We start from the raw sequence: 144,179 nt of genomic DNA on the forward strand, positions 1-144,179 counted from the left end.
TTTCAAGAAGTGGAAGATGCTCAGTCTAGAGGAGATCTGTTTCTTTAATGGGTGGAAGGATATCTGTGGACGTGCTAGCAGGCTGCTCTCTGCTTTCAGTGCTTCTTGCTAGTCATACAGAAGACAACACCTCGCTGGATGGATCTCTTCCCTTCTTGTCCTCGCCCCTGTCAATATCAATCACATGAACTATGCCAGGCTTCAGGATCAGGTCATCGGTCTCTACGTGGCTCCTGTTGTCGTCCACCTCGATGTACTTCCCCTTGGAAGGCTGGGTGGCCTTACCAAAGACGTCTTTGAAGCGGCGCTTGAGTTCAACGTCTGGGCAATAGACGTACTCGTACAGAGCCCCCGCAAGGACTGCTCCGATTATCGGTCCCACCCAGTACACCTGCAAGAAAAGAGGTGGGAAAAACCCCAGGCATTAAACTTATAAATTAGCAGCGGTAAGGAGATTGACAAGCAGGCCCACTTCTTCAAAGTGAAATAATTTTGTCAAGTTTTATCGATCTGTCTGTTTATAGGAGGCCGCCTCTAAACTTTTCATCGCTCATTGACAGCTGTAGACCACAAATACCAACTGTTTGCAAGAAGACACACAAAGGAAACACCAACATAGAAAAGTGATTTTCTTTCTGCATTTTGAACCAAGATGAAAATGAACTTTCAAGGAAACAAAACCCTTCCTAGTGTACACACAAACAGTTCTGCTTTGGTATTTCAGACTCATGTTTCCAAAATACTTTGAATTTGGCATTTAATCCTACAGAATACAACAGGCAGTCAACCACAACAGGCAGTCTGATAATCTAATTTGAATAAGCAAATAAAATGGACATAACACAACTTTGTAGGTACCTATCTATTTCATCATGGCAGGCAGCACTGCAGTAACATTAATAGGTGCCAAAGCCCACAGGCTCCTGTCAATGGCATGCCAATGTCACTGCTCTGGAGGAGGAGAAAAGGCTGTCTTTCCAAGTGGCCAGGACAGTAACTAAGCTTCTCCTGCTAGTTTCTCCATGGTACATTTGTTTATTGTTTATGGCTTTAGTTATAAATTACAGGCTTCCTCAGAGTATGGATAATTAATCTTGTGAAAAACTACAGCAGTTTTTCATATGAGCAAGCCTTCACTGATAACTGGGTAAATCTGCCTCAATAGGATAACTCTTGGGAACAAAGTTACACATGGTATCGTGTTTGCAGAATTGAAGCCTTAGGCCCTGAAGACAATGCTATTTCTATTATTAGCTGCAGTGGGAGCAATGTGGGCTTCATACTTTAAAAATCAAGAAAATCCTTATATGCACTGTAATATGCAACTCTTCCAGTTAGCACTGAAAGTGTCCCTAGAAGTGATTTCCCTGTCTATAATTAGGTGAGGCTGAGCAGTGATCCATCTCTCCCTTATAAAATGTGAAATGTTTTTTTATAAGTTGGGTTGTGGGCTGCTATAAAAATTTACTGCATCATTCATAGCCTGTTTATAACATTGTTTCCTGCACAACTGCTCCTGGCTAAGCTGACACTTTTAACTGAAGCAGGTAACATCTGGCCTGGTCTGCAAATTCCAGACTGCAACTCCTTCATCTCTCACTGCAGGCATTTGCTGAGGCAGGTTCTCCCCCAGGAGCCAGATCACAGTGGGTCCCTGTTCTCATTTTATACATCTGCCCCAGTTTGCTGCAGAACCAGGTGAAACGTGAAGTTGACAGAATTACTTCCATAACTCCTCACCAGCAGGACCAGCAGGGTTTGCAATCTGCCTTGGAGGATTTTTCTTTCCAGCAGTTCAATTCTTTCAGTCTCACTGTGTTTCTTTATTTTTGTTTTGAACTTTCCATATGACTTCCTTTCTACTGCAGCTACTACCTCCACCAAATGGCCCCTGAATAGTAAGGTGCTATTCCAACATGCTGCGTGCTGCACAGCAGTCTCAGGTGAGGAGCATGATGATGCCTAAGCTTGGGGCAGGTCAGTGCCTGTCTTCCTCGGGGATGGTCACTATGGGATGTGACAGGAGAGATAACCAAAAGCGAATGATGTATAGGAAGTCCTGATCACTGTTTGTCGCGACGGTGAAGGAAGTATGAAAGGAGAGTTACCCATTGGTTTTCCCATCTGCCCATAATGACAGCAGGTCCAAATGATCGAGCTGGGTTCATGCTGGCACCGGTGTAATTGATCTAAAGCAGAGAGAAAATGTTGCCTGTTATTAAAGTCTGGAAGGCAGTGATTTGATTTCTGTGGGACACCCTGGTTTTGTATGGCTCCTCCTCTTTACAGCAGCTATCATCACTCTCCTGAGCCTTAACACAGTGTTAACAAAGTCATCACACGAACAGCCAGAAAATTCTGGTGCAACACCCTACCCAAGGGGACACTCCTGAGACTCCAAAGGGCTTTGGCATGGATCTATATGGAATACATCAGCTATATAGCTGTAACTGCTCTAAAGGTCACAAAAGTTTCCATTTACTTCTGAAGTAGTCATAAAGAGTAAAGGGATCTATTTTTTAAAGAGAAACCATTAACTTACAGCAAATAAATGTCCAATTGCAACAGAAAATCCAATTGCTAAAGCTACTGAACCAGTGACATCACTTCGTTTTGAATCACAGCTAGCAAAAATAGTAAAAACCAGCTGGAATGTAATTATCAACTCCACCAGGAGACCATGCCCAGCAGAAAGATCTCTGTGTACCTGGAAGAAGGGAAAGAAACACCAGAAATGAAGAAAAGGTGGTTTTGTAAATCAGAAAGCTATCACATACATAAATTGTATTTCAATGAATGGTATTTTTAAATACTACAAAATGAAAGTCAACAGTGAACTTTTAGAGGTACAGATTCCCCCCTCTTCACTCTTCTCCCTTTATTTTTTTTTAATTTAAAATGGTTTTTTATTTTGAGAACCATGGAAAATCACTGCTGGACTGAGAATAGAAGGCTTAACAGTAATATCCAACTGGAACTTCAAAGTTGGACTGCAGAAGTGTAGTTTATTTTTACACAGGGATTTGCAAATGCTGCACTTCCCTTTCACCATTTTTTTCCTTGGGAGCACTGTAATTTACTATTCAATTATAAATTCATTAATTAGCCCTGACTTAATTAATTTAAATTTCAATTAAAAATTAAGCAGTGTGCGGCTCAAGTGCATTTTTAATAAGTCCTGCAACAGGGCTAACTGATGGCATTCCTTATTAGTTTAGAACAAAGCTGAAATCTAAGCCACAATCTATTTCAAAAGTATGTCATTTTAAATTGATGTTTTTTCAATCCCTATCATAATAGCATGGAATTAATTTTCCCCCCTCCCCAGACCATATAAAAATGGCATTTCACGCATATATTATTTAAATTTTGTATGTAAATTAACACTACCTGCTGTCATCAGATTTGGGGAAGTTCTAGGAAAAAGAGCTTCTATGAAAAGAACAGCTAGAGCTGTTACACTGCATAAACCCATCCTAAGGAGAGCTTTAAGCCCTGTCTGGATGTTGCAAATAAACCAGCAAGCTGTTAAAATCTGTACCTGACCTCTCCTCATTCTGTGTGGCACTGATTCTGTTTTCTCAGGGTCTAAGCTAGCCTAGCTCAAGAGGCAGAGGAGAAGTGATTACCGCAGTGACTCCCAGGCCTCCCACCACGCTGGGTGGTGTGACAAGGTAAAGGATGCCTGCGCCCACGATGGCTCCCAGGCACTGGGCAAGAATGTAGAAGACGGACTTGGCCAGGCTGATCTTCCTCGTGCAGACCATTGCCACGGTCACAGCAGGGTTGATGTGGCCTCCGCTGATGTGTCCAAAGCACTGCACCATGGTGGCAATGCTGAGTCCAAAGCAGAGGGAGATAAGGACCATGTCTACAGGCAGGGGCTTCTCTGCTCCACCCCAGTTGATCGTGGAGCCGAGGCTGAGGAGGACAAAAATGAGCATGGCCAAAAATTCTGCCGAAACGGCTTTCCAGAAGGGCTGAGTCCAGACTCCTTTAAACGCCACCATAATTCTCTCACACTTACAGAGACGTCCACACTTACTGAAAAGGAAAGCAAATCTTCATCAGAAGTCACCAAATACACCTTATGCTCTCCTGATAGGGGTTGCTCTTCAGCAGACTTCAGAGAGAAGGCAGCAACACTGAGTATCCTTGGGCTGGGACAACCAAAGGCTACACTCTTAGAGGAGACTGTCCTTAAAACATGCCCAGCATTGGAGTGTCTGCAGGACACGGGGCAATTAATAACTCCTTGTGGTAACTCTGTATAATTTCAGCTCCCAAAAAGCAACGTCTGTGTATTTTGAAATGATTATTAAACAAAGTGTATTCTTCTATGCTAGCCAGCCTCTGATTTAGAAGCTGTATAGATCTACCACTTCCAGTGGCCTGTTGATGATTATGTTCATTAAATCAGTGAGTATCCTCTTTTTCTATGCAAATCTGTATTTTCACAAAGCAGGTAAGATAATTCAATAAAAAGCAGTGTCTTAGTCAAAGCCTAGTGGTTTTGATGACAGCATTGTGTTGAGGAGTTGCCCTGGGAGCTAGAAGAGAAAGTTTATTTGCTTGAACACTCACACAGACCAATATTTCAATTTATATTTATGCAAAGAGCAGTTTCTTCACTGTGGATACTGGGTGAAAATTGAATTCAGGCAGGAGAATAGATGCAATCCTACATTCTGACCTTTAAATCAATCGTGTAATCAATAAAGTGCTTTCTTTTGGGCTAAAGGCATTGGATTGAGCCAGGGAATAGAGCAATATTTTCTGTATGTGTGGCGTGCAAAACTCTGCACGGCAAAGAAAGAAGTGTCTTGGCTTTTCTTCCTGTCTGGAGATGTTATTTATTAGTCTACACTGCCTTCCTGATGAGTTACAATTTTGCTAGATGTTCAGATACCTATGAAAGTGGGTCACCAAAGAAAAGTTATTTGTGGTATTAATAAATTAGGAGAATAAGCCAAAAGGGAAGCATTTTAATTAGTTTCTAAGGAATGCTAAAAGATTCTTCTCTAAAAACAAAAGCAAGAAACATCCAACACATCCAAATAGTAGAAAACAAAAGAAAGACTATTCAGCTGCTACATTTGGGAACAGAATTTCAAGTGGAAGATGGATGAATTTTTGCTCAGTTATCTAAGGTAACTGAGCTACAATGCATATTTAATACCAGTTACATCAGAAAGAAGCATAAAAGGCATGTCTGCCCTTTTCAAGTCATTGCAAGAGGAATGGCCCATGAATTTCTTAACAGTTCCAGTGAGTTAGGGAAAAGCAATTTAATGCTGTGACTGGAGCAAATAAGTTGTTTCCCTGACTCATTTCCTATGCTAATTTACTCTGTATTTTGGATAGGCCTTTTGAGCTCTATCTCAGTTCTCTAGACTCTCAGATGAGAACAAGAATTACATTCTCTCCTAAAAACAGCTCTTGTAAAGTGCTTGTGAAGTGATCTGAGACACTTGGGAGAGTTTTTTTCTACTAGAGAAGTGAAGCCAGAACCTCAAAAGAGAATAAAGTAATACCCCAAATCTTCTGATTTTAGGTCAAACTCAAGACAAATGGAAAGATGTTTTTGTAAGATCTCATATTAACAGTCAGTTAATGACCAACCATTTTTGTACAAAATGAACCCAAAATCATTGCCTCCCTCAAAGCTGAAGCTCACAGGTATTTGGCTGTTCTTACCTTTGAACCCTATGCCCAGAATCACACTGAAACTCAAAGGCTTGCCTCTGATACCCTTACTGCACCCTCACTAATAACTTATCTTAGTGACCTGAGTAAGACACAGGTGCTATACCCATACTGAGGAAAGCTCATTTTCCCAGTTCCCTGGGCATGTTCCAGGTGAAGATAGGGATGACACATATAGTGAAGTCCATGGAAGAGAAACCTGGGTGCACAGACAAGGGAAGCAGCACTTATCTACTCTTTTATCCCTCAGCTAAGCTGGGATGCAACCTGGATTTCCCTGGTGCAAGCCCTGGTGTTATATTCAAGAGCTTTGAAAAATTTCCAACCACCAAGGGCACTATGAGGGGAGTGCAGGCTTATAGAAGCATGGTGACTCCTGATGTTTTTGTTCAAGTGTGCCTGGCCATCTCTTTCTGTACTCAGAGAATAGTGAGATCAGCAAATTAATTACCCACCTTCATCCCGGAAAGTGGACAGAAAAAGGTGCATTTTGCATTAAGATCATGCAGTTGGCTTCTCACTAGTTATGGAATATCTTGGAAAATCACCTTAAGAGTGAGTGTGTGTGCACGTGCATGTGGAAGATCACACCTTCTATTGGACTGCTGGTGGGCCTGACTGGAAGGACGCTACCACTTATGAAGGACAGACCTCATATTGTTTCTCCTGCTGAGAGCATGTCCAGTCAATTCCATCAATTTTATCTGCAGCCCTGAAAATGCAAAAATGCTACTTGCAAGCCAAAAGCTTCAAACACAGAAGCTGGCTCGTCAACATAAATTTTTGCTTTTCTAGAACATCATGCTACATAGAACTCCATCAGCTATATTGGCACTTAATGATCTAAATATCTATTTTTAATCCCTGCATGTTTTTTTGAAGCAGTCTGTTTTTCTATGATTTCAACACCAAGCAAAATGCCCAGCTGTCAGAGACAAATTTTTCTTTCAAACTGCACACCTTTCCTCCCTACAGCAAAACCCCCCATGAATGTTAATAAAAGCTTAATACTGTGTTTGAGCCCTGAGTTCAGGTTTTCACTTAAATGCAAAGGCAATCAGCAACTTAGAAATCAAAACCATCTTGAACATGCACTATTTGATCAGCATGCAGTTAAATTTAAAGGCTGGAGATGAGAGAGAGTGATGGCTGTAACAGGTCTGAAACTAAAATGGGACCTCTCAGCAGCTAAGATTTGCCATCAAAGCTGCAAAAAAGTTTTTCTTGGAGTAGTTGTTGTTCATGGTTTCCTTAGATAAATCCAAAATACAACAGAAACACACTTTCCTGTTATGGTCACACATAATTTCACGTGGCCACTCTTGAAATTCTCTGGTCTGGACTACAAGATTACACAATAAATTGTGTCTGATAGGATGCAAGGTGAGTTTTGCAGATCACGTTGCCAGCAGGGCTTCAGGCATGGTTATGGCTTCAAAGGCATAACAATATAAATCATAACAACGGCTTTGGTACAAAAGTCAAACAGTATTTTGAAAATTCTTCGTTTTCGAGCTAATATAATTTCAAGGAGCAGAGCACGCATCCCGGACGCAGGCTTGCGGCCAGCCACTCTGCACGACACTGCTGTCACCCACGAGTTCTTGTGCGTGCAGTGGCTATTTACAGCGGCATCTCCGCAGCCACCTCCCACACTGCCCGACCTGAGCTGGCACCGCCGGCTCGAGCTCGAATGGACATCGGGCACCTGCCGGCCAGCTTTGAGGGGGGAGTGCGGCAGGCCACTGTTGCAAAACAAATGCGCTGTCCCAGGGCTTGCTTGTAACCATTTTGCCTCATTTTCCAAAACGATGTTTAATGAGCGACTGGCATGGATGTCTACAGGAGGTGGGGAGCATCATGAGCTCAGTACCGCAACTTTTTAGCTGTGCGGTGCCTGGGCTTTCTGCACACACGACTCTCCATTGCAGGACCGCAAGTGGACAACAGAACAAAGTTTTAGCATGCGGAAAGAGAGAGGGCGTTTTCTTCTCTCTGCACCCTTCGCACCTCTGATGTTAAAACCCCAGAGCAACCGATAGGCACCCTTAGTGCCTTCGGGAAGGGGCAGCCGCTGCCTGGCTGCCCTCCCTGGGTGCAAAACGCAGGAGAGAGGCAACAACTCGGAGCCCTACACCTGGCTGCGCGCTCCTGCCGGCGCCGGACAGTCCCTCCCGCGGCCGCGCAGCCCCCTCGCCGAAGCGTTCCCATAAAGTCATCTTTGGTCTGGGGGGCTGTCCCCGCCCGCCTGCCTGTCTCCTGCCTGTCTCCTGCCTGTCTCCTGCCTGCCGCCTGCCTGTCCTCCCTCCCTCCCTCGCTCCGCGCCCCGCGCAGGGCCGCGCACTCACCCGCGGCGCGGAGCGGCCGCTCCGTCGCTCATGCCTCCCCGGCGGGCGCGGGTGAGCGGCGGGGCCGGGGCGGGGGCCGGGGCCGGGGCCGGGGCGGGGGCGGGACGGGTCCCGAGCGTGCGGCGGCCGCGCCGCGCTCCCCTACCTGGTGCGGCGGGCGGGCGGGCGGCGCTGGGGGCACGGCCGCCGGAGCACCGGCTGCGGGTCGGCTGCGGTCATGTGCCCCTGCAGAGCAGTGCAGGGGGGTCGCGGCTGCCGGGCAAAGAGAAGCGGCCAGGCACGGGGCGAGCGCGCTGTGCTCCTGCGGCGCGGGGCCGCCCGGCAATGGGAAGGACTCAAAGGCTTCTCGGTTTCTTCTCTGCCATTCGCTGTATTGAAGGGAAAAAAGCCCTAGTAGCTCTGCAGCCAGGGAGTCTTAGCCATCTAAAATGCCTGTTAGTACCGTACTATAACTCTACTGGTTACAAAATCATAGAATCATAGAATATCCTGAGTTGGAAGGGACCACTAGGATGGAGTCCAACTCCTGACTCTGCACAAGACAGCCCCAAGAATCACACCATGTGCCCGAGAGCATTGACCAAACATCTCTTGAGCGGTGGTGCTGTGACCACTTTCCTGGTGAGCCTGTTCCACTGCCAAACCACCCTCTCGGGGAAGAACCTTTTCCTAGTGTGCAGCCTAAACATCCCCTGACACAGTTTCATGCTGTTCCCTCGGGTGCTATCACTGGTCACCATAGGGAAGCAATCAGTACCTGTGTCTCCGCTGCCACTCATGAAGAAGCTCTAGACTGTGATGAGGTGTCCCCTCAGTCTCCTCCAGGCTGAACAAGCCAAGTGACACCAGCCACTCGGCATATGGCTTCCCCTCTAGACCCTTCACTACCTTTGTAGCCCTCCTTTGGATGTTTTCTAATAGCTTTATATAATTCTTATATTGTGTTTTGTTTGTTGAAGTTGCTAAATTCAATGAAGTTTTGCCTAGTGTGGAATGTCACTGGAAAATAGTGTTTAAATTAGACCGTGATGCTCTCTGTTGAGGAAATTCACATGGTCGTTTCTCAGTGCCTCTACAGCACGAAAACAATCCAATGAAAAACAGCCCTTCATGTAATAAGAAAAAACACAAAGTTGCCTAAGGCCCTAGGCACAGCTATTTCATTAGAGAATGCATAGAAACTGTCACTTGAAGAAGACATGGGTGAGAATGGAACAAAGTATATGGAAAATCCGGCTCAGACCTCTGCATGCGGTGGAAGAATCTGTGCATAATTCATATAGAAAACATTTTAAGGAACATGTTCAAGTGTAAAATGAGGTTAAAGTACAGATAAAGCCATGCATCCATGCAGCAACAGTGAAAAACAAATTTTGGCATGATCAGCCAGCCTGCACAAGACACATTGTACCAGATAATCCTAACCATGAGTAAACAGTGTCAGATCTGAAGAACTGCTCTGGAAAGCCATGGACAGAAAGTCCTTCTGGGCTTCTGCTAGGAGATTATAGACAATAATTTACAACAGTGAAAAGCAAGTATAATGCATAACACTATCAATTAAGGATGCCCTAGACGAATTTGTAGACAAAGCAATAAAAAAGTCATGTCCATATATTAAATGCTTACCAATCACAGTTTATGGCAAATACAGGTTATCATAACCTACAAATGTAGGTGTTTCTCTCAGTTTTGCCTGCTCCACCTCTAAAGCCAAAAAGGATACCAAAAGACACAATTTGATGGCAAAAGAGAAACTGCAGGCTTGATGCTTGCTTTTTTTGTTTTCAAGCTTTACTTCATTTGCATATGTCGAGCTTAGTCAAGAGATGGGCGGGGAGGTGGCTCTGTACAGTCATCATTACACTTCTCTTTGATTTGCAGTGTTTGGTTTTTCAATCTAAGCCCTTCACAACCTGCTAGAGTGATTTCAGAAAAAACCTCACTTGTTCTTTGGCACCTTGAAGACTCTGCTTCTTTTGGCATGTCTGTTTGTTCACAAACAAAATTCACTTAGCAAAACCGGTAATTGCTTTTCCTTTACTTGCAGAGAGTGTATATCTGCTCTTTTTGATCTGCAGAGCAGATCACTGCCACACGGAGAAGCCAGAACATTAATAGCTTCTGTCACTGCTACCATTCTTATTGTGAAAGATCTTCTGGAGGATTAGACAAAGGTTGTGGCCACATAAAACAGAGAAAGGCAATGCTTCAGGCACAAACCTGGGGCAAACTGCAGTGTGCCAGCTCTGATCAAACAAACAGACTATGTTCTACTGAAAGCACAGAAGGCAAGGAAGACATCCCTTGAGATGGCACTGAAAATCAGAGGAAAGCTGCTCCAGTTTGTCCAGGGGTAAATTCATCAGTATTGGGAGCTGGCATCATATAGGTTCTTTTTTTTCATTCGTTCACAGTGTTCTTTTTTTTATCCTTATATATTTTCATCTTTATAAAACCTGTGTTAACTTGTTTTGGACTTCTATCCAACAGTGAAATACTCCTGCTACTGTGGTCATAGTTAAGGAAATAACTTATGAAAGAATATTATGAAAAATTTAAAGATGGTGTTAAAACTTAATCCATGTCAGGGTGGGGGGAAATGTGCAGAGGAACCTTGCTGTGCGTCTGCTTCTCCTTCACTGAACACTAAGTCTGAGTTTCCACAGTAATTTCTAGGGCATCATGAATTAAAGATCTCTGTAGGAACTTAAGCCATGGTGAGAAGATGCTGCAACACATGAGACATCCCCATTCTGAACAAGATTTTCTCTGACAGTTGAAGTGTGCTGGATCTGTGATTTCAGTTTGATCAGTTATGGAGGAGAGGGCACACTGCCAAAGTCAGAGAGGAATGTGCAAACAGCTAATTCCATCTAAAACAATATGAGGTAGAGGGGCAGAAAAACTCCTGGCACTAGATTCTGTCACCTCTCTGAATAGCAGTGTGGGAAGAGTCCCTTTGCTGCTATGGCAAATCTCATACATACCCATCCTGGGCAACTCTGTCAGGCTGTGGGTTTTGTCAGACAAGACTGAAACAGGCTAAAAGACCAAAACCTAAAAAAAGAGCACAATTTAGGAGCACTCTGTGTTTTCTCAGTGTCTTAGTCCTTTTCCACTTTTACCCACTGGATCTGGACTCTATCCTTCCTTATGTTGCTGTTAAGCTCCTCAGCTTGCTCGACTCCTCTCAGCAACACTTCAGGCTTTTAGTTTCCAAAAGCAAGGAGGTTTACATGCCTGTGTTTTCTCTCTCTCTCGTCCCCTCTCGTTGTTCTGGGTGTTCCTGCCCTTTTCAGCAGATCTTGAACCCACCAGCCAGTTTCAACTACAGCTGATAGAGGATCAGAAATCCCAAAGCTGTTTAGGCTTCTGCCAGTCCCATGGGCATGAGTGGCTGCAGGTAACCACAGCAAAAGGGACATTTGCTGTCTCTGGCAGGGCAGACTCCAAGAGGATTTGTAGAAGTGCCCTAGTGATGGGAGACTTAGTTGCTGTTTTCAAAGTGGTGCAGACTCCTAGGAGACCAAATTCCTTTGACCTTCTGTGGCTCCTGTTGACAAGAGTGTTTAAGAGTGGGCTGTGAGCCTTTTCAGAAACCATTTGCAGAAACTCTCAGGCTTTTTTTCTGAGTGATGAAAAGTTTCATTCTGTTGCCACTAATAAATCCCTGTCCCCTCACCAATTTATGTTTTATAAGTTTGGGTTAAGCTTTGTCCACTAAAAGGATCTTACATAAAACACCGCTTACTGAAATGTGATCTTTGCACATTTCTGAAGTTTTAATTTTCCTGCTATGTAATCTTGTTACTTAGGTCATTCATTTTGTCACGCCTTGGTATCAGTCTGGTCCAGGTTTGGCTGCAGGGCTATGTTCTCCTGACATTTAGAGCAAGAATTCCCTGGGAAATCAGTCAAGAGATTTGACATTGCTTCTGGCCAAGCTCCAGTGGGTTTAGTTTTACTCTCCTTCTCTATTTATTGTGGAATCTGTCTGTCCACAAGCTGCATATTGAGTTCTGTGCTAGAGAAGGAGAACTAAAAGGGACAAAATGGCCATTCATTTGGGGGATTCATTCAGGCTTTTCAGAAAGGATTTACAAGAATCTCTGCACTTAAATGACTGCTGAGCTTCCTTAGCCCTGCTCTATTACCTCCCTCACAAGACAATTTGGACTGACTGCTTTTCCTTTGCCCTCTCCCCCACCTCAATAGGCTTCAATTACTGCTGGAAAAGCAAAATTAAGAAGTAGGTAGTACAGGAATCACCTGGAGGCTTTTCATCTTTAGAAATAGTTTAATTTGAACATGGCATGGACAGACCCTTTGCTGGGAGGAAAAAAAACCAAAACAAAACCCTTTTTCTCCCCTCCTGCCACAAACTGCTGCAATGTCAGTTGCAAAAAGCTGCATCAGTGGCACAGCCAGGCAGGATTTGATGGAGTGAAGGGGCAGGGAGGCTGCTCCAGGCACTCATGGGGCACAGGAAAATTAGGGGAACAGCCCCAGGTCAACTGGAAATGGAGAAGTAAGGTCTCTTGTGGAGGGGGGCAGTGACATGCAGCAGCAGCACAGACAGGACGCGGTTAGCTCTGAATGTGCCGGGGGAAAAGACAGCCCATCATACTGGTGGTCTGTGTGCTGGGGCTGTGTAGCCTTAGCCAGTGGGACCAAAGAGATTTATCTAACTTTGCTAGGTGAGACACTGAAATTCAGTTAAGCACTCATAGATTTTATCAGCCACAGAAAATGTATTGCTCGGCAAACACTACTGTTGAACCCTCTGTAACATCCAGCCATGCTTTCCTGACCAGTCTGTGTTGCTCTCACTTACAGTCCTTCTGCTGTTTCTAAGCTCCTCAGCTCGAAATGCTCAGCCTCTTCCCTCACCACCACTTCAGAATTGAAGCTCAGTCAAAGAATTGTGGGGTTCAAGACTAGACAGTAACATAACATTTTCTTTTTAACTTCGTATCTTGGAGACCATTACACTTTACCTCAAGACACATTTCATGAGTTCAGTAACTTATATTTGGTTAAATATATTTTGCAAAAAACATCCTTGCTTATATTTGAAAACTCATGGGAGAGAAAATCCACCCATTCCCTTGGTAGCTTATTCCCAAGACTAATAATTTTCATCACCTGAAATGGTCTTTGTCTCTAAACTGAGTTTGTATGAATTCCTCTGCCATATGGTGCTTCATATTATGCTGTTACCTGCCAGATTAAAAAGCCTCCTGTACTTCTACTGTCTCCCCATGAGGATACTTATATAATGTGAGCAATTCATCTCTTCATCATCCTTTTGATAAGCTAAGCAGACTGAGCTCTCAGTCTTTCCCTCTAAAGAAAATTCACTAACTTTATTTTTTTTCAGCTGTTGTTTGTGCCTTCGCCATTTCTCCAACACGCTTTTTCAAATGCATATTTAATACTGGTCTCCCAGAAGGCATATTCTGAAGTAAAGGCATTTCTTTTAGCACACCTGGGAATTGAATTAGTCATTCTTGCCACAGTATTGCACTGAGGAAGCCTTCTTTCTTGCTCTTCCACAGTAGCTCCTGAGACCTTCTGGGGATATAGCCCTCATTCTGTAGATAAGTCTTGTTTCACTCTGAGGCATGCAATTTTGCAGACATTCTGTCTGACAGGCATCACACTAGAGCACAATCCAGTCTGCTGTGCTTGGCCATCCTTTTCTCAATCTACTGATTTAAGACATGTTCAAGCTCTACTGGCAGTGATTCTATATTTACTTCCAGACTTACCTGCTGAGGAAAACCCTAAAGCACACAAGGCCTCACAGTGATCCCTTCAGATCCCCCAACAGCTGCCATGATTAGTATATTAAGTACTTTCAGAGATCTCTCAGCCAGGTCTGAACCCATTTACTGTTCCATGGCTAATGTTCAGTGGTAATGCTGCCAGCAAATCTAACTTGGTATAGCAGCAAAGGCTCTAGAAACACTGAAACACACTGCTCTGTACTGCTAGCTCTGTCAACCATTGTGTAATTTTAAGAATTAAATCTGTCCTGTGTTGCTGTCCATTTTCTTTCTTTTTTTTTCTTTGGAAAGGCTGAGCCTCAGTAAGGTAGTATATTTGACTTGTGGCCAAATGCTAGGAATTTATTCTTTGTTCAAGGTATTTTTTGTATCTAATGTAATGAAAATATGTTTAATACATACATAGCTTCCTATTAATGGGATTTATATATCTAGTGGAAATGTATGCCATGAATGGGCTTATGCAGCACATTCTGAGAAAGACAGTTTTGCTTCAGATCATTCAGGTTATCTTTGTAGATTACTATAGTAACTGTTGTCTTAATACTATGTATTTTACAGGGGTTATCTTCCCTCTCAACACTAGTACCTTCTAAAAGCTAAAACCTCGGGGCACAGATGTGAAGATGTAGATCCTTTTCTATGCAGTGGTGCATCTTTCACTGAACTAACCAAAAAGGAAGGTCTGAATATGAATATTTACAAGACCAAGCTCTTTTGTCCATAAGCTTCTAAAGAAAACCTGACAGTATGTTTTTCACAAAATCCTTTATAGAACAGTAACTTTATTTCTGACAGATTTTTGTGTTTACAGCTTGAAAAAACCCCAACATATTAGGCTAGTGGTACAGGTGCTGCATTTTTACTGGACTAGGAGAAAGGTTTCAAACTCAGAAATGGCAACTGGAGCTATTCAACCCCTTAACTAAAAACACAAAAATACATTTATTGCAGAAGACTTTGGGGATAAGAATGTTTTTTTCTTTTAGTCATTTGCAGACTTAATTTAGAATAACTAGTCTGAGATCATTCTTCATGGCATACCTCTTTAAACTCATCACTCATCTCTTTTCTTGCACTCATGTTTTGGATACATAGCTTTGCCATATGTTGCTGTTTAGAGTCGATTTCATAATTTTGTGGAGAAAACTATTTTTGTGCAGACAGGTATTGTACTGAATTAGTATCTATAAAGGAGACAAGGCAGGTTGGGACTCCAAAGGGGTTGGAACTAGAAGATGTTCAAGAACCACTTCCAACCCAAATTATTCTATGATTCTATGACACCTTGCCACGTCAAAATAGTCTGATCCCTGTTAAAAACAGATGTAACTTTGTAAGAATGCACGCAGAGAAGGGGAAACTTCTGAGGGTTTAATGTGGCCCCTATTGTATAGATTAACATGTCCAATACCTATCTGATTTTCAGTGTCAGCCAGCACACTTGACTGCTGGGAGCACGTTTGTCTTACCCGCAGCGTGGCAGAACCAACACACCAGTGAAAGGGATTCTTTTCAGCTACGCGCCTCACCGGCACCGTTATCCCCCGTGCTCCCACTGCGGCTTGGCCGCTTCTTGGGGTGTGGCAGGGGATGGAAAACTGCCCAGCCTGGGCCCCAGTGCTGCAGGGTGGAATTTGCAGGATGGTCTCTTCAAAAATTAGTTTTGACTTCCAAACCAAACCTGTTTAGTACAAAAGGCACAGAAGGGCGCTCCCGCACAGTGTCACAATGCAATTTTTGCTGTGCAATGTCAGAAATTTGTAACTCATTCTTAAAAGTTTACCCTGATCCCATGTGCATTGCCTCAAAGAGTTGACTGTATACCTGAGAAATTGTAGATACTTCCAAGTTTCCAAAATCATGAATAGGTATGAAATGCATATAAAGTCCCTGTAGTCTGTAGCCAAAAAAGCTATTTTTTCCCTTCCCTTCCCTTCCCTTCCCTTCCCTTCCCTTCCCTTCCCTTCCCTTCCCTTCCCTTCCCTTCCCTTCCCTTCCCTTCCCTTCCCTTCCCTTCCCTTCCCTTCCCTTCCCTTCCCTTCCCTTCCCTTCCCTTCCCTTCCCTTCCCTTCCCTTCCCTTCCCTTCCCTTCCCTTCCCTTCCCTTCCCTTCCCTTCCCTTCCCTTCCCTTCCCTTCCCTTCCCTTCCCTTCCCTTCCCTTCCCTTCCCTTCCCTTCCCTTCCCTTCCCTTCCCTTCCCTTCCCTTCCCTTCCCTTCCCTTCCCTTCCCTTCCCTTCCCTTCCCTTCCCTTCCCTTCCCTTCCCTTCCCTTCCCTTCCCTTCCCTTCCCTTCCCTTTTCATTTATTTAGTTATTTATTACTTTTATTGTTTACTCAAGTGATGATGCTGAGACAGAACAAAGATCAAGTCTCTGAGGGGAAAATGATCGCCTGAGTTACGGGCAAGTGTAATTTATTGGGAAAAATGGAGATTTTAAGCCACACACAGAAAACAATGCGAATGTAAAACAGTAGGGATCATAGTGTAGCCCAAGCAATTGGAAAAATGTGTGAGAGATTTCTATCATGATCCTGAGCAAGATATTTTTAGACAGTAGTCTGCCCTGATTAAGTAATGAATAAATAAAAGACAAATCTTTCCCCACTGTTTCTTTGTGTGTAGAAGATACTGAAAGTCCTAGACTATTTCAGAAGTTTGGGCACACCATTGATTCACTTGGGTTTTGTGATGGGGCCAAAAAGGGAAAAAAAAAAAAAAAAAGCCTGTGAAACCCTATAACTGTCCAGTCTCAGTGGTTTTGTTACTGCGCCAAAATAAGGGGTCAAGGCATAATAGCACTAGAAAAGCTGTAGATTTTACATAACAAGTTCCCAGCTTCTCTCATTCAGCCTGTGCCTGTTTCTGCAACCAAGGCAGCACAAAGAACAGATTTTAGCTATAAATGTGTCAGTGGGTAGAGCTTGTTTTACTTTGGTAAATTAAAGAAATGCCTTGGTGCTTGAGGGCCGGGGTGGCACAGAAAGTAAAATTGAAAATGCTAGAAAGAATCTCTCAAAATGTACCAAAATATTCCCTCTTTTTCTCCACATCTTGCTCAGAAAGGTATGGGTTTGGCAAAACAGACTCTGCTTCTTCCAATTATAAGTATGTTTAAGGCTATATTTTTGTACTAAAAGTCTGTTAGGCATGGCTTCCTAAGAACTGGGTTCTTAGGAGTATCCCTTAGGGCCATCCTGCTTTTCAGAGGTGGCCTTTGCAACTCCCAGAGATGTGCCTGGCTGCAGCACTGGCTCAGCCCACCTAAAAAGTTTTGCCTGCTAACTTGCAGGTTGAGTAGCCTACCATACATGAGCTTAAGCTGAAAATTTCAGTCTTAGCATAACTTTTAAATAAACCAAGGCAGAAAATAAATTTGGGCCAGATTCTGTGTGGTAAGAGTGCTTCCATTAGGGGAGTTTCTGTACTCGGAGGCAGCGCGTTGTCTTGGACCCACTGTAGCCACTAGGCTGGAGACAGACAAAAAGATACAGGGAGAAACAGGAGCCTTGTTGGCAGCAAGTCTGAGACAGAGAAAAATTTTATCTAACTTTGGTTCAGTGTTTGTGTTTTCTCTGCTATTCAGGAGGACCTGCAGGGATCACGAGGATTTCGAGAAACATCATCCTCCCTTGGAGCTGAGCTTTTGCTCTGCTGCAGACTGAGTACTTTGATCAGAGATACAATAGCAAAGCAGCAATTTATTATTGTGCATTGTCACCTCCAGCCACAATTAACATTTCCCCTTCTCATTAGAGGTTTCTCCTCTGTCCCTTTTCTCTTTTACTTTTTTTTTTCTTTTTTAAGAGTATAGCAGAAGTCATAGCAAAGGTGACAGCTTGTGTCTATGGCTTGGAGTGCACTATAGGGGGTAATACCGTAACTTCCTTGAAAGCAGATGCTGTAAACACCTGCCTACTTCCCCCCCACCAAGTGTCCCACCAGGAAACCTCTTCCCAAAAGCTGAAGCTGTACCCATGATGAGAAGCAGGCACAGCTGGCAAACTGCAGACCCATAGACCTGGCAGCATCCTGTCCCAAGTGAGCTAAAGAAGCCAAAAAAAAAAGGCTGTGCAAGAGGCAAACTTGCAGTCCCTGCAAGTAGTTTAGGTTTGCTTGGAATAACATGGTTCTGCAACTTGCTAACAGAATGTTTATGTGCCTGTGTTTTCATGCACATTTAAGGTCTTTAAAGTCAAATGCATAACTTAAGCTATGTAGCTCCCACTACTGTTTTTGCAAAACCTTTGTCTGGGTGTTATAAGACTGACATACATACACTGTGTGTGTGCACATGCATTTATAAAACGTGTATGCATTTATGTTGCATTTATGAAAGTTCGTAGCGAGGGAACTATGTAGTTGAACACAGCTTTCTGAACACACATTGTTTCTCAGATGAACTGTAATTTATTATTGTTCCTAGAACTTAAAAATCTGTCTGTGTGTGCGTCTGCTTTTATCAAGAATGAGATAATTCAATATGCAGGTCCTAGTCTGCAGACATCCAGTTTTTACATCCAAGTAACTACCCTCAGAAAATTAAACCTTTAGCATTTCATATCCTCCTGACATGTATTTACAATCCACTGAGTATTGATTTACCTCTCTGTGTGCTGAAATGCCCAGATAAACCTGCTCTGCTCCTACACCTTATGTGTCAGGATGCTCTTTCTTGAATGCAAATTATGCAGGCCACTTCAAATTTACAAATCTTGGGAAACGAGCAGTATTGTAAGCTTTTGTGGAAACTGTGGCTTCTGGAAGGAATTTGAGAGAAAAAACCCAAACCCTGAGATAGAAGGAATTTCTACATGACAAGGTCAAGACAGATATGTGTGCACAGATGGTGGCTGACAGTACCATACTCTCAGGCAGGCTTATTAGTGCAGCCTCAGTGCCATGATAACATAGATGTGCTGGACTGGAGGTGGCTTACACTTGACAGCTGAGAGCAACCTGGCAATTGGTCTCACCCAGTTGTGCTGATATAATTAAAGAGGGACGGAAATTCTATGTGAGGAGACAGAGGAAAGGAAGCGACAATTACTTATATTAAAAAAAAAGTCATGGTCACAGCCTTGAGATTTTCCCTTTCCTTTTGTAAGGACTCTTCCCTCTCTCACAGTTATTAATCACATCACTTTTTGAAGACAAAAAGAAGAAAGGAACATAGTCTGTCTCAATTCCATCCCCATGTTATTTGTAGCCTACACAGGGTCACAAAAACAGTGGCTATGTTGGCAGGAGATACACCCTGAGATGTTACAGCATTCCAGGTAAGCTGGAGACTGTCACAAGTGGTAGCAGGACCTCAAAAAGGCTGGGGGAACATGGCCCTGGGTACTGGGTCATGCAGCTCTGGTGTTTAGGACAAGGCAGGATTTTGCATACCTGGATGGGATCCACTGCTTCTGCAGAACCCTCTAGCTGAGCATCACTTTATTTACAGCTACTGCACCAAAATACAACAGCTTCTCTTTCATCTGGGCTCAGAATAAATTGAGACAGTGAGATTCTCACCCTGTCTGCTCTCCCAAAAGAACCAGAGGGACACTTTCCTCCGGTCAGACATCCTGGCACTGGTTTTATGCTGAGGCAGTGCTTGGATAGGCTTGACAGATGCACAGTGTTTTGAAACAGAGCTTGCATTCTTAAGGCTGCCAACTGCCCAGAACAGAGCTGAATGATGTGTTTCTCAGCTGGAGCAAAGCTGGGAAGTCCCCAACTTCCTCCAAGCCATTGGAAATAAAACATAAGGAAAGGCAATGAATATCCTATGATTTAAATTCCATACTAAAACCTAATTTCTAACCACTGCTCTTTAGACACATAGTTTAATGATTTTAGGAGAAGGCACATGTTATCATTTTCTTCCACTTACAGGACCACTTTACCAGTGGGGACCCCAACGCAGAGAGCATTTCATGTTTTTCCAACAAGTGCAGGAAGTTACAGAATCTGGATCAAGATCCAGATCTCTTAAGTCCAAGTCTGTCACTCCAGCCGCAAGCAGAGCTACATCTAACATAGAAGAAACATGTGGGACTCACTGCAGTTAGCTACATTGACAAAAGCACAACTGTTCTCCCATAAAACAGGTATTTTTATGATAACCAATCTAAGAGAGATGTACTAAGCTAAGTAATATGACTGTTTCCTGCATGCACCCACTTGGACACATTTCAGAAGGAAAAGCAGTCCCAGGTATCTGGGGATATAAACAGATGTCCTTTGCTAAATCAGATAGTTCCACCTCCCAGTGGTGTGTGTGCCTGCCCTGCCCTCGGAACTGTACATTAATTGGTTGATACAGGACAGGTGCATCCATATTTTTAATGAAGTATAATGATTTACGTTCAGATTTCAGACTTTATGTTCCAAGACCAAATTAATTTAGTTTTGAAGGCATCACAGAAGTTATAAAGTTGATAAACTGGTATTAGCATTACAGTTAAAAAGAGTTTTCTGATGTATTGTTAGCCTGAAGGCACATACAACAAAGATGTTTATACATAACCTACATATATAATACAAAGCTCTAGAAAAATATTTTCCTCTCAGACTTACCCAAAGTGTCATATTGCAATTTTCAGTTAAATTTAAACTACATTTAAAATTAAAGTAGTGATCTCCAATGACATATCACCAAGATAGCACAGCCTGAGGCATGAGTAGCTCCAATAAATTTGGCCTTTTGGGGGAGTTCCACCAGAGGAAATTTCAGGAGTATGTGCTGTGTTTGATTGCACTGGGGCTGCACACCTCTGACTTTCAGCAAGCAACAGTTTAGCAGCAGTTTTAGAAGAGATGGGCACAATGGCTATGTCTGAGCTTTGCAAGTCAAATACTGCCTGGAAAAAAGAAGCTGCCTTTTGTTGATGTATATATCAGAATTTAAAGAGGCACAACTATGCAGTTTAACTTACTTAGATTTTAATTATTTGTTTATTATTTAAAAAAAAATTGTTATGACATAATTTTGTTTTATTAGTACTGATTCATTTTAGAAGAAAGGCAGACGTGGAACAGTAGGTTTCAAAAATCAAGTTTTAATTTCAGGAGGGAAGCATGGCTGTCTGCTGTTTGGAAGAGACACGTGAGCCAAGGGAGCACTCTCCAGCCTTCCCAAAGACTCCCTGTATTGCCTTTACAGCACATTTGACTCGCTCTGACAACTGACCTGCGTTAGAGAAGTGCTTAGAGATCTTAAAATGAAAAAATGTTCATAACTAAAAAGCATTTACTGTAATGAAGCCCCTTAAAAGAGGCTCTGCGTGTCACAGCTGATCTCTAGTGTAGATGTAATCGTCCTGAATGCTGTGGAGTGTATTTTCATTCCTCTTCTGCATAGGTTCAATATAATTTTCTGAGTAAAGCAAACAGCTGTGCACAATTGTGGAGATGAGATTCTATGCTAGTTATAGTGGATGACCTTCAGTTTTTGTTTTTGCCCAGGATTCTTACAAAATATAAACGAAGTGACAATGCAGCCTCACACTTTGACCTTTTAAAATTTACTTTTAAAAATAGAGGTTATCTTTTATGCTGAAAATTATGCCTTTATCTCTTATAATCCCATAAGTCAGATATCACAGTCCCACTTCAATTATGCTAAACTCTTATGTTAATTTTAAATCATGTAACTTAATTCCTGGCAAAGCAGGCTGGTGATTTTCAAAATGTGGTTAATGAGGCAAAGTACAATCTAGATTCTGCTACTGAGATCATTTGAATCCCTTAGGTCGCTGAAGATGACTATGGAGAGGCTCTTCTTTACAAAAGTCTGGGTTAGATTCTCAAAAAATGAATTTTTAAGTGCAGTTAGGGGCTATGAAATTTGAAGTTGAGCATACAAAGAAGTTAAATTACTTTCACTAGAGCCATAGAACAACAGTGCAGCTAAAACAATTACACCTCTGTGCACATATATGCTTTTAAGACCTTAACTAGTGTCCTCCCCTGTTAAATCACAAATGCAAACCATACCAGATTTTTAGAATGACAATCTAGGGACCTGATGTCCATGTCCATGGATGTATCCAAATCAATGTCATTTTCCCTATCATTTGCAGAAACCAAACATTTGCTAATAATTTCTTGCAAGCCCCTTCTTGACTCAAACAATAGCTTTATCTAAGACCAGCTAGTAGATGAAATCTTATGAGACTGTGTAGCTTTTTCAATTATAGCTGCCCCCCCAATCTGTCATTCTCTGATCAGAAAGGCAGAAAGTTTGCTACTCAAATGAGCTCAGTGTGAAGCTCAAGTTCTTCAGAGACTTTGTCATTTACTAATATTAATTTATTTTTCTGAATAAAAGTATTCATACCAAACTCATATATAAATTGGCCTCTATTCTTTATTAGCAAGTTGCATTTCTTTCCTCATGTGCTTTTTTGAAAATGCTAGTACCACTAGTGTGCCATTTTTTTGTCTCTAAATTAGCAATTAATTAACACGCATCCACAACAGACAAGACAAAGAAAATATATAGACACCCAAAGGTTGGTGGACATTTTTTAAAATTTAAATTTATTACATTCAATGGTCTTCCTATAAGGCAAGAGAGATTCACTCAGGATTTGAGGTTGAATTCAATACTTAAAAGAGTAGAGAATCTAGGGGTCAAACCAAGGTTAAATCTGAGGAAGTTTTCACATGAGTTAGAAGGTTGCATGGTACAAACCCAAAACTTTCAGGAGCTGTTCTTTGATGTCCTGATGCATAGTCACACTTGAGAGCAACAGCCATGGAAGTGCATGGTCAAATTAAATAAAAAAAAAAATCCTGAGGGGTAAAGACAAATGGGAACTCAGTAACACCATCCTGTATTAAAAGTGGGTGATTTTTGTTCACCTGAGGAGAAGCATGCGTGGAGGCAGTTAAAGCGTCAGATATCCCCTCCCTAACACGGCTGGTGCCTACACCTGTAGGTCCATCCAGGCACAGCAACAGCTCACACAAACAACTGTGTGCAGGTGTACCTGTCCAAGGCATCCTTGCAACCTCTCATTGGTGCTAGCACGTGCATCTCCCCACACCTCATGCTGATGGATGGCTTTTTCCTTCTCCTCTTTGCTCCATGGCCCCAGGGAACAGGATGGTTTAAGCTATGGGTGCTGCTAGCCACAGACAGCACAACCTCTGACTTGGGCTGCCCAGTGTGCTGTTACCTTTTCCCCTTGGAGTGGCTTGTCCTGCCACAAGGAGAGATGTGCAGAGCCTGTTTGTTTACACTCTGGCACCACAGAGACTGGAGGTGGCTTTTTTTCCTCTTCTGAGGAGAAAAATGAGGGAGAATCAAGCAGAGAGGATACCTAGGAAATGATCTGGCCTTTCAGTTGGGACCCACAATGACTCCTGGGGAAGGACTGAATCTGTACATTTGCCTGAGATGAAGGAAAAGACAACAATAATAGCACTAGTCGTGACCAGTGGTTGGGAACAGAGGAAAAGGATATTTTACTTGCATCACTTTCCCATCAGGATGTTTCCTCACTCTACAACTTGCTATATCAAGACACTGGAGCAAGATGCCCCTGATGCCATGAAGATTTTTGCCTTTTCTTTTATACCCGTTATACCTTTTTACAACTTCTGTATTCCTAGTGCTTTTTGCATTCTTGGACTTGTTTGTTAAGCTAAGAGACTAAACATTTTAGAAGCTTCATAGCTAGAGATCTAAACATTTTAGAAGCTTCATAGCTAGAGATCAGTGTGCCCCAGACCCCAAGGTCCTCTCCAGAACACATTCTGTAAACTAAGATAGAACCATCCAGGGGAAGGCTCCTTGGGGAGGAGGGCTCACTTGAGCCTCTCATTGGGGAACCTTTGATAGATATGCTAATTAATAAAACCTATAATGTTATACCCAGTGTTGGGGAGAGAGAGAGACAGACTCAGCAGGGTGATGCATATGACCTGGACGTGTACACCTAAGGATCCTTAAAATAAATACCAAGGTAAAATCCCTTTTCCCCTTCTAACCATGTATGACTCTTGATTTTAAGACCAGGAAAAGGCATCACCCCAAACCATTCCAGAAAGTAAGGTGTAGGTGACATCTTTATTGTGGAAGGGCACAGAGATTTTTCCCTGTCCATTTTACGGATTTAGTCTAGTGGTGGACTTGGTAGTGTTAGGTGAATGGTTGGACTCGGTGATCTAAGAGGGTTTTTTCCATGATCATATGATTTTGCAGAGATTTCTCCCCCTCCTGGGACACACTGGCCACCCATTGGGCAAGACAGGTTGCAGGAATAACTGCATGTGTTGGTCAGGCAGCACTTGTGGGAGGAGAGGAAAGGGAAGGGTAGAAGGCACCTTTTCCTTTTATAACCAGGACTGTGGGATTCTGGACACATCTTCCTCTAGGACAAATCACCAGTGCACCTTACAGCACATAAAACTGCAGCACCCACCTCACTCCTGGGGCTTGGTGACTGCTGGCAAGGCAGGCAGGACAGCAAAACACAGGTGACTTCAGGAAGTTCTGGGAGCAGAACCAGTTTATAGTTTGGAAGGCAATGGGCACACACACCTTCTCTGCAGCAGATTTCTGGGATCTGGGCTGGTAATTGGATCCCAGCAGTATGAGAATGACCACAGCAGTTTCATTGCAGTTGCTTCTCAGTACAGACCTTAGAATATCCCAGACCTACCATGCTGAAACTTTGTCCATTTCACCAAAAATCAAGACTACCACGAATATTGGGACCACTGGACGCATGTATCACATGTAATGATGCATCCACTGTACATTAAAATCTTAATTTTGTTGAATGCAGCAGCTCTCTGAAAAGAGGGTCATACTTGTCAACTCCAGTGCATCAATCAAAATGAGATAGTGGACTGGTCCTTCCCAGGCTTACCCAAATTTACTCATCAATGGAGCTGCTGTGTTATTTTTAGTTTGATGCATTTGTATTCAAGAGCATCCTTCAATAAAAAAATCAGGTCTAAAATTGGCTTCAGTCTAATAGTAATCAAAAAACCAAGCCTTACAACTGAGAACACCATAAACATTTTAGAAAATTAGCCCATGATTCTTTATTAATAAGTGACAGAAAGTAAAAATACATTCAAAAGTTTTTCAAAACCAATTTCTAAAGCAAAGACACCAAAAAAAGGATCATGCCACTCTGAATGTTTTTTCTTAAACCATTAAAAGAACATTAGGTAAGCTAATGGAACAGCTAGCTGAGCTACTGCTTCCATGGTATAATCCATAATGGTAAAAGCCACTTTTCCAGGCATTTTAGTACAATTTATGCTGTTTACAGGACTTTTTTTCTTTGCATTCTCCATAATTTAGTATCAATTGATATCACTCTAGCTTATAAAATCCCCACTGAGTCAAGACAACTCTACTTAGCAGTAACTTCGTTTCCTTTCAGGGCTAATATCAAAGTAGTTGTTTTGAATCCCAGAATGATAAATATCTAATAGGAGCTTGAAGCTATTCTGGTGCTATACAAGTGGTGATGTATAATTGAACATTAAGTAATCCAAGTGATAGAAGTCATAGGTCAGCTGTCTCTCCTCCTTAGACAATTCCTTTAAATATTGCCTCACTACTTCTGCACTTGTTCTCTCATCAGAGGAATGTCTGTCTTTGAATTTAGGAAACTTCAGATGGGCTGGAGCACCTACCAGCTGCAAAAAGTAATTGGCATCTTCTTCCAGGGTTTCAAACCTTCCTATAAAATCATAGTTGATAAGGCAGGGATAGCAGAGCTTACTGACTTGCTCCCAGTGAATGTCCATTCCTACTGGTCGATGGGAATCTAACAAATATTGGATAAACTCCTTGAACTTAACTCCTGATCCTGTTTTCAATGCTTCTTCATCTGCATTCTGTCTATACTTCTTAATTATTGCCTTCCCAAATACTGGATGGTAATAGCTGTTTGGATGTTCAAACTTATCCCTGAAGGCAGATACCAGTCTTTCCATAGGATCCCGTACAAATATAAACTTGGTGTACATGTTCAAGCGTGTATATATCCCTTTAAGGTCATAACTGTCCAGTTTTCTTAGATGCTTTCCATAGTGCACATCATCATGGGAGATGTTGTTTGCTGAAGCAGCGAGTCCACTGAGCACCATGAGGACCCTTTTCCAGTTGGAGCAGCCTGCTTTCGGCACTTCGCAGTACAGGACCTTGTGCCTGTCCTCCACATAAATTCTTGACACCAGGTGCACCAGGTGGGTTTGCAGCTTCTTTGTGCTGTTGTATGTCTTGCAGAAGTCCTGCAGGAAGGCCCTGCGCTTTTCCTGGGTGCTGTCTATGTCCTGCCACTCGTCACCCTTGATGAATGTCTTGTTTAATGGGTGGAGAGCAGGAGGTAGATACACCCCTCTGAACCAGCTGAGAGGGGACTCGCTCGTCTTCTGCTGCTGAGGCAGTCGGCTCCCTGAGGAGGCAGCCACCACACGGAAAGGGTCAGCCCTGCCCTGCCAGTGCCTGCTGCTTGAGACAGCCATCTCACGGCTACTGAAGCCCACAGGAGCGCTTCTCCTCCACGCTGCTTTCCTTGGCATCCCCGGAGGCTGGAGTGAGAAGTCCTGCAAACATGGAAAGGTTCAGAACTTAGAGTGCAGTGACAGTCCAGCCCAGCCCACTCATGCTGCAGCAGCAGCAAGGATGGTGGGGTGTGCTCGTAACCAAGCCACATCTGGTTCTACAAAGTCCTTTTTCAACCACTTGATCAATACACCTAATTTAGGAACAAGCTGGGCTAATTACTGAAATACGTGTTTCTGAAGATTACCTGTTAGCACACAGTAGGTCTTCCTACAAAAATAAATAGCTCAAGTCACACCTCTTAGGAAATAAAAAATGGTTCACGCAGGGGGGCTGATAGTCCTGGTAGGGGTGCCAGGTGCTTTTCTCTACTGAACACATTTTCCCCTGTGACAGCACTGGCACTGGTGGAGTTGCACGCTCATTCTCTGGACTGCACTGGCACAATCACAGTGACAGGTGTTGGATCTACTCCCACCACTGTGACTTGGAGCAGCCCTTGTCCCCCAGTGGTGGTAGGGGACAAACAAAGGGCTTTTAAACAGTTGACTTTAGTTGGTTTGAGCAGGGTGTAGTGACAGACAAAATTGTTTCTCCAAAAAGGTCCTACTCATGTCCACCTACAGAGAGATGATGGAAGTGGATGCACTGGACTGAATGCACATACAGGTGCCTGTGACACAGATGCCTGCACCTGAGCTGCTTTCACAGCTGATAAGGAAAATTAGATGCCTTTGGAGCCTATTCCATCTGACTTATTTAAACATCAACATTAATGATACCAACTAACTAAACATCAACTAGTGACCCTGCAAAGAATGTGAAAAGATGAGACTTTCCTCCCAAACATTTCTTTGTAAGTCCCCAGCCACTGTGCAATCCATGAACTGCAGGAACAGCAAAGCTTGCATCTGTGTTTTGACACCAAATTATTCAGGGTCTTGTATCAGGTAAGCTGACTGAAGAGTTTCTTGCAGTTTGGGTATTTCTGCTCGCTCATTTCTGAGTGGGTTCTCATGTGTCTGCTAAGGCTTGTAGTTTTTTCTCCTGTTAGTAGGCAAACCTGCTGCATTGGGACACCTCCACAGCTGCTTATTTTCATTATACGTCTGGAGAGGGAAGATGCTGATCGACAGATTTTTAAACATCTTCTTACAAGTAACAAACAGACAAATGGTTAGATGGACAGACAAGCACAGACTGCCTGACTGCTTCCATAAGTCTAACTTTTTTGGAAATCTACATAAAAAGGCTTTTCTGCCATAAACTGATTAAACATTTACTGGAAAGTTGATTTGTGGACTGGCAAATCATAAGTGTGGATTTGGGGGGGATGGGAAAGTTCATAGGCTGAATCAAATAAAGCTGTTAAAAATTCAGAGGAGTAATGTAAGAAATGGTAATGAATGGAACACATTGGTAATGAATTCCAGTTTGAAATAAAGCCTATGAAAAAACAAGCAGTTCCAAGAAAAGTTAGCATATGTTGCAGTGTAATAATTTCCCATAACAAAAACAAACCCAGGGGATCAGGCTTTTCTGTACTGCTGCAAGCCACTGACAAGCAGGTTTTTATTCACCACACTGATTTTTGTATTGGTGAAAACAAATAAAAGAAGAGAGTCATGCAGGACTTGTGTTTCTGGGAGAGAGAAGGCATGTTGGTGTTTTTAGAGATGCAAAAGGATACTTGAATTCATTTGATTTGATGTGGTCAAACCATATTTCTAATATAATTTAAAAAAATTATTTCTGTCAAATATTTTATTCTTTAAAACAAATGAAACACACATGTCTAGAGATTTGTCCCTTCTGCCCTAGGGTGGAAATAATTCAGGAGCTAAGTCAGAAAGCAGTGCTAGTACTAAACCAGGGTATGACTATGAGCCTAATGGGAGTTTCAGCATCACAGTGAATGGCAAAGAGCCATTCTTACAACTGCTACTGCAGAACCACAGACTTACAAATAATTTAAATGTTTTTACCTTAAAAGGGAAAATAGGAACTTAAAAAGGTGAAATGAAAAATATGGGATACTCAGAAACCAACTACACAATACAAGGCTCAACAGAAGCAGGAATAAAATTATAACAATGCTAAAGTAACTAAAGATTGTAATGTTGTCAGTGAGGCTCTGGGGAATTTGAAAATTTAGAAGACAGTCTCCAGTGATACATGACTGTACTGGTGTTCCCCAATGCAGAGAAAACTCAGGAGAGGGAAGTACCTCATGATTTCCTAAGGTATGTCAGCTGAATTTAGCAGTTTATTTCTGTGCAAAGAAGCTTAAACCATCTGAATTTCAAACTAAAGCCACTAAAATGAGCCCTACACTTCAGAGGAAAGTTCAGCCTTCTCAAGCTGTCCTGAACTAGTGGAAGATGCCCTTGTTCCACTAGAACAGGAGGGAAAAGGACAGACCGAAAGATGTGCGTGGTCTTGATTTTGTTCCATTTCAAAGAGTCTGCCTGGGATCTAGGACCAGCCTGAGGGGGTAACCCAAGATTGTACCAGAGGAGGATTGTATTTTAGTTGCAGAAACTGTGAATGCAACTGTAGGAATCCCTACTGAAATATTTTTTGTGGAATTAAAATCTTCAGAGAAGGATGGACAGAACTATTCAGAGAAATCTCAATAACACCATAAAGGAACAACATATGCATAGCTGGAGTCAACTGAAAGGGGCTCTTTCCTAGTGAGATGAGGCAAAAGATGTAAGAATCTATTAGGAAAAAAGGCCCAAACAGAAAGCAAAAGGAAAAAAAGTCCCCAAACCAAAACCAAACCAAAAACCCTACAAGCACACCCCTCCCTCCATAAACCAAACAAAAACCCCTAAACAAAACCCCAAAAACTCTAGGGGAAAAAGCAGCAATACAGGAAGATCTGAGGACCAAGAAATTATCTAAATATGTAAAAGATTATAAGTTGCTTCTGTTTTCCATCTCCCCTTCTCTTTGAGACACTTATCCCACTATTGGCTAACATGTTTTTATAGTCTCCATGGGGGATATAGTCTCCATGCAGTGAATGCTGGCTGTAACTTGGTCTGGCTAAGAATGGGAGTGGATAGTGATATTTTCCAAAGGCATAAACGGCTGGTGCATTGTCATGGAGTTTTCTAGCTTAAAAAAAATTGAATGAATGAATGAATGAATGAATGAATGAATGAGAAAGAGAGAAAGAAAGAGAGAGACAGAAAGAGAGGAGGGAGAGACAAAAAGAGAGAAAGAGAGAGAAAAGAAAGAAAGAAAGAAAAAGAAGAAAGAAAGAAAGAAAGAAAGAAAGAAAGAAAGAAAGAAAGAAAGAAAGAAAGAAAGAGAAAAAGAAAGAAAGAAAGAAAGAAAAAAAGAAAAAGAAAGAAAAAGAGAGAGATCAAACCTTTCTATACACTTGCCTGAGTAACTAGGTTAGTATCTAATACAGGTGAGATGAATGAAAAGATGAATCAAGCTTTATTTTCGGTGAGAAATGTTTAACTATAAAGTTTTCTTAGAAAACTTAAGAGAAATTGTTTAATAGATAGTGCCCTGTTCCTTAAGCAAAGCTGACTGCTATTCTGACATCTATCTGCATGAGAGAGCTGAAAGCCACACACTCTGAAAGGATTTAAATGTTTTATGACACCAGTCTTACATAAAGTGAGGCACCTTCTTTGGCTTCCTCTTGGTGCCAGTGATTTTTCAATGTTCATTTTATGACACTTTAAAGATCTGAATACCTCTATATCTTTTTTTTTTTCTCTTTTTTCACAGTGGGAACCAGTAAACAAAAAACTTGCAAAAGCAATAAACGCTTTTTGAAAAAACCCATGTCCATCATATCTACATTCCTAACATTCCTAATATTTCCATCCCACATGCTGCTGAGCACTGTTGTTTTGGAAAACACCTGAACATCCACCACCAACAGGCAGCATGCAGGTAATATCAGACACTAACTCTGGATCCAGATCTTCCCACGCAAACAGCCCTTACCACAGTCTTTGAGCCAAGTGTCCAAGGACAGGAATGTCCATTTATGGCTTTCCAAAGAGATGCTAAGTTTGGGAACCAGCTGCCTGACGTGGGAGATGAACTCCATGGTTACCTTGGAAAGATGTAAGGCTGTGCTTGAGACATGCTGACAACCTGTGCAGCAGGTGTGTACATTTTATCTGAGAATTAAAATCCAGTGAAGTGTTGCACCTTTGCCAGTAATTGTGCAGAGATCCCTGTCCTCCGTTTGCATGAACACATTTGAGAGGAAGCTAAGAATTGGCCATGAGCACAATTCAGAAGAGTATGCACATTGCCTCTGCTTCAGTTTAGATAGGCTGGAACTGAAGACAGATACGAAAATTAGTTTAAATTCGAGGAATAAATGGAATTTAATAGAATAGTTGTGTGGTGTTTGGCTACTCTTGAAGCTGTTGAAACAAAAGACGTTTTAGAGTCATTAATGAGTACATGGATTTTTTTTTTTTTGGCTTTTTTTTTTTTTTTTTTTTTTTTTTGGCATTTTTATTGCTGGAGATGCCCTGCTCCTCCCCATCCACAAAAGGATTTCTCCTCACCGTAAAAATAAGTAGCCAATACCTTCTTTTATACACATTGAAGCTGTCTTTTTCTTTAAGATCGCCACAAGCCACTGGGGTAGAAGAGATTGACTACTGCCAAGAATGGCTAAGACTCATCCAATTATGCTTTGTGGTGATTTTACAATGCATGGGAGGGATGTCATCTAGGCAGTTTGCAATTAGAGCAACTCACCATGCAAAAAGATAATGATGTATTGGAAAGGCTGATATTCCAGGGCTGATTTACAAAGATTTAACGGCCTGCAGTGCAGACAGTGCTGTGTTTCCTAAACGCCTTAGTGCTGGATATCCAATTTTACTAACAAGAATAATAAAATTAAATAAGCCCAACAGAAAATGTAGCACAAAGAACAGTAAAGGAAAGAAATATTCTGTCTTCTTGTGCTTTTCTCTGCTGCCAACTTACCTGTTTACCTAGGATGTCTCTGTAGAAAACTGACAAAGAGTCATTAGAGACAAAGTTCATTTTCCAGTTCACACTCTGACTCTGTAATGATCAGGCAGCACATGGAGATGAGTCTCTTAAGTTAGGTTTTTAGTTGAAGGCAGCCTGAATACTGGAGGGCTATAAAACAAACATCCTCTTACTTTGATGGTAGGTATCTGTGAGCCTTCTAAAACTTTTTCACATAATGGCTGGATGGGGCTCTGAGCAACCTGATCTAGTTCAAGATGTTTCTGCTCATTGCAGGGAGATTGGAGTAAGTGACCTTTGAAAGGTCCCTTCCAACTCAAACTGTTCAATGATTCTGTGATAATTGGTCACACTTAGAAGAATCTCTTAATCAGAGGACCATGATTATGGCAGATAGCTCAGACTAGGTATGCAGTTTAAATATGAAGAAAAGTTTGCATGATTCCTGTTTTCAGCAAGCTAGTGAAGCCTGCATCTGTTGCTACCTCACTTTAGCTGTACAAACACGTGGAGCTGTACTTGTATGTGCAAGTTTTCTTAAGCCTGCCAAAAGGAGAGATTATCCTAACTTCTTTTGTGCTAGAAGACTATTTGGAAAACATAATTCAGAATGGCCAGACTCCTCTACTACTGAGCTTACATGTAAATATGCTAAGAACTCTCTGATATCATAGCAGCTGTTTAGTATAATGTTAGTGAGCTAAACAAACTCCCACAGGATCTCCCAATGGAGAGACTATCCAGGCTGGCCACAAGTGACAGAAAATATTTGCTGATGAGGTGCTTCACCTTCTGTGCAGAGGAGATAAACCTCTTGATTCATCACTTGTGCTTGAAACAGCTACTCCAAAGATAATAGGCACCACTAACCCCTCACCTCCCAGTGGAGTCATGAATTTTTGGCTTATCTAATTTATTCAGGGCATATCACTGATGCTACATTCCTCAAAAGCCAGAGGCAAGACCTTACTGTCACAGAAACCACATTTTCCCATGAGATATGTATCCCTAAACCACATGTACTTGTACCAAGCATCTCAAAGATTACTAAACAAGTTGAGGGAAAAAAAAAAGAAGAAAGAAATAAAAGAGTATACAAAATACTCAGAACTTCCAGCAGAGACTAAGAGGGAGACTTCATAGTTTGTAGATGAATTACAGTTAGGTTCAAAGGAGATCCTTGTGAACTCTGAGCCAGACACAATATAGAATAACTGATCATAGTAAGAAAAAAAATTACTGCAGGTAAATTTTAATTAACAGATACCAGTAATTTTAAAAACTGCTTTTCAAAACACAACTTTGTGAATCAGTGACTATTGCCCCTAGAATCTGTTAGCAGAAAGTCCAGCATCTCATTGCATGGTGACTTGGAGTCATGGCAAGAATACAGACCAAGAGAGTGAAGAAGGAACGGGCAGAGGGAAAGAGAGTTGTTTTTTCTTTTTTTATGGTGTGACCAAGTGTCAGTGATTGGTGTGGAAAAATTCGAATGGAGAGTACCAATCCAGAGATGGTTTTGGAGGAGAACAACCCAGGCCCACAAGCAGTGGAGAAAGTGGAGAGGCCCAGTGGGGTAAGACAAACAGTAAAATGATCAGGAGTACAGAATAGTACCATCCCCACTTCATAAGGGGACAGGAGAAATCCATTTCAGTCTTTGGCTGAGACCTTATAGATACCTGGCTCCTGGCTTTGCACCAGGCTCCCCTCCTCTCCCTGCCCTGTCTTCATCTGCAGAAAGCACAAAGCCATGCTAATGAGGCAAGACAGTCTGCATGAGCCACTTCCACGAGCTGATTCACATGGTCAGCGACTTGGATGAAGGAAATTAAGCTCTAATTTACTTGCCAATTCCTGTTCAAATCTGGAACTCTCTCCTGTTTCCACCTTCACAGTCAAAGCATTTGGTTTTTCCAAAGCATGCTTTGAATGGGAGGGATAAAAAAGATCAAGGCATAATTAATAGAAAAAGTACCAATAAAGATGCTCTTATTATCAGAAACTAAGTAACTAGGTTTGCATGACAGATTGAAGATTCACCAACACAACTGCAACCAAGTATAGCAAATAAAAAAAGCACTCCACTCCATTATTACAAATAAATAAGTAATAGTGAAGGTCAATTGATAGCAATAATAAATTGGCTACAGGATAGTGCAGTGCTGCTTGTCTTGCTTTCTGGTAACAGTTTTATGGTGCTGGTTCTTTGCACTATAATTTACAGACTTGAAAATAAGCACAGGGCCGCTGCAGCCCAGACAGCTTGTGTTCGGGCAGAGTCTGCAGCCAGTTTGCATGGAGTGCATGTCTCTAGATGTGCAGCTAAGATGCACTGTTAATTAAAGGCAATTTTCAGGTCACAGACCTCTTAACACTTGGCCATATTTAGCCCAACCTCCTTCCTATGCAGCAACACTTGTTTTGGGTACAGGTAAACCAGTATGTTCAAACTGTTTAATTCTGACCTCAGTCCTCTGTATTAGTAAAACCCGAGTTAGTTGACAGTGGCCAGAAATCTTCACTGACACTCACTCACATTTCTACACAGAACAATCTCACAGCAAAGCAACTTAACCAACCTGAAATTCAAAATGGACTCAAACTAAACATTCAATACTCATTTTATTAAGCATAGGACTGACTAGTAGGTTTACCTTATGTATACAGGGAGCTTAAATCTGAAGGTGAGAGTTTCGGGTAATCTCTGTATATTACATATTGATCTCTTATTTTAATTCTTTAAGTAATGTTAATGTGCCTACTTTTTCATAACTTAAAGCACACAAGCAAATCCAATGACCTAAACAGTTCCTGCTGTTGAAAAACGCAATTCCCAAAATTGTGATTTTCAAGTGCATTTTAAATACGTATTTGAAAACAAATAATGCCTCTTGCATGTTCACAATTCAAGCCAGGAATTTTTGAGCACATTTCATATTTCAGACAACATCTATTTTCCTCTCTAAAGAAAAAGGACACCAGTATTTTTTATCCAAAGGCATTAGGGACCATGTCTCAGCCCTTGCTGATCAACATGAGCCTGTGCAGGAGAGACCCTGTCCCCATTTCCCTGTCTGCATGAGTGGACATGTTTTGCAGGAAGGGGACCAAACTGCTGGGCATTAATCCTGAAGGTTAACCCTGCATGCTTGGACTGAAACCCTCCCCTTTTCCAGCAAGTGCTTTGAGAATAGAGGCCTGAAATCTAACCGTGTGCAGAATTAGAAAGCAGAATTCCTCTCATTAGTGGCTGTGGTGAGATTCACAGGGATTTTTTTTCTGGTAAACAGAATCCATCTCTATCTTGTCTGCAGGTAAACACACTTATCTTCCAGCATAAACAAGACATTTTGCTCTTTTAGAAATAATAAGAAAAGTTTCAAATGAAAGTAAGTTCAGATGAAGAATATTAATGTATATTCAGGCATGAAGAATTCAATTTCTCCCAAATTGCTTTGGAAGAGACACTAAGATCTCTAGAGGTCTCAAAGCATTTTCTCTTCAATCACAATTAGCATTTAATTCAAATTAGATGACTTCATTGGTAAATAAAAAAGAAATAGACTATAAATACACTGCAGTTTGGCAAATACGTCAAATATGTTTGCCTACATTTGTACACTTTTAAACAAATTCATGTGTTTTTTTCTAGACAGAAATATTAATACTTGAGAATTGATTGCATTCATAAATGACTGTGGAAAAAAAAATGGCTGTGAATTGACAAAGGGCATGATCCACTGTCCACTCCATCCTCACACTGACCGACCCTATTTCACTGAAGGGAGATAAGTCATGTCTTTCTCAGGTAAAAGAAAATACACTAGTTTATTCTGTAGCAGGTTTGTGTGTGGCTATCCCCCCAGTATGCATTAATCTGCAAGCAGTGCCACAGCTGATCAGTGTGCCACCCAAACTCTAACTACTTCAAGCACCATCCCTCTTTGAAGCACAGGGATAAGAGCAGTGCTGTGTTTAAGGGTAGGTGTACCTGCCAGAGCCACAGTGTTTGGTTTCATGCAAGTACCTTGACCTTCACACTTCATTTTTCCATGTCTGTGAACCAAGGAAAGATAATAATTGCCTAGCCCATGTGAATATTGTGATTCCTATTTTCTGATTAACAGTGGTAGAAAAACCTTGCCATTTTACAGAGCAAGAAAGGACATAGAAATCTGATAAGCAGGACTGCAGCCCAACTTCCCAGTCCTTGCTGCCCTTCATTGCTCAAACTTCACACCATTTCTTTCAATACTTCTGTTGAGCATTCAAATTATTGCATATTCTAATGCTTGGGGTTTTTTGCACAAAAAGAATAATTCTTCATAAAATTTAAGATATTTTTGTCTTCAGACACTGCACTTATGTTCCTGTCTATACAGCCTGAGAAACGGTTTCCTCCAGAAGGGACTAAAAAGGTTCTCATATAAAAGTGTCTGCTGTACTTATTTGAATAATATTTCTTCCTGCATATTTTTCTGAGACTCACCATCTTGGTATTATATATTATTCACCAATCATTGAAGGACTGTTACGTTATCTGAACTTGAAGGGGGCAGAGAATGTTATCAGAAGCAGCCCTTATCAGCTTGGAAGAAGGAAAATGTTGTGTGTAGGGAGAAACTGAGCATTTTTTCCCGACTGATTTTTGTCTGATAATATATCAGATAAAAAATTAAAAATTAATTTTAAAAATTGCAGCTTCTGCTTACTGATAAACAAGATGTGTAGGGGGAGCAGGAAGGATCTTATATTCGACCAGACAGGGCTCAGAACTGTCTACCTCAAACAAGAGAACAAGTGAGAACCTACAGGACACGACCAGGTGACCCACATAGTGGGTCAGGGAAAAGAGGAGTGGCTGGCAAGCTGTCCAGTGAAAAAGGACCGGGGGGTGCTGGTAAACAGCAGCTGGATTTGAGCCAGTGTGTGCCCAGGTGGCCAAGAAGGTCAACAAAATCATGGTTTGTACCAAAAATCAAAAAACAGCCCAGTTTTACATCCTGTGACAGCTTCCTGAGGGCGCACTCCATCCCATCATCCTGGTATGTAATGAAGAAGTTAAACAGTATTTTATTCAGCTGTAGCCCCTGGGGTACTCCACTGGCAACTGTCCTCCAGCTAGATCTCATGCTTCATGGATTTGTGAAGGGGAAATTGTGCCTGACCAGTCTGATAGCCCTGTACAAGGAGATGACTGGCTCAGTGGTAAGGGGAGAGTACTGGATCTTGTTTATCTCAAATTTCCTAAGGCTTTTGTCACTGTCTCCCATAACACCCTCATGAAGTACAGGTTAGGTAAGTGCTCAGTGAGTTGGACTGAAAACTGGATGAACTGCTTAGGCTCAAACCATTGTGCACAAAATGTAGCTGGAGGCCAACCACTACTGCCCCAAGGTCGATGGTGAGTTCATAAGTGTCCCACATCTTTATTAGTGACCTGGATGATGAGACAGAACATACCCTCACCAAGTCTGCAGGCAATACAAAACTGGGAGGAGTGGCTGATACACCAAAGGGTTGTGCTGCCGTTCACAAGGACCTCGCTAGACTTGAGAAATGGTTAAACAGGAACTTCGTGAGATCTGACAAAATGGAATGCGAAGTCCTGCAGCTGGGGAAGAACAACCCCAGGAACCAGTACATGCTGGGGGCTGGACAGTGGGAAAGCAGCTTTGTAGGAATGGACCTGAGGGTGCTGGAGAAGAAGCTGACTGTGAGCCAGCAATGTGCTCTCGTGGCAAAAAAAGGCCAACAGCCTCCTGGGCTGCATTAGGCAGAGCAATTCCAGCAGATCAGGAGAGGTGATCCTTCACATTTGCTCAGCCCTGGTGAGATACAGACACACTGGGAGTGCTGTGTCCAGTTCTGGACTTCCCAGTACAGGAGACATGGACATACTGGAAGGCGTCCAGTGTATAAATGGACTGATAGGGCAGCAAGGTGTTTAAAGATTAGGAGCATGTGACATTCAAGCAGTGGCCAAGAGCTGGTGCTGTTTAGCTTGGAGGAGAGAAGGCTTGGAAAGATCTTATCAATGTATATAACCTGGGAGGGAGGAGGTGGGGGGAATAAAAAAGATGGTGCCAGATTCCTCTCAGAGGTTTCCAGTGACAGGACAAGAGGCAGTGGGCACTAAGTGAAACACAAGGAATTCCATATAAATATAGCAAAATACATTTCTACTGTGTGAATATCAAGCGCAGGCATCCAGGAATATCCAGGAATATCCAGGAATAGAGGAATCACTATTCTTGGAGGTACTTGAAATCCAGCCAGATGTGATCCTGGGCAACCTGCTCTGTGAATAAGGGGGTTAGACAAGATGATCTCCAGAGATGCCTTCCAACCTCAACCATTATGTGATTCTATAAAACACATGAGGGGGAAACAGTAGTTCAGTTTGTTTAGTGGGCTAAATGCATTAGCTCTCTCATAGATTTTCAAACTCTTAATTTTGGGGGAATAAAGTATATAACGCCGAGGAATATGACCCCAAACTGGGAAAACAGAAGCAAGGGACATACCTATCAGATAACCTCAAAGTGGCAGGACTTGGAAGCTGGCATAAACGGACTGAAGTTTTTTTAGCTAGGTCATTTGAGACGATGAAGGGGGTAGAGGAGAGAACTGCAGTAAACTACAGCAGTGCACAAGGGCAACCAAGGGGTTTGGTCTGAACTGTGAAGTTTTCACTCATATTAAGATAGATTTATTACACCATGTGCCTGAAGCAACCTTCAGGTCATAAACTATTCCTCATCGTGGTCTGAACAACAAACTTATTTTGTCATTTAACAGAGGTTTGAGTTGTCTTTGACTTCTTTTCTTTGGCACAAGGTGTACACGTACTGACAGTATGTCAGAGCTGCAGTTATCCATGGTCCAAGCCCAGCTCTAGCAAGTACATTGCCTCATCACTATCCTTTCTGCTTTCCTGCTTCCCCAACCCCATGTGCAGGAAGGGAAATGCTCCCTGACAGAGATCTTAAAAGACTGAGGGATGGATGTGCCACTTCACGAGAGCCTGCCTTGACAAAAAAGCTCCTCAGTGACAGAACAGGGGGACAGATATTGTGGAACACTCTTACCAGTCTCCCAACCTGACCCACAGCTTCACTACAGAAGGGACAGGCTCAAGTCTGAGCTCAAACACAGCTGGGATTTTAACCCAAAAGTCTGACTGTGCGAGCAACTTCAACTTCCAAATGCAATTACACCTATTCTTGTCAGTCCTTCAGAGATTCAGAGGCACTGGACAAAACTATATGTAGGAGTATACATTAAGACCACAACACAGACAAATTTGAGTGGTAAGGATGAAACACAAAGGATTTCCCCAGACACATTTTGATTGGTGGTCTGTAATGTGTTGTTTTGCCAGGACTGTTACACAGAAACACAAGGTTTCTTCTTGTTTCCTTGCATTTTCCTCAGCATTGGTCAACATGCTCAGTAAACAGGCGGTACATTGGTGCCAGGATTTACCCTCGAGGTGGCAAATGTAGTTAAAAACAGGTATTGAAAAGCAGAGTGTGTGCTGTTTCTGATTGACTGCTGGTGGTAGATGACCACTGCTGTTCAATGAACATACATATTTATATACATAAATGACAGAAGAAGGTGTTTGAGGAAAACCAGCAAATGTCTTATGATCAAAGGGAACAAAAGCTAGTGAAGATGGTAACTGTAGTGAAGGTTTCTAGAATCAGATACTACCTTAGTGTTTTATCTATGGCATGTTTCACTAAACTTTGCTTAGGCTTTAGAAGAGCTAGGAACCACACAGAAGCTACAGCGGTCTTCAAGATTACAGAGGTCCCAGATGCACACAGACAGTCAGGGGTATACCCAGAAGGAGATCACTGGGACAGCAGCTTTATAATTTCTCCATCCCCTCTCTGTTTCACTCACCTGTCAACAAGATATTTCCTGCTATTTGCCCCTTTGCACTCCTGCTCCTGTCAAGTGGTAACATCATCCATCTTCTGCAGAGAACTTCTCCCTCACTTAAATTTCTGGCAGCCAGTTTAACTCCCCATTGCTGAACTGACTTAAAGGGAACTATAGGATCTTACCCTGCCTCTAAAATTTTAAGTTCAGTATTGAAAATAAAGAATCCTTCCATGACAGATATTCCATCAGGATCAACCCCAGTACAATTTTTTTTGTTGAAGCAATAAAAGTACAATTCAAATATGAAGTGCCTCTGTAATCACTCCCTAAATGACAGTCTTGGAAATGAAATTGATTTCTGTTGTGAAACACTCTTCCAGTTCTTGGAAGTCCAAAGGAAATCTATATTAAATGGAACATCACCAGCTTAAGTAGTATCCATTTAAATGGGAATGTGTACTATTTGTCTCCAAATCAACTTTTTACAGCTTTATTTATATATACCCTCAGCATATCAAGACAGGGCAATATTCCTTCAAAATTAGAAGTTCTTAAGTTAACTGCAGAGAGACAGAGCAGGTGAGCTATTCAGTGAAGGCAAGACAGTGGCATGCAGGAAAAGACTAAGACTGCGCACACAAAATACAGTACATGATCCACTTTTTGAAAATGAGGCAAATACAGTCTTCCTCAGAAAAGGGTAATGGCATCCTCAGAGCTGATTTTGTCACACAGAAAATGTGCAGAATTAGGTCTCCAATCAACCATTCATACGCTGCCAGTGTTGCCTCAAGTTGTGGTTTAAAAATACAAGTGCCCCCCCTTCTGGCCAACAAGAACTCCCAAAAGTGGATTTGCAAGACATTTCTGGCTAAATTTAAAAGGCAGTTTTGGTTATAAAAGTTAATTAGACTTGTTCTAGGATATAAACTCTCAGTCAAAGCACAAAACTTCCATTAAATTCCAAAATATTTCTATAGTTATTTAAAAAAGTGAAAGATTTCCTTTGGTTATGCAGTGCCATATTCTGGAGAATGATAAATATCTATCCATCAGTTTCTCAGCATAATGAGAAAGTTGTAACAACTCTGAATATTACATTGTGTCACAGGACCAGGCTTCCCATAAGTGTCCAGACATGCAAGGGTTTACTTGGTGAAGAGCAGTGCTAGCTCAGGCACTGAAAATGACCCACTGACATCTGTGCCATGCTCAGCCATGGCAGGGGAATTGCTGTTAGACCCAAACCAGGCTGCTTTAGGTGCTCAGTCCCTCTCAGGTTAGTCCTTCACCTTGGTGATTAGTTCGCAGGTAACAGTGATGTAATTACGCCAATGCCTCGATATATGGCTTAGAAGGAAGATGGCTTAAGGGAGGGTAATTGCTGGACTGCAAATATTTTAATGACTGCTTTTTAAGCAGCATTGCAAAATAAATCTCACAAACAATCCAGATGCCCATTTCTATGGCATCTGGATAACAGTATTCCACAAGAGGACAAGAAGCCAAAGAATGACAAGCAAGCACACTGCTTCTGTGGAGTTGGACCTTTTCAATCCACAAGAACATGCAATTGAGGAAAGCAAACTCTGGGTTTCCTCCTCTCTTTCTGGTTAGAAATCTTTTCAGTTTAGTTTCTGTATGCTTTTTCTGATGCAGAAATGACAAATTACAATATATAAAGGTTTTTTCCTAAGTAATTACTCTTGATACAGTAATAAAGACAAGGCGGAAAATGCCTCTGCAAGCAATGTCACAGTTTAGTGTAGCCTCAATGAAAATCCATGGCAGAAATAACCTAAGAAACACTGAAATACACTGCTTACATCTGCTCTTCAGGTATTTGTATCAATAGCTTTCTGCCTTTTAAAATGAATGCTAGCAAACAGAAGAAAAAAAAATATAATGTGCCACAAAATTTGATACCAATGAACAAATTACCTCTGGGCTTTGTCCTCAGCACCAACACATTGGAAAGTAGATGAACTGAATTGCTTAAATGGCAGATCTGAGTGTTAAATCAAAATGATGGCTACTTTTGTGAATTCAACACATCTGCAGAGTCAGTCAGTTGTCTGACACGTGCTCCTTAGCACACCTGTTTCGTTAGTATTAGCGTGTCCCATGAAGTTCTCCCTTTTACTTGCCACAACTCTTCTGCATGAAAAATTAAGTTAACAAAAAGTATGAAAGTTTCTAAATACCTGATTAATTGTCTCTTGTTGCAGCTTTTTTCCAGACTCTGAAAGGGAAAGAAAATAATTGGTTTGTACATATTTTAATGAACATGACAGGGGACATGCAGAGCAGCAAACAGTGAATTAGTAAAAAAAATAATCAAAACCTATAATTAAGAAACAGAATTTAACATTTAAAAATTACTTGGTAGTTTGAAATGGAAATACATCTAAAATAAAAGAAACATAAGTCTCTCTTATAAAAAAAGATGTGATAGAAAGAAGATTGAGATAGGCAGCCAATCTTGCTATATAGCCAATCCAACCTGAAACCCCACAAGAAATTACAACCTTCGAAGGGGAGAAAACAAATTTCTAATATGTAGTATTAAGCCCTTAATGTTGCAAGATGTACTAGGTGACCAAGAGACTGGTAGCATCCAGCTCAGGATTTGACCACTGGAGGAGAAAAGCAACTTCTGCCACTACCTTAAAATAAAATTACATGCCTGTGTCAAGACTGAGGCTTGGTACCAGCTGGCCCAAGGGAGAAATTCTATCCTGATAGTATCCACAAAGTGGCAAGTTGAATTATGGTCTTGTTTCCTTATTCTGGCCTTCTTCTGCAGCGTCCTTCAGTGTGCACCTGGAGATAAAATCAAAACCTAGACCAAACACTGCTTTTCTACACTGTCTGGGACTCTAACAGCAAGGACACCTCACACCTGTTCTTTCCTTTTCGACCAAAAGGGACAGTAATTTGCCTCATTTACTGCTCCCATGCACTAGTTGCCAAAAGGGCAGCTGGTATCAGTTTGCTACTGGAGACCGTCCACACATATTGGGGAAAGTCAGGAATTTCACACTTGCCTATCCAGCTAGGCTACGTGCACCCCGAAGGTTTTTAAAAATAATAATGATGGGACAGGACTTACAACCTGTCAGTATCACTATTAACTGTCAGGGGAGCCTGCCTAGCTCAGGTGGCTGCCACCTCCAGCCCTGGAAATGATACTCCATTTCAACAAAACTTTTCCATATTGATATGTGTGGCACAAACAGAATTTTTAGAACGAGGTGAAAATATTTAAAGTGTTAAAATACAGTATAAAGACTCTACTCAAAGGAAAATGATCCTCCCTACCCATCCCTAAGACTCTTTACAAAGAAAGCATTATAGATTATTCAGATGAAGATAATTACTTTAGGCTATATTATAAGATTGTCTCTTATGGTAATTACTTCCTGCATGCTTGTGTTGTGTTTTTATTTGCTAAATATAAAAATTATGCTTTTAAAAAACTCCACGGAGCTATCATTTAGGGGGGACTTAAAATGTATTCCCTTGCTCACCGAGTTCATATTTAGGAGAAATAAGATTTATTCGTGTAACAAATATTTTAGCCAAATAGATTGTTGGTAATAGAAGATTAAAGGTGTATGTGTTTTTAGCATTCTCTAATGATATACAAGTTGCTAGGAAAGCAGAGTGTTTGAAATCTCTGGTTAGATCAACACTATTTTGCTCAAAGGTTTGTGGACTTTGAATACTGATGCTTTCCTGTTTCCCACTACATTTGTTTTTAGGCTATTTTGATTCACTTTAAAGGAATTTTAATAACTTTTTGTTGACAGCATGGACAGCTGGTCTTGAGAATTAGTGAAAATTCACTTGCTGACTGAGGAAGGAAGTGACATCAATGAGTTTCTAAAGTCAGCCCTGAGGGAAAAGTGTGCTCTGCCAGAGTAGCCTTTCATGCCATTGTATTTCCAGTGATGCCTCAAGATGCAAATTGCATTATCAATCAGACTTGTGGTTTCTACCTTAGACAAATATAAAAAAAAAGAACAGAAAGACTGGGAAAGACCTGTGCAGCCATTCCTGACACTGCTAAGAAAAAGGTGAAGAAGAATTTATGGTAGTTCTTTCCTTGTTATCTCTTCTTTCTTTTGGTGATTTAAATGGACAGTATCAAGGAGAAGGCAGTTGCAGAAGTGGCTGTATGATACGACAGCAATGATGACATGGGTTAAACAGGGCAGAGATTGACTAGGCTGTTAGGGATAGAACAGAGATCAAATTCAAGGTCACCACTAAATTGAATACTGAGTTCTCCATTTATTCGCTAGATGATCCTTGTCCTCATCACAGAACAACTATGTGCATTTGGCATAGGCAGCACTTGTGCTCAGAAGGGACCAAGGTCTGTAATAACAGACACATTGCAAATTAGGGTGGAATATATTGGCACCATTGCATGGGGAAGCCTGCAAAGTCCTGGTGTGTACTGTACTACTGTCTAAAAGAAACATCCCAATAAGCAGTGAAAAAACATGAACAAACATGACTTGCAACACTGAGAGGGGGTTCATTTTCCAGCCACCTAGTTAACAGTAGGGCCAGACAAGGACATTGAAAGTGGGCAGAATTTTTTCTGTCCCGCTTCAGGGTTTTTTTTGTTTGCCTTTTTTTTTTTTTTAAATCCCCAGTTTCTCTTACAATGACTAGCCTCTAATCTGTGTTTTACTTTTGGCACTCTCAATTTCGGGAGGATGTTTCTGTGTCAGTGCCTTGTCATCATTTGTGGTGACCATCAACATTCACCAGCTGGATTCAAGAAATGCCACTGGAGAGAGTGCTCCTAATTCATGAGGCAATGGGACACTGACAAAACCAGAACTGTCAGAACATGTCAGGCAGCCTTACGGGCAACACCTGTGTCAGTCTTATGAAATGCAGGTTACACTTGACACTTGCAAGAAGTTTTATTTCTGGTAAACCTATGTTAACACATGTTAAATTTAAAATTTTTGACAGTTTTTCCTGAGCCACTGCAATGAGGTAGCAGCTTATGCAATAACATCAAACTAACTGGGAAATTTACTACCATCTGCAAACTTACATGGAAGCTGCCCAGTAAGCAGCCAGTGCAGTCCCAGAGCATACTTTCTGCAAATCAGACTGCTTGTGTGTGGCTTGCTCTTCTCCTATATTTCTTCTGAAACTTCATTTTTCTACCTGTCATCTTGCAAACTGTTCCTAAATGGACTCAATAGTGACACCTGAGCAGCCTTAAAATCACAAGCAAATCCAAAGGCCTTAAACATAGACAATTAACTGATACTTTGTGATTCAAAAGTTGTATTTACCAGTACAAACTATGGTTCTTGTTTGCTGACACTGTGTTTTCCTAACATGCTAACTGAGGCTAAACTGCTGCAACTGGATTCCAGCGATGTTTTTGCATCAGGACTGGAGAAACATACCTCTCCCATTTAATTTTTAGTGATTTTCTTTTGTCTCTCTAGTTGCAAAAAGTGTAATGGGTAGTTGACTGGTTGGGATAAATGGCCTTCTTGGGTTGACCGCAAGCTATATCACTTTAGAAAAAAACAATTACAACAAACATAGTTTAAAAGATTTCTCTGTATTTTCATACACTAATTAGTACACTAATTCCTGTTTCCAGGGCAAGTTGTTTTTTTCAATTTTTTTTTTTTTTTTTTTTTTTGGTTGCTTGTCCGTGATGAAAAGATTACCTTAGTGAGAGGAATAATGTGTGTTTTCTAATGTAACTGACAGCTGCAAGACACGAGAGCGTGCCATAATTGCTGCTGTCACGAGGAATGGCAACACTGACTCCTCAGCCTTGTGCACACAGCCTACACAGAGAACAACATGTAATTATGCACTCTATCCTGTGCTTACCTCCATACAAAGGAATGTGATATTTGTGCAGGTTTACAGATTAATCTGCTGTAATTCCCCTTAATGTTAAACTACTTCCAGCTCAAATATAATTAAGATCACCAGGTACAAAAGATTCAGATTGGAAATATGAGTACAGTCCAACAGAACAAATAACAGCTTGATGCTGTTTTTTATGTTCAAATAGTTAGATACATTAAGGATTTTGACAGCATGTTTGTTTCCTAAGTATGTAGATGAAAAAACAAAGGTTTCATTTCAAAAGGCAAGACATTACTACTGTGTTTAATCAGAGAGAAAAATCCCTTAAATATACAGACTGCCAATTTATGTGACGTGACTGCTATAAGACCTAGCAACAAAGGATTTTTTTTTCCTTCCAAAAATCAAATCCAAATTTATATATACTTCAAGCAACCATCATCAGTGTCAAAATAAAAGCTTTGGAATAAAAAGTTTGCTTCCTTAAGTCTCCAGATAATTCTACTAATATTTGTGACATGGCAGCTAGGCAGGCTATGAACAGAAATTCTGGTTCTGTCTTTCTGTTCCCAGGTATCTGAGGGTTTCCAAACAGACTGAGAATAGTGTGGACATCTCAGGGGGCAAAGGGGGCCCTCAGCCTTGCTCTGAAACAGCCATATTCACTTAACTTCAAGTGGGAATGGTACTTCTAAAAAATCAATTGTGAGGAGGGAATTTGGTGCTCTAATACCAATTTAGTTTTGTTTTTCCAGTTTGTGACAGAAATGTTAACAGCTTCATCTTTTGCTTTATGTTTCTAGACTTAAACACATATGCAACCTATTCAGTTGTGATGCACCCCACTTTGATTACTGATGTCCTGATCTACCAGCAGAGATTCTCAGAAATATAAGTAAATCAAAGCACTCATTTTTGATGAACTTCTGCAGCAATTTCCCATGGCACCAGAGCCTGGGGAAGAAACACTCAGATTTGTTTTTCAGGCTTATAACAGACAAGGTGTGACACTAACAGATTATCTTCTGTGAAAGCCTGTAACTTGGCACACAAAGATTAAAATATTTAGGGTAGAACCGTACATTTTTTCCTATAAATTATCATCAGAATTTCTGAAGTCTGTAAGCAACACAGCTCTTGCAGATCTGCACAGCATTTCCTCCTCCTTCTAACAAGGAATTCAATAAACCAAAAGTGCTCATTTATAGCATTGCCTTCAAAACCCAGTTTAGCTTATTGTTGCACCTCTGTGATAATTATGCAACTGAATATGATTACAGTGGCCTAAAATATATTAATCACATCTTCATGGTATTGCATAATCCTTCTCAGTTGTCACAATGCCAACTCATAAGTTGCCCTGGCGGAAGGAAACATAAAAAGAAACCCAAGTTGATAGTGATTGAAGCAAATGAAGGAAAGTTGGCCATCTCAAAACACTGAAACTCTCACAGCATTTCAAGGTCTCCCTAGCTAATTTTTTGTGATTACTTTTGATATGAAAACAGACCTTTAATTGTCAGGCTCTAATAAGGATGCAGAACTGTTCCCGGGAGGTTCAAAGGACCCTGGGAAACTAAACATTTACGAAAGCTTGAGTAGCCAAATGTCTTGTGCTGATTAACATAGACCATTCAGTTTCCACCTAACAAAGTCATAACAAGAAGGAACCCCAAAGGAAAAAAAAGAAAATTGGACTGACAAAGGAACATTAGTCTTAATAAGACTGAGGGCTCTCATTCATTAATTCTGATGAGCGTAAAAAGGAGGTATAACTCAAATCCATTCCTGGACCAAATCCTGCATTGACTAACATTGTGTAACTGTACTTAGGGCAATGAAATGTTGCAATATAAATTAATTAAAAATTTGAAATTTTACCTGCTCTCTGCCTCATCAGCAGTGATAAATATTTTCAAATGAGACTGAATTGCCAGGATCCTCACTAATGGAATTAGTAAGCAGCCTTGTTTGCTGGTTTTCTTCTAGAAGGCTGTGCTTTCTATAACTGGGAAAAGGGAAAGCAACAATTTGTCATATTTTTCCTTTAACGATGGAAGATTTGAGATAATGGAAACATGCCAGACAGTGTATTTGGTTGTAACATCAACACAATATTGATATCACGGTTTGGATGGTTTCCAGCTGAACATGGTGCATATTTTCAATGCCTATTTGGCATTCATCCTGTATCTAACAACAAGAGTAGTTTGTTTCAATTTTGTTTTACAGCTCACTATACAACTGCTTTGAAAAGTTTTTTTTCCTTTTATCCAACTGCTTCACTACTTTTTTCAGATTCCTGCACTCTTAAGGAACTGAATGGAGCAAATCACACAGTCCTATTCATCTGCAATAGGCAAGCAAAGATCAGTTAATTATGTCTTAGTAGGTGCATTTTCTCAAATCCTAGCACAATGTGATCCAAATCTGGTGGTAAAAACTCTCAGTTCCCACACTGTAAGGGCCATCGGTGTTTCATCTGAACTCATACAAATCACCAGCCTTCTCTTTCATGTTGCTAGTTATGTATGGTGCTTTACGGTGCTTTATATTATGATCATCTGGAAGATAGGCCACATAATCTGTTAAAATACCTTTTTGACTGTGCTCCAGTGTCAAACTCATTTTCTTATGCAGTTGTATTCCAAAAAATAGGTTTCCAGGCTTTGCCACAAAGGATGTTGTTTCCACCCATCCACTGCAGTTTCCTATATCAGGGTTCTTAGTATGTCATTCTGTGAGGGATCATAAAACCATAGAATGGCTTGGGTTGGAAGTGACCTTAAAGATCTTCCAGTTCCAACCCTGCTGCCACGGGCAGGGACACCTTTCACTTGAACAGGTTGCTCAGAGCTCCAACCAGCCTGGCCTTGGATGGTTGACTGATTGTTTTCCAATGAAGGAACACTGTCTGGTTTTTCTACTCTAAGAACCTCACAGTAAGAGCTGTCATGATAGAAAAGACCATGGAGAGCAACTAGAGCTTGAATCCACATGCTCAGACCCCACACAGAAATACAGCTTGCTATGGTCTTAGGCAGCTGAACCTTTGCATTGGGCTCACAGTGGACTGAAACACTGCAGTAGTCTGGCTTTGGTTTTGGTTTCTGCCTGGGTTCTGTCCATATTAAGAACATATGGTTGTCCCTGTCCAGATGAGGAATATGAGTGCAGCTGAAATTTGCAGTCCAATTAACCACCTCAAGGCAAAGCCACAGGGAGTCATGATCATCCTGGTCATCATCATATGGTCAGATGTTGGCTTTTCACTGGTAGCAAAGATAAGTTGATATCCATCCCTGGAGTACACTATTCTGATATAATCTTAATTAGAACACCTTGGAAAAGGCATATGAAGGTGCCAGTACTGATGGGAAGCAGCACACAAGCCCAGAGAAGCTTATTTTTATTCACCTGCTAGGACAACTGCACCACAAACAGCTGAGCTGCAAAGCTTCTCTAGTGTGAATCAGAAGTAGTAGAGTGAGCAAGTTAAGCACACAGCAAGCCCAAACAGGGATGGAAAAATCCAGCTTCTTGGCACTAATTACAAAGTAGAGTCCCACAGCAAAGTCACCATGGGAAGCCTTAGTCTACAGTTTCTGTATTTCAGAAATAAAAAGAAGATTAATTGTCTGTACAACATAAGGCCAGGAAGTGACCAGTGGTGATGAGAGCAAATATTCTTTTAATTTACTACTCATTCTGAGTTATGCCTACAAAAACAAACTGTACTTGTTTAAATCTGCCCTGTTTCTTTGTTTGAGGTCTAAATGTGACACTCTAAGGCATGCTCTTAGCAGAGTGGCCTCAAACAACTTCTCTGAAATCATTCCAGTTAGAAGTAGAATATTTCCCAGTAAGAACCTGACAGTAAGAGAAAGACACTATTCACATTTACAAGGAGTAATCTGTAATTAATCCACTAGTAAAGAAGAAAAGGGGGAAAAGGAAAAAGTGAAATAGTAGCCCTATGAAATAGAACTTTAAGAACTGGAAAAGTAAAAAAAAATCTGTAAACCAAATAATTTTATAGCAAAAGAAAATTAGGAGAAGAAAAGAAAAGAGAAACAAAGCTAGAACATAACATTTTCTAATGTATGGCTTTGAATTTAAAACTGGTCAGATACAAATCAAAAACCTACAGCAATCAGTTGCTGCAGGGATTTCAAATTTATCTACATTTTGTATAACTAGAATATGACCTTTTACGACCAAATCTTGTGGTTGACTTCAGCTGTAGCTATTGGAAGTCATTTGTAAAAGGTCATCCATGACTGAGAACATAATATGAATCCAAGATGCGTAAGCATTCAGGTTTGTGCTACTCAAAAGAAGTTGGCAAAAGACAAAGAGGGTAGGAAGCTCATCCACTGCCACAGATTCAGTTCTCAAATGGGTTTATAATTTGGTGAGAGCATGAAATATAAGGAATCAATTTCCGAAATGTGAATGCGAATTATGAGAGGATACAGTTTTTATGCTTGTCATTCATAACTATGTTACTTAAATGTTACCAAAGCAGTTTATATTATCAAACAAAGTTACTTATTTAATTAATGTAACTTGAGTAAATTTTTGTTGTCTAGAGCATGGTAGAATATCTTCTTCCCACAGATTCTCCACTACAAGAAAAAGATTATGGACCCTGAGTTTTTATTGTTATAAAGAAATAAGGTTCTTAGGCAAAGATAATTTATAGCCTTAATTAACATATTTATCTGACTTTCTGCATACACAACCTTAGCACTGTTTGTTTTTTTGGTTTTGTGTTTTTTTTTTTTTTTTTTTTACTTTTTTCCTTGGTTTTTTTTCCACTAAAAGTATGATATTTTAAGGAGCTCCTTACAAGAAGAGCTGATAATGATGCACCAGCTAACCTCAGCAGGAAATGTGCAATGACATATAAAAATATGCCACATCTTTAGTCATGTTCTCTGAACATCGGAAAATTCAAACTGTATCATCCGAGGCAGTCGATTAGGGAAAAGGGGAAAAGGAAAAGTATACAACAATTCATGTATAGAAGTAAATGAAAATTAATGTTAGAGAGAACTGTCAGCAGTTATTTAACCAAGATCTCATGACAACACTTTCCCAGAAAACTAAAATCACCTCTGAAGGCCAGTCTGTAAAGGATTCACCACCACTATATGAGAGTACATTTAAAATTACGCCAAAAAAAATTTCTTTTATGCTTGATGTCTTTAAAGCCAAACCTGTACCTCAGGCTTGCAATCTGCCCTACCACTAGATTTGGCCAGCTGTGTAGCAACTGGTTATATATTGCACCTACTGTGGAAAATTGCAGCCGCCTCCTTGCCTGCAGGTGAAACACCCTGATGCTCCAAGCCTCACAAGCAGCACCATACTCTGCTTGGGAGGAGCCTTTTGCTCGCTTTAGGAATGCCCATTGTGCCTCCTTCTGTGTGCCATCCTTGCTACACCAACGAGGATATTGGCAGCTCTCAGAAGCAGAAAGTGGCGCGGGTGATGAAGCAAGTTCAGCTGGAGAAATCTTTATGAGAACTGAACTCAACATATGTCACTGAAAACATAGTTAAGTTATTCTTTTTAATTAAACAGAGACTCAAAGAACAGCAGTAAGGTGGTATCCAGTACCCAGAAAATGCAAGGTACCTCAACATCAAACGCATAAATGCTGCACTGGATCATTTTGATCACTTGAGCAGAGTCTAAGTAGACACTCTCAGTTACAGCGCATCCTTTTCATGCACAGAGGGTAAAATAGGCTTTAAAACCACACCTGCAGGTTTTGTACATGCCAGCAACTTCTGCCCACAAAATATATTGCTGCTGCTTGTAAAGGACCATATGTACATACCAAAAGCTGGTACTGAGGTACAATTTGCATCCATAAATGTGCAGGTGCAGTTCAGTGGAGACCTACGAGAAGAATGTGACCATATAGCACACAACTATTACTTACACAGCAGCTTTCAGACAACAATCTTCCCATAGGATGTGCCATGCCAGGCACAGCAAGGAGAGGCAGAATTTACAGCTAAAATTGCAGTCATGTTCATGACTGGCAGACTGATTTAAGAAACAAGCCTACCTGGTCCTGGTTTGCAGACCATGGGTGTGTACTAGTACTGGTAGTGCTGATGATACCCCATACTGAGGGCAGGATTAATGTGTCATCTACAAAGGTGAAAAAAGAATTCTGAGGGAGTCCTTTGCATCTAACATGGTTTTTTATGACTGAAAAACCCACCTTGCTTGTTCTTCCCGAGTGAACTGCATTCTTTTTCAGGCATTAAAAATAATTCTGCAAGTCTGACATGAATCAGCATGAGAATTACTGACCAAGTCAGCTTCAGCAAGTACTAAGCAACACAGTCACATGATGTGGTGGCTTTATTCACATGTAAATTACTGATTTCTAATGAAGTGAGCACTCGGGATGAGACATTTTTCTTCTGACAGGAGAACACAGTCAATATTGTATGTGATTACCAACAAAACTTGGCATTGACTTCTTGCTAACTGCAGGGACAAGGTCTTCACATATTTCCACAGACTAAGGGAAAAAGGCATAGTTCTGTTTAGCTTGTTATTAGTATTTAGTTCTAATGAACATAATTCTTTACATGAAATCTGATTAAAGAATGTGAAAATAAACATAAATGAAATGTGGAAAAATTCTTCTCAGATTAGGAATTATTTTGGACTAAAGCCACACCAATTGCTATTGCTTAAATATTTAGTGAAGGGTAAAAAACCAGTTTGAGAGGACTGAATTTCCTGGCTTCCTAGGGATCTAGAAAATAAAATGTGATAATTGAGCATCCCCCCCGACATAACTTTTGGGCATCAGCACTATTGACCTACTCCAATAATTAAAGTAATTTGTATACTGTGGATTGTTGACAATTTAAAGGCTAGGTCCAAATGTTGCAAGCATGTGAGATGGAAATCTTCAGAGAAATTAATTTTACATCTTGATGTTGCTGGCAGGGAGCAAAAGAAGTGCTCAGTATTTTTAAATGGATGGTTAATTAGATGTACAGTCAGAGACTCTGGAAGAGCAGAGATGCAAACAGCTCAGAGCTTCATATTTCTTCTCTTCATACAAGCATACCAGTAATGTTCCCACTTTCAATACTTTTTGTCCCTTGGATTACAGATAACTAGCTCCCAGAACCACATTAAAAACCAGAAACATCTCTGGTTGCAACTGTATAGAACCAAGCTTAGGTTAACCACAGTAACAAACTTACTATAGTAATGGAAACTAGGCTCATCGATCACAAGAGAAAGAAAGACACAAAGAAAACAAGTTATAAAGAAATCCCTTCGTTTTTAATTCTCGCTTCTGAGAAGAGACTAGATCAACTCTACAAATCCAGTGTGGACTACTACTTCTTTGCTGGAAAACTTATGTCATCATGCAACCTCCTACACACACCCAAGACCCAAATAATCTTAGTTAAAAGTACCCCTTCATACAAGCTACAGACAAACAACTTTTCTCAGGGTTTGCTTTTATGATTGGTTTAAGCTTCCCAATGCTCAGCACTTGCTGCAGATGCACAGATGTGCTGGCCACTAGTGCAGCTGCAGTGCAGGGTCAAAACACATCACAGTCCTGACTCAGTTAAAAATTCTCATCTTGCCTGATAGGCTGACTTTCAACCATATGAGCTCAGGGCAGCCACATCAGCTGTGCAGATGAAGACACCTAGCTGGAAACAACAGCAGGGGCAATGACAAGTCCCATCTAGGGAAGCTCATATGTAGGTCAGCATAACGTCCTATAATTCCATATCCTCAGAGCCCTCATCTACCCAGCTGCTACAGACCCCTCAGCATTAGAATACCCAGGTTTGTCACAAACCTAGTTCAGATGAGCAGTAGTAACAACTCTATTGACAGCCAGCTATTTTCTTTTAGGGCTTGCATTGTATGGGACTCCACTTTTTCCCCTTTTTTTATACTCAGATACATCATCTATTTGGCTTTCCAAAATGTATTTGATAACATCTCTCTCACAAGATTTCTTAAGGAAACCTAACAGGAACAGAATTAGAGTGAACACCTTTGCACAGGTTTAGGAAAGCAACTGTTGAAAAGATAGGAGACAGGGAGTAGGAATATGAAAGCGAACAGTTTCACTGTGGAAGCAAGACACCAGTGGAGTCCTGCTGCCTCATGTCGAGGATACACGTGCTCTTCAGCCTGTTCTTGAAATCACTCCAGAAAGGGAGCAAACAGGGTAGAGACAATGTTTGCTGATGATATTAAGCTATTTGGGGTAGAAATGATGGAGGCTAAAGAACTTTCTATGAGGGTAGGTTTGTAATAAAATGACGTATGAAGTGCAATTTATAGAAATTGATGCTAGAAATCTTTCAGGGGAAGCTTTTAGTTTAGACTCAAAAGTAGTAGATTCTGAACTGAGTTACAAGCACACTGCTGCCCAGGAATGAGATCTTGGGGTGGTAAATCTACTGTGTGAACATCATCTCCCTGCTCACAAGTTAGAGACAGCAAATTGAAGATCAGAGAAAAACCAAAAGGTAACTATTGTGTTTCTGCATATTCACACACTTGCATCTTAAATGTTATCTGCAATTCTGATCCTCCCACTCATGTACAGAGCTGAAGTAAAGAGGGTGGACTGAAAGTACAGACTGGCTTCAAGAAGAAACAGCTACAAAACCTGGCAAAGCAATGATCAAGACGAGATATGATAGCGATCTGTAAAATCATGAGTGACATGGAAGGGATGAATCAGAACTGACTGTTTGCTGTCCATTGTAACACAAGGCTGGGGGCATCAGATGAAGCAGGCAGATGGCAGGTGGAAAACAAACATGAGGAAGCAGATCTCCATGCAACTGAGAAAGGAAACTCAGGAGCTCTTTGCCAAGGGATGTTACAGCTGCTAAAGCTTTACATGGATTCAGGGGACAACTGAACAAGCTGAGAGACGGGAAATCCTTTTGGGGTTGATAAGCAAACAAAAACCACCTCTGGCACAGGAAGTTTCTGAAACACAAACTGCTGGAGTTTGAGAAAGTAACGTGAGAAGGTTTCACTTTACTGCTAGGATATTGAGCAAGACAGAGCTCTGGTCTCAGGCATTATTGCTGCTGTGTGCATGTGTAACAACACAAGACAGTTAAAAAAGAAAGGCACTGGTTTAAAATATTTCAGAGTCTGGACACCCTCAACAACAACATGCAGCACCTGCACATGCTGTTGACCATTCCTGTTGAACCTCCAACCACAGGAGACTGACCAGTACTTAGATAAATTTCCAAGCAATAGGAAGAACAGACTTAGAAAGTATTAAAAGTACGAGACTCTGTGTGCAATGAAAAATAAACAAAATGATCTCAGTGACTTCCAAAGTTACCTGGAAAGCGTACTGTGAGCAAGAGATTGACCTGCAGCATCCTAAGGTAGATGCTAACACCAGACCATTCTTTTATGCCACAGGCTGGAAACACAAAGGGTTTAGAAGGCATTATAGGAATTTTTTACCACCTATCTATTTTCTGATTTACTGGTTCTGCTCCTTGGAACTACACAAAAATCACTAGAGAAAAACAAATGAGCCTTTTTGAGAAGTGAGCTGTATTGGATCTTTGTTCATAAGGCAGATATTAATTTAAAGAATACAAATAGCCCAACAGCCATTAAAATGAACTCTTAAGCACTATTTCTAATTATACTGCATTGATTAAACACAATTATATTTTAATTAAGCTTTGTTCATACCATCATCCTCCTATGTTTTTTCTCCTTCTAGAGGAGGAAATGAATCTCTTTTTCTAGAGATGCGTTTTCATGGCAAACAATGCTTATCACTTCATTTATCTTAAAAGCAAAAGACAAAATCTACACAAGACATGAATTGCCTCACTTGTGTTGGAAAAAATTAGCTGTCTGCTTCAGAGTCCACCTGCATGGAGAACCCCAATCAATGCCTGCACTCTTTTCATTGTTGATTTTTAAGTCCTACCAAAAGTCTCACTTTTAGCAGACTAAGCTGTTACAGCTCCAGCTGCTGAGTTATGTTAACAGACTGTGTGAGTGTTCCAAGTCTATTTCCATGTAAAATCAGGTTACCTACAATCCGGGCTGAAGAGCAGCCTCGCAGTTTGCCCAGCACCAGTACAGTGGAGAAGAGATCCTGAATGTTAGCACCTACTGCCCTCTACCTGCTCCACTTAAAAAACCTAGGCAGCAAAACTAGAGAAAACTTCTCTTTCAATTTTTGTAAATACTTGGTCTTACCACTTTGATGAGAACTGATTTCTAATCTATTTCTTTTGATTACAAGAGTAGGAGCTGTTACTCTTCTCTACATTCCAATCTATGTAGGGATTGCCATTACAAAATGTGCAGATATATATTGCCTGTGTAATTTTATCCCGTTTCCATAAAACATCATTTAAAATTTATCTTAGCATTCAGTGGGATTATGAATTCAGAGGTTCACCATATCTTTCCAGGAAATGTGGTGGGAGGTGTACTGCATTGGAGTTCATCATGACAGGCAGTGAAGAAAGAATTCCAGCTTGTAAATCCTTGCCCTGCAATATGATCCATGTAGCAAAACTCTTATACAGGCCATCTGAGTACCTGGCACATGCTACAGAGGGACAGACCTTGATGCCTACACAGATAAGACTGCGCCATCAAGGACAAAGCTCCTATAAGCCATAGCAGACAGCCAGCACTATGAATGGGCACCCAGAAAAAGTCTGTCTCAATAGTCTTGACCTTGTATTCAGCTTAAGTGATAATCCACAGTTATCGACTCTGACTTGCACTTTAAACTCTCAGTTCTGACCAAGAGGATTGCTTGAAATTTCTTCGCTATAGAGAATCAACAGGAAATCTATTCTCTTGAGTTTTGTTAGAGGGTATGCTAACCTCTGGACTTTTAAGATATTTTTCTCTGACCTACAGAATAGAAAATATTTCCATGTCCATTTGTGGAGGGACAGAAGCCATGCAAATGGCAGACAGAGAGCCAGATGTGGCCTCGAGTCCGTGAATGGAAAGGCAGTGCTGGAGCCCTGATTAATGTCCATTAATCATAAGCAACATTTCTGAACAGAAAAGACCCAGGAAATCCTTGCAAGCTGTTACAATTCTATTATCCCACTGCATGTCTTCCAAAGTGCACCACAGTAATTCCCCCCATGTGAGGCAGGAGATACAGGAAAATATAAAAGCCCACTTAGAGATGTAGCTACTTGAACATGTGTTTTCAAAACTGCTTAAACTTCCAAGCTTAAATTTCCAAGAAAGGCTTAACCTGATGCAATTCAGTTTAGAAATAAACAAACCATGTGCTTTCAGTATATTTGGTCCTTGTCACTACTTCTGCTTCTTCATGAGCTCTATCACCAGTGGTCTGGCAGTTACCATCCCTTCCCATTCCCAGACTCATTCAGGTTCACACCTAGAATATTTACCCCTGGTTCCACCCACTCACAACAGCTGATTATTTTGATAATTAACATGTCAGACTGCTCAGACAGCTAAAAAAACCGCAGGTAACACTGGACCAAGGCCTTCTATGGGAGGCTTTGGTCAGAAGCTGAGGACAGAGCTGACAGACATACCAGGACTGCATGCCATGCTTGCTGAAAGCATGTGTAAACTAATACTGCATACCTCAGCCTTAAGCTGGCCTGGCAGATGTGGTCCCTGAGTACCTTCTTTCTCTCTGTGATTGGCAGTGACAGGCAGGAAAAAAATACAGCAAACCCCACCCTCTTGGTTCACCCCTTGGGTCATCAGCTCTCCAGCCCACTAGAAGTGCTCATCCATCAGAGAAAAGATGCAAATTATCAGAGCCATGAAGCCAGGAGGTAAAGTGCACAATTTCCCAGCACAAAGAAAGCTTTACAGGTGTGCCAGGTGCTGCCAATATGCCCATGAGTGCCAGGGCTGACAGTGAACCTTAAGCGCCCCATCAGAAATCACCGGGATTCAGTGTCCAGCAAAGCAAACCACTGGAGAACAATGAAGCTAGATGGTCTACAGTGAAGCATCAAGTATGTTAAACTCACCTGTAAAAGTGAATTCCAGTCAGTATCTTAGGTACTTCATGAGTGGTCTGTGTAAATGAGGGCTCTGGCTTTGTTTGTTTTCAAAACCAGGAGTTTTTACATTTGTCAGTTTACAGCAGAGATATTGATACTTGAGAACTCTGTGCTTGTGAGAACTCTATGTTTGTGATTATACACCCCTGCTGCTAAATATGATAATTTGTTCCACTTCAGGTTTTATTAATTAAGTTAATACTAATTGAGCAGCCTTTTGGTATAATTTTAGCCTGAGTGATTTTTGAACTAAGTCCTGTACACTATAGCCTCTCCTTAGCTTCCCCCTTTATCCCCTGTCCCAGAGGAAATGTTTCATTGCAGATCACTGCCCTGACACTCTTATGTTTACAGATAATTATGGCTATACTTACATACTCTTAAATCAATAATAAAATCCAGTAAAATCAACAAATATTTTAGAAGATATTTTAAAAAAAGAAACTGTTACAAAAAAAAAAAAACCAAACCAAAAAAACCCCAAAAGCAACCCAACCCAAAGATGGCTAATTTTATGTGACTAAGTGCCCTCTAGTGACAAAGTCCTACTCCAAATAACTTTCACAGACACTTCCAAGTGTTACACAGTTTTAGTTCTCATTATCTCAAATACTGTGGGGCTTATTTGTTTGGTTTGGGTTTTTGTTTTGTTTTATTTAAAGAAAATAAAGCAAAGCAGCCAAGCAAAATCTATCAATAATAATAATAACAACAAACAACATCAATCACTGTGTTAGTCTAAAATAGACCTTATTTACTGAAACATAACAAGTATTTTTCTACATCAATGTTAATATTCCTATAACTCAAGGGGGACACATAGCTTTGTAGTGGGTTGTTTAAATTACACAACATCCCTTGAGCTGCTGTTGCTTCTAAGAACTGTCTAACACTGAGTAGTGATGATGCAAAGTAGAAGAGAGAATTAACTCGGGGCCAGCCCAGCAACCCTTGCCTCTTGTTACAAATCCCTCACTCCACACTGAAACCCACCTCAAATCTGTCATTCCTTCCCCACAACAGCCCACCCTCATGCTGAAGCAAAAGGCGTGGAGCTTCACTTGCTCCATTGTCTTCTCCAAAAACCTAAGTGGAAAACATGTACGTAGGGAAGCTTGGGTTATAAATGAGCTCTTAGAAAACAAAAAAACCCTCCAAAAGAAAAAATCCTATTTTTCTTTTGTTCCTCAATAATTTTAAATTTGTGGAATTGGAGAAATCATAGAAAGGATACTGATATCTTTACTTTGTACTGCTACTCCTTTAGCTGAAAGAAAGCTGAAGATTTACAAACTATTCTAAGCAAAGAACGTATTATTATTATTATTATATATAATACACAATATATATTTTCTATACTATGTTATAATATATAAATTAATACATTACATGTTATAAATAATGTAGCACATATCTATATATATATATACACACACACACAACCACAGCATTTCCATGATCAGATTTTTGGTTGCCACTTAAAAATTATTTATTGCTCTTCTGTAAATAACAGACTTCCTATTTTTTCAAATGTTGTCTTTGGCTTTCTAATGTGGAGAATCTCACACTGACAATTACACTTCAGTATGTAAAACAGCTCTTGGTCATTTCTTAAAAGACCAAAAATGAATAATTTAACTAATACTGTTCTCTGCTATGCTTTTTTTTTTTTAAAATGAAAACACTTCAATGAAAACATGCTCTTTTTGTCTTCACACTTAATGAGCATGAATTATATTTTCCATTTTTTTTAATGAAGTAATAACCTTACCACATTAATTTTCTTTGCTGTACTCACTGTCTTTGCACTAAGATTATCAATGATGTTAACTAGAAAAGCAGTTTGCCAGGGTGCTCTCAAGTTACTGTAAAACTGGGGATTTAGTCAGAAGAACTCCTATATTCCTCTGGAACATTAAATTGAAGGCTTAAAATACAGCCTTTCAGTAAGCAGTTTCTTAGAGAAGGTAAAACCAGCTCATAAACGAAAAAAGGATCCTGCAAAAGAGAAATTTTTCTCATGCACACAGCATAAAATGCACTGAAGTAAATTCAAATCTCCTAAGGAAATTTTGCTTCCTTAAAAACAACAAACACCAATACTAAGATGCTCTGAATTGCAATGTAACCTTTCAAATTACTGTCAGAAAAAGGGTACAGTTTTATTGTTAGTACCTGTTCTCAGGTTTTATCACGGTAGTTACATTTCTACCTCTTTGTCCTTACTCAACACCGCCTAACATTGGTTAGAATGGACATAAAATATCAAGGATTGTAAATGCAAATTAACTATCTACCCAGTGGAAGGAATAAACTACCCTTAAGTATTTTCTCAGTCATGACAGAAACATCCAGTGCCTTCTTAAGGTTAATAAATGTAGACAAGAAACATGTTACTCTTACACTTTCATGAGACATAAAGCTCTGCAGTTCAGTGTCTGTGGAAATTTCTTCTGAACATATTAAAATGATCTGAGGGCTCTGCAGAAACCCTGATCATAAAACAAAAAGCTAGGATAGTTAAAATTAATACATCATAAATAAAACATGCATTTCTGTATATATTAAGTGACAGGTCTCAGAAACTCCACCAACACACACACATTCACAAAGCAGCAAGAACACATGCAATTCATTAAACCCACTCAAGTGTGCTGGTTCTTCCTGGCATTATTCATAACTGAAACATTTCAATTCTAGTTAACAACAAAAAAAAATCCTCTAATTTAAAAGTAAAACAAGAAAATTAGTTCTGTGTTTCTGGATGACAATCCCACAGTGCCTTCAACTAACCACATTAAGCCTTAGGGGAGCTACTTTTAAAATGTTTGGGGGGGGGTTGTGTGGCTGCTTTTTTTTTTTAATAAAGAAGTAATGCAGCCCACTCAAACAGAAATCTTTGCAAACACAGATCTCTTAAATATTTTTTTCCAGTATGCCATACAAGCCAGACAGGAAAACAATGAAAAGTGCCAACCTATATTTTAATTATATACCCTGAAAATGTCATTCCTTAAATATGAGTGCTCTTAAATAAGCATAAGGAACAGATGGGCTGCAAAAAGCAGAGTAAAAGCAGTGTATCCTGCAGGATATAGTACTGAGGTGACAGATGACAAGATGGGGGTGACAGTACCCCCTACTTTTCACCTGTTTTAACCATAAAAGCTCCCTGCTGAGCACCTACATGGTTAGGACGCATCACCTGGACTGCCTATACAAAAGGAGGCAAAGCACTCTGAATGAAATGGACTGGTTTGCTACAATGAAAATAAATGGCTAAGAATTAGATTCTGTATCTCAGACTCAATATCCATAAGCCAGAGGTGTGCATGTCACCCCAATCCACCGTTAGTCAGCATTTGGCTTGATCTTGCTCACAGAGATGAGCACGGATAAAGTGTATTTTCCTATTCTTGTACTGTTTTAGTGGCTCACTGGGGCTCCATGCTGCTGTCCTCAGACCAAGACCCACCCTCTCAATGAAAAAATACAAGAAAATCAGCTGCCTGCACCTTTCCTTAAAGCCTTGTTACATTCTAGGGCCATTCCAACAAACACCACCAACTTTTCTCTACTCTGGCCCCTCCAAAGAAAAAGGATAAGTTTTTTCCCCCAAAGTTATTCTGTAACATCTTTAGAGCATTACCTAAGTGGAACTGGCAGAATCTTGGGGGAAGGGACCATGAATTACTGCTTTCTTCTTGCATTCTTCACTTGCAATCTGCTTTTGGTTACCTGCTGGAGACCAGATAACCGTACTCAGCAGAACTTCAGTCTGGCTCCACATGGCCCATTAGAATTGGGCAGACAAGAAACCTGCTTATATGAAACCATATGAAAGCTGTTTCAGTGCAACACCAGATGCAGGAGGAGATCATTATTCTGGGTTGCAGCTGGTGAATTCCTGAAATATAGACGTGTGTTGCTTCTGTTACTTTTTATCAAGGTGAAAAAAAAAAAGGAAGCAAAACATCAGCAAGTTCCTTCTGAAGATCCAAATTTTCCTTAAAAACCTGGCTTATCTTGTTTATAATCTCTTCTCTACAAATTAATATTTTAATGATTTGTACAGTGGGGCAAAAGAGCCATACAGCCTTTTCTATTTGCATGATGAAGGACTGATTTTACCTGAAAGTGGGGTTGCAGTAACACTTGACCTCATCAGTTACATGGGGCCAGAAGAAAACACACTTTTACCATGCTAAACAGTTCCAGCTTTTACGTTTTGGAAAATTAATTATTATTATTATTATCATTATCCCATAATACAGAAATATCAGTAAATCTTTACCCAGATATCTACAAGCCTTTTTAAATTTTTCATTCAAGAGAACAAATTGTTCTGAAAAACAAACCAGCTAAAATAGTTATCATGCCATTGTTTAAATAGCTCCCACCACAAATAAAACGATGCTGACGAGTCTACACACGTCCAAGGTCCACGTCTGCGTAAATCCAAGAGACAGGTGAAAGTCATTCTATTCTTTTAATAGTCACACCGTATAAGAAAGGAGAAAAAAGCCTATACTCTTAAATTTGTCTCTGTCTCTTCATAAAATCATCCTCATGAATTCAAATAGGAAGAAGCAGCTTGCCACTGGAAAGCCAAGTGTCTGAGTGCCATGGCTGCAATGCACCAGCAAGGGGAGTAGTAACACTTTGAGAACTTCTGTCTTCAGTGACACTCTACATAAATGCAGCAAGGTATAGAATGTTGATTCCAGGCTGTATAGACAGTGCAAGGGATATTAATTCTACTGAAAGACTGCGAAATTAAAAAAAAAAAAAAAACCAACCCAAATCCCACACAGACTCTTGCAATGCTATTTGGTTTTGAAAAGAAGGTGGAAGCACACAGAAAGGGTCTCAGACCAGCCCAATATGCCACTCACCAAACAACTCAGGGCAGCAAGCTAAAATAAAGCCCTCTCAAATCTGAGACTGTTATTTCCATTTAATGTATTTATATATGTATATATACACACATGCACATATATAATTTGGTTTTTGTATTTTCTCCTATTAAGCAGTAATGACTACATATTTCTATGGGAAGGAGAGACACTTTCTAGCTTCCTAAGAAAATAAACACATGGCACCACTGGGGTGGTAGGTAGGAGGGCTGAAGCATTCTCAAGCCTGAATTGCAGCCCTTGAGAAGGAAAGTAGAAGGTGGGATTCCTTAAAGCAGGATTTCTTAGGGACAGATAACTGAGCTGGCACTTTCATAGAGGAGTACATTTTATAACTGCTGGCAGACTGACCTTTTAAATGCATGTGCCTGCAGCACTGACACAGACTTGCCCCTCTGGTGGTACTAAAGACAGAGCTGGACATCCCTGAGCTCCCACCACAGCAGGAAAAAAGAGGGAGCACTGACAGTGCCTCTTTGCTGCCTCATTCCCACTCTTCCTTTTCAGTCCTGTCCTAGCACAGGTACCTCTGAACAGTGGCACTGCCCAGCCACCACGGAGCAGAGGACCACAGGTCCCTACCAGGGAAATGCTGTAAAAAGAAGCAAAGATGAGAAGAAAAACTGCTGCCTGCACCAAGTTCTTCACTACAGCTGAGGTTCCCACATTCATACTTTTTCTGCAGCAGGGTGAACTTTTTTAGAAACAAACAAGGATCCCTCTCCCTTCAAAACACTGCAAATTTTTAACAACTGCTATCCAAGTAGGTAACCAAGGCATTTAATCAACTTGTAAATGCTCAAGTGTGAAGGCAACCTAAGTACTAATCATGAAATTACTATGCATGACAAAATTCAGAATAGTGTTTTGCTGTAATTGTGCATAATTTAACTCAAAAAAGCAAGAGGAGTTATATTTGGATACAGAAGAAAGAGGTCAATTTGATGAGGGGGAAAAAAATGTTGTCATTTTTACTAGCCTGAGAGAGAAATCCTTCATCCAGAGTAAGAATTTTGGGATGTTGATTCTCCATTGTGATGCCAGGGGGATAAGTCATAATCAAAGGAGCATGTAATAGAAAAAATGGTGTTCCAGAGCCACATTTTCAACAAAAGAAATTCGCCTCTGTTACCTTAAAGCACATCTATAAACTGCAGCTTCAGCCATTGGAGGCAGATAGAGACCTGTATGTTGCAATCCCAAAGCACAGCTGTTACAATAAAAGCAATACAAATGTTCTCCTCCTTCTGATAAGAGGAAATGGAATATTAAATAAAAAACGCGGGATTGGTTTCAACAATTTCCTAATGATTTCATAACGCTTCTGGACAATGGGCTCAGCAGATTTCCTAATTTTGAGTTTGTAAGTGGATGTGCATAGGGTCAAATCCAGACCTTATTTTAGACAGTTTCTTCTTTTCTTCTAAAGGGAATGATATCCCATGCAGGGTGACATCTGTCCTGGATGCACTGCTACTGACATGGGCAAGGCTATGTAACTTACACAGAGCCTTTCAAACCCAGACACAGATGAAGGAATGTGTGGATAGTGGATTTGGAAGGACTGCCCTTCCCGTCAGGTCAGCCTGTGTTCCCCTGAACTCTGTTAACAGGGCACCAGCCATGAAGAAGAGCCATGGGCCTCCTACCACAGCACTCAAATGCAGACTTTGCCCTCCTTTTGTACCCTTCCCTTCATCAGCACCAACCCAAAACAATTACATCTACTCCCTTTACCTGGCAGAAAGCCAGCAGAGAAACACGAGCTGGAGTCAAGCCTCAGGACTTGGGTGACAGAGAGGAGAAGGAAACCAGAGCATGAAGTGCCCTTCACCATGCATGGCCCACTGCATCAGTCTAAGCAGCCTAACCCATGTTCTCTGAGACTATCCTGAGGATATCTCTCCTTGGGACAAAATTTTTTGGACCAGAAGTAGAAAGAATATGAGAAAAGTGATATTCTAATATCAGGAATAAGTCTGCTTTTCTGGTAACCAAGTTCAAAAAGGGTGCAGAGGGCACAGAGGCTATGGTAAGAAACTATCATAATGTTAATGCCAATGGTCTGGGTTTCTTCCAACACAGACTCTTGCACTTGACCTTTAAGGTACACCTTTCCAAGGAAATACTCTTATCAAATCACAGTAAAAATTCCTTTGGGCTTATTTTAAATACAACAAGTAAATTGCATTAGCATAAACACATCTCCATCTTAAGAGGCAGATTCTTTGATAGGTAGCTTTCGATGAACACAGATTGCAAAAATAGGAGGATGGCTTTAACAACAAGCCTCTAAACTTCCCTAGGATGCAGCTGGGTCGGTAACTCTCCTAAAAGTAATAAAATGGATGTATTTTTCCACTGAAGGTGTACATCTTTGCCGCTTTTGGTGACTAAAAATATACTTTATTGATTTTGAAGACATCTGGAAAAATAAGCCATTTTTGTTTATTTGGAAAAGGTAGTAGTAACAGGATATATTTCCAAAAGAGAAGTATGTGTAAACACAAAGTTCTCCAGGCAGGCAGGATATACAGCACAGCCCTGTCTAAGATCCTGTATGCATTCTATAAAGACTTTTCCCACAATCTAAAATAGATCACATAATGTTCGTGTGACCACAAAAGATTTGCTTTTTCCCTGAAAGGATGGCAGCTTTCGATGTTGTGCTAGGTTATTCTATCTGCATATCAACAGCCCCATCACAGAAAATCCACTTTGTTTTCCAAATATTAATTGGGACGCCTCTGGCCACGGGCCTTGCTGGGTCAGCCCAGCACAGACAAGACCCTACTACCCTTGGGTGGGAAACACCAGGCATGACTAGATAAAAATCTGCTAATCTTTCTTTTGTCCATTTTGATCTTCCCAGTTTTCAGTCTCTGTATCACAAACTGGCTCAGTGTAGCCCAGATTTCCCTGTGTTAGTTGTCTTCTTCCTTATGTTATTAAGCCCGAAAGGATAATTTAATTGCAAAAAGAGAACAAATACTCAAGACCATAAAGAAAAACAGGGTGCTGGACAGAAATGCTCTGGGATGAAGCTATAATATGAAAATGAACACAGCCATGGCTGGCCTTTCGTCTTTCCATCATCATCCTAAGAAAGATCCCTCTTTTTCTGAGCCTCCTGGTTTGCATATGTGTGCCTTATCCTCCTCCTTTCTCTTTAAAGTAGCAGAAATTTTTATGTCTAATCCCTGTGTCATATGCTAGACAAAAATACAAATTCGATGTCCTCATTTATTTTAAAAAAAATGCACTATTATCAGAAATGTTGCTAATTATCAGTTACTTTGAGAGCTATGAAACACTTCTCCTACCTTGGGAAAATATTTGGGGTTTTTCAAAAACTTTTCTGCTCAAAATCAGGAAGAAGAGTATAAGATTAGAATGATTTTATAACCAAAACCAGAGTACTTTTGACTCTTTTGACTAGCTGAATCTTCCAAATAATTTCAAAACATGTCCTGTTACTTAGGATGCAGACCTGACAAATTCAGAATAACTAAGAAAGGATTCTTTTATTCAGAAGATGTCAAAACAATAATGTCAACAGAGTTCTCCAAAGAAATAAATTTAAATAGAAAATTTATTTGAAATTTTCTTTTGCACACACTGTTCTGCAGTTGCACTGGATCAGCACTTCCTTCTGAAGGAGAATGTTCTGTCACAAAGATCCCTGACTTGCTCTAGGGCTCTGTGCTTGTATTTTAGCACCAGGACAATCAAGGCCTGAAAAGATGGTTTTTTTTCAGTAAGTACTGTACCCTTCCTCCTTGGGGTCCAGCTGCCTGTGATCCCAAGCCAAGGGCAGGTACAGCACAGATGTGCTACCTTGGCTCAGATTTCTGAGAAAACTGGTAATTTGTGAGGCAGAGGTGTGGGAAAGTGGGGTAGAGCCACACAAGGGAAGAATGGGAGAACTGCAGGCCAAGGTGTGGTTATTCATCTGAGGATGGATGCTGCTACAGGATTCAAGAGAAAAAATACCAACATGAGAAAGTATAACTTAAGGGACTGGAAGAAAAATACAGCATCTTACCTGTTTCTTTCTGTTCTCTAATCCTGGAACTAATGAGTATTCAAAAAGAAAAAAGCACAAAACAGACAACTAAACTGAGTGCAGTGAAAGTTCAATTATAATCTCAAGTATTAATCTGTGTAATTTTAACTCAGTTCCCATTGCTAAAGTAGGTATTCACTACATATGAATGAATAAAACAGTGTTTAGTATTATCCTCAAATAATCTTTCTGTAGAATACTTAATTTTTGAGCTTCATGCTTCTATGTGTCAGTGGTCTAATCTTACCTGATTATTCCCATTTTACTGCTTTGTTTATCCTATAGCCTCATTTCATAGCTTGGAATGAATAATGGTAAATCTGTACATCTAGTGGCTTCCTGGTAAAACACATTTTCCAATACTATTTTTAAGCACTTACCATGCAGTGTGGCTAGGGGCACTGCATGACAGATGCTGTGGAATCACTGAACATTTGAATATTACTATATTAATTTTATAAGAAGTGCTATGCATATCCACATGGGCTTGTTAGTGATTGTATTACAGCCTAAGTGATCAGGAGATGAGTTACCACAGGAACAAGTGATCAGAGCGGGTTGGGGATACTGATACCTGGAAAGGCAGGCTCTATATCATACCCACAGTAGTCTACAACAAGGACATGCATTATTAAATATGCATTTATTAATTCTCCTGCTGCAGGTGACCTACTCTTAACTAAGCATACACATAGCTTGCTTATAGATAACATGTTTCCTCTTTTTTGTTTTAGGAAAGCTTACTTCTCATGCCATAAACTTGTCACTTCCAAACCTGGTTGAATATAAGGGAAGATGGTGTAGTACAGGCAAATGGGTTGATGACCACCACATGGTCCAGGTCACGAGTCATTCAGATTTTGCTGCGAAAGAGCAGCTTGTGGTGCTGAATGATACACGCTGCTTCTGGCCAGGGCTCTGCAGCATGTTCTGCAAAGGAGGATACTTCAAAGATTTCCAGGAAATAAGGCACCTTCCCGATCAGGTGAAAGGTGTATACTGGAACTGTGACACTCGTTAGGGCTGTGGCCCAAAGCTACACTTGGCTCTGCACTAACATAAAAAAAATACTCTATTTTCTCTCACAGTTTCAGTTCAAGAATAGGATTTTCATGCTGTTGGAGCCAAGACCAAAATGAACACAGCCAGTTCCTTTTACTTAACACCGAACTGGAAGACTTTTTCCAAAGCTTGCTCAAGCAAACGGGCACACTGAGCACTAGCCATTGTGCATCTCCACAACTCCAGCTGATCTCAAATGGCATCTCATCCTCAAGCCTCTCTAGCCTAAAAGAGATAAAGAACTATTCTGTGCATTATTGTATGCTTCAGATTCTTCAGAAACTATAAATACAGGACTGAGCAGCATCATCAGAACCAAATTCATAGAAATGGTAGTCATTTTCTCCTTAATTCCAAAGGATGCAAGGGCAAGGTGTACAACAGGACCACATCAGTTACTGTCTGCCATTGGTATGACAGTGGATGATAACTGGTTTAGTTTCCATGAAAAAGAAAGCAAAATGTTCATGCTAATTTACTGGATTAGACATCAAGTTGTTTGCATTACAAAGTCAAGGAACAACTTCTTCTGATGATGCCAATGTAAATTATCACAAAACAAATCATTTGTTTCACAAATGAAATTGTAAAAGTGTATGGTACTAACAAATACACGTCGAACACAACCCAGTTGCCACCGTCTGCCTGTCTTTCAAACTAATAATTTAGTTTCCTTGTGGCATTAGTGATGCACAGCCTGTATGCAATTCACATCTTTTACTAATTGTATTTTTTCCTTTTCCTAAATTCAAGCTACACACAAGACTAAAGATATATTTTCACATCTGATTAATTTCATTATCATTTATGTTAAATCTGCTCCAACTGAACCTGAAAAATGTGTAGGAAAACAGTTTTGTTTTTCTTTTAGCTTAGATTTAGATTTAAGAAGACAAGTAGCAGCAGCAGCATGAGACACAAATAATAGTGCTTAATTACATCTCATACAGGCTTAATTACAAGAAGTGGCAGAAAGAACCTGCAACATTTCATCATTAGAGAAAAGTTATCAGCCATGTTTCCCAAACTTTTAGTACAGAAGTGCTATTAATTGCTTACTGCCTGCATACAGAATTCGCATTTGTTATTCAGGCTGATATACATATCACAACTGCCACAAGAAATGGATAACTGAATTAGTTTGATGAATTTCTTAATAATAAACATAGCATTTCCACAAGAAGCTTAGGGAATTGGAAGCCTGCATTTATGAGTTCTGATTTCTGCAGCAACTGGTTTGCCTTTTCTTCTTCTTATAAATTCAGGATAAAATATTGCTATTGTTATATACTTTGATATCCTTATTTAATTCCCAATGCATAGAGAGGATAGACTATATGCCCACATAAGTAAAACAGTCATTTCAGAACTAGTTGAAATACACAATTTCATCCACAGAGGAAACTTTAAACAAGTTGGTTTCTGGGCACAGAAACTGAGAAGAAATTTAAAAAGGTGTATTTCCACAATATCCCATAAAACAACGTTATGAAATTTTTTATTGTCAATTTCAATTTTAATTATTTCATGTAACATCAGTTGCATTTTTACACAGTTATTTAGATGCAAGTGATGACTTTTCATTGCAACCTGAGACGGATAGATTTAGGTGAAAAATGCCAATACTGTATTGATTATTGTACCATTGACAGATTCACACAGACTTTTATCTAGACCACTTGTAACACACCATTTTGTGTTCATCTTATGTTATGTATTACAATATTTTGGAGATACAAACAAGTTCCAGAAAAGCTGAAATCATTATTCCAATGCTTGGTGGTGAGCTGTCAAAAAAACCCCAAAAGATTTTCCGGTGATGCTGACTTTTACAATAAATGAGCATTTCACTGAAAATAACCTGACAAAGCAATTTGGAGCGGGCCTAATCCATTCCTGGCTGCTTTTATGGTATTTAGTACAGGCTCACTTTCTAGACATACTGCTATATTATTGTTGTCAGCATCTCTGAGCAACAACACTCCAAAACTGGTTACTCAGCCTACACTACTTCCTGGCCATTCTTCGTAACACAGCTGAGCACTTCTGCTGTGCTGCACAAAGCATGTATGACATCCTAACTACATGCTGCCATTTTCTGTTTCTTTCCATGTCTTCAAGAAAGAAGGTGTAAACACCAGGGAACAACCACCAAATACCTGGCTCTGCTATAGGGTGTCACACCCAGTGGCCTCAGAGTCCACAGGAACGACAGGACCATTTGGGGGTGGGAGCTGGTGTGGGGGTAGCATTTACTACATGTAGGATGCTCTTGGCCAGCTATCTGGGGTTTAGACCTGTAGAAAAAGACTACAGAGACAGAAGTTATTCACACAATCTTTCTTCAGAAGGTACATTTTGTTGCCTTTTTTCCCCAGTACAGAATGTGACATCTCAAGCAGCAGAGCTTTGAGGAGCTTTCTTTAGCAAAATCTTTCCATAGCTTGCAACACATCTTCGACAGAAGACTAAACTCTTTTTAATTTAAGGATTCCTGGAATCCAGCTGAACTCTGCTGCTACTCCTCAGTCACCCAGCTTCACTTTGTCTCTCTATGGTTATCAGTACTAGTGCAAACTAAGTCTTTTCTCTTGAAATAATAATAATTTTGGAAAAATTATTTCTAAAGTCTAAGCATGTCTAATAAATACTCATTTTTTGTACTCTGTCTGAGACTAATCCTAGCAGGTGTCAATATTTTACTTATCTCACTGTCATTTTTGGCAAGAGGGGAAATCAACAGCAGGCTGAAAAGATGCTGTAATAAAGATGTTAAAGAATAAAAACTTGAGCTTAAATCCTGACCCCTGCAGAGCCTCATTAGTACAATTCACCCTGTCTCAATTCATCACCATTCATCACAGCTCATTATTTATAGTCCTTCAACTCATCTACAGTCTGTATGATCATGATTCTATCCAAGCCAACATGTATTAGTTATTTGTGTATGCTTTGGCAAGATGCTATCAAAAGGTTTACTAAAATGCATGTGTTATACCACTTGCCTTTCATCTGCTTATTTTGTAATCTTATCAGAAAGGTAAAAAAAGCAATCTGGCTAGATTTATCCTTTCTAAGCCTATTTGTCTTATTGCTTATGGTTCCATTATTAAAGCTGATGAAAATAATCTTCTTTACTCAACCTCGCAATGCATTTATCATTTGCCTGCTTTTTATAGTTATAATTTCACTGGCTCTTCCAGTTATAGTCACAAAACACTCCCAAAAATGGACCCTGGCATGGTAAAAGAAACATGTGCACAGTGGGGATAAGGTTTGTGGAAAGAAATAGAAACACAGATTAATTAGAAACAGAAATAGAACACGAGGTATAGCAAATTTTGTTCCTAAATCTGCCTCTTCTGACCACAATAAACCGTGTGTGCTAAAATTCAGTTCTGCAGCAAGCACTACAAATCAGCCAGCCAGAGTGCTTCAGCACTCCCTTGGCTTTAACCACATGAAAAGCCCCTCTTGACTTCAGGGTCTGCTCAAGTGTCACAAGCTAAGCATAAGCTTCACAGAAGGAAAAAAACAACCACAGTAAATCACAAGCCTCATTTATTAGTTCTGAGGGCCTACATCCTGGAGATGGAGGAAGCAAGAATACAAGGTATGGATATTGGTGCCACTGAGGGGCTCTGAGTTCCAAACATGGCTTTGCACAAGCCAGTGCTTGTGCTTTTTTCTGCTATGCTTCTTGATCAGCATTCATTCGTATTCCTCACTCTATTTATTATTTGCTGCTTGGTACCTGAGCTTTGTTTTTGACATTTCATGGGAAGACCTTTTATATGAGGTTATAAAAGCTCTTCCCTTGCTACTAAGCTGACATGCACAGAATTGCCCTCTGCACCAGCAAATTGCAAAAATGGTTTGAGACGTTACTCAGTACACTGCAGATCAAGTAGAGGTTCTTTAGTCACCAAAGAATCAAAAGTAAAGGAACTGGTGGCCTCTGTTTTAAACAGGCATATCAGCTTTGTCCCCAGAATCTTTGGGTGTGATAGTTAAGAACTGCATTTTTTATATGTTATTCAAGTCCCATTACACACTGAGACTTACTGAGTGCCTCTATAATATTTTCCTTAAGTATATTTTCCTCAAGCCAGCAAAACCCAACCCACCTCAGAAAAAACACCTACAAAACCAACCTTGCTAAAACTCCCAAACCCACTCCAATAGTCCAAGATAAAGCCAACACATCATTACTGCACTGTAATGTTATGATGCTGCTTCACAAGAGGTCAAGTAAAAATAAATAAAATAAAAAAATTGTTAGCAGCTGAAAGGGTAACAACATCTGCCAGTTAAGTTTCACATGAAAAAATAGCTTCTCCTCTCAGTAGTGGAAGGATGATACTGTCATAGGCCAGTTAGAGAATCCCTGATCAAAAGCTGGATTTTCAGCAACAACAGCAAATATCTGAAAGTGTTCAGCAAAAGAAAAGTGTGAACACAGTAGGGGAGGTAAAAGGAGAAAGAAGAGTAAAGAGGAGAAACCAAAAGAGATGTGATTCTTAATAATAAGACATTAAAAAAATCACGGTGTTAAAAATAGTCATGATAGAGACTGCTCCAGAAGAAAATGCACCCAAATAAAAGGGAATACAGTACAGGAACAGTTGAAATTGGGGAATATTAAAGCAAATGCTGATGAACAAGCAGTGACAAAAGAGGAACAGCAGTGTTCAGCCTGAATTGGATGCAGAAGCAATTTGAATCACTGTGTTTACTCTCTCTCTTTTTTTCCCTCCCCTTTTGTTTTATTAAATAAGCCACTTTGCTTATTCCAAGGGAAGAGAAAAAAAGCATTCAACATTTCAGACATCTGTGAAGCTGAAAACTCTGTGAGGCCATCCAGGAACATTGTGGATATGTGGAACAGGGTTCAGTGAACAAAATGGATTTGCTCAGACTTCTGTGAATGTCATTGACCTCCACAAGAATGCAAATATTAAGATTAATGATTGCATCAGGAGTGCTACACCACCAAATAGATCAGGAGACCCTTGAACAGATTTTAAAGAGAGGAGCAGCTTCAATTCTGTTTCCTGCTATTTAAGACACATGGGGTGTGGGGTCATGCTAACAGGTAAGAAGCAATTTAGGAAGTGGATCACATGGCTGGTGCAATTCCTTCAACAGCATAGGGATCTTGAGGGCATTTTGCAAGACAGCAGTTGCTGATTGAAACACAGGGATACCTCTTTCACTCATGGAAGTACAGAGCACTTCAGTGCTAGTCAGAGATGCATGCTGTAATGTGTTTTGGCAGCTGAAGTAGAGGGCAGAGAGGGCCTAACACACATGCACGCACTGATAATGCAAGAAATCCCACTCATAATTCCCTCTACACTTCTCAGCCAAATAATTCTCCTTACTCCTTTCAGTTCTGTAAGAGAAAAAGACTGAGAACTATGATTCATACAAAAAGGTGGAAAAAATTCAGCTTCACACACACCACTTTGCCTCAAAATTCAAGTAAGATTTACAGCATTTTCTCATTTGTAATTTTGAATTACAAAAGAGACAGAGACATTCCAGGTCACACACAACTTCTGAAAATCTAGACTAGGTAATGTGCAATTAACATGTAAGCAGTATTTCATTACTAATTATTCAGAGGGCATAGAATTTAATTACACTTTCATTGATGATTATTGCGTCCACCTTCTCAAATACAATGGCTTGTGGAAAAGATCCACACATAAAAATTTTCAAATCTGACTTAAGTCAATGTGCAGCTATATATCTTTTTTTTAAACAACAGTAATTTTTAATTGCAGAACTGTTTTGCTTGTTTAGACATACTATGTTTCAGAGCTGCATTATGCAATAAAATGTTATGCATTTGCAAAATTGCAGTGCACAGCTGTTTTGTTACTTATACTCCATCTTAAAATTGACTGGTTGGAAAATTAAGTTTGTCTGAAAACAATCACTTCTGAACTCATTTAAGCTTACAGAATTTGCTATGAAAGTCTCTCTTATTTGAGCTGAAAATGTGATTCACTGAATAAATAAATGCTACACTAAAACTGTAGACCAGGAAAAAGGGGTATTTTATTTTCATTCTTTTCTTGCCTGGTGGTTTTCAACCAAACCCTAAAAAATGTATTTAAGGGGAAAGACCCAAGCAGACATAGCTGACTCAAGCTAGAAGGTCAGTAAAGCTGGGAAACAGCTGCATGAATATCTTATACTGATTAGAAGCTGTAATTCTCAGAAAATAAATAATTACCAGAGATGCAAGTCAAACTAGTTCTATGAACCGTCTTTGCTGAATGTGCTTTTAAAGAAGTAAAAGCACCAAAAGCTGTTTGCATAACCAGTTAGTTAGGGTAGGCTGCAAGCAGAGAGCTAAAGAGACTGCATTCAACAAAACTAGAGGTATAAGGGCACCATCATGTAAATATCTCAGGTAAATCAGTGGCACAACTTATAGTGATTTCAAAAAGAGGAGACTTGAACCTCAAGAGTAAGGATGGAATATGTTTCCAAACCAGCAAGTCCTTCTACTAATACTAGAGAGACATTGTTGGGGTTTTAGGAGTTCTCCTAGTTTTTTTCTGTTAAAGGAATTTTCCCCCCATACTGGTGCTAGGAGGACAAATTGTTGGGTACTTAAGGAAAACAAAGAGCTACCCACTGAGGGTAGGGTGCACCTGGCTACTCTTTTGTTTCACCTGGGTGTGTGGGCAGTTCGGTCCCCGAACGCCAGAGAGGGAAGCTGTTTTTTCGTCGGCTGTTTTTTTGCTTCTGCGGAGGAAGACCCCAGGATCTCCGGCCCACCTTCCCTGCCCCGCTGGAGGCCGGGCTGTGGCCGTCCTGCCCCGCCGCTGCTTCGAGCCTTCACTACGTTGTAGCCGTGCTCGCCCTGCCTGCCCAGACCTCCGGGGGGTTCCCCGTTTGGATACATCTCGTCTGCCACCTGGGATTTGTGCTCATCCCTGCCGCTCCAGCCTGTCGTTCCAGCCTGTTGTTCCCGAGGGTCTGGCCAGACACCGGGATCGGCTGCCAGGGGTTTGTGAAGCTTTTTTGTTCCATCCCTCCCCGGGATCCCAGGGCACCGGTGCCGCGTGCTCCCCAAGCTCGCTCCGGAGCGCCCCCTGCAGCCGCGGGGGAGCCATCGCACCTGCCCTGCTCACCGGGAGCCGCCAGCGCCCCTGCCGGCTGCGAGCGGAACTGCACCCGAGGGGAAAGGGCCCGACAGCCCAGAAGGCTGGGACTGGGTTTGGGATTGTTTGCTGTTACTGCCAGAGTTATTGCTGTTTGTTTGACTGGTTATACACATATAGATATATAATAGTAAAGAACTGTTATTCCTATTTCCCACATCTTTGCCTAAAAGCCCCTTGATTTCAAAATTATAATAACTCGGAGGGAAGGGGGTCGCATCTGCCATTCCAAGGGAGGCTCCTGCCTTCCTTAGCAGACACCTGTCTTTCAAACCAAGACAGACATATTAGAGAAATCTCTCAAAAATGATGGCTTTGGTGTTTATTTAAACAGAGAAGGAAAACTAAACTTTAAGCCTGTGTCATCACAATAAGAGATATATTCACAAGGGGTTAAGAAGAGATGTAGCAGGTGGTACTGATTCAGGTGATGACTCAGAGGTGAAAGGAGGCAGGGGGAATCTTACAGAAGTTGTTTTCCAGCAGAGAAAACTACCAGCCATAGCCAAAGTCAAATACTGAGGCCTGATATGTTGCAGGAGGGAATTTTAGCTAATGAGGGACGAGCCTCAGAAGCATGAGTCAGAGATCTTTGTGTGATAAGTTCAGGTGGCAGTGGTTAGAGAAAAAAGCAGCAATTTTCTTTTGAAAAGAGTCTGGACTTAAATAGACATGCTTGCTAAATCAGAACACCCACCACATTTTAACAGTAGGTTACCAACTGTGAGCAAACCAGGGAATTGCCTATTAAATGCAAAAATCTGCCCTCTCTGTTTTGGCAACAAAACCTGGAATACTACCAGGCACTAAAGAATTAGACTGTCTAAAGGAAAAATAAATAAAAACCAAAATGATTGCTGATGGATGTTAGCCCATGAAAATGCATCAGGACAGCTACAAGGGGCACAATCAGCAGGTAACCTTTCACAACCTCTCCCCTTACAACTACTGCAACACACTGAAAGGTTCACGTTGTCACTGAGCAGCAGCTATAAATACACACCTGCTGATGAACTGGAATAAACATCTCTATGGATTTCACACAGAGGACAGGGCATGACCAGTATAATTAAGTAATTTGAAAATAGAAAAAAAGCAGGTTTGGCAGGTTTTAAAGCACAGGACAGAAATATGTGCTTCTGCATTGTAATAGGCTATTTCTTCTCTCTAGGCAAATGTTTATGCTATTATGCCAGTCCATGGGATTGTCTCAAGATAACTAGTTCTTCTACATTCAGCACACAAATACATTACTCCATTTTATTCCTATACAAACAGCAATTTCCCACTATTACAAAATGAGCATACAATGAATCTCATATTCACCCTACTCCCACAGTGTCTCTTCTTTATACAGAATGAATACAAAATGTGAAAGAATTAAGCTTGTGTGGTCAACTCATGTTCTAACACCTTTTGAGTGCTTGAAAAGTAAATGTCTCCAACACTTTATAAATAGATAATATTAAAATATGTATAAATAAAATTCAGAGTCCTTTTATTTTCATACATATACACACATGAAGTTTTAAGGAAAAGCTAAAAAATGCTGTGCCATTTAAGACAAAATGTTAGCAGCTCCCCCTTCTTTTCTCTGCTAGAAAACTGTAATTATAAGCTTAACACCATATCCAATGTTTTGTATATTTTTTAAGTACAGCACTCAATACAAAAGTCCATTTCAGGCCTAAAAATCTTGGTATGGTACTATTAAGCCATTAACTCTAAATTAAATTATACTACATTTCATTTATACTACATTTCATTTTAGCTGTGATGGCCCAGTAATTACTACTGATTGTTTCTGATCTCTCACATATGAAAAAGTATGGCTGGTGAATTAGTGATGATAACCAAAAATAAGAAGCAAGGGCATTTATACTTTTTCTTTGTACACCATTCAATTGTTATTAAAAAAATCCATTATGCTCTGTATTTTACTACATAAGGCAGATACAACCCATTAAATATATCTTTTACTTTCTCTCCTTTTTTCAACAAAGATCACAAGATATTATCATATTACCTTTTCTCTCTCACTGCTCTGCCAGGCTCTGGCCAGCCAATTCTGAATTTGCTTTCACTTTCAGACATTTATCTGCATACAGTTAGGTGAAAGGTATTATTAATCATATCCTGTTGCTAGGCTACTTGGAGATGTTCATTTAAGCTTAATGTTTCTCTTTGTTATAAAGTGCCATGAGGAGCACACAGACCTGAGACAAGAAAACTACCTTGCAGAAGCTGCTTAAAAAAGAAAATAAAATCAAGACTCTCATAACAGAATACACATTAACAAGAAAAATAATTAAAAAAACCCCAAGTACAGTCTACAGTTTGCATAGTGGAGCTTCATTTTAACATGAATCTTTTAGCTAACTGATGCACAATAAGAATTAAAACATAGGTTTAGTGTTCAGCCTCATAGCTGTTGGAAGAGTTTTAATGACACTACAATGTCTTTATTAGAAATAATTCTGCAATGAGAGCATTATCTAATATTAAGTGAAATGAACAGAAATGTATGAATTACACACAATTTAAAGAAAAATACCATATATGCCCATGTAAATGAGCATATTATTGATAAGGTTTTTGGCTCAAGCTTACGTGAAGATTCAACACCTCTGCATAAAGATTCATATCCATATCTAGGAAGAGTTACCAAGGACTTGACATGGGCTTAAAGTTACATGTTACAAAGTTCTGCGTAACAAAGGAGATGAAGCAGCACAAGAGTGGGATGTGACTTAAATGGCTCTTTTAACCTAGCGAGTAGCAGTCGTTCAGTGGAATTGGAAAACATGAAGCAAAATCCTAGCAAAGACAAGGCCATGTATAATTTTACTCCAAGATAGCAGGATGAAGTTCTCTGACTCTCTCAAGGCCTCTATACAACCAGCTGCCTCATTTAAAAATCTGCAAAAGTCCTTGTCTATGTTACAGCTTCAATCACATTAGTGAACTGAAGCAAGACAATCCAAATTGTTTCCTTTCCACTATGCTCCAGCTTGTCTAAAAAAAAAGGGATATGCTTGAATGACTTTCCAAATATTTTGGCATACTGATACTCATTTTAATTCTCTGTAGGATCCTTTTCCATTACTGAAGACAGAAAGCATCCACTTTGAGAGTATCAATATCTGGTGCACACACTCATTTGGAAATTTCGTTGTAGCCTTTAAAAACATATAAAGCAGAAGCACCCACTCAGCACAGTAGTCCCTCATAACTTCCTAATCCATCCATTCTGTTGAAATGCAAACATTCTGAATACCAGCATAGACTGGCAAATCTTTTCTATTTCTGGGGAAAAGTAAGCCTTTTTCTGAAGTTCTGAGCTGCAAGCTAACACAGCACTTTGACAAAATGATAGTAAGCAGTGTTACAGAGTTTTCAATACAGATTCCTGGCTTGGATACTTGTTATCACCAGAAACACACATGGGTGCAATGACGAAAGTAGTCTTCATCCTTTACAGAGTTAAGAGAACAAAAAAATTTTTTTCAGAGACCAGCAGTGACACTGGACTCCTTTTTTTAAGTCCTGCTACCTTGGTTCTTTCCAAGTAATCACTGCAAACAATCTTCCTGATTCTTCATGTGAAAAATAGATACAAAATACTTCTGGAAGGCATTACTGCAGTGAATTGATATGTCAGCAAAAAAAGAGTACAAAAATGGCTGTAGTATAGAAGAGTAAGTAATTTTCCAGAGTTTCCTTTATTAGGGACATTATTTCCAATTAACTTTCATTTCTGCACTAATATTACAGGCATAGAAAGTTTTGCATTCAACATTTTCAGAAGTACTAAACATTGGATTTTTAAGTCCATAAGTAGAGATTTTTAAAAAAGTTGGGTCTATGGCATTGGGGTTTGAAGTATGTACTGGTTAGCTTAAGAAGATTTTGTTTCAATCAATATGCAATTCTATCTGTTCTTTGTGGAAAAAGACAATAAAATGTTGTCCAATACAAACCTAAAAGCCAGCATGTAGCTTTCCAGCACCAATTCTGGTCTAAGATTCCTAACTGCAGTCATGTTTTCCTATGAGAAAGCCGAGATGAAGCCAAACAGGCAATGCTGCTGACAAAGCTAGTGCTGCTGATATCATCATAAGATGCAGGAAAAATTGCATCATAACTTTAAAAGCAGAAAATATGAGGACAAGAGTTAACTGAGAAATTTTTCATAATAGAAGCTTTTTTCCACTCATGTTTGGAGAGGCCCAAAATATGACTGCATCTGCTCTCAAGAGTAAACAGAACCACAGTGAACAAAGCCAGGCAATGTCCTGGACATGACTAAAAGATTAAACTGAAGTTGAACCATGACTACCACATAGTTAGGGAAATAGAGAAAGTCATGAGCCCCAAATGATTTCATGCTGCAGCAAGGCTGCTACTTACACACAACTTACCTGGTTTGAAGCTAGCCCAAGGCATCTCCAACACAGGAAAGTCATTATTTGTGAATGTAATTTAGAGCACAGGGTAGTTGCCAAATATCTAGCTCCAAGCAACCTGGTGCCTTGCATTCTTCACATACAATTAAATAAGTTTTGCAGCCCAAAGTAACACAAATATAAACAAATCATATAACTTAAATTCCCCATATAAAAACTATTTTTCATGCAATTCTATAAAGGTATCACTAGTTAGATTTAAAAAAGTAAGTTGGATTTGGTTTTAAAAGTGGATCTTGCCAACCTCAGAATGCTTTGTGGATCAAACACTTCTGTATAAATATCATTGCTGACATTGTACTAAAAGTTATATTGACGAAGACCTGTACCTCTGTCACTATTTTCTATGGTGTTGTAAGTGTTGTACCAGATAGTTGTTTCTTCAATGAGGATCTATTTTGCTTAAAACCTTACAAACAAATTGTTCTGACACTCCAGCATTTTAAAAAATTAATTTAAGAAAGACAAGGTTCAGCTTCATTTAGAAGACCAAGCACTTTTTCAGAGAGAGAAAAACACCTAGGACAAACATGGTACTGCTTTAAGTTTACAAGACTATGCATTCTGGTTGGGTAGTTCTGCTTTAATAATGCTTTGTAGCAGTACAAACTGGGGTTACTTTTCCCTTTTACTTCAGATTTGAGCTGGGTAGGGGAGTTTAAAAAAAAGACCAAAACAAAACATTCCTTCTTGAAATGAGGTACAATTATAAAAAAGCCTCTGTTTTTAGTTTATCACAGTTTTTAAAGAAAAATGTAACTTAATATCCCACTTGTAAGAGTTAAAAAGGATAGCTGTGAATATATAACCCAGTTTTAATTTTGAAGTTGGCAACAAATGCATTATGGCAATTACATCTCACCAGAAGGAAAAAAAAAATCGAAATAAATGAAAAATTTTAACATTGTGCTCAGCCTGGTGAGCACAGCTGCCACACTCATGATGTGAAACATACATGTCCACATGTCCTGATCCCTCAACTCTTGTAATAGGAAGAAATTCCACGTTTCTGTACGGCAGAGGGAAATTCTTACTGCATAGATGTAGAGTATGCCCAGCCACTGCCCTGGAGGGATGTCTGCTGAGATAAGGAGATTGAGCAATCTCCCAGCAGGATTCCCCCTGGAAAGGCAGCTACTCTTCAGTTATGGTGAGAAGAAGACAGACCCAGAATCCTCTGGGAGACTCTATGCAGATCCTTTATAACCCATTGGCTTTTACCCTCTGACACCCACCCCCTGTATCCCTATAAGAGCTAGCCCTCTGCCCCTGCAAGGGAGAGCCGCTCGTCCCTGGCCTTCCCCTTCACTGGAGTACGGACCAGGAGTACGGACCAACAGCCTGGAGGTGCCCTGCAGAGCTGAGCTGGAATCATGAGCTGACAATCACTAAAGAGCTGACAGCTTCTGCACGGGCCCTCCTAGCCAGCAGCTGAGGGAAGACACTGGGCCTCAGGAAGGTGATTCCTTATGGGACCATCTCTCTGGGCCGGTCACCTCTTCCTGGGCCAAGCTACTGACTTCTCACCAGCTGTAATACATAGATAACAGTCCTACCATTTAATTTCATACTCTTTTCCTGAGTTTCCACTCCCACTTTGAGAAAACTACTTGATATCCCTGTTTTTTGGCCTGGCCTTCCTTTTCTGAATTGTTGCCTCTGTTTTTCCCAGCAGATGTATTGGACAGGTCAGCTGATCTTTAAAAAGCCAGAGGAAAATTCTTGTTGGTATAGTGGGCAACCAGCCTGGATCCAGGGTAAAACTTCCAAGTTTTACAATGTTAAGTTAGAGGCTACTCCCCCCCACTTCAGTAGCACCCTGCTTCCTGTGCAGGAAAAACTAAACAGCTTTTATTGGAAAGGATTTACTGATTTGGAGAATGGAACCTTAAGATTCTGTATGCAGATTTTTTATCTTGTTCCCTAAATTTAGATTTTTTTGCTACCACACCATCTTACAATTGTGGCAGCTGTTTCATCAATGAGCCACTAGGGTGGCAGAGACTGAGATGACAAGAGCAAGACTGAGATGACCTTCAAAGAGCAGGTGCTGTGAAACCAAGAAACATCAGTTTGTCAAGAAGCAGCAATGTCAACCAAGTAGCATCTGGTGTAAGGCACCCCAACTAAAGCATGCAGGGCGGATTCAGTGAAGGATACATTTGCTGTAGCATCAGCATCCTCAAATATAATAGAGAGAAAGCAGTGACTAGTTTCCTCCCCAGCCAGAAGGCAACTTCTTCTCATCTTTCAGTGCCCTACATGGGGACCACCCAGTGAAGCACTGCTGTAGGCAGTGTCACATGGAGTCTTCTGTAGCCCATGAACATTGTGGTAACTTCTATATCCCTCCAGAACTACCCAACTTATGGCCAGAGGCTTCTCAAAAAAGCATCCCTCAATCAAGTGTATGTGAGGGTGATTTAAAGCTAACTGAAATTCATTTCCTAATGAGCATGTAGTTCTTTAAGAAACCAAACACACAGCATCTACTATTTCATCTAATGAGATGAATTATTAATGGGATTAATGAGTAATCTCCCTACTGCTCGTATTTTTAACGACCAGACCTTTTTACTCCCACGCTCAGCTGCTTACAACACTATGCTGAGCATGCAGTTTTAGTCATCACTTCTACAGTTTAATGTCCTACCTGAAAGGACTCAATTTTGTGCTAACACGAAGTTCTCCACACAAGTAATTATGCCTTATTTTCATGACACACTTCTCTTCTTACAACTGACATTCAACTTTTTGCTGTTCAGCTAAAAATGACTACTTGCTCTTTCCTAAGGGCTAAGAACAGCTTTTGTTTCACAGGCATCATGGAGACACCTTTCCACCTTTGTTGCTCTTTATACTCCTCATTTAACCAGTCAAACATAATTCTGCTTCCTGTAACAATGCATTCACTCTTCACATACAAGCCCTTTCCTTGTGGGTAGGCTTTGTCTAACACATCCTCATTTCTCCTATAGTACCCTTCACTCTTTCTTGGATATACAGGAGCCTCAACACCTCCTGTCTTGCTAGCTCAGTGCATGAAGTCCCAGTTTCCTGTAACAGAAGTAAGATTTTAGCTAATACCACCAGTGGATTTTCCAGAGCTACGGTCCATGCCCATCTTACAGCAACACCCAGATATCTTGGCATGCTCCAAGTTTGAGAAGTGTTTCTTTTCTTCTGCCCTTAATTGAAAATGAGTTATCTAAAATAAAATTTGTCCTTCTTAACCTTTGTTATCTTCATCCCTCATGAAATATGTCCCCTCATCTGGAAAACTCCTTCCGCTTGAATTCCAGTCTGGTTCCACCTGACAGCATCCTTTTGTATTTTCCATCCAAACAACCTCTGGCTCAAGAGATGTGGCCTTGAGATATGGCATTTGAGCTCTGATGGCCATGTACAACTGTTCATACCAGAATAATTGCAGTCTGAGCTGATGATTATACTCCAACCCATAAATATTTGTTATTAACTGGCAGAGGACTGTAACAGAACCCTTCCACATAGTAAAATAAATGAAAAAAAGATTTTTATCTCTGCAGTACTCTACAAGTTTTAGGACATGCTTTGAAACACACTTTAGTTTCAATTATTGCTAACTGCAAAACACAGAGGTCATAGCATGGGCTATATATCTTATCTTCAAAATGTTTATTGAAGTAGCATTGATGACTAACTTAATTAGTCATAGCTGCAGTGCTATTTTTCTCCTGATTACTTCCTTCTTTCCCTACATTTTCAGATTCACAGCAATTTTTTTCAGTATTCCTCTACAGAAATCCTACAATTCATTAATAGTAACAAAAATGCCTAAAGAGCAAAGATTTTCAACTTTTCTAGAATTTTTTCATAATCGCATCCACCAATCTGTGCACCAAATAAGTGGGGGGAAAAAAATAGGAGCGAGTCTGATTAAAGTACTTTTTACAGCAAATTTCAAGAATCAACATCTATGCTGCTGATACCTGCCTTCAGATAATGTTTGAAACTCTGCTGAAAACCAAGTATGCCAGTTGTAAATAGGTGTTATCAACAAACTTCTGTAGTGTTCTGCAGAATTTTCCAAGGTGAGAGTTTCCACTGCTGTGACAGCAAAAACCACAGAGATTTAGAAAAAACGACTCTGAAAAATAAAGTACTGCAAAAATACAACTCTAAAAAATGATATATGTAAATTAGAAGAAAATTCTCCAACACAGCTTGTCCCTTATAGTCTGTTGAAGACATTCTAACAGGTATGGAGGGGAAGAACAAGAAAACAAGAAAAACAACTAAGAGAACACTAAGAAATCCACTTTTTACACTATGGCTTAGCTGTTCCCCAAAGAGGGAAAGGGCTGTGCCGCCATCTTCTGAAGGAGAGAAAGGGGGAGACTTGTATTCTGGGGTTTCAACATCCAGTTAGGAATTAAGCAACCTAAAACCTTCATGTCCATGTATCGCAAACATGAACTTTGTTGTCTTTTGCTTCTCAGGTTTCTTTTAAACATGACTTTTAAGGTGATTTAGATCTCAAGTGTCTTGGAAAGCCTGACTCGCTACTGAGAAGTTTTACCCAAATTACATAATTTTAAGATGCCAGGGTATTGAATGCAGAAATTATTTATATTTGGAGACACAAAAAAAGTAAGAATAACGAGTAATTGCTTTGTTTCTATATACCCTGACATTTATGCTCCAGTGAAGTTGCAGAGAAGCTTGGTAACACTCAGAGAATGCAGTACAATATAACAAAGCATCTGCAGAGAACTCCATCCCCATTTTCTGCTCTTTGGTTTTATAAGGAGTCACAAAAATACTTTACACTTCATTATTTCTATAGCACCTACGAGCAAAGCGTACTCTGTTTTTTCATGTCAGCCAACCAGCCATTAAACTACCAGAAGTTAAATCTTTTAATATCTTACATTCAGTTCTGGAGGCTCCATACATAAAGCAAGGGTGTGGGAGAACAAACCCTGCAATTACTAGCCAAAAGAAACAAAGCATACTCCTGTCTGCCAGCCTCCAACTCTTACATCACTTGCAATACTTCACTTACTCTATTTTTTTTTAATAAAGAGTTAGAAACATAACAGAAGCTATCTAATGCTTGATAAGGAATAAACACTTTCCTTCAGTAAGCATGACAAGATAATGAACTATACCCACTTGTACACAAAAATAAAAAATAAAACAAATCACTGAGGAGTTTAAGTTATGGATGCACCAGAGCAGAGAAAATAAACCATGAACATTTTGTGCTAAACCCAAGCTGATCTGGATAGAAAAGTCAAAAAGTTGGAAAAAAGTTTTCCATCTCTCACCTGCTGCCAAAAAGATCTTCTCTTCACAGTACCCTGAGACCCTATTGCATATCCAGGTCAAAGGAACAAGAAAGAGTGTAAAAACCAACAGTGTTCGTATATATGTATATTTTTTTTAAAAAACCCACTATGAAAAGTAAGAGGAAAAAATCCCCAATGCCCCAGCTATTTTTGCTTTCTCATGTTTGAAACAGTTAATGGAATTTTCCTCCTACTCAAAATTAAATCTTCTTCTTGTTTGCCCATTTTCTGAATTAGGACAACTATTTCTACTTCCCGCTTGTAGACCCAACACATCCAATGTCTTTGACACATTGTTCCATTTAGTGACACTGTCCATCTCTCACCACCTTTTTTTCCAAAATGAGAAGTGTGGGGATTACCTGCAGAAAATGCCAAACTACTGGGGTTTCCACGAACAAGCAAAACAGATGTGTTTGTAGGAATATTATCTCCATTTTGTCCCCATGAGATGGAGTGCCCTACTGTACTGTTGCTCATTTCTGAGGACATTGGAGACTTTCAAAACTATAAGAAATCTCTCAGCTACCTCAAGCTGACACCAAATGGCTGGTATTAGAAAAAGGTTGAAAATGCTCAAAGCAAAACCCCATTCTAGTTCTAATTAAGGTCTGTGTGTACGTAAATCCTCAGTATCATTTCATGCTCTGTAACTTAACAAGTAAATTTATTCTGGCAATGGTTCCTAGGCACAGATTTTTCTGAACTTCAGTACCAATGACAGTGGGCATTAAAATCTGTATTTTCAGCTAGCAAGAAACCAGAAGCTCTGAAGACCTTTCACCTTACATCACCAAGCTAATGATACAGAACTGGCAAAAGGAAATCAGATTCAGAGGTCAAATATTATCTTTAATTTAATGACAGAATTAGTTGTCCTGTGCAACAAACCAGGGCTTTATGATGACATTACTTCTGACAGCACAAAAGGATACATACAGAGAGCCATGCTTTGTATCTTTGACCACTAATGAGAATATAATTCTTTTCCCCTACTCTGGACTCCTTTTTTACTTTAGCTTATATTGTAAACATTCACTTTTTAAGTCTTTTTGGTACAAAAGAACGTCCTGGCAATAAATCATTACAACATTACCTCCAAAAAGGAGGTAGTTTGAGTCTCTGGAGTGCAGATAAGAAAAGCGAAGGAAGTTAATGCGTTTAAGCTAACTTGCTCTCCCTTATTTATTTGTGCCTATTGGTTCTCAATATTTTTCTTCTCCTGCTTTAATATACCTTATTATATACAGCTTTTGGAATTAAAATTTTAAGAAAAGAACATTCTGCCTGAGGGATTGCAAGAGAAATGTGAGAACAAAAAGAAACAGTGAATCTGTCAAGCTCAGATAAAAAGAATACTCAAAAAATAATGGGTGGTAGTTTGGATATTGCACAGAAAAATTAACAATTTTGTCTTGGGATGGTATTTCCTTGATAATAAGAAGTATCTGTAGTCACGTCAAATTGATGTGTTAAGACAAATTACCATCTCTCACACTGCATTTTCCACTGTCTTTACTCCACTCTTTAGAACAATCTTTCATACAATTGAGCAGTTTATAGCTCAAGTATGTAGAACACATGAACAAATCCATAACTCTTTGTATGAGGCTCAATAAACTCCCATCAAAAATACATCTACTTTGCTTTAGATAATGAGAGGCAACAAAAAGGGAAATAGAACATAGCAAAAACTTACATGCAGAAAGATTCACACTCTATGAGGACTCTTAATACACCAGATGCAAAACACTTAAATATTAACATTAACCCTGAGAGGTAAACATACAATACAGATCTGTGATATGTAAAGAAGAATATATCAGGGTTATGAAACAACTCTTGGTTAGACCACTGTGATCAGCATCAATACCCTTAATATAAACAGCACTGGAACATCTCCCACCACATCTTTGGAGGGAATGGATGCTGAAATACAAAACTGTAACCTTTGTATACATTTCTAGCTTAAATCATTAGTGAACTGTAAATTGTATTTTTCCACTTCTTTTGGCTCTTAAATATGTGAATACTCAAGTTATATACAACTGCCTTACAGATATTGACATAATATTTATTGAAAGCCTATAAATTGTGAATTTATTAGATGTAAGTTTTTTAGTTCAATGTTTAATTTATTATTTTAATTAAACATTCAATATTACTTAATATTTTAAATCAATATTTGTTGAGGGTGTTTTTTATTTTTAAATTTTGCTTTATTAAGCCAAATGTAAAAGAACACACAGACCCAGAAAATCAGAGACAGTGAAGAGACTTGGCTTCCAAATGCAGTAAACTAAATACTCATACTGACAGACTGGTTAGTGATGGATCTTAAATTAGGATAAATTGGGAAGTATCCTTATAGTTTAGATTTTATACACCACCTCTGTCTGCTCTGCAACCAGGACTTCTGAGCCTGAATGCAGTGACCACTGTCATTTACAAGAAATCGTTTTATCTGAATAAACAATACATTTTTATAATATAAATTAATTGGTTAAAGGAATTTTGTAAGTAATGAAAGAAAAGCACAAATCTTGAGGAGTGGCAAAATTCTATCTCAGGATTAAATTCATAATGACACAGGTTTTCAGAGTTATTAAGAAGAAATGGAATAAAGAGAACTTAATCTTTCTGTGAGGAATGTTCTCTTGCCTTTATCAGAAGGGTCTCAAAGCACACCAAACATGATACAAGCTTCCATTGAACCTGAAATACTATGTCTCTGTTAGCACAGGCTTCTAATACCAGAAGAAGCCTCAAAGTGAGACATAGCATCATCTCGGCTTTGTAGACAGAGAATTAGGGTATAAGTTTTCTGTATTATTGAAGATTTCTTAAGAAATCATTGGCAAACTCAGACAGAACATGTTATCTTCCACCACATCTAGGACCTTGAATAAGAGATCACCCCTCGTCCCACAGGAAAGGGAGGCAAAAGAGTTCGATGCCATAAATCTCTGAATTTCCTTTTTACCAGGCAAGTGCATCACATGTAAAGTAAAAGCCATCCACCTTCATGAAACAGAAAGAAAATTCCTCAATGTATAATGGCTGAAAGAGGGTAAAACACACCATATAACTCTTCTCCTTGAAGCATTTTATGTGGCAGGTAATTTTTCCATTATTTTTCTCCTATATTCACAGAGCAGTATCTGCACTTTGTTGATCAGCGCCTGAACTGGTCTTTCAAAAGGATCTTAAAATGTTAACTAGAATTTGCCTTGGTTTCTGCTGGGATTGCATTAACTTTCTTCCTAGGGACTGGTACAGTGCTGTGTTTTGGATTTAGTATGAGAATGATGTTGTAAAAACACTGGTGTTTTCAGTTGTTGCTAAGCAGTGTTTATACTAAGGCAAGGACTTTTCAGCTTCTCATGCTCTGACAGCAAGAAGGCTGGAGGGGCAAAAGGTGGTAGAAGACACAGCCAGGACACTGAGCCAAAGGGATATTCCAAACCATGGGGTGTCATGCTCAGTACATAAACCAAGGGGAAAGCCAGCTGGGGGCCACTGCATGGGAACTATCTGGGCATCAGTCAGCAGGGGGGTGAGAAATTGCATTGTGCATCACTTGTTCTGCATATTTTATTTCTTTTGTCAATATTATTAACTTCCTTTTCTGTCCCATTAAACTGTCTTTATCTCAACTCTCAAGTTCTCTCCCTTCTGCTCTTCTGATTCTCTCCCCCATCCTGCTGTGGGGTGGAGTGAGCTGCGTGGTGTTTGGTTTCTGTCTGGGGTTACACCAGGACAGAACTACACAACGTACAGAGGGTTAACTAAGCTCAAGAACCACGAAGAACCTGGCAAACCTTTGCAGTTTTATATAGCCTAGCAATATGAAACCCCTTTCTATTCTTGGCTAGATTTCCTTCACACATGCTCTTTAAAAAGTTTGTAGAGAGAGAACACAAACTGTAGTACCTCTGAGGGGTATTCTCAACGCTAATTTTAGGCAGTGGAAACCAGCCTCTTTCTAGATTTTCTCTTAAGCCCATGGAAAGACTGTGACTCCATAGAAGATGGTCACAAAAGGATATTGAAACCGGATTTGTAATTGAAACCATCCAAAAAAAAAAAAGAAAAAGAATAAGAAAAATAGCCCTGTTGAAACCAGTCACACACCTGCACCTGTACCCGCCTGCTCATCACTTGTTTTTAGCTTCATCCAGACAAATGTTCCTGTTCCTCCCAGTCTACCCATGCTCCAAACAACAAGTATTATGAACTCTCTGTTCCAACCTAAATCCAAACCAATGTGTGAGGCCAGCTCCTCTGACACTACACCACAGTAAAGACTGAGAACTGAAGTTATCTTGAAGGGCAAAAAGGAAGTGTCCCCTCTCCACTAACCAGATTGATCAGGAAGATCAGCCTACCTAACATTTCTCTTTCAATTCCCTCCTACAAGACTTGTCTTCTTTTTTCTCCTATATTTCATGGTTCACATTCCTAGGGTTAAGATGCAAATTGTGAACTGAAATATTTTTACATCTTTGATGAATCTCCACACATAATTTACAAAGCCTTATATAAATTCCCTTAGACCAACACAAGTCTTCTTCCTTATTCATGTATCACCACCATGGTTTAACAGGACATAGAAGAACTTGATCTTCTGCAATTAAATTCAGGGTCAAATGACTCCACAACCATAATTGACTCATGCTTGAGGTGAAAATAATACAGCAAAGGTCCATTAAAAAAAAAAAAAAAATCTGTACAACCTGTAGGAGTAACAGCACGTACCTGAGCAGGAAGAGGAGCACTACCCACTACAGAACTATTCATCTGACCATCCAAAGTTACTCACTTTGGAATTCTATGATCCAGGGCTAAAGGCATTCATCAAAAGTATCTTGGTAGCAACTGCCACGTCATGTCCAGTATCTTGTGGGAAACATGTTACAACGAGTTATTGCTCAAATCCAAAATACCTCAAACTTTTCAGACTAAAAGTGAGCTATGGAAGTGGTCTTATTTGCTTAAAGCATAAAAAGCATTACACTGAAGTAAGTTGACATTACCCTCATTTCCATAAACCACTACAGCTACTGACTGACATTTTGCAAATTAAGCAAGAGAGGAGTCAAATTCATGCTGGCATTTCTACTGTCAGGCAAAAAAGTATGAGGAGTGCATAAACCTGCAGTCCCATCTATTTCTTGTCACCGTATCCCTGAGAAGCAAGTGCAGATGTCGCTTTCTCCTCCTATCTGTCTGCATTGCAAATAGGGAAGGCATGATGATCTGTACCTTCTCCAATGGTGTTTTATATTCAACAGGGAGCCTTTACCATTTCAGAATAGTGCCCACTAGGACAGGCTGTTTGATGGAAACCATCAGGCTAGAACTCATCCTCAAAGCGGTTAGCATGTGTTTAGGCAGCACCTACACTTGTGTTTTTAAACGTACAAAATATCTGAACTTCTTTTTCAGAGATTCAGCAACCTGAAATTATTGCACCTCCTAACTGGATGGTGACCAAAAATAAACCTCTTGATAAGTTCTTCCTCCTAGAAAGTTTACTCTTGAATAAGTATGTATTTAGTTACAAACATGAGGTTCCTCCAAACAACAAATGCATAAAAGAAAGGAATAACAGAGTGAGATGTCTTATACTGCTTTTGGAAAGCTTTAAAATGTTTGATTAGATCTGCTTTGGAGATTACATAATCTGTGACAGAATGCTGTCTTTTTCTAACTTTCAGGAATTGAATTAAAATGGAATGTGACCTCTATCTAACAGTTCCAACAAAAGACATTACAGTTTCTATCAGAAAATACTACTTAGTAGAATTAAAATAAACTCCTCACAGGCTTAATAAATGATGGAAAAAAATGATTTCATTATCAAACTCTCCAACTCATGCTTCAAGAAACTGCACAGGCAGACTTTGCTCACAAAATTCTGAGGACATTTCTTCTCAAATCAAGGCTTAATTGATTGATGTTGCAAAGTCTCTTTATGGGAAATCATTCTTTAAAGGACAGATTGCAAAATATTTGCTAATAGTCTATGAAGTACTGTAGCTAATTAAAGAAAGTACATTTGTCAAATAAATTGATACATTACCATTTGCCTTCTCAGTAATCTATAATGCATCTCCAATATATCAGCATGGTTTTAAGGAGCCTTTGTTACAGCTAGTAAAAACCTCAATTACTCTTCTGAAGAAAAGTCTGACATCCTATTTTTTTTCTGTTCTTAACAGGACACTGTACTTCAGCTATATATCATAAACATCTTTGAATCAAAAAGTTCCTTAAAAAGCAAATTCAGATATTAAATAATTTATCTTTTTATTAATTTTTTCTTTGAAATAAACAAGAGTCTTATTTTTTATTTGTATTTAGTTTCTACTTTAACAAAATTTATACTTTCCACTAAAAAACTTCCTGTAATTTTTCAAATTAACTTAACTTTAATCTATTTAATCATTATTCTCCTGGGATGTAAAAAAACCCCATATCCTTACAAAATGATTTAAAACATCTTTACTATTTAATTTTTCATTTTTTTTCAACAGTAAACTCTTGCCAGGAAAATAAATGATTTTTTTAAATGAAAGCAAATATAGGCAATTGCATCTATTTAGTGTTTACATAACTTCTCCTAGAGCCTTTCTTTGGCTGGGCATAGAGCAGGTGATAGGGGATACACATCATATAGTCACCCTCAGACATCCATCTAGCTTGTGGGGCTTTTAAAAAGTCGTTAGAGCTAAATTGCTTAAAATTAGTAAAGTTATTTTTCCATTCATGCATCCGTCTCAGCTGAGAAAAATCATTCAACAGTGAGCACTTGACAGCACAGCCACTTTCCCCATGAATTGTCGACTAAGACAAGAAAATTGAATTTTTGTCTGCTAAAGTTTAGGCAGCGGTTTCACGGGTAGAACACCCTCAGCTGCTGTCAGATGCTCAGTTTCTCGAAGCTGCAGAAGTGAACTGGCGCACCTATACCCGCTAATGACAGACAGCTCTTCTGAGACGGAATGGCAGCAGGTTAGTTCCTCTAAGCAGTCCACAGGGCGATGGCAATAGCTTCACAAACACTGCTTAATCGTTATTCTGCTCCCAAAGGTGTTGCAGCTGATTGATACGCTAAAATTTCATTCTAGATGGTGAGAAAACCCTAAGCTATCACACAATTCTATTTGCTATCCTCACCCAGAAAACGTTTTGCCCAACTCAGACTGTCAGCTCCATTTCTAATCACTGTACAAGTAACATTAAACAAATGTGGCATTTGGAACACTTGATGCTTTATACAAAAAACACAGAAATCCTCACTTATTTCTCTTCCTCTCAATCTTATACACTAAAAGATGCATGTTTTGTCAAATGCATGGAGAAAATATACATCTAATAAAAATCTAATCATTTCAGTCATGTTACTGACCTGACTGGCAGAGAAGTGAGTTCTGCTTGTTACTCATTTTAAAAAGATGCTAAACTTTGTCTTACGGGCAAAGTCCTTTATATCTAAACCCCTCTCCCCTCAAACATCTATCAGATCTCTGATCTGCTCTTATGAAAATTTCTCTTTTTGAAAGACAGTTTATTTACACATGTGGGAAGTCAATTCCAGAACAGTCAAGACTACAGTTAAATGGATGTCTCCTTCACTCTTACAAAAAAAAATTATTGAAAACCAACATTCTGCAATTTACTATCAACATTTTGATAGGTACAAAGCTGAAGTGATACAGACAATTATTCCTGACTAGTTTTAGTTAAAGAAAAGGACAGAAAAGTACCAAAAATATAAAAAAGTAGCCAGGATGTTCTGCTGAGCCATTCATCCATTAGTCACTTTTTAATTTTATGATTAGTAAATGACATTCTTACAGGGGCAGAAAGTGGAAATGTTTTTTAGTGATCTAATGATAACACATTCTGGAGAATATTTCCACCGAATTAAAGAGCATCATGGGAAAAATGCTACCAGTAGTATCCAGTATTCAATCTGGACTTCTCATCAGAGGAATCTCAGAGGAAAGGCATCAGTTAAGACAACGCCGTACAAACTGACAGAAGGAGAAATAATTCAGGACTACTGAACACACCTCCAATCTAGAAGGCCTCTAAACTATATAAGACAAAGGACAAAGAAAATTCTCTGAATTACTATTATAAACTTCTCTTGTTTATAGTCTAAGCACTGTTTGCAGAGACAATATATGAAGCTTGACAGACCTTTGGACCTGACCTGATTTGTTGCTTCCTCTTCTCTGCCACAGAAAATTGGCTTCATAAGCCTCTGCCTGAGCTACCTGAAGGTAAAAGTGACCTGATATGTCCCACGTGACAGAGGGTGATCACCTCGCCACCACACTTGCTTGGCTGAAGGACCATTTCTCTTGGAAACTTACAACTTTCAGGTCTCTACCAGTCTGAACATCTCCCCTCACTGGTATTCATGGCAGTCTAAGACTAAGTCATTAGATCCTATAAATATCCCTCATCCAAAAAAGTATTTATGATTCACTTGATTACACTGTTCTCCTATGCAGAAAAAAAAAAACTCATAGCAGTGTGATTTGGGCTTTTTTCTTGGACTCGTTGAATGTCACACCACCAAAATTTTAGTTCCTTTTCAGGATCTGACTTCCCTTCTTTCCAGCATTCCTCTTTCCCTAGCTCACAGCATTACACCATTACGAGGCTTCCACATACAAATGTTTACTGTTAGTTTACATTAGATATTTAGACATAAGATTAGGCCTTGCTCCCTCACAACAAATATTTTGTTTTATTAGTAACTAGAAAAGACTCCTAGATAGGTACAGTTTCAAGTGAACATTTCTGATAACACAGTATTTGGCATTGCATGAAATGCAAACATATTTATTTGCTCGGTTTTATGGCTATTTATCAAAAAACAAAATGTGACTGTCTGTAGCAATATAACTACCTGAAATATTACCTCTATGCCACAAACACTTGTTGTGCAAGTGCACTACCACATCAGAGGAAAACAACAAAAGTCAAAGAAAAATAATATCTAGGAAAAAAAGTAGGAACAGACACTTAAATACTTTCACCTGGTCAAACTTCAGTGTTCCACACACACAACATAACTTTGTTAATTCTACTGATCAGATGTAGGATCAGTAAAAGCATCCCCATTCTCTGAAGCACAGATCTTTTTGGCAAAGGGTGATCTTAACGTGAGGAAGATATTTTAAAATTGCAGCATGGAAGGAGATGCTGTTCCTACAAATCCACCCATTCAAAACCACTACAAACTGCAGTGGCATTAGCTGCTTCCAGATATTTGGAGGGCAAGAAAAGAAATATCAGTGGGAACCAGAGTTCTGGAAAAACCTGAAATGTCAGAATTAGGCAAAACCATGGTTTCGGCTAGGATGCTCATAATGAAAGGCTTACTGTGTAATGACAGACTTCCTTAGATGGTGTCCCCAGAATATGATCTTATGATAGAGAATTTAATTGATGATTGATGTGTGACAAACAACATAGTTAAAGGACAAAAATATTTTAGTGATAGGAACTGCCAAGCAATAATCTGACAAAAGTAGAAGATAATAATGAAAAATATTAACATGTACAAAAAGTATGTAATAATATAAAATAAGTTTAGCGCATTTCTTGTAACAGAAGTCATAATAGAAGGTAGAATTAAACATCTATAGCCTACCCTCCTTTCCTATCATCAAGGACCCAGAAACCATTTGCTTTTCTCTGCCATTTTTTTTCAATTGCTCTTGTTTTTCTATGGCTTACCTCAGGGGATAAACAGTTACAAAGCACATTTTTTAATGAATGTGTCAGCTTCAAGAAACACATTATTGAACAGAATGAACAAACGGTTTTGATCCTTTCTTTGGTCTTTGGCCCTTATGGAGACATGAAACTGAAAAGGTGCTGTGCTACCAGCTCTAGACATTCTGGCAGCCCTCTGACCCAGGTGAAATATGTGGTGCTCAGCCCCAAATGAAAGCGGAAAGATAGCAAAATTTTGCAAATAAACATCTGACTTCCCCCAAGCAATTAATACAAATGCCTTAAGTGGATACTAGTCCACATGGATTAGCTCACTTAAAATACCAAGATCAACCTCTAACTTTCCAGAAAGGCAGTTATTAATTTGTGTGTGCATTGGTCATCACAGACTAGACTTTGCTTAAACTGCTTCCCAACTGTCATTCAACTGCATTTTATTTACAGAATATTAATACCAGCTGTCCAATATGCACATTTTAGTGGCTGGAGAGTCAAGGCTGAGTCTTCTTGCCAAGAATACCTTGAACCCACCTGTCAGTCACAGCATCTGGCAGCTTTATCTGCATTATATTTATATGTACATCAGTCCTAAACTTGATGCCAATAGAGTTTTGTTATATTGCATGATCAATCATAACTTAAGTGGTAGCACACCTCAGCTATTTGCAGATTAATTCTACCAGAAAGGGATTTCTGCTCAAAGGTTAAATAAATCATGAAGTATTTATACCTCACTGCAACTACCTCAGCCTACATAAACCCAGTCTCATCCGCCTGTTCATCTTCAAAATAGGCACACAGAACCAGAAAAATCGTAACAGAAAAGAAGTAGGGTGAAATTAATTTTGCCATCTGTAAGAGGATAAAGCAAAAAAAAAAAAAAAATTCCCAAAGTCCATATTATTTGTTATATTTCACATATACTTTGTGCTGGCCCCCATCCCATGAAACTAATTTGAAATCCAGAAGCAAAGCCAGGGGGGTTTTGAGATGTTTTTCATTGCCTTCTACCTGCCATCAGACTGCAATAGCAAACCTTTTACATAAAAATGCACAGAGGAAGAAGAAAACTCATCAAATAATTATTGGAAAAAAAATTAGTGTATTTCTTTTACAGTTTGTTTCTTCATTGGATATAATTTATTCGGCGAGCAGTCAGCCAACTCTCACTCTAATGATTTTGATCCTACAAGTAATTTCTTTAGTGATTAGGAGTCTATTCACAACAAATGGACTTTATTATTGCATTAATAATTCAGCAGCTCCCACAGCAAAAGAGTAAAAAAGATGAAAACACATCCAAGTAAATTTCCATCCCTCTACTAGGCTGCCTGACCTGCCTCTTTCCCTCCCATCACACAACATGACAGATTTGGTTCTTCCCCAGTGTCAGAATTTTACATATTTGATGACCTCTTTGAGGACTGCTGGTAGGCAGAAAAGGTTAGACAACTTGAGAATCTTAATTCCCATGGAAATTTCAGTTTCTAAGGAAAACAAATATCTGTCACCTTTATTAACAACTGTTCTGTAGAGCTACTTAGCATGAGTGTTTCCAAATAGTTTATAAATCAAGCTGAAGTTCATGAAAAGTCTTGATTCTTTGGCCCAGCATCAAGAACAGAACTGCTTTCTGTAAAGTGCTCCATAATTCTTGACTGCAAGTACAGAATCATTTTAAAGCAATGACATTTAATGAATTATATGCATAATCTTTAAAGTAACAGGCTGCATTTTACACACAATTCAATGTGTGCCATGACCTGTGTCAACAGATTGTAGCCCATTAGTTCTCAGTAGTGGACAAGGCATACTGTGCATTAATGACTCTTTAATGAGAGCAAGAAAGAGCCAGAAACAAAGAAAAACAAAAATAAAATTAATGCATCTATGTATTTTCCTGATTTGTATTGCCAGAATTCACTCGAAAAGTGAAGTGTAACATTTCAATATATTGTAGTATGGTTTTTTTTAATGCAATAACATTATTGCAACAGATTCCACTGCATTATTTGTCCACTAAGTGTTCTTCCAGGAATAAAAAAATGATTTTGCACAGATGAGTGGAGCAGAAAGTGAAATTCTATTCACCCAGTTCTATTAAGATTTTGCTAACTTAAGCTTCTTCTTCTCTGCCATTGTTGTAATGCCAAAGTCAAGAAGAACACATTTGAAAAGTAACAGGGCTCAAGGATATTTGGTGGAAGAAACCAAAATCTTTGATGGCTAGCAGTCATCGAGTAACTAAAGAGCTGCAGTTTTTCATAATCCACTGCTGTCTCCAAAGCCGTCTGCAAAGGACAAAGCTTTGGTCCTTCCCCTGCCAATGCCCATCAGTAGCAGCTTTTTGGCACTCTACTGTTTGTGTGCATCATGAGCACAGACATGACGTTGTGTCCCCTCCAGGTGAGTAGCTGATCCTCCTGCGAGGGGCACAGCACACACTCTGCTGTATGTTCACTCCCTCCGAGATGCTGACAGGAGCAGCCACAGCAGACAGCTTCTCCAGCAAACAGGAACAGTGGGAATCACACTGTGACTCCCAGCCAGGCAGAGAAAACACTGCACTTCCCAGCAAATGGGGGCCTTCAGTGGAGATCCATGGTCCCCATCCTAACCCAAGAAAGCAAGACCCTTGTTCACACTAAGGCTTGCACTGTTTTGGGACCACCAACTGCTGCATGGGAGCAGGATTGTACTCCTTAAACAAAACATTATCTCCCACCTTTACCAACTGAAAACATGGTATGGTTATGCAAAGTCAAAGTAACCTCTCATGACATACACCTCTGAACAAGAGAAACATTATGGGGGTATGGCAACAATTCAGGAACAGCTGTTTCCCTCTCTTCCTAGGAAGAAGAAGCTCTTTTAAAAAATTTAAGCAAGAATATAAAGTATAATAAAAACTGTCTTTGCAAACAATGTTTACCATACTTATTATTTCCTGTTAGACATATTTTCTTTCCTTAACAGAGCTATTTTGTGGATGAATGGCAAAGCATGAGGCACTGATATTTTCCTCTTTAACGCAACTGAATGTTTCCAGCTGCAGCTAACAGAACTCATGCACCACATCTCCCTAGCTGACCATAATCAAAACCAAACACCTCCAAACCCTCTTTTCTTTTGCATATAATTTACTGAGAGGCAATATACCCATACCCAGGGCCAGACTACACAACTCTAAACAGCCCCAAGTCTACTCGAGCTGATCCTAAGTGCAGGCTTGTATTAGATCATAATATATCTGTCGCAGAAAGTATCACAAACCTTTAACAGATTCCTCCTCCATCTATGCCCTTACACATGTCCATACAGCTGGGAAAGTTCTTCTGTTGTTGGACTATAATTCATACTGAAATGACCTGCTCCATTCCAATCACATTAAATATAAAATCAGTTAACACCTCGTCTTTCACCTGGCACTTACCCGCAGTGAAATTTAATATTGGTTCTGATTATTCTTAACCTTAGGTTGCTGATCTTCAGTTATGCTCCTGGATGTTACCCAGTGTCTATGACATGCAGAAGACATCCCCTGAGGTGCATGTCGAAATCTGTGGCTAGTAGGCCATCACCTGTTATGTTCTAGGGCAATGAAATTCTTTGCTAGGAGACAAATTTTGCCTCGCTATCTTTGTTACTTAAGAAAGTCAATTTTCCAAAGCCAAGGACTTTCTTAAGAGCTCTTCCCCTTCTTCACCCTTTGTTGTATGCTTGAATCATGGACGTTTTTGTCCATGGGAACTGAAATCCTTGCAACCATTGACTCAACACTGTATCCCACCCCTGCCATTCCAGAAGCTTCTGTGCTGCAACATCCCTGAAAAACAAAAAAAAAATCCCAGCCAACCAACCAACCAACCCAACCAAACAAAAAAGAGTCATTGTTCATTTGGAAAAGTCTAACATTGACCAAGTCTTGTTTTTTTTTTAATCAGCATACTATGGAACTGTAAACAGGAAAATTATTATTACCATTCTCCAGAAAAGAAAAAAGAAAAAGAAAGATGTCTATCATTCCTCAAATATTTTGATAACTCGTGTCATTGTCCCTTGTAGATGGTGCCTAGAGACAAAAACTGTGCCTACTCAGCCTGATCTTGCTCGAGGTATGTGCTGTGAATTCCTGGCAGGATTGTGTGATAGAAAGCTGAGCGGTCAACATAAACAAAATCACTTGAAACAACAAAGCTGAGAGGGACAAACTGTACTTCTATCACACAGCTTTCACACAGGTTTAATAGAGGTCAATGACTGTCTTGGATGTTGTTACCATGGGGAGGCTCTCAAGTGATAAGGAAATAATCATTTTTGGTGGATATGAGTGGGACTGGAAGGAGTGAGAGTTCCGAAAGAATCACTGTAGGCAATAATATTTTCTAGGTTGTACTCGCTGCCAAATATGGCTTTCCAGGCAGTACAGGATGCTGCTGCATATCTTCACTAAATCAAGATCAAACCAATCCAAATCCAAAGCAATGGATGTGTGTGGCATTCTATTCCCCATCACTTAACATCAAGTGAAGCTCATACATGCCTGGGAACGGTTTCATCTATATACAGGGCAATGCTTAAAATACAGCATATTTTTCAGTTTTCTTGAGTAATGAATATTTACTGTTTTACAAAAAGCAGAATCTTTAAGCTGATTTGATTATTGACCCTGACTTTTGATAAAAATGAGTCAATTTGGAAGGTTTGGAAGGGGCTTGCTTGTTTGTTTATTTTAGAGTCTGTTGTTGTTTAAATGTAGCATTTGAGAAAACTCAGCTAGCACTCTCTTCTTTGTGGCTGAACACAGTAACATTCACTCCCACACATATAGCCACAAGGCTCAAGGTTGGAGGAGCTGTGAGGAAAAACACTATGTGCTGATGTGTCATGAATCTTCCCAGTTTCAAACTGACAGATAGGAAATGTCTTGCACAGGAATATGGTAGAATGTAGAAATGTTCTTTTTCTTTAAATATGCTATTAATATAAATAAAAAAAAATACAAAAAGTGAGACACTCCTCTGAAGAAGTAGGGACCCAAACTTGAAAGCCCAGCCAATATTCATGCTGCTGTGAAATAATGATTACCATTAAAAATAAAAAAGGAACCAAAAATAAAACCAGGTTTTTTCACATTAAAAAAAAAAAAAAAGGTACTTCTCTTCTTCCTTGAATCTTTTGCTCCTTGACACAAATCATGTTTTTTTCTAGCTAAATCATACACATCATCTGTCAGACATTAACTCCTTGTACACTGAAATGGCTCCTATTACTTGAAACCTGTCAGCCTCCTGATCTCTAAATGCTTGTTTCACACACATTGCAATATGCTCCAGAAATATCCCAAATTAACAGCAATAACCCGTTTACAGTAAGACAAAATGAGTAAAATGGAAGAAAAAGGCAGAAATGAAGGCTCTAGAATGTGAATACAAAAAAAAATGGTTCCATATAAACTCATTCCCATGTATCCCAAGAGCTGACTGTGGTAAGAAGATAGGTTTCCATCTAAAATATTTCTCCCACCAGCAGTCTCTACTCCCACAAAAAGAAGGAAAATAAAGGGGATACTTTAAACAAATATATATGCATACCTATATGTATATACACACTTAAAGAACAGAATTTCCAGTTTAATTCCAGTAAGAAACCAAAGGTTTTCCTTTGAATTTTGCAGAGACCACACCACGTTTTACCAGGGCTGTTTGTAATCAAGCAACATATCAAAGCAGTTCAACATCAGACACAGAGGTAAGCAGCCTTAAATATATTCCAGCAGTCACCACTTGCTCTTCTGAAAACGTGCAGTGCACGTAAGGAAAATGGAACAAGCCATGAAAAGGAAAACATTCATCTTTTCATCATCGTTTCTAGAGAGTAAATCGTATGAGGAGCAGCTCAGGGAGCTGGGGATGTTTAGCCTGGAGAAAAGGAGGCTCAGGAGACACCTTATCACCCTCTACAACTGCCTGGAAGGAGGGTGTAGCCAGCTGGGGATCAATCTCTTCTCCCAGGAAACCAGCAACAGAAAGAGAAGACATAACCTCAGGCTGTACCAGGAGAGGTTCAGGCTGGACATCAGGAAGAACTTCTTCATGGAAAGCATATTTTAGAATTGGAACTGGCTGCCCAGGGAGGTGGTGAAGTCATCATCTTGGATGTGTTCAAGAAAGACTGGACATGGCACTTAATGCTATGGTTTAGTTGACAAGGTGGTTATTAGTCAAAGGCTGAACTTGGTGTTTTGTACCACCAGAATGTGGAAGTTGGAATTTCTTCGAAACCAGAAGGATTTCTAAAATTAAATGTGATTTAGCTATAGGACTGATAAAAGTAAAATGAATGAAATGCAAGATGAAAATGAATGAAGGAAAAATGAATGAAATGGCTGCTAAACAGCCAGACCTGGGAAGAATATCCTCAGAAACAGATAACTACAGCCTTAAGTGTTATAAAATATGAAATTTTAACATTTTATTCTTAAAGCTTCTGGGGTTTGCAACTGCTGAAGACAAGGTGATACTCTACAATCAGTAGCTCAGAAAACCATCTTCTCTTATATTTAACTTTTACTTGTGTTTTTAGACCATTGTGGTTTGAGAAAATATTGATTTCACCTATTTCTTAATAGCTTTTTTTCCTGCAAAGGCAATTGTTCTCTCCCTACAGCTTCCATCTACTGAAAGCTGGGGTGGGGAGGAAGAAGGAAACCCATTCTATGTTATATGGAGAAATTAACCGAATAAAATTTTGTAGCATTTCTGGGATTTCAGTACCTCTGCAGTCGTTAACCAATCAGCATTTACTGATCCTATTGAACCCTCTTTCTTTTGTGTTTCAATCCAATAATGGGGTAGATTTTTAAAAAAGCAAAGAAAGAGAAACAATTTACACAAAACCCACAGCATATTCCATCCAGAAAGGTAAAACCTAAATACCCTCAGGCTCATTAGAACAGCCTCATTAGTAGCTGGGCATTGTAAACCAGCAAGAATTGTTTGCCATACCAGTGATGTTCTCCAGAAGACTTAGAAGACTCCCATAAACCACCCAGGGCTTTGACAGCAGAAATATGTCAATGTTACAAGAAGAATTAAATTATTCATAATTAATAACCATTATTGATCAGTGTTCTTTTATTCTTTATTTACAAACTTGTTTTCTACAAATATATTACTTTAAGGTATTTTCTGAAGATTGTCTAGAAAAACTATTACTTCTATGACACAGTTGCCTTTGCAATTCATTAAGCATGAACTGTTCTTTAAGCCACATCAGTGTTTCTTCACTTTAGACAAAGTTTAAATAAAAATCAAGCCACAAAACCAAAAAAGAGTAAATATTATTGTGTGTACACACACATTCAATTGCTACATAGAGTGTCAAGGTAAGGAAGAAAGTCACTCCATGGACTCAAAAAAATTCACCAGATTACTAAAGGACCCAAAAGACCCCCTTGGATTACCAAATCTGGCAAGGTGGGGAAAAAAGCCCACCTGTTTATGCCAAGGAATATGTAGTATGGATACAGCCTGGGTGGTTACAGCAATAGCAGACTAAATTGTGAAAGCTTGTGCTAAGAATTGCATGAAAGCTCATGGAAATTAAAACTTTTTTTAAAATGTGATTTTTATCTGAATTTTTATTTTGTTTCTTTACAAAAGAAGACCCGTGGCCTGAGAAATGAGTATAAGATCCATGTCATGAAGGTCCTCAGGAGGTAGATGCACAAATTGCTAGAAAGCACATGGACTGCAGAAGGACGCCTGGGCAACCAGTGATGCTACAAAACTGACACCCTGCAAAGTGAGGAGATAGCATGCAGAAAGATCTCAGTACCCTTAAGGTGAGATACAAAACTGCTAGGAAAGAGAAGATGCAGACTTTTTCACCCTTGGTAACCAGAAATCTATGGCAGGGCAGTGCAGACCTTAATTAGTGGTAATATTGCACTTTCTTAAGTAGTCCTTCATAATCATGGACTTACTAGGCACACTTCACAACAGAAGAAATCCAGAAATTTTGAGGGAAGAGAAAAAACCAATATATGGCAAAAACTCAAACAACAAACCCAGCACACAGTTCTAATCTCAAAGATATTCTCAGATTATTTTGTACTCATCAGTCACACTAAATCACAAGTCCCCCTAAAAACGAGGTGTTTCAAAGTACAAAATTAGAATAACTATATTAAAACTCCAATTCAAATCTCTAATATTCCAGGATTAAATCACAAGTGTCCTTTGTACCCCACAACCACTTGGTTCAGGTGATTCATGGTATAGAATTCAACATCAGCCCTGGAAGGCCCAGCAGTTTGCTTCCCCTGAATAAGATTAACAGTGCTGGAAATTTCTAAGCATGTCATAAATAGTAATTGCTCCTTAATCAGTGCCACAATATTTGATGCTTGCACTGCATAATTCAAGATGGTATGGAGAACTGTCAAGTAAAGCTGTAGGATCCAGTTGAATCCACGTCAAGCTTCATTCATGTATGTGAATTTATATACAAGTGGATATATTTATATATGGAGAACATGAAGGGCTCCATACATATTGCATCATGTTGTCAACTAAATTTTCATCCAGAAGAAGTCTGTATATATTGATGCTCACACCAGTCTATTGACAAGTTTGTTCCCAATTACTCCACCGAGGTGAACTGAAGATACCCAACAGAAGTAAAGATCTATCATCCTGTCTTTATACACTCCTTGCCCAGAGCCAAACCAAGAAGCTCCCCTGTTCTCTCAGTCTGCTAATGTCTCTGAAAAGCCATCAGAGAGGACCACCACGTAGCTAGCAGCTGTTTCTTAGACATCTCTAAATGAAAGATTTTCCATTTTTTAAGGTATAGGGATGATAAATATGACTAGAAATAATCTGAAGAGTCCAAGCACAGTGGGAGGGAGCAGAAGACATGGCTGTGCTGAGAGGTACATCCAGCTGCTGAGCCTGCAGGTGCATCTGGAGTAGATGGACAGAATGAAAAATTAGAGGTGTTCCTGGGCTGGATACATTTGAGTAATGAGGGAAGTTTGTAAAAGTAAATCAGAGAAAAACATGCTTAGATAAGATCAGTCTAGAGCAAAATAAGACAAATGGGACTCAAATCACAGTTGAGATCTTAGAGATGTGAAAAGCAAGTAGAAATAAGAGATCCAAAAAGAGAGAAAGCAAACTATGAATAAAAACTCGCATTGGATATAGTGTGAAAAATTATGAGTAGCTAGAAAAAGTAGCAATAAGAATGGTGAGTGTGAAAGAAAATACTCCAACTTTAATACAGTAGGACAAACATTAATAAGGAAATTGAAAACTACCGTATAATTTTCCAGTTCCCCAAAAAAATCTACATCTGATTGGGAATAATTCACACCACAGTTAGGAGAGCCTGAGAAATAAGCATGAACATTACAAACAACAACTGAGTAAAATTCACTATCTTTTCCAGAAATTGTGATTTATAAAGTCTCCAGATATTCAGAGGAACAGGGTGGTAAGGAGAAGCATTTCACAAGTGCAAAACAGACACTTTCCTAAACTCAAACACATCCAACTTTCCATCCCTTCAGCAACCAAATGCAAACATGAATGCTGTAGGTCTTGAGCAGGGCACTGTGGAAGATAAAAATAGTTCTGCCTACAACAAACACTTGTCTCTACAGGCTCGTACCACGGCAACTGAGAAGCACAAGGCGCACTTTCCATTTCCGAATAGAGCATCACATCACATGCTCAGCCACTTGCAGATTAAAACTAGCTGTCTTACAGCTGTGCAGCTAGCGAGGAGATTAAAGGAACGCATAAAATCCTTGCAAAGATACTTGTCAGTTTAGGGTTCTCCAGATACAGCTCATCCCCAAAAAAGCCACAGTGCACAACACATGGTAATGTGAAAAACACAGCAGAAGAGGGGAAAAAAAAGATTGCAAAATGCCCATCCCTAAACTAATGTATATTGTGAATATGCAAATATGCTTTATTTCATATCGACTCTTAAACAGCCTACAGGAGGGGAGCATTAGAGAATTGAGCTGCAGAAGGTTTAGGGGAGCTACAGGTGTTTGAAATAAAAAAGAATGGCTCCTAAAATGTTAAGTTGGAAGAAGAAGCAAGAGCAGACACCAAAGAATGAGTTTTTGCCATGTTCTTGCCAACGCGCATGACCACATACCTTCTCTACTGCTACTGTAGAGAATGCCAAAATTCTTTTTTTTGGATCTTGCTGAAGTGCTGTCACAACAGCAGTCTAATGAGGTAAAAGGGCACTCAAAACAGCAGTCACACTTTAAGCCCATGAACCATTATTTTCTGATAGCTTCCATTTTATTAGAGAAATGTTTCCACATGGAAATGACTTATGTGTGCAAGGAGAAGCCTCTCTCCTGAAGAAGATTACAGTAATATATCAAAGAAAACCCCAAAGAAAGCATCTGGTTGGCCAAAAGAACAGAGTATTTATTTTATTTTTCCTGTTTCTTTTTAATGGTAGAGAGATACATACAAAAGAAAGGAGTCAAAAAACCTGCAGTGAGAAACAGCAACAAGAAGCAAGGAAAGAAAGGTTAATTACAGCACAAGAAAAGATGCGAGGAATGTGAAGAATGTCAGCAAGTAAATAAATCAATAATCTACGGTCATCATCTACATTCCTGAACTACCTTGAAAGCAAGGATATCTGCCCTTAACACTCCTGACAACAGTAGAGATTTTCAAGGAAGACCCCCTCCTGCTTCATGCTCAGTTTCTGCCAGCACCCTTCTGTCAACAACTGATTACAAAGGAACGTTTCCAAAGGGAGCCTGTATTACCTCTTATAAAAGTTTTGTTAATACAAGCTTGTGAATACCTTGGGACAGCCCAGAAAAACTAACAAGCCAAAATTCATGCTGTGATCATTGCACTTAGCTGAAAAAAACCTCAAGGTCATTGTCAAACAATTGTCGGAATGATGCAGTAGATTTCCCCCTCAACACTGCTCCCTAAAACATACTGGAGTCTAGCAGCTCGTATGGAATAACAGCACAGATCAATAAAGCCAGAGACTAATGTGGTTTTACAGATGTATTTCTTCACAATGGTATCAACATATGATAAAGTAAGAGTTTTACAGAGGAAATGGAAGCTGAATGATAGACACAAGAGGATCTAAGTCAAGACTTATTAAGTTGGAAACAAACAAAAAATCACTGACAAAAAAACCCCAAGCAGATCAACCAAAAAAACCACCAAAAAAACCCAACCAAAATCAAACCATGAAAGCAAAACCCTAACTCCCCAGTACAAGTATACAAGTAAAATTAAGGATATGCCCTTGATAAGGTGACATAACAGAAGTGGATCTGCAGAGCAAAGCCATGGGTGTTAAGGACCTTACTGACACACACCCCTTACACATTTTGTGGAGAGTTACTTCAGACTAACTCTGGACTGGTCCCATGAAGTGAGCTTCCAGCAGGGGTTGAGGTAAATATCCTGGTTTAGTTTTGTCCATAAAAGAATCTAGATCAAGCTGGGGTGCAAACCAAAATATCATAAATGGGGAGCAACAGAAATACCATTCAGGAGTATAATCCTGAGCCAATGCTAACAGAGATTTACCCAAAGTTGCAATATGACTCTGATGCTACATATAAAAAGTCTTGTAAGCTCAGTCTCAAACAAACAACAACAAAAAAGAAAGGGAAAGGATGATTCCACAAGCACTGTTTAGAAGACCATTTTTGTCTATAAAACACAGCAGTAATTCTCCAAAAATTGCTTTACCACACAAAATGTACAAAACCCACAACAAATCATCATAGAGAATTATTTCTAAATTGGATGTGTAGAATGCTTTTGCAACACTTGCTTTTGCAAATGAAGCTGATACAATTTGATTAGGTAGCTGGGGGCATCTTTTCATGTGATAGAAAAAATTTCTTAATGAAGTGTAGCAATTAAAACAAGACTATTTTCAAAGCCCTTCTATTGCCAAAGGGGGGGGACTCTACCTCCAACTGTCCTCAACAGATTTTATGGTCATCTTAAAATAATAGATGCAATTACATTAAAAAAAAAAGTGAGAGAAAACTTGGTGTACCTGTATGTTGTCCTTCAATCCAAGCTTGCAGGTACATGAAGAGGAGTAGACCAGCTACTCCAAACAGCAGTACAGACACGAAGACTTGTCTTAGGTTCATGACCCTATAAGGGGGCTTCTTCTCAGCTTTCAGAAGGACTCATTGCTCACTTTCCTGAAGTTTTCAGCATGCCTGCATCTTCTTCGGTATCTTCCCCAGAGACACCAACCTGGAATAACAAGAGAGGGAGTTTGTTCTCATGTTACATTTTTATTCTTCACCAGAGACTGTGTAAACAGCATACTATATACAAGCTGGAACTCTCACAAGCTATTACATTCAATGCTTATATTTCTGCTCACCGTCTTGATGTTCTTTCTACCCCCAGACAAGTTCCAAGCAGATGTGTTTCTCGAAGTGGCTGAAAAGACCATCCCACCTCCTGAACAGCAAACATCACCTGCTGCCATAACAGAGGGAGGTGATGACCCGAAGGAGATCACCGAGTGTCACACCAGTACCCCACTCTACTCACCAACCATCACAGCTGGGAAGCTATAGCAAGCAGCTGGAGCCTCCCAGGTGGCTGGGCCACACTCCAAGACGCTGCCAGCCCCCTGTGATGGGCAACCCAGCACCTCTGTTTCTGGACTGTATAATCATGTGCCCCTAAGGATGGATCACCCCACGATGCGATCACTCTGCTCGCAGAGCCTCGGCATCGGATCAGCCTGTACATCGAGGAGTCATACCATGATGTTCTCCCTCAAATAAATCCAAGTTTAGTTTTGCAGGATTAGGAAATGTTGGCATAAGATGGTATCAGTAACAGCAGAAAATGAATTAATGGATCATCTTTTTACTCAGCTGTTTTGCTACATGGAGAGGGACTTGTCAGGAACTCAATTCTTGCTACTAAGTTTAATGGAAATGAGCTCAAATGTAAAAACTTATCAAAAAGATTACTTTCTGGTACAGCAGTGGGCCCAGAGGAAGTAAGTAATTTACCTTATACCCTGCACTTGCCACAAAGGGGCCATAAAATTCATTTTATAACATCAGAACATGAAGACACTGTGGATCACTAGAAGACAACTCCCTAACCTGAATGAGAATGTGCTCAGTTTGAAAGTGCAGTATTAGAAGCTGAAGAGCAGTTGTTGGAACTGGCCTGCACAGGAAAAGAAAATGCATTAAAATTCAGCATAATGGACAGCCTTGTCAGTGCATATGACAGAAATGTCTGATGAACTACCACAAAGAATGCTAGGAAAAGCTCAAGCTTTTAAATGAATACAGCCTACTGGAAGATATTTGAAAGACAAAACTGTTGAACACACAGAAAAAGAAAATGCAGGCACTTAACAATTATTCTGAATCATACAAATACTCCATGTTCCACAAGTTTGTATTTTTTAATAACTCAGCACTGTTATATCTATAATTGCTGAGTTTCTAAAAATACAGTACACATAAAGCTTAGCAGGAACTCCCATTAAAAACAGCTGTTGAATGAACAAAGTAACGGCATTAGAAAGAAAAAAAAGATTTCAAGAACAACAGAACTGTTCGGGACTTTTCAGATGTTTTTCCAGTTCTGTGCCATTAAACTATATACTTCTCTTAAGCACAAACTTGCCTGCAGAAAATGTAAGCCACGGTTTAAATATTAATCATTTTATGTGTAATTGTTCCGTAGAAGACAGATAGCTAGACATTAACAGAATGTAAATGTTCTGTCTGAAGTCTTTTTTGTAAGGGTCATGAAGCAGCTGGTTTGAACCAGGCACATGAAATGAAGGTGAAAGAGGCTTTATTCCACTTTGGTCTTTCTGCTTTGATTCTACTGAGAGAGAATTTCTTATGTGTTATATACAAGAACCTGTTTGTGGCTATTGTGATGATGAACAGTGTTGGAAGGAAGCTGTGAAGATTGGGCAAAACCAAAGAAAATGCTTGGTAAATGCTGTGAAATGGTTTTTGTATAGGTATGGGTAGTGGAGCCTCCTTTCACCCAGCTCTTCATTAGCTGTTATCACTTGTACCTTCTTTTCCTACAGTGCCTTCTCTCAGCACTCTCAGATCTGCAGTCTTCTTTATCTATGCTACAAGGCTACTTAGGTCTTTGCACCTAACTTCAGTGCTGCAGCAAATGCACTGTTTGCATGTCTTCAGAAGTCACTCTGCTGATGAGACAGAGGCTTCCCAGTGTAAGCAAAGCTTCAAGAGCCACTAGTCACAGAACTAGTGAATACAAACCTCTTCTGTTTTCCCACAAACAAAAGCCGTGTTGTTCATGTAACAGGACATTGACAGCAGCTGGATTAGGAGGGAAAAAAGGCAGCAAATAAATAAGACATGAGTGTCTGAATAAGAATCTTTGAAATTAATTACTTAAGTTAGAGGTACGAGAAAGCAGGAATCAGTTGCTTGCTGTTTGGGATTCACAAGCTCCTCTCGTAATAAAAAGGTGAGGAATCCAGACACACACAATGACAGTGCATGCCTCTAAATAAGCCCACTTTTGTGATGCTGTTACTTTCTTCCATCTCTGGCTGCACAAACCTCCCATATATCCAGCCCTTCTTTCTGAAAAACAGTGTCCTTGAGTGGGCAAGAAAAGCTTTCTCAGGCCACATGGATGATGCTGAAAGCAAAGTGTCTCACACCACATCTCCATGAACATTTCTGACACATGTAGGCTGGCACTCCTGCTCTCTCCAGCCACTTGCTCTCATCCTCCCTGACTACCCAGCTCTTGCCACCACCATGAGGGCTTACTGACCAAGTTTAACACATTACAGCCCACAAAGAATTTACCCAAGGGACAGTGGCAGTCATTTTTCCTAGAGCAGGAGCCGGTATCAAATACATCCGTGACCCATGACAGCATAGGATATAGAGCTGACCTTGCCCAAACACTGTCATGGTTGCATGCAGCAAGGCTGCAAGCCTTGAAAGGTGATGATGCAGATGTATAGTTTGTAAAAGGAAAAAGCAATTCAAGGAGTTTTTCTTTTTTTTGTTGTTGTTTTTTGTTTTGAGCTATCAAACACACCCTAAGGCAAATTCACTCCACCATCACAGTCACTACAATTATCTTTGTATCAAGAGTTTACATGCTGCTTCCAATTAGTTTAATTTATTTAAATTTAATATATATGAAACTGTATTCTTCATTTACATGTTGGCTAAGTTTTAAGATTAAACAAGAGTAACACTACTTTTAATTAAGATTACTGATTTTAGCTCAGGTTAGAATCTAAATACATCAAACCCAACTCTTCTGCTACCTTTTAAGATTTTAAAAGATTTTCAGCTTGAATGAGTAGTTTAATTTATTTAATACAGTGATTTGTAACCCACATATGAAAAAATTATAGTGACATTTAAAAAAGTCTGTGTCTGTGAGTCTTCTAGTAGAACTTGAAAAATGGCTGCACAACACTGACAAATTTGCTCCTTTTGTATTAAAAAGCAACCGTCATGGATTGCACTCTCAGGCATCCTGGGCAAGAGGAAATACCTGCAAATATTCTTTAGTCAAGATAAATGTTTTCTTGTAGCTGTGAAGAGCCAAGAAGCTGTTACTTTCAACCCAAGTATTTTTAAAAGAGATCAGCCATATACAGACAGAAGTTTAGCATCCCTGCTTAAGCTGTCAATCTTTTTTTTGCTCCCTGTTCTGGGCAATGTGGCTACCCTGGGTGATACCTGAACCATCCTACTGGGTGGCTCTTGCTATGAAGGAACTAAAGTAGCCCAAGAAACTGCTCTGTGCCTTACACTTCTGCTGAACTAGATTCTTGCTTTTGCCCAACATCACCCCCATCTCTTTGGGATGTATGTCCCACGTGTTTCAACTGAAGCCACACACCCCAAAATTTCAAGTTCTTTTGAAGAAACTTGAAACTTGAAGAAACTGGAGAGAGACTACTAAATATCCTTTTCCATCATGGAGAAGCAGTAAGTCCGGCAGACAATAGCACAACGTGCCTTAGATGACAAACACAACAAAAATTTAGAATTTTTACGGGTCTAGAGTCATTCACTTCTGAGTCCAAATTGTTTAGCATTTGTCAAATATTAAGAATTTCAAGAATCTTCATTCCACTGATATAAAATCCTTGCATTTTCCCCATTGTGTTTTGGGTTCAAATAGGTATATTCCTGTACAAGGCCAACATAAGCAATTGAAATAACACAGCCACCCAAAAATGGGGAAGAGTGCACCTCCTGCTTTTGGCATGATTCCTCCTTTCAGTACATCATCCAACTTTTTCTTCCTTGCAATCAAATATACCTGCAGCTGAGGAGAGGCACCTCAGCACTCAGGTACCATCCTGGCTCCTTCCTATTCTAGACCACACAAAACCAATGGCATCTGGTCAGTATGTTTGACTAACTTTAGATTTCCTTGCCACTGTGACCCTCACTATCACCTAGTTCCAAAATCAAGAACATATAAACGCAAAACATTAGGTTGCCTCAAACTATTTAGAAACATTTCTTTTTAATTTCAGCTTTTTTTTTTTTGCTTCACCTGGAAAAAAATAATATCAAGAAGCAGGGTTAACCAGCAGAAAACAGATGAAAAATCCCAGACAATCTTTATAATGGTCAAAGCATTCATATTACTGCGGGATACCACAAATTCCCACCCACTCAGTGTCTCCTTAGACACAACTGAATTAATGAAAACAAAATGAGAAAAAGAACACAGAATGCTACTGCAACTGCACAGTTTTATTGTTTTGTTGGTTTTTTCATTTTCTTCCCTCCTTCCTTTTTTACCTCAAGAAACACTACATTTTGTGATACCTCCACTGGAGTTATCGTGGCAAGAAAATCTTGCAGTGAGGAATGCTCTGCTGGACACTGGCCCAGACTACTTTCAGCTCAGTCAGTGGAAGGAGGCAAGGATATCTTCTCACTTCAACGCTCCCCCACCTCCCTCACTTCTCATCTGTTAGCTCATGTCCCACTTCACACGCAGATGATCCTCCAGGATCACCTTTCCACTGTCCACATCTCATCTTTCTGGCTTCACAACAACTAGCACAAGGCAGAGCTCCAGCTCTTAACAATGCTTGCACAGTTCCTCACATCAGGCAGTGCTACTTTTCATTCTGGTTTATTACAAAGGCTGCTAGAAATAAACATTCGGTATTTGCCATTTTGTATCTCCAGCAAGTTACGCTATTATGGCTGGGTGAAGGCAAAGGCCTTACAGAAATTTGAAGTAAGTGAGTAAGAAGATCAAGATAGTCAAACAGTGGTGCTGAGAAAGTTTGTAAAAATTAAAAAACTTAACTAACCAGCCACTCATCAAATACCCCCCAGAAAAAAAACCCAAACAACAACACCCAAAAATCACCGCAAACCAAACCAAAATTCCCTTTAAGTAGATTTCCTGTCCATAGGAATTTACTAGGGGGATACAAACATCATACAGGCCCACTGTTACATCAGTCCTGCTGACACCTCAGCAACCTGAAGAGCTGCTTATAAGAAGGCTGTGTTAAAGTGTAATTGAAGACACCATCTGGCCTGCCCAACTTTTATTACTGGCAATAACAGAAGATTACTACCTACCAACATTGCAAATCAAGTTAAGAGAATTCAGTTAGAGCTCCATAAGACACAAATAATGAAATTTTTTTATGAAATGTATAGGGATTTCTCCTCAAAGGAGAGAGCTGTTTTCATCAAAGTGAGCATTCTTCACTCACCCACTGCCAATTATGAAACAATAAAGCTCCGCTCTATTTTTTCAATATTATGAAAAAATAAAGCTTAAAAATTTGAAATTTTGACAGCAGTCAGGAAATTCCAAATATCGACATCACCAAGGCAACTTCCCACCCAGTCAACCTGTACATATTTAACATTTTTCAACTTCACTCTCCCTTGTTACATAGAAGACCACAATGTGGTTATAGCAATTACATTTTGTTATAAATGCACTTTATAGCATACAACATATTATACAAAATTAATAACGTGGCGAAGAAAATATGGTTTTCATTTGATTTCGCCATTTTAATCTATTAACATCATTAGTTCATCATTATCCTTTTGATATACTTCCAAAGAAAAAAATATCAATTTAATGAAACAATGGACATAAACAAGGCTCACTGCTTCTGAGAACACATGCACCACTTACCTGGTCCTGCTCCTCAACCATAAATCCTACTAAACTTCGGACCATGTTGGCTTAATGCACATAGCAACTTGCCTCAGACACTTGTAGGTTAATATAAAGCTGCAGTTCTAAACAAACAAAAGTTATGCTTGTGTTAAGAACATATAAATGCCAAGTTGTGCTACCCATGTGTATGCAGGTTGACACATCAGCATCACGGAAAGTTTTGGTTACTTACGGAGAAAGAGAAGACACAGAAAGCATCAAGTTTGCAACTTCACCAGTTCACCAGGATGCTCAATTCCAAAAGTGTCATCCTACAGCTGCTGGACATCTCACTTCAAAAAGGAAAAATCATTATTATTAATAACATTTCCCAGTCAGGACCGAGGGACCTTAGCAGAAAAAGACGAGTTCGGCATGCTTAGCTCTTACCTGTCTGAAGCACTCCTGGGAGTCAGTGAGCAGTGCCATGGAAGTCGCCTGGATTTTGGGAAGTTAAACAAAAACACTGCCCACAAGACAGAAACTTGATTTCTCTCAGTCTTCTAACAGGATTGTAGGTGAGATTTCTTCCCACTCTCAGGATAAGGAACGTTAGCAAAAGGACTGTGTCAAAGCCAGATCTTCCCTTTTCTGAACTGTTGAAATGACAGTCTTGTTTACGGACTGCAGGGAACCGAGGTGCTATCAGCATGCCAACAAGACTCGCAGCCTGCCCCAGTCATTCACTCTACTGCTAGAAAACGCACAGGCAAAATACCAGCCCATTTTTTTATTCTGGAGACGTGCCACGAATTCCCGATTCCCGGTGTGTGACGACGGAGGGGTGTGTGTGGGTGTGGGGAGTCAGCAGAAAAGTTGCTCGGTGTGCGGAGCGCAGCCCCGCGCGGTGCCGCAGCCGGGGCTCTGCCATCCCCTCAACTTCTGGGGACGCGCCGCACCCCGTCGGGGCCGCTCCCGGCGCTGGAGCCCCTCGCCTCGGACACGCCGGGGGCCGGGGCTGATCCTCGTCCCCCAGGGCCGGCCCGCCGTGCCGCCGCCTCCCGCCGCCGCCTCCCGCCGCCGCCGCTGAAGGTCCCGACGCCCCGGGGCTGGGCGGTGCCGGCGGGGAGCGGCTGCTGCCGGGGCCGCGGAGCAGATCCCGCCGCAAGCTCGCCCACCCTCCCGCTCGTCCCAGGTGGGTGCCCGGCGGCAGCCCCTCACCTGCCCGCTGCTCCCGGGAGGCGCTTCCCCAGCGGCGCCTACACACAAAGTTTCCCCGCCAAACTTTGGGGCCTGGCGGGCTGGGGAGGGGCCCTGGCGGCACGGGACACCCCGGCCCCCGAGGGCGGGTCCCCACGGGGCAGGTGAGTCCCCCTGGCCGCCCCCCGTGCGCGCCCGCACCGCCGTGACAGCGCGCTCCCTCCCCGGCTCCCGGAGATGAAGCGCTTTGCTAACAGGTTTTGTTGGTGGTTACATATCCAAGGGAAGCTCTCCCTGTGCTAGCGAATAAATATGTCTAAGCTGCCATGTAGAGGCACCTCATAGCTTTAATTAGCTACTAAAACAGCTAGTGTAGAAACTTTACTGTCGTCTATGGGAAATGGATGACAGAGAAAAATATTTAATTAGTGCTTATTGGAGCTTCACATGTGCCTTGCAAACCTTATCTGCTTATTGTGACAATAGACCAAACATGTACATAAATGGCATTATCTCTCTTAACGGCAACATTGCTTTGCTTACATTTCTTCAAGGAAGTCCTTGAAGAAATAGCTCTGGCCCTTGCTAAAGTGGGGTAAGCATAGAGGAGTTCTGACTTTCCAAAGCTGTGCTCAAACAACTTCTATCTGTCTCTCTCTCCGTTAGGCATTTCGCTGCAGTGCTGTGTTCCCAGAATTGTCCCAGCAGATAGGTACTTCAAAAATGCTCCCTGATTCACTGCCCCATTGCTCACTTACGGCGTTGAGGCCTCTCCTGGAGAAACAGTAATGTAACCCATTCGAGTTTTTGCAACATCTTTTACTCCAACAAGTCTCAAATCATCTCACACAGTGCTGAGGCAGCACACAGGGATCTTTTCCCCAACCAGGGCAGCACAACCTTCATCAGGAAGCTGAACATGGCCCACCAGCTGAAAACAAGTGTTTCAGAGCAGAGAGCTGGTGTTGCTCAGATTTCCAAGGGGGCTTGGGTAAGCAGACTGTAATTACCCTGTCCAAAGCTTAGATGTTCACTGAAAAGTGCTCCAGGATCTGCAACAGTCAAAGGCAGCCAAGACCTGTGTGCAGGAGTGTTCCCTTGGATTTTCAGTCCAGGTGCTAAACTGTCCTGTTCCTGCTTAGTTTGGGTTGTGTGAATACATGTAACCTCACCGTGGTGCTATAAATTTTCTCTGTTTTGTCTCGCTTAAGGGTCTCCCTAGTCACAGTTCATTATAGGAGCTAGCAGCTCAGACAAAGCCTAGGGAGAAAAGATTTTCCATTAAAGCCAACCACGGATCCATTTTAAAGTTCTAGTGAGTAAAGACTATCCCTCACACCTGTAGCTTGTCTGGCTGCCTAGTAGAAATAAAAGGGAAGGAAGGAGAGTGGGAAGTAGAATATGGCAGTTGTTTGCTGTTTCAGGGGAGTTGAACATATTTCCCCTTTTAGACAACCTGGCAGGGATGTGATCCTATGTTAACCATATGCCTCAACAAAAAATGCAACCTCATATTTAAATTACAGATCCATTAGTCCCTGATGGCCCGTGAGATTTTAGAGAAAAACAACATGCCTACTGAATTTTATTTTCCTGATGTAATACACTTGGAAGATTGTAATGAAGGTCACTGAAGCTTCTAATAAGGATATACAGATTAACCTTCTGGGTGTTATAGATTTAATTTCACTCAGTAAGTACATGCTGTAAACATATTTCTTCAGATTGATCTACTCAGGCTGTATCCATCAACTAATTAAACTTATATATAACACTGAAAAGATCAGATGTCTTTATTTTTATTTTTCTTCAGTTAACGGAATAAATTAATTGCTTTGGGATAAAGCCAAGTCTTGTTTTACAACTTAGTAAAAAAACCAACCAAACAAAAAAACCCCATACCACAAAGAACTCCAGACTAGTGCACTTAGCTTTGATAATACTTGTTCCACACAGATTCTCCTGGCGCAGAGGGTATAGTCCAGCTATGGATATAAGAATCTTTACCAGATTAAAGATTAAAAATTCAACATGCAGGTGAAATTAGACACTAGATTAGGAAGCTCATCAACTACGTAAATGTAATCAGCACCTTCTGAAGCCTGACATGTAGCAAAAAAGAAACAAATTACAAAAGGCTGGCGGCAGTCTGTCTGTGTCAGCAGGGCTGGTGCAGAGCCACCGCCTACATCAGAAACTCTATTCCTGGCAGGTTTCTGCATGTTTCCCATGAATTCTGGTAGACGAGTAGCTCAATAGTTAAAGTAGCAGCATCATCCTCTGAAAGCAGTGAGACAGCAGCCGGGTGGTGACGCCTTCTCGCAGGAACAGGAGCGGTCAGTGCACTTAGGGGAGAAAGATAACAGGTTGTGAATTGAAACTGCAACCTGCCAAATATTAGAGGTCAATTTGCTACGATAAAACCACCTTTACTCTACAATAAGACCAGTTTAGGCTCTTTACACACACTTCCTGTGTAGATTTTCAGGAACATCCATGGAGGAAAGTTTGGTGTGGAGGGTAGGTAGGTCACAGTAACCCACACTCAGAGCTGCTTCTCCATGGACTGTGCACTGTGTATGGCCCCTAAATTTGTGGGTGCTCAGACCATGGGGCAGAAACCACACATATCATTGCTGTGAGCTGTTAAGAAACCCCCCTCACTTGCTGACTTTTCCACCCAGCCTAGGTTTCCATTTATCATTTTTCAAAATTTTCTGCAAAGTTAGGGCAGCCATCTGCACAGATACACACATTTCAAGAATTTAAGATTCTTATGTTTAAAGAAAAATTTAATATAAAAACCCTGGCTCAAGTAGCAGCAGTGACAAAATTGCCTGATTGGCCTGATCTTTTTCCAAAGGGGAAGGATTAGACCTGCAGAGACATTTTTAGATTAGTGCTGTTATCATTTGCTGCACTGACTTTTAGGACAGGCCACACTGGCATAGTTTCAGTGTGTTATATATAAATATAGAGCCGATTAAAAAAGCCTTTGGTGATTAAAAACATTTTATCATTATGAAAGTGTCTTTTACTCCAGGGTAAAAACCATTCAGCAAGTAGTTTCATTTTATTTCCTTGAGCTTTTTTCATTTTCAGCTAATTAGGTAGAAATACACCACCTACAACATTCTCCTTTCCTCAGTTAGGAGGCTAAAATTCGCCTCTACCAAGCATTGCTATGGGGCATTTGCTTTGTTCTTTAAAAAAACTGCTAGCAACTTGGTATAAAATTCATTTGCTCAGTAACTGGTATGCTGGGGTGATTATCAAAGCCTTTCTAAGCAAGCTGTGTGCTCATTCAAAAATATTAGGCAATTCAAAGTGTCTGTGGTTCTTCAGCTATTACAAAGTTTTGTTTTTAAGCAGTCTCCAAAAACTTGACTTAAACACTTCAATGAGTTGACTGTGAAGCTATTTTATCCTAATGGGCTCCTGTTCTCAGAAGACAGCCAAAAGTAAACAGTAGCAGCATTTTTTTTCAGAAACTTGGTGCATTATCTTACTCCAATTCTAAAATGTTCTTCAAATAGCAGCTACTACCATGTCAAGAGCTACAGGGCTGAAAAATGCCTTAGGATATCCTGAAAAATTTATTTCTGAAAAAAAAAAAGAATTAATTCTGTATTTGAGTGACTGGTGAGGAATTCCATTAACAGGTGGAAATGGAAAGGTTGGGATTAACTCCTCTTCTTTTACTCCCTCTGCCGTAGCTCTGGGTGAGCAGGGTTATGTGAGTATTCATGCTATTACATGATGAATTTAAATCTTAGAGGAGGTGTATCCAATTTTACAGGCTCCATGCATAGAGGCTTTTCAAGACAAGACTGGATAGACCCCTGAGCAACATGGTCTGACCCCATGGCTGATCCAGTCATGTGCTGGAGGTTGGACTACAGGTTTCCTGTAATCCTATCCTGTCTGTCTTCGTGGATAGCCCATTTAAAAATCAGGAGGTCACACTTTCTCCAAAATGGTCTCATCTTGCTACAAAAATGAGATTTGAAGACTGCTGCCCTCCACAGAATCACAGACCACAAATGGATGAATGAGGTCCTTAATTAGCATCAGAAGGCTTTCTGTTGAAATGTGGTTTGTAAAGGAGGACGTTCCTCTGAAAAAAAAGAAGTCTGTTCTTCCAGGCCTTTTGAAATATGTTTGTAAAAGCTATGTAACATTGTAATTTCTAGTTTGTCTGGTTCTAGAGAAGAGGAAACATTCATCTTTGTTCTACCAAATAATGCCTTATTATGGTACCTCCTGGAATAGAATAGCCTATTGTATCAGAGTGCTAAGTTGGGAGACAGTTTCTTTGGTCTTTCAGTTACTGGTATCACACAAAATGAATTGAAAAAAGAATCTTAACTGTGTGCTTTAAATGCTTTAAAAGCATCCATAAAGATCTTGAAGGGTATGTTCTTGTCTTTCAATTTTCACTAAGGGATACTGCAGATCTTCTCCATCCTTACTGTGGTGTCTGGATTTCTCAGCTATAACTGACTGCTCTTAGATATTAAAAAAACTGAAAAAAAATCTTACCAAAACCTCTCTTAGAACAATTTTACTATCTTCACATGACTACTAAATGTCAGGGAAGTAAATTATGCATATTGCACTTTGGTCTCTACACATCCCCTGAACGTGAGACAAACAAAATTCCCTTACTCCCAACAACACTCTTGATAGTACAGAGTTCTGCACTGATTCAACATCTGTTGACAAGCTGTCTATATAAATTGACAGAGAAACAAACTGGCTCATGAAACTGGGGGGTACCTCCAAAGCAATTCACAGTCTGTTGAAGCAAGAGACCATACCAGTAAATATGCAATACCAGTGTTCTGGTTCCTCTTGCACCCTAAAATACCTGGAACAAAAAGCAGAAATACGGTGACATGACAGTCTGGCGGCTGTCCTGAAGCTAAAAGAGGATCGAATGAAACAGGGTAAGTTTTTCTTCACCAGTGTCAGCACTGTACTATGTGTTGGATGTTTGCATTGCTTATTAAGACCAATGGACATATTTTGTACCCGTTCTGACAGCTTGGATTTGAACATTGAGCAAATTATGGCATTATGATATTCACATGTGCCAGGAAAAAAATAAAGTTTCTGAGAAATTGTGGAAAAAATGAAGGTGGAAAGTAGAATAAATACTAGGCAGACTGACAACCATAGAATGCAAAAGACAGAAAATGAACTACAGATTAAAAAATTCTTAAAAACCTAGTGTGAGCATTTGTCCCAAGTGTTTGGTCGTTGTGTAATAGTTCACATATGGCCAAGTGTCAGTACTGTCCCATGCCTTTGCACCTCCACAAGGTATTATTACAGTGTCAGTCTAAGGAAAATGAGATCAAATATTCTATATTGGATGTAGGACACATGCTGGCCAGCCTAAGATTTGCAGGAAATTTTACTGCTCATCACACACCTCCCTTTAGCTAGAAGCTGAGGTACATATAAAACAAAGGACAGTTTTTTCAGGGGACACAACCAAGATGCTTAACCTATTATTGCCTGTTTTATGCCAAAAAATACTCTCACAGCTGGGTTTGTAGATGAAGATATTTCACTGAGACCGTGGTGACTGCTCTGGTGAGCCATCTTTTAGCTATAAAATTTTAGTCTAATTACTGTGCTAATGTAGCTGATCTGCTGGTAGTATTTGATGGAGCTGACCATCATGTGGCACTCTTTAACATAGGATTTAGCAGGGTAGCTAAAGCTGCACATCTCATTCTCTTAAGCCTTCTCCTAGCCAGATCCTTGTTTGGAATTGCATTCCTCCTTCTGGGAATATCCTCAGGTATTTGAAACTCTTTGTTAAGACTGGGATAGGAGATGGATTTGGGAGTCAGCAGCATGCGTGGGCAATAAAACTCAGCATCTTCATAATAGCATGATTGAGCTTTCCAAACACTAAAGTGTATAACTTTACACACTAAATGGAGAAGTAGCCTGGGAAAACTAAACATGCCTCTAATGTTGGACTGTTCAAAGAGAAAGAGATCTGGAAGAGCTGTGTCAGCTCAGGCTGGGAACTAGGCTTGGAGCAATTCTGGAAACATGGGTAATGGCAGAAAATTCTCTAGCCAAGGGCATTTCCCTCCTGTCACATACCCACAGCCATTCTTCCTGCCTTCAGGCCCCACTGCTTCAAAATGCTGTACAAAAAAAAATGCAAGTGAATGCCATGATGGAGCCTCAGGATCATAAAATCCTAACACATCTCACAGGATTCCTGCTAATTTCCCTTGGCTCGGCTCAGCTCAACTGTATATAAACCATGCTCTCTAGGACTTGGCTTACTTTCTCTTAGTAATTAGGTTTCACAGGAAGGTTTTTCTTTATTTTCAGGAAACTTTTCCTCATAACCAATATAGTTTGCCCCTGTTTATTTCATGCCCTTTTCTTCTTCTTTTCCCAAAGGACACAGGACAGTTCACTACCTTTTTTGTGAGAACCTGTTACATGGTAAATTCCTACTAAGGAAACCACAGCTCACAGCAGATTGTTCCCTTAATAGGAAGCCATCATCCTTCACCCTGTGTTTGATTTCTGCAATGAATTTTTCTCACTCATTAATCCAGTGCAAGCCACCCTTTTTCTGCCTCTGTCTCATTGTAACCTGCTGAACAAAGGTGACTTTCTCAAGGATGATTTAAATAACCCATTCTCCAGGACTTTCTTTAGGCTTGTGACTACTAAACTCATCTTTTCCAGATGGTATCATAATTTTCCACCGTTCCATCTTTGGAATGAAATGTAAGAATACTTAATAAGTGACTTGGGACAGATCATGAACTTCCACAAATACACTCATACAGTGCTTTCATTGCTAGAGACTGTTATTCCACATCTGGAGAGGGGAATGTGATCTATCACCCTGTATTGGGCTAGCATGGCAATATTTGGGGGCAGGGGGAGGCAGGCTACAGGGATGGCTTAGTGAGAAGCTGCTAGAAGCTTCCCCCATGTCTGACAGGGCCGATGTCAGCTGACTCCAAGACAGACCCACCACTGCCCAAGGCTGAGACCATCAGGGGCAGTGGTAGCACTTCTGGGGTAACAGAGATAAGAAGGGGGAAAAAGTTACTTCACAGGACCAGACTGAAGCTGGAAAACAGAGAAGGGAGAATATGTGAGAGGAACAACTCTGCAGGCACCAAGGTCAGTGGAGAAGGAGGGGGAGGGGGTGCTCCAGGCACTGGACCAGAGATTCCCCTGTAGCCTGTGGAGCAGACCATGGTGAGGCAGCTGTGCCCCACAGTTCATGGAGGTCCGTGGTGGAGCAGAGATCCCCCTGCAGCCTGTGCAGGACCCCACACCGGAGCAGGTGGATGCCTGAAGGAGGCTGTGACCCCATGGGAAGCCTGTGCTGGAGCAGGCTCCTGGCAGGACCTGTGGAAACATGGAGAGAAGCCCACACTGGAGCAGGTTTGCTGGCAGGACTTGTGACTAGTACACACCTGATCTGGGCTGCACAAATGGAGTGGTTGTTTATACTGTTGGAAGTGTTTTTTTAAAAAATATGTGCTTGGGAATTTAATACAATTTTGGAAATGGAAAAGCATTATTGTTTCTGTTTTGTAATTTTTGGGATTATCTTAATTACTATAGGAAAACAGCTAAAGAATAAACAAAGCAGCCTGTTAGTCTCTTGTTTGCTTTACAAATAAATGCTCTGCTTCGTAATTACGCCTTTAAAGCTAAATGCTTAGATACAAAATATATTGTTTAGGAAAACTTTACAATCATCATGGCACATATTTGACAGTACTTGTAGAACAAAAAGACAGACACCACTATTTATTGTTTTGTTTATAAACTGCAAAGTTCTTGGTCAGTAGAGATGGAAGTCTTTTTATTCAAATATTAGACAAGAGCAAGAAATGTGGGCCCTGTACAAACATAGGTACCTCCTTGACCTAACATTTGTTGGGTCGTCATCAAACTATTTTCTGATCATTTATATTAAGGTCAACACACATTTAAGTCTATATGCATACATGATGCATTTGTATCCAAATCTTTTTATTTATAAATATATCCATGTGTTCCCTTGTTTCAGATTTGCAAGTCATCTAAAAAGAGCTTATCTTATAAAACCAATTGAAACTTCCACCAGTGAATTAAAATAGCAGGAATTTTTGTTTGTTTTGCTTAATCTCAAATTGGTGTGAGGTACACAATTGCTGCTTGTGTCAGTGCAATAACACTGACTGCCAAGTTCTGTTTTCAAAAGCAAATAAGTTGAAATAGTCAGGATTTTTGGGGTCATCTACTGTAAAGAAAACCACCCCATATGGGTTAGGTAGCTTACAGGGAAACCATTGTTAGCAAATCCCACAGACACCCTACTGTCAGAGGTCTGTACACAACACAGAAGCAAATACATTATCTCACTATAGTTTGGATCTATTAACGTAGAAGTTCAAAGCTCCACAACGTGAAACTTGACTGCTATTGTGCCTGCAGTTAGATTTTTCACCTGTGATTCCTCTTTTCCCAGCCCAGAATCTACACAAAAGTACTGCCACCTCCTTTCTTCCAGGTGGACTAACTAGCCAGCTGCTGGTAGCCAGCTGTGTAACAATAGATTTTACAGTGGACTGACACCAAACCATCAAAAGGTGCTAAGAAGATGGAAAAGTTCAGACTCTCACTGAATCACCAGTCTTAACTGCCAATTTACATTGGGATGGGGGGGAAAAGAGAGGTTTTAGTAAAGGAAATAAATGATATTTAACAAATGAGATAGAGGGCAGTTTTTTCTTCAGATAATATTTTCTTTCCAAGCATCGGCATATATGATTTCAGAGTACATTTTAAATATAAGGCATTATACACTTATCCTCTATAGGCAGTCAGAATAAATGAGTTAACAGAGTTTGCTCAGGCCTCCTTGTCCCCAACAAGTATGTATGCATAGTGCTGTAATACTATTCTGGGTCTGCAGCCTGCAGTTATGATTTCCATTCTGCCACCCTACCAGCAAAATGAGGCCTCTCATTTATCTACATTAGATCATGGTTTGCAATTGATAGATCAAGTAAAATGTATGAAATTCACCTCATAACATAAATGTATCTTGTATTCAGCACCTGCCTTCATTATGGTGCATTCTGTAGCAGCTGCCTGTAAAGATTACATTGTATAGAAAAAGAGACTTCTAAGCCATCAAAGAGGACTGAATTCAATCCTTTAAGAAGATGATGAGAGTGTGAAACCTGGTCCCTTTCAATAACTGAATTACAACACCTTTCAGGTATTACACTTGCCCCGGAACATCCTTTTTCATTTCTGCATTGTTATGTTCACTCTTTCTGCTTCACTAAGGTCTTTTCTTCCCCTAGCTTAGTGTCAGAAAGCCAGAACCCCCACCATTACCTCTGTTACCACCACCACCACCACCAAAAGATGGGATAATTTGACAGCAAAAGCTGCTATATCAAGTACACCCAATTTAGAATCCTGAAGTGAACAGATAAAATGTATTCTCCAGAGTGTATGGGTAGGTTGAATATTCAGACAAAATGGCTTTCTTCTAGTCACCAGGACCACAAAGACTGATGCTTCTTAGCAAACATTTTCTCTTTAAATGAGTTAATGAAATATTCTGTGTTCCAGAAATACACACTTTTTCATTTGAGGTTATATTAGGCACTGATCAGAGCAGGTCAACGAATTTCACATTTCTGATTTTCACTGCCTACAGTGATCTTGTAAGTCAGCATAAATATTTTCAAGTGTTTACACACCTCTGTTGCAAAACCTATGGAGAACACATGTCATGGCAGAAGCAGCAGCTTATGGTGCTGGGAAAATGAGATCCTGTTGCCAGCTAAAACCTTCTAATGGGCACAGGTAAGGCATTTTGTTCTGGCATGTCTGTGCTCTCCTGCATGAGCATGACTAACAGTCAGGTTAATGATGCCAAAACCTTTGGGATAAGAGTCTTGAAGCCAGTGGTGGCTGTGTCTCACTGTCATCACTCAGCCTAGTGTCCTCCTCCATATTCATAGAGACTGAGTTGCTATTTCCACAGCGGCAGCCACTGCAATTCCTTGCTACTTCCTCTTTGAGAACATCTAGATCTCTACCTGTTTCTCAGAAGGAGTGTAAGCCCAGCTGATGCCATGATTATTCAGAATTTCCCTTTAGCTGTTGTCAGCCCCTTTCTCAAGTAGCAAAGGAAGAGATCCTCAGGCTCTCTCCGATGAGATAGTGGCTGGCCAGGAAGCCAGTGTAAAAAGTCTAGAGCTTCCCACTACACGTAGCAATCAAATTCTAAGTGCTTAATGGAACTGCAAGTGAAAAAGTATTTTATCTGTGAGTAGCTAACCCACATTTAGTCATACTTGTGTAAATCTGCAGGATCTCTTCTGAGAGGACAGCCCTAGAATTACCTCATTTAGCAGAGCTCCACATATGAAATGGGGTGCATGCTCAGGAGGATGGTGTCTCTATCCAAAGGTTAAGGTATACAAAAAGATTTCAGGAGCTTGAGGAAGAAAATTAGTGTGTGAACATGAAAACCTGAGGAAGAAATGGTGAAATTAATTACCAGACTAAAGGAAAAATGAAGAAGCATGAAGAAAAACAATTAGTAGTTGAAAATGCTCTTGAGTCCAGTAACCTTGGAGAATGCATTGAGCTAGTGGTTGCTGTCACTTTAGGCAATTATTGGATATCATATAAAGCTTTTTTCAAACAAAGACAGAATTGTTTATGTTTTAGGAAGCAGCCGTCAATAGTGAAATTAAATATCTGAATGAATGCAGGAGCATGTTCTAATAAAACATGAAGGAAGTAATCAGGGAAGATTATCTGTCTTGCCCGCCTGATATTTAGCAGTGATAAAAAAAAAAATTGTTGCCAATGTACTTTCCTTTTTGCAAGCCAAGCCTATATAGTGTAATATTAAATGGCAGAGACTCATAAAGACTTTAAAAGCCTCTCTGCAGGACAGAGCTGAAGACACGCACAAAACCGAGATTTATATTAGATTACTAAAATGGTTATTCTTAATGCCAACCCGGGGCATCCTGGGATCAGCAATAACTTCCCATGATCGCACAGAGCAGGCTCTAGTCACGCGGCTGACCTGAATTGGAGTCTGATGAGGTGCAAAGAAGCAAGGCTTTATGCCCTGGACTCAAGGAAAGAATCGCTTGACCAGCCCAGGACAGAAATTCAGCACCCACTTGCAGCCCACTGATTTTTTTCCCTATCCCCAGGGTAAAAAGGGAATTATGGCAGGGCCCACCTACAAAATGTTGCCTCTATCTGGAGGTCCCTGGTACAAGTTCCCATGCAGAGAGCTGAAAAGGAGGTCACTGCTCGCAATTACAACCTTACGCTGTACCATGGGTACAAATAACACCCAGAGTACAGCCTCTGCCTGCTACTGCAGCTCAGCAGATGGAGTAGCTGCTAAGCTTAGCTTGCAGGATTGAGAGATGGATTTTTTGATTTATAAGCAAGACCATGTGCAGATGAACTGAGGATCACTTACAGATCACAGAAAAAAAATCTATTACTGAGCAATTTTTTTAGGTCTACATGCTACATGTCACTCTCTTCTCCCATCTCTTTTCTGCTTATTTTATTCCAGGGACTTGTTTACTTGCTCTTCTGCTGCTCTCCAGAACTGAATTTCAGCATCTGAAGTTGGTGGGCCTTGCTCAGAAAGCCTCCCAAATTTATTATTGCTCATCTTTAAGGAGATGGATTAAAAGAGATTGTACAATATATTTGCATGTAATTTCACATGGTTTTTCTGTGCTTTTATTGTAAGTGGGTGTCATGGATTAGCTAGCATAGTCTCGGAAGTGATGTTCTCGCAAAGGAGTGCTTACAGCTTCCCCCATGACCTGACAAAACCTATCAGCTGGCCAGTTTGAATATGGACAATTCTTTAAGCCACTTAAAGTTGTGACCGCCTCTGTGATACACACTTAAGAGCAGACAAACTCCACCCCCGCAAGCTCTCTCTCGTTTCCGGCGCTGGCACAGGTGGCTGCGGGCCCCGTGCGGGGGCCAGCGGGCCCGGCCAGGCCCTGCTTGGGCCAGGCCGGGCCGGGCCACGGCCAGCCTGGAGTCAATGGACCTGTTCCACCCGTGGAACCCCCCCCACTGCCTTGCTGTGGGCAGCCAGAGTGGCTTGGCTTCCCCCACCTCCACTGCGATAAGCCACATTCCAGCTGCAAGGCCAACGTGAGATTAACCCTTTTATTTCTGTGAAGAGCTGAAAACCTGAGGGAAGAGAAAGAGGAGATGCTTAAAGCTGAAAGTCTGTTGTGAAGCTATGATATATCAGAGTACCCCGTTGTAAGTTCATGAAGATCTGGGGGGTGGAGTGTTCAACTCATGAGCAAAAGCACCTGCGCTGAGATAGGCAGATGCTGACACAGCTGTAAGTTCATGAGAAGTTTGGACAGGAAGAGATGAACCAGATGAGGACTTTTGCTCCAAATGGGAAAGGAGAAAACCTCAGTTCCTAGAGATGCTCCCAGAAATTGTCCTAGAGATGAAGATGAGGAAGACCCTTTGCTCCCAGGGAAGGAGAAGGGCCTCTGTTCTTAGAGATCAAATGCTCCCAGAGATGGGTGAAGAGAACTTTTGTTTCTGAACGGCTCAACCTTAAAATTGTACCCCAAAAAACCTTCAAGAGTGGACCTTCGAAAGCAGTTGCAGGAAAAGCTGCAAGTCGGGGGAAAGGGACTCGCATGTGAGCAGAGAGACTCCTCTTCCTAAATGGACTGAACAATATTTGGAAGTGGGTGGCTGTCTCGTTGTGATAGCGTTTTCATAGCAGGGGCAAGAGAGACTCTTCTTTCTAAATGGACTGAACAAGGTTATTATGGAAGTGGTAAACAGACTGAACATCTCAAGGGTTGTCTTTTTATATTGTCAGTGGGAGAAGGGAGGAAGGTGGGGGGAGGAGAAGTGTTCTGAAGGTGTGATATAATTTTTTTTCTTCCCACTACAGTGGGATTTTTATCAAAACCCAAAATAAACCACAGAAGCTTGTGTCAAAGCTTCACAGTGAAGCTTTGATGCAAACATCTGCTTCTCAATACATTCTCCCTGAGATCTAGGAAGGCTATTTTAACAGCTTCAGATATTGCACACTTTGTACTAAATTCTAATGACTTTCTACACCCAAGTTGCTGCACCCAAGATGTGGTAACTATTTTAGTTACTGTCTCCACACCTCTAGGCCTATTATAGACCTTTTAGAGTCTCTAGGCAGGGCTCTAAATCCCTGAAATACCAACAGAACAACTTTTCTGACAGAACATCTTCGAACTAAATCTTTGCATTTACCTTAATGGTTAATATAATCATTAAAGTGATCTGCACAAGTGAATTCTTCATTTGCATGAAGAAAACTGTCTTTGTGTCTACCTGCGCTTTTTTTATATTAACATTTTCCCACATTTGACCAGAACGTTAAAATTGCTTATTATATGCCAAATTTCCATGATTAAGGAAATAAAATTTAAGTACAGCTAGAGAGAGCTTTGTGTGTCCTGGGTAGATATCCACAGAGGGGGTGAAAGATGTAATTATTTGGTCATCTTAAAAGTACAGAACAGGTTGCCTTCTGAATGTAGCCATTGCAATTTATGATTTCTGCCGTACTATATATTGATTTCTCTGTCTTAAGAATCAGCACTTTTCCCTGTTGATTGAATTCTAATTATTCACTCCATAGTTACATTGATTTTAACAGTCTTCTGGACAATTTTGGACCAGGCTGGTTTCAAATTACACATGATGAATTCATCATGACTATTGATATACAAACTTCCATTCTCCTGCAGCTTGAAAAAGAAACAAACTGCTTTTTCTCCCTTCTGCACGGGCCAAACTTGTGCCCCACTCACTTGTCCTGTGGCAGTCAGCTGGCCTTTGCCTGTACCTCATGACAACTCTGGGGAGAAAAGGCAGAAAAAAAGAGTTAATTTTGTTTGTCTGAACCCAATGATGAGTATGTCTATAGGGGATGGTGATTAAATTAATTGTACTTTTCATATATTTCATCAAAGATGAGATCTTCTACCTGCAGGTTACATCCAGGTGCTGGTTGGGTGCTGGTTGGGTGCCCATCTTTGCTCCCTGAAGTTGTGATGCATGGATGATGGACACCAAGGCGCCTATTTCAGCCACCAGGGATTGTCCCAAACCTCTCTGCCTGCTCCCAGGGTCAATCCCTCAGTGAAATGTACCCCTGCCTGTCTGATGCACACACAGGAATGGGCATTTGCATAGATCAATACCACAGCCTGACTGTTCTGAAATTAACTTCAGGGAATAATTTTTGGCCTCATGGTTTTATTTCCACTTACCTTGGGCAATGACTCCCTACTCTTTTGAGTTATTGCTGTATAAAGGAATATTCAGTATTCAGTCAGGCTGAAAGCTACTGATTATATTCATCAGCTTTAATAAGATATGTTATTAGATCTTATTTTCTTGAATTATCTATAGATCAAAGATATGATCAATGGCAGCCTTTAAATATTTCCAAGTCAATATTTCCGGAGATTTATTTATTCAAAAGGGCCTAGAAGTGTTTTACAATTGAAGGTTCAGATTCTACTTGTCAGCTTTATTTAGCCTTCACTTTCTTTCTTCTAAAGTTCATTAATCTGGGTCCTGAAGTTCTGGTGCCAAAAGTGGTTGAAGCATTAGGATGTAGAATAATAGAATCATTTAAGTTGGAAAAGACCTTTAAAATCATCAAGTCCAACACTGCCAAGTCCAACACTAAACCATGTCCCTAAGCATCATATTTATAAGACTTCTAAATACCTTCAGATATCTCAGGCCCTTAACAGCTTGGCTTTACAGCACTGGCTTGGTAAATCTTTCGTCCAAAAAACTTTTCCTAATATCCAATCTAAACCTTTCTTGATGGAACAGAAGGCCATTTCCTCTTGTCCCATTTCTTGTTACCTGGGCGAAGAGCCTACCCCCACTTAACTACAACTTTCCTTCTGCTAGCTGTAGAGAGCAGTAAGATCTTCCCTCGTCCTCTTTTGCTCCAGGCTACAAAAAACAGCTCCCTCAACCACTCCTTGTAGGACTGGGGCTCCAGTCCCTTCACCAGCTCTGTCATCATTCTCTGGATATGCTCCAGCACCTCAATGTCTTTCTTGTAGTGAGGACTGAACAGAATTTGATGTGTGGTCTCACCACTGCTGAGTACAGGGGGACAATCCCTGCCCTGGTCCTGCTGGACACACTGTTGCTGATACAGGCCAGTGCACTTCTTGGCCAAAGCAAGGCTGGCTCATGTTCAGCTGGGTGTTGATCAGCACCCCCAGGTGCTTTTTACTTCAGACAATTTTCCAGCCACTATTTCCCCAGCCCTCTGCATGGGGTTGTTGTGTCCCAAGGGCAGGACCCAGAACTTTGCCTCGTTCAACTTCAAACAATTGGCCTCAGCCCATCAATCCAGCCTGTCCAAATCCCTCTGTAGAGCCTTCCTAACCTCCAGCACATCAACACTCCCACCCAGCTTGGTGTTTTCTGTGAACTCACTGAGGGTTATTAAACAGATCTGGCTCCAATATTGAGCCCTGGGGAACACCACTTGTGACTGGCCACCAACTGGATGTAACTCCATTCATCACCACTCTGACCTCGCCACCCAGATGGCTTTTTTACTCACTGAAGCATTCACACATCCAAGCCATGAACAACCAGTTTCTCCAGGAGAATACTGTGGGAAATAGTATCATAGGCTTCACCAAAGTTGTAGGTTGACAATATCTGCAGCCTTCCCTTCATCCACTAAGTGGGTCACCCTGTCATAAAAGAAGGCCAAGTTAGCCAAGCAGGTCTGCAGGTCCAGACCATATCTGATGTTTTTATTATTATGACTATATCTAAACTACCAGATGCACTAATATTGTAGAGTCCTGTTCATAAGTGCATGTGATTTCAAGCACACTTTGGGATAAGATATGGATATGGCCCTGTCTGCTTGCACCACCATCATATCCATTGGAGGGAAGTGGGACATGCAGAGCCCAGGGAGTTGTGCCCCCACTGCTCTGATCTTGTGCCTGTGCTCCAAAAGGACTCGACTCCTGCCCTGAGCCTGCTGTCCTTCTGAGATGGACTTTTATCTGCTCTCTGCTGGAAGAAATGTGACTTTTGAGTCACATTTGAATTTTCAGTGTAAATTGTAGAATTGTGGGCACATCAGAGCAAAAAGAAATTAATGGAGAAAATTAAATCAGATGATGATTTTATAGCACACGTCTATTGTGCATTCAAAAATCACCCACTTCACTACATGTACCCATTCTAGAAGTAGCATACAGAAGTTTTACTGCAATGGCATGTTGTTTTCTTTTCTAATGAGGAAATGAACAATGAGTTATCCTCCTTTAACCTTGCATGTAGAAAATAAATCCAGCAGGCAGGAGAGTCGGATGATTTCAGATGTTATTTTCCAAATTATAAAGCTTCCTGTGGAGATGAACTTTCTCACAATCTCTGACAAACTGGTGATTACTGTGATAAGAGTAGTAAATGTTCTAAAAATATGTACATCATCTTTTGAAGTAAAAAGGAAATTTTACAAGAGTTCTTTAAATCTCAGAGCAGAGTCGTTTGTTCTCTGTTAGGATAAACACATCAAGTTAGGGTTTACCCTGAGCAGCCTAGCAGAAAACAATCTGCATAAATAGATGAAATTTTATCAAACAATGAATAAAAGATTCAAACAGAAAATTGGTTTTCTTTAGTTTCTATGAGGTCTAAAAAGAACAAAATTACCAGGCTATTTCTTTTCCCTTAAAATCTTTTTATAGATAATGGTGAACAGATGATTCTGTCAAACTTCACTTGCGATGAATTCAAGACAAGATAATATCATCATCCATCTTCTTGATGAGCCTCATCATTTTATCTTCAGTCTAAATCCTGGAGAAAAACTTAACAAGCTCTACACATCTCTTCATTTAAAAATTACAGTTGAAGGAGAGAAAATGTTTAAGGTCAAACTTCTAAGCTACCATCTGGAGCTCATTTAACAATTGCCAAGAACATCTGCCACTACTGCACATGCCTAAGACAAAACTTAGCCAACATCACCTTTTTTTTAAGGACAAAATCTTAGAGTCACATGAGCATTGACTGAGATGCCTTTCTGCCAGCAGTCAGAATTTAGCACATATTTAGTGCAGTTTGCCAACCCAGTGGAGCTTTTAATAGATAAAGTCAGTTCTGTAGTTCACAACACAGAGTTCACCGTCTAAAAGCCTGGTTTCACAAATAATAGTGTCATTTACAACTTTGCAAGGCACATCAAAAACCTTGGGGGTGGGGTGAGGTGGAGAGGTATCCCCTGACTGATGAGAGCGGAAATGCAGTTGTGGGGTAGTCAAAGAAAACTCCCATTATTCCCATTCTTGGAGTCACTCCTCTGCTTTGGCTCTCAGGTTGCTGAAGGCAGTATTTTTGGAAAGTGCTGTAAGTGAAATATGAATGTAGACACTTAAGAGATAAACAAAACACGTCCTCAGAGATGGGTAAAATATTCTCTGAACTTTTATAACAGAATGGAAAGATATAAAAATCTGAAAAACATACGGCATACAAGGTCTAATTTCTCAGATAAATCTCTGTGTCTAATTTCTCAGATAAATCTCTGTGTCTTTATTCATATTTCAAGATATAGCAAATCCCAATGGCTATTAATTCTTTACATTGGGGAAGACATTTATAGTCTTAAAAATAGTGTAAGGATGCTATTCTTTACTCACATGCATGAATTCCTAGTAGCAAGATGTAGATAGGAGATGAAGACCTGTATAACTAAATATGGGAGAAATGGTTTGGGGTTTTTTTTCATCGCTTGTATGGAAACTATCCCCTCTAAATGATGGGCATGACATATAAAATGCCTATTAAGATATGGTGAAAATTTTAACTAGAAGGAGACGTTTTACATGGTTGCATTATTAGTTTGATGATTTGACATCTGACTAGGAAAGACGCTTTCAGACATGCTTAGTGTACCAATTTCTGTAGTTTGGTAAATGTCATGCACTGGATTATCTTCTGTAGGTGAAAAAGTAATACAATGTTCTAAGTGATTTTTCTAAACTAGTGATTTTTTTAAACTATGTAATAACCAGTGTGTGCAGTTCAATATAATGTATATGTATATTAATAGGTACAATGAATTATTTCATTCCATTTATAGAACACTGAATCTGTATTTTAATGGTGTCTAGAATGCAGAGAAAATTGAAATGATTGAAAAACTGAATGTGACTGAAATCCCCACATTGATTATAGATTAGTTTACCTTTGAAACTGAAAAACAGGAGTAATGCTTCATGTCTTTTTCTATGTGCGTTTTTAAATTGTGCTACATTTTATATTTTAACAGATGGCAGAATTTAATCCTTATCCGAGTGACAGGAGTTATGTAGAAACTGGTAATGTTTGTCTCATGGTGTGGAGAAGATTAATGAGAAGAATTATATTTTGGGTTTTTTTATTATAGCCAAACATAGGTCTCCTAAGAAATTATCATAAAATTTATGTTTTTACAGAATTTTTCTGTTTGCATGAAAATGAAGAGGAAGATGCCTGAAGCCAAACCTCCAATCTAGCAACTATTAGCTTTCCAAAATTCAGAGCACTGTTATCAAACCCATGACACAAAGGACATTAAATGTGATCTCCACCCAGGCTTATCTTTCCAGTTCCATTCAAGAATTTTAACTGGCAGAGGAACCTGTCACTTTGAATGTGATTTTACATTTTTTCTTGATGCCTAGAAATTGTTTATCTTCAGTAGGATCTAAATGTTTTCTTTGCTTTTGAAATGCCTCTAGTCTGAACAGTCTGCCCACAGCTGAAACAGAATTTCTAAGCTGGCTGGCATTCATGGTGTGAGTCTGAAAACACTTTCTCACCTGATCCAGATTAATGTAGACTGCCACTGAATCCTCAGTCTGCAGAATCTCCCTGGAGTAACTTTTCTACATTATGAAAATTTAAAAAGAACTTGTGCTTTTAAGAATGAATTGACAAGAGAAAAAGCGATAGTTCACAGAATACCCACAGATGTAAAGCAAAATGTCTCCAAAACCTTAATTACAGTACAAGGATAAGAATGCTGAGACTGGTGGTAAACTACACTTATACAAACAAACATTTAAAAGTTAGGAAAGCCTAGAAGTTAAGGTCGACAGTCAAAGTATACAGGATCTTTTTGTACATTTTGCATACTTTAAAATAGGAAAGAAAAATCATGTTTTATGCTTAGCATGGAGCCAAAGAAAGAGAAATCAGAGTAGAAATGTGCACGGAATTTGTATATAAGAATTCAGTCTCATTCTTTTCAATAGAATTGTAGCTCTTCATTGGGCTATTTCAGTTATTAATTTTTATTTTGCAAATAATGCCATACCTCTAAATTGTGGAAAAGGCTAAAGCTATGCTTTGGTTATTTGTTTGCAGTAATCATACATATTTGCTGCCCATGTTTGCTAAGCTGTATTTTTATGTGTTGTTGAAGCAATATAAAAATTATAATGGTTTATTGTGTTAATGCATGTCTTGTGTTTTAATCCCAGTGGCAACAAAACATCACACAGCCGCTCATTCATTCCCCCCTGCCCTGGTGAGATGAGGAGGAGATTCAGAAGAGGGCAAAAACTAAGACAAGAACAGTTTAATAATTGAAATAAAGTTAAATAGAACAAAACCAGTAATTGTAATGAAAAGGGTGACAATAAAGAGAGAGAGAGAAACAAGTGGCACACAATACAGTTACTCACCACCCACTGACAGATGCCCAGCCTGTCCCCCAGCAGCAATCAGCCCCACTGCCACCCCCTGCCCCAGTTTAGGTACTGAGCATAATGTCCTACAGCGTGAAATATCCCCTTGGCCAGTTCGGGTCACCTGTCCTGGCCATGCCCCCTCCCATCTTCTTGCACACCTGCTCACTGGCAGAGGCTGGGAAACTGAACACTCCTCAACTCAGAGCAAGCACTGCTTAGCAACAACTAAAACATCAGTGTCTTATCAACGTTATTCTCATACTGAATCCAAAGCGCATCACTAGGAGGAAAACTAACTCTATTCCAGATAAAACCAGGGCAGTCCAACAGCAGCCAGTGTAAAGCTGCTGCACAATACCATGTTGGGCCCTCAGCAAAAGAGGGATGAAAATAGTGTTAGAGTTACTTTATCTCAATGCAATATGGTGCTCCTTAATCATGTCCTATCAAGCAGGCACACTTAAGCACTGGAAGTCACTGAAGAAGAGGGGAAAAAAAGAAGTAAAAGAAAGAGCAGGACAATTTGGAGTTAAATTATTTTGGCAGGTGAGGGAACTTTCAGCCTGGGCCAAACTAATATCAGTTGGATGATTTGGAAAGAAAATCCTCATGTGGGAAATATTTTCCCTTTGCTTTTATAGAAGATATTTATAGGTTTTAATAACTGCAAAGACTCACACTCAGCTATAATTTGGCAATCTCTGTTGTGGTAATAATGCTGATTATTATATAATATTAAATATAACACTGATTATTATGTTAATGCCATAAATAAACGCAGTGGTTTGGAGCAGCTCAAGTGACAAAATCATCTTTTTTCATTCTTCTTGCTAGCCCAGTTACATCTCATGGTGCCAGCAAAGGTGGGCAGACTTTTGAAGAAGTATTATACAGATTCAGGTAAGGAATGAAAAGTCATGCCACATATACCCTCCTGGCTCCCAGCTGCTGAAAGCTGGTATTCCAGGGTATTTCCCTCCATCATTAGGCAGAGGCTATTATGGAGATAATGAGGTTTGTGGTGAGGTTCAGTTGAACTGGAGGAGAAAATGCATGGAAAAATGATCAGGGAGAAATGGGCAAGGAGAAAAATGGTTAGAAGAAAATTTTATATTGCAAGAAATAGCAGAGAACAGAAAAATGAGAGACAAAAAAGTAGGTTAAAATGTCTAAGAAAAACGGTTGGGAGGGAGGGAAGAGAAAGGAAAGGAAGTATTGAAGAAGTTTGCTGATGCTGTCAAAAAATATGTAGTATCAGGAATTCCCCAGAACTCCCCAACTCTACAAACAGGAGAAGACAGGCAATGGCTGAAAAAGCTGGTCTTATTTTAATTAAATGTTTATTTAAGTCTAACATATTTGAAAATTATAATTGGTTTCCCCCAGCAATGCCCTTAACCAAGCCCCTTCACAAAGATCTTTGAAAAGCAGTCAACTCACGAAAAATCCCAGTTGGCAACCCTTTTTCCTTGAAAAAGAAGCTTACCGAAATCTTCAAAGGCCAGAATCTGGCATAGTTTTCTCTCGAGTAAAGTTAACTGTGCGAGCTGAAGCCCCGCCAGGAAGCGTGCCGTGCTCCAGCTTGCTGCTCGCGTGGTCTCTGCGTGCCCAGACCACGGGCAGGAGTGACTGACCCTTCTGCACAGTGACACCTCATCCCATGCGACCTGCCCCTGCCCGTGGAGCCTCACTTTTGTGCATGGCCAGGGTGGCAAAGTGCAGCTGCAGCCGGGATGGATGGCTGAGGGTAGTACCAAGGCAGCTGTGCAGAGTAACCCGTCCCTGCTCACGAGCTGTTCAGTGTCCAGCTGCGGCACCGCAGGGCGTGTTCTGTCAGCGGGGTCATGGTCCCACAGGAAGAACGGAATGCATGAATTTTCAAAGGGTTTTGTTCTGCCAAAGCTGATCCCCTCCCACTGCCGTTCGGTGTGGGCAAAGATGCCCTGCAGCTCCAGGTGAAAGACAAGGTGCCATAACCGTGCACCTGAGCAGGCTGTCACCCAGAGACCACAGAGCTAAGGCCTGGTTTAAATGATTGTTTCTTGGACAGGACTTCTGATGACTATGATCAGTGTTGATGTGTAAGAACAAATCTTTCAGAAGAAAGAATATCACTTCCTATTACTCTGCAATTAAAATCTACAGGGATATTCAGAGAAAATGAAAATTCATGTCCTTGCTGCAACCTGTGTAAAAATGTATGGAGTGACTGCCTAAAAGCTCAAATGAACTGCAAAACTTCTAAATGAGGCTGATGTTGGGAAACCACAGCCACAGATCTCTGAAATTCATGCTCTTTTAATGTATTCTAAGTAGGGTACTTAAATATTCACATCACAGGGTCTTTGCAAGTCTGATACTAGAACAGACACAGAATAAAGGTCAACAGAGAGAAAAGTCTAATAATAATAATAAAACAGAAATGCATATGCATTCATGTCTTTAACAAATACACAATGAAGTTGGCTGGGCGTGTTTAGAGGAAGTCATTTTTCAGAGAGAAAAAACAGTTGTGAAGGAAATCTTTCATCAATACTTTATATACAGTTTCTGTGTGGAAAGAATTCCTGGTGAAAGTACCTGTACAACCAATTATCCACTGACTGCAGCTGCCTCTGGGGAGAAGGAATAGAAAGTCGTTTCTATAGCTCATTTTGTCAGGGGACCTGGCCCTCTGGCTCAAGGGGGAGTCCTGGGCTGCAGTGGGAAGTATTTTGAGGGGCACACTCAGAGTGGGACAATGCCCTGCCCCAGCTCCTCTGCCCCACATGCCCTTCTTGCCCCCACCCCAGCCCAAACCATGCCTGAGATAATGGCACTTTTCTGGAATATGCATGGGAATCTAAATGAGGATGTTTACCGTGCTGCTGGCCCCATTGAACCTCCCAGAAGCCTCTTAGTTAGAAGCAGCCTCCATCTCTATCATTCCTGATGGTAGTTAACAGTCAAGAAGTTCATAAGAGGGAACTGAGTTTTCCATTTCTGAAGAAAAATCAAATTATTTGCTTTTCAGTCTGAGACCTAGGCAGACACAAATATACCAAGTACAATTTTGTGATATCAATTTAATTGCATATTTCCTTCAAACTATATGACCACCTGGATGCAGTCAAAACAATAACAACAGCAAATCAATGTTTGTGAGGAAATGCAGTTAAGTATTAAGATCTAATAATATGCTCTCTTGGAAGCTGCTGTAAAATTCTTTGTTTCCCTTTGCAAACCAGTGTTAAGAATGCCAAGAACCAACAAGTGTCTAATATTATTCTTCCCCAGATGAAATGAAAAGATATTGATTTCTGTGAAATAGATTCCTTGAAATGTAAACACATTATTCCAAGTCTTAGAAGAATCATATACTTTTATTTCTCCTGTCTTCTGAAAACACTTGAAGGTAATATTTTATCAAAAGAATAAAATAAAGTGTTGGGCATGTTCCCAGATAAAAAACCCATGAAGGATACAACTTAAATTTTCACATTGTGGGCATATACATTCCTAACTTTACCTTATATTTACTTAAATAAAAGGCAACTCTGAACACTAAAAGATGTGAATCCAAGTGGTTTAGTCTGTGTGAAGTGGCACCAAGCATGTCTGGAGGACACTCAGTCTCACGGTTTAGTGTAAGGTAGTCCTGTGAAGAGTAGGGACTTGGACTTGATGATCCTTATGGGGCACTTCCTGCTTGAGATATCCCATGATTACATCATGTCTGATCATGAGATAGAATATCAGAAGAGATTCTCCTTACCACTTTCAAAGAGCCCACATGTGCTACATGTTTTAAATGGTGATTCTACTGCTTTATAGCAACACAAGTGACCACCAAACAGGTAAGGAATAGGGAAGAAGCAGTACAAAGCACCTCCTCTTACTGAGTGGTTTTGCAACTGACACAGGGTTCTCCAAACAGGTTAATCATTCCTATCATTTCATTGACTAGGGAAATGGTTAAAAAGATTATAGAACTTCATTAGCACTCTGTTAGTCCTCAGGTGCAATCATCTACTTGAGGCCCTGCACTCTTTTTTACTTTGTCCATTACAATAAGAATGTCAGGAAATCTGTAACAGATAATCTAGTTATTTCTATATTTATATAGAATATATAAATATGCATGCACATGTAATAGATAAGAAACCTTATAAATTTATATATTGCACATATATCTAAAATTATAAGCTAATGTTTATAATTATTTATAAATTTATATATAAAAATTTATATATAGAAATCTAGTTATTTCTATATACCCAGAATGAGAGAAACTTTCCAGATGTAAGAATATTAGATTGCAGAAATATCCTTTACTCCTCTGTTTCTTCTTCTATCTTTTCTTCAGAATGGATCACCATCACTCAGATTTAATTGGGGCACAGGCTGTTCTAGCTCAGCAGCTGAAGTACCCTTCTTCAAGAAGCTTGGCCATGGAGACTACCATTTCATAAATATCTTCCATTTCCCAGCAGCTTTGCCTTGTCTTGAGCGTGCACAATGGAAAAGGAAAGGCCCAGGAGTTACCAACTGCTCAATAAAGGAGAAAGAGCATTCCTGTGTCTGCCATGGAACAGTGCAAAACAGCAAAGAAGAAAAGCCTGTGTTGTATTTTTGGTTAACCAGGACAGTAAAAGGAGATGAAGTCCCAAGATTAACAGAAAAAAAAAAATTATCTGTGATGGTAACAATAACTAGATGGAAAAAATGCCATGTATTTCAATTCAAGTTAAATAAAAACCTGTTTCTGCCTAATACTTTTGATAATTTGTCCATGAGCGCTTCGTTATTTAAACAGCGTTCATGTGGTACAGCCAAGTTTAGAAAGGATTTATTTAACATGCCATTACAGCAATTAGCCCCAGGGAAAGTTCAGCTTGCATACCCAGCTTCTAAATATGTCTTGAGTTTGTATTTATCAAGTGAGTTTCCTTTTTTCCCCCTACTGAGTATAAACTTTTCCTTTTTTTTCCTCACCTTTTCCTCTGAAGCTTTCAACCTGAGCTCTTTTCTGAGCACCTGGCATACTGGCGCTCCAATCCAGAGGTCCCCTTCCACCTTCCCTCCTGAGGACACCGGCACAACGTCCGTCCTCAGTCAGGTGCATCTGTCAGGCCACATGTGTCAGTTCAGATCATGACTGCAGGAGTAAGTAGATAAAGACAGGATGTTTAAGAGGAGAAAGGAGGTTCAGGACATTGAAGTTCAGTTTCTAGCTCTGATGTGACTTGAGGCAAGTCATTTACCCATATCTCAGCTCTCCAAGTCTGCATGGTGATAGTTGTAGTTTATCTCCACCTCGGTTATTTGGTCCATAGTGGATGAGCTATGACTTGCAGTATTTATTTACAGCAGGTAGCACATCAAGGGTCTAGTCTCACTTTGGGGGTCTAGACACAACTGTTCCTCAAAAAGCTTTTTGAATCCTATGACTTTGATCAGATCTTCACAAACAAGTAAGAATGACATTCTGCACAGTGGAGGAAATGAGTTCTGGTGCTCAAAAAAATCTGGGTTTGAGTTTTCCAGGATATCATACTAAAAGAAAAAAAAAATCATATTTTCTCTTATAAATAAAAAAACCCAAACTTACTATCTTCTGAATTCAAGAGACAACTTTCTTTGTCTGTACACCTCTCTTGATAACAAGGAGGAGACACAGCACCTGTCTCCCTCACCACAAATACCTCTGGGCCTCCTGATTTCATTTTCACTTTTACTTTACTCCCATCCATAGAGGCGACTCTCCAGGTTCCCTTGGGAACAGGGAAGGAAGCAATTTCTTACAGGTTTCAGCTGAATGCAGCGTGTGCAACCAGCATCCCAATGCCACAATCCCGCTTCCATCTGCCATCGGCTGATAAGCATCTCACAGACCATGTGGCAGGAGCTTGCACTTTTTGCCCTCCAACATAGATTGGGACCAGTTTCTGCTGCATTTTCATCAGGTTTTCCCACAACATTCAATGCACAAAACAGAACGCAACTCTAAATCTACTCCTTCTTATGTCTTCAACTTCAATTAGGTTTTTTTAGTGGTTTTTGATGAGCATGCATTTTACAGTCATAACGAATTGCAAGGGTTACAAAAGAAAAATGGTGCTTCAGAGCCTCTGCTTGCTGTACATATTAGCCACAAGAGGCTTGGGGAATGTCACTGCCTGGGTTAAAAGAGTAATGTTGCTTTGGTTTCGCAATATGCATAAAAAGTGTGCCTTTTTAATTCTGCATACTCTTTCTGCACACTCTTTCTGCACAGCACGCTGAACATTCATTCATTATACACCAGCTCTGAACAAAGCATAGTGATACCAAAGGAAAATTTTTTCTGAAGCATCAACAGGATTGGCCAAACTCTGATTTTTTGGAGGCAAAATTCCCCATCTAGTTTAATTTTCTAGCACTTATTCTGTCGGCATCATATAAATGAACCAATGTACAATAATACTTCTAGCAAATGGCTCTACAAACCCCTAATTCCCTGACAGCTTTAACCACTGGACTTCTGTTTTAACAGTATTTTGAGCCTTTTCCTGCAAGTCTGCAATAAATTAAAATCTGAATATTTCCATGTCTGCTTCCCAGCATTACTTCTTTTGCGTTACATCTGGACTGTTCAGGATGAATGACTACAGCAAGAAAAGGTGAGAGGAATTTCAAGGGCTCCATGAACACTACCCAATGTACTGCTGCAGTGTAAGATTAACTGACATCAGCTTGAGCTGCTACTTGCCTGAAGGAAAATGGTCGGATGGTATTTGGTAAAGTTTATGAGATGCAGGTCCCCACTGTGGTGTAGGAAGGTCTTTAATTTGCTGTCATTTATGACTGGAATGTTCCCTAGGCATACAGATTTGTCACAGAAGTGACAGAATCAAACTTCAAGTCGGGGATCTATTTTTCCCCCACTTTTCCCCAGCATCCTTCAGAATGAAAGGAATGTGATACAGAGAACAGTGCAAGTGTGATGAATAGTCTTCATGGGGCAGTCATGAATGCAATAGAAAATAGTTACATAAGCATTTGGAGAGAAAATAGATGCAACTGCTCTCAACTACTTGCTTAGTTGCAAGGACATATGATTTAATTTAATTTAAAATTTATTTTAAATTCAATTCTATTAATTGAGAAAGAAAAAAAACAATTCTTCAAAACCTAGTTTGGAAGAAACAAAAATTTTTCTCCCTGATCATAAATCTGTGCCAAGTTTGAAGCACTCATTCTAACAAATGTAATGACCAGGTACAGAGAAAAAGTTATCCTGGAAAAATAAATGAACCCCAGCTTTTGAACCCCGGCTAACTTTGATCAAGAGCAAACTTCTATATAATGTTACGAAGCCACTCATATGTTTTAGTGGGAAAAGCTGTCTGGTTATAAAGGAAAAACAATCACGTCTGGTTTTCCCTCACTGAATTCCTGAAATTAACAGGGAATGACATAGTGGCTGTGAGCGTTTCAGAGTTTCTGGGGTGGTGAGGGAGGGAATATTTCTCACTGATTTCTACTGACCCCTTGTGGTAACCTAAACTGCATATCATTGCTGCCGGAGACTTCGGCTTCCTGGTGTGGGAAGTGTTTACCATGGGCAGGAAGAGTCTGAAGAACTGACTCTGACCATCTCAATGGCCTCTTAAGAGAAAAAAACATGTGAGGTTGTCAAGAATCCAGAAAATGGACAAAATTCAAAAGTTTTCTTAGCCCACGAGGCGAAGCTTTTGGACTACTTGGTGTGTAACAGGGCTGCAATTCCATAGGACACGAACTGACAAACCTAAACATGAGACTGAAATTCAAGTAATTAAATCCCACCAGAATTAAATTAGAGGCAAATGTATGCAACTTTTATCTTGCACTACTGGGGAATGCAATTGTCTATGCAAATGTCTTTCTAAAAACTAAATTCAGTGCTAAGATGGGCATTTATTCAAAGATGGGCACTGCCCCAGTGTTGGGTAATTTAGTTTAGATGTCAGTCAGAATAAGAAATGGAACAAGCTGCAAGAGGGATGATTAGAAATATCCCAGATTTTTGCCTTTCCAAAGTACATTTTAAATCCACTGAAAGACAAGAACTTTAAAAATACCTATTTGGAAAAAAAAAAAATATTGTAATATATGCTCACTTGCAAGTACATGTAAGTGCTTTATAAATTATATGCTCACTATACAAACATTCGGTCACTTGGGAACAAGCCAAGGTTCTTGCTACTTCCATTTGACCTAACAAGAGAGTCACTTGCAAAAGAAAAATATAAATAATGGAAATATTAAGGAGTGTGTAGCAAATTTTACAGTTTGATTTTTATACAGAAATAGTACATCCGAATCTCACATGATCCATACACCTGGGAATTGTACTTTACAGATTTTGTCAGCTGTCAAAACACATAATGAGTACCTGAAAGATAGTTATTGTTTATTGATGAGAGAAAACAACCATAAGCAGTTCCAAATCTCCTGTTATGTTTCCCTAGAGTTTGAAAAAATTAAAAGTGTGCTGCCTTATCTGACATGCCTTCTCTGGAGTTGGTGGTTAGTTATATTAGTTGGGAATATGTTCCAGGCTATTTAACACACATGGAACCAATTCAATTAATTCAGTATTGCTGTCATTCCTCCCCTTCTTAAGAAAAAAAAAATAAAGAAAGAAATAGCTGGAACTATGAATAAATTTTATTCATAGTATGGCAAAGCATACCATGCACTATATACATAAACTCCTTTCTCCATATGTTTTCACTTGTTTCATGTGCTTCCTCTAAAATTGCTTTAGCTTGTCCATGAAAATTTAGGGGGAAGAATTTCCATGAATATTTTCTGTCTCTTAAAAATGAAAAAGAAGACAACAAAAACTACCTTAGGTGAAAACAGTTAGTTATAAAATCTGAGAGCAAGTAAATGGAGCTTTCAAGCTTCAAACAAAGTAAGTGGGTAGCAAAACCACCTGGAAAAATATATTTGCTTTAGACATAAATGAATCAGGCCTAAACTAAATTTCCTTGTCTTTCCATATTAGGGAAGCATCTTTCAGCTTAACTTTTGGAAATGGGAATAATACACAATAGTCATGCCTGATGGGCCACCCACAGCATGAGCACAGACCTCTGACATGAAAAGAAACGTGGAAATCAGGCACGCCTAACTCTTCTCCTGTGATTGCAGCAGAAATAAAATTAAATGTCTGAGAAAATAACCCTGAGCAGAATTTAATCAATCTTGGAACATTGCCCTGAAAAATTGCAGTTTTGATTTTTCTAACTTAAAAAAAAATTCATTGGAAATTTCCCTGTGGTTTCATGGACTCGGCAAAACAACCAAGCCATTCAAGGGGTTGATGAGCAATAAGGCTGGGGCCTAATATTTTTCTGTTTGAGCCAGGCTTCAGAAACAGTCACTAAAATATTTATTGAAATCATAAAATCTAAAATCACAAGCTGTACATTTTCATAAGTCTATCTTTAAAATATTGTTTTAATGTCTGCAATGAAATTTGTTATCCACTTTTCCTTCTTAAGTGTTTCATATACCAGTGGCCCTTTAATATGCTCCAGGGTGTTTTAGGAAGGGGTAAGTTTTCCTTTCAAAACAGTTTAAATATCTGAACAGATGTAAAATTAGCCAACATTGACAGTGTAACCAGTTGTGTACTGCAGACAAACTTGTCAGAAAATTCTAATATGATATTTATCAACTTTTAAATGAGAACACGACTATCAGCTTCAGCACAATCTAGGATAATGTAATGTTTACAGCTGAAGAATTACTGAATGCTTATACTTACAGAAATGTTTGCTTTTAATGGCCACACTTTCCATTCCCATGATACAATAGTCCAGAAAAAACCTTTCTGTCTCTCATATAGGCTAGGTTATAACAACAATTATTATGATTTTTATATCTATACAATGATGCCTACAAAATATTGAATACCTAAGCAGCTGGTGCACTGTGGCCGATGCTTACTAAATGAATAAATGTTTTGTCTTGTGTTTCCCCCGTGTACTTGCATCCATCTGTTGTCTTGTGTCATTTTTGATTGAGGCCTAGAGGCACTACCACAAAACAAATAATGTCAATTTTGTTTTCATTATTGCAGGGCCAAGAACCCTATTTCCACCCCGAGAACACTCTGGCACTTGGTGCTGCACAAACACAAATGCAAAGAGATGTTTTCATGCTTACACCCCATGCAGTAGGACGACTTTACAGTACAAAATTTTGCACAAAAAATTTAAATTGGTATTCATTACAGGACAAGTAACTTTATCAAGCATGCAGCCTGAGTGAAAGCAGATTTACCAAGCTGACAGAGGAAATTGTGGTTCCTCCTAATGAGCACTCTAAATTGAAGCGTGTTCTCCGGATTAAAAGACAGGCGGGCATCTGTTTCACCTCGCATCCACCTCATCCTCACCATGCCTGCAACCTGCCCTCTTCCAAGACAAGAGCTCACCAGCTCTGACCCAGAGACACTGGGGGCCATGGCGTGCTTGTGCTTAGCCCTTGGGTGTGTTACACTGGCTGCTGCTCCTCACTGCAGGGGTTAATCAGTCTGTGCCACTTCAACACAAGCCCACAGAGCTGATCTTCATGAGTGCGTTCTAAGGACAGCTCTCATCAGCAGGGCTTTGGCAAACAGTGCTTTTAGGGTCTGGGATGGTTTCTCAAGGGGGTGCCTTCTCATTTTCATTGGCTGCAGAGGGAGACTGCCTGGCTAACTCAGCTGATTAATTCATGTGCTTGAAGTTGGCACCCTAATACTCTTATAAATGTTTCAAGACAACTATTGGGACAGAATGAAACCTTAAGTTTTAAGGGCTTGCCTGCTCAGCCACGAGGTACATAAGTGCCTGTATTTGGGTAGATGTCTACACCCATAGAACCATATGTGCAGATCCATACAGTTGTTCTGTTCTTCTATAGCTCCTG

The 144,179-nt window shown here is 40.0% G+C and overlaps 2 protein-coding genes across 5 annotated transcripts in view; both read right to left on the reverse strand.

The window, feature by feature from the left end:
- AQP4 (aquaporin 4) overlaps window positions 1-8,307 on the reverse strand; it is a 12,551-nt gene extending 4,244 nt beyond the window's left edge. Inside the window, exons 1-5 of one of the 2 annotated variants that reach the window (XM_069004652.1) lie at window positions 8,200-8,307; window positions 3,630-4,044; window positions 2,543-2,707; window positions 2,109-2,189; window positions 1-391 (exon numbers count right to left, since the gene is read on the reverse strand). The exon at window positions 1-391 is cut by the window's left edge and continues 4,244 nt beyond it. In XM_069004652.1, coding sequence (XP_068860753.1) covers window positions 113-391; window positions 2,109-2,189; window positions 2,543-2,707; window positions 3,630-4,044; window positions 8,200-8,273 — 1,014 coding nt within the window. In that variant the 5' untranslated portion in view covers window positions 8,274-8,307 and the 3' untranslated portion in view covers window positions 1-112. Of the gene's footprint in view, window positions 392-2,108; window positions 2,190-2,542; window positions 2,708-3,629; window positions 4,045-8,054; window positions 8,123-8,199 lie in introns of those variants that run through there. The other variant, XM_069004653.1, reaches the window with a different exon arrangement.
- Window positions 8,308-24,869: 16,562 nt separating this feature from the next.
- CHST9 (carbohydrate sulfotransferase 9) lies at window positions 24,870-113,231 on the reverse strand. 3 transcript variants are annotated; one of them, XM_069004657.1, is made up of 6 exons: window positions 112,669-113,231; window positions 112,472-112,571; window positions 112,255-112,361; window positions 106,106-106,314; window positions 41,474-41,511; window positions 24,870-26,416 (listed from the first exon to the last, which is right to left on the reverse strand). In XM_069004657.1, exons 4-6 carry the CDS (start codon window positions 106,203-106,205, stop codon window positions 25,319-25,321), a joined length of 1,236 nt encoding a protein of 411 aa, XP_068860758.1. In that variant the 5' UTR covers window positions 106,206-106,314; window positions 112,255-112,361; window positions 112,472-112,571; window positions 112,669-113,231; the 3' UTR covers window positions 24,870-25,318. The 3 variants fall into 3 exon arrangements, with proteins under 3 accessions (XP_068860758.1, XP_068860755.1, XP_068860759.1); XM_069004654.1 differs by lacking the exon at window positions 112,255-112,361; XM_069004658.1 differs by lacking the exons at window positions 106,106-106,314; window positions 112,255-112,361; window positions 112,472-112,571; window positions 112,669-113,231 and adding an exon at window positions 47,019-47,118.
- Between the last annotated feature and the right edge of the window lie 30,948 nt (window positions 113,232-144,179).

This window comes from Aphelocoma coerulescens, chromosome 2 (assembly GCF_041296385.1).
Source record: "Aphelocoma coerulescens isolate FSJ_1873_10779 chromosome 2, UR_Acoe_1.0, whole genome shotgun sequence".
Lineage (NCBI taxonomy): Eukaryota > Metazoa > Chordata > Aves > Passeriformes > Corvidae > Aphelocoma > Aphelocoma coerulescens.

Coding starts and splice junctions, on each gene's coding strand:
- CHST9 (XM_069004654.1), bottom strand. CDS start 106,205: ATGAACCTAAGACAAGTCTTCGTGTCTGTACTGCTGTTTGGAGTAGCT. Junction 41,512..106,105: donor GATTGAAGGACAACATACAG/GTACACCAAGTT, acceptor TTTCCCTTTCAG/AGTCTGGAAAAAAGCTGCAA. Junction 26,417..41,473: donor AACAAGAGACAATTAATCAG/GTATTTAGAAAC, acceptor CCATGTTTGCAG/GACTTCTCACTCCAGCCTCC.